General features: G+C 35.4%; 1 protein-coding gene across 1 annotated transcript; it reads right to left on the reverse strand.

Moving 5' to 3' along the window:
* Nucleotides 1–10,598: 10,598 nt before the first annotated feature.
* On the reverse strand, nucleotides 10,599–90,585 carry abs (ATP-dependent RNA helicase abstrakt). Its single transcript, XM_089087758.1, has 12 exons — nucleotides 90,391–90,585; nucleotides 87,716–87,835; nucleotides 83,405–83,546; nucleotides 81,786–81,921; nucleotides 56,580–56,789; nucleotides 50,102–50,235; nucleotides 41,458–41,695; nucleotides 31,964–32,045; nucleotides 29,067–29,367; nucleotides 25,051–25,200; nucleotides 17,455–17,637; nucleotides 10,599–10,802 (listed from the first exon to the last, which is right to left on the reverse strand). The coding sequence occupies exons 1-12, from the start codon at nucleotides 90,583–90,585 to the stop codon at nucleotides 10,666–10,668; spliced, it is 2,028 nt and encodes a 675-aa protein (XP_088943884.1). The 3' UTR covers nucleotides 10,599–10,665.
* Nucleotides 90,586–144,179: the final 53,594 nt, after the last annotated feature.

Raw genomic sequence — 144,179 nt, forward strand, 5'->3', positions numbered from 1 at the left:
TCTAATGACAAACCGTACATTACTAGCCAATTGAAAAACATAATTAGAATTTAAATGACTCTACTCAAGAATGGTAAAACACCCGAAGCTAACTACCTGCGTAAGCACATAAAAAAATTCTTAAATCTGCTTCTTCATATTACAAATGTAAAGTCAAAGATTTATTTTCTACTAAGCCAAAATAATGGTATAATAAAAATAAAAAAAAATAAAAATGCGGAAAAACACAGATTTTCATTTTCAAGCGGAGCCGTCAGTTACAGCCAATGATCTGAACAAATTTATTTCCTCGATAATTCAGAGCCTCCCTTCCGTCTCTTTGCACAGGACAAAGTCGGCATTACTATGCAGTTGTTTGTAGTATCGCTGTCTTTGTTCAGCATTTTGATTTGGGGAGTAATACAAGCAGCAAAACACAATCAAATTAAAAGGGCGTGATGAAGCTTTGAGCCTTACACTAACCAAAATGATTTCATCATAACCTAAAAGGTTGGGAGCATAAATTAACTTGGGCAAAAGATAATTACCTACAAATAATACTATTCCATCTCCCTTTTTGACCTAGGGGGTGGTCATGAGGACGAAGTTGTATGAATTAGGAGTGGTTATTAATTTTCAGTAAGACAAGGTTCTCTGCTTGGACCTACGATAATTACATCAATTTTGTGTACTTGAGGAAGGGCCTCTAGTTCGATCAATTTGTCAAAATTCAAGCTTTTGGCGGTCGTAACGAGGAACTTTGGGAATGTAAAACAGTTACTAAAGCAAGTAGTTTTTTGTGTGTTAATTGTGGGAGCCGGAAGGGAATGGGAGGAACGTGGATCTGAGGGAGGAGAGCCATCTTTTTCGGGATAAGATTGGGGTTCGTTTGGGAAGAAGGATAAAAGAGAACAGCAGATAATTTACGAGGATATTATTAACATCGCAGGTAACTACAGGAGATAATCTGCTAAACGGCTGTTACCTGGTGATTCCCAGGGTGATTCCCGTCCGTCGAATAGTCGTTGGTTTGTTGGAGAGAGGGAAGAGTTTAAAAGAAGAGGGGGAGCTGGTAATCAGGAAGGGGTTTTTAATTGTTGAACTGTGTTCGCCGAACTTTAATGGGGATCTTTGCTTGGATGCGATGCACTAGAAAAGGACGGCTAAAGAGAGAGGAGTTACTCTTAAAAACTTTATGTTTTACAGACGGCACTTATCTTCCTAGGAGCAGATAAAAAGAAGGGGGAACCTTAACTTGAGCCTTTTTATCCTTAACATGAGCCTTTGAATTATTCCGTATATCAAGGGGGCTTCTCAATTCTCTAAAATACTTCTTATTCAAATTCAACGACCCTTGTGTTTCAGGAGTCGTTCTTAAAGAATTGGGACAAGAAGTCAAACTTTAGGGTAAAGAGTAAGGGGCAGCCCTCCTCACATACGGACCAATTTCTGTTCGTTTTAATTTTTAATGTTGCTCCTTATTTTCAATGGATTTTTTATTGATTTGGGACCTCAGTAATAGGTGGGGGGTGACCTCCCCCCTTGCTTGGGCAAAAAGTTCTACCATTAGATTTTCTGTGACTTGATTGCGTTATCAACGCTTGGATCAACGCATCTTTGAAAAGGATCGGACGACACTTGGTCTGTCTGCCTTAAGTCTTTAGGGAATTGTCTAGAGTGTTTGGTGTCACCCGAACTTACAAGGTATTTTGAAGCTAGTCATCTCGTAAATCGTTGAAGCTTCAAAAAGTGTGCTCGTCAAAACCTGTTTCTTACAAAACCTGTTTCTTACTGTACTAATATTAACATACTTAAAATTGCACTCAAGTATTCAACATTTGCCTAATAGGTAGAATTTATAAAAATGTAACAAATTGTAACGACTAACTCTACAATTACCACTAAAGAATTGTTTACAAATGTTAGAGGAAATATCACTTTCGGTAAGGTTAGGGTTTGTATGGTGATTTTTTTCTCGAGGCTGCGAGCAGCTTTTACAGCTGTATGACACTTTTGGTCAAGTTTGTAATTTCTATGCTTGAAAAACATGCAATTTTCTTTGGAACTGGTACCATGATTATTTTTTTGTAGAAACTAGCTTGAAGCACCATCGTGTCTAAAAGTACAGTCTTCTCCTATTTTGCATGAACCAGCCAAAATCATATTTGCACTTTTACGTATGTGAGTCAAAAGGTCTTTCTTATTCGTCAGATTATTCCCTTTCAATTTTTTTAAAACAATTTTGGATGTCTGTAATAGGGTTAAAAAGGTCACTGCACTGATTAATGGAATTATAATTGTCCAGAAATGAGACAAGGTCAGAGGGATTAGCTAGCTCATGAATAATTGATGAATCTTTAGCATTTTTAACCTGACAGATCCGATCACTAACATTATTTTCTGGATTTTTTTTACCTCTACTTGATTGGTATAATTATTTTTTGGATCCGTCTTCATCCTGCTGAGTAGAAAGAAAGCAGGTTTAAGAAAGTCCAGATGGGGAGAAATATCATTACGTTGTATTGTAGACAGGGAGCGAGAAGTAATTCTCGAACTACGTTTAATAAAATGTCTGTCTCAAAATTATGATTGGATGTGTTTGGGGGAATGATGGGCATCGGGGGGGGGGGGGGGTATAGTTGCCCACCAAACACTTTCGACTATTAAAAATGGTACTAGCCCTTTTAATTTACAAACCAATGAGCCTTTTTTGAAGTTTATACGACAATCCCTTCTATAAAAACCTTACATGCTCCCAGGGCATAACTTAAAACCTTTGCCCTGAGGATTGTGTGGGATTGTCCTCCTCAAGAATATATTTTCTATCTGGAAATAAACTACGCCGAACAAAATGGCTATCTCAAAATTTTTATTGGATGTGTTTGGGGGAATGATGGACGTGGGAGGGGGGGGGCTAGTTGCCCTACAATCACTTTCGACTATTAAAAAGGGCACTAGCCCTTTGAATTTCCAATCGAATGAGCCTTTTTTGAAGTTTCTACAACGCCTTCTATAAAAGCCTTATATGCCCCCAGGGCATAACTTAAAACCCTTGCCCTGAGGGTTGACTGTCCTCCACAAAAACATATTTTCGATCTGGAAATCAACTACGCTGAACAAAATGGCTATCTCAAAATTTTTATTGGATGTGTTTGGGTAAATGGTGGGCGTGGGTGGGGTACTTGTTGCCCTCCAATCACTTTCAACTATTAAAAGGGGCACTAGCCCTATGATTTTCCAATCGAATGATCCTGTTTTGAAGTTGCTACGACAACACCTTCAATAAAAACCTTAGATGCCCTCAGGGCATAACTTAAAACCCTTGCCCCGAGGGTTGTGGGGGAGTGTCCTCCTCAAAAATATATTTTCTATCTGCAAATCAACTACTTTGAACAAAATGGCTATCTCAAAATTTTGATTGGGTGTGCTTGGGGGAATGATGGGCTTGGAGGGGCTAGTTGCCCTCCAATCATTTTCTACCAGTAAAAAGGGCACTAGAACTCTCAATTTCCATTCGAATGAGCCCCCTTTGAATTTTTGACGACGACCCCTTCCATATGAAGTGCCTATGGGAAAAAAATAATGATAAATAAATAATAAAACATTGGAGCCGTATGGCCTTTACTATAGGCAACGCTACAGCGTTGCCTCTGAAAGAAAGCATTATTTTAATTTCACTGATTTTCCTTTTTGAACTGGCATTGTATTTGTGTATACAGTACTCTTATTTTGGCGACACCATCTGCTAGACGGAAAAGCGTTCAAAGCCGGAAATCCCGTTGTAGTTTAATGGGTATCTCTTGGTTCTAGCATCCAGCCTGTGAAGGCCTTGAGATTTATCTTTCTTGCTGTTAACCTCTCGGGGTAAAAAAAAAATACAAGAATGTTTATAATTAGACAAGGACTAGTCTGTCCTGAATGCAGGCTAAGAGTGTTTTCCAACTCAGTTAAATGTAGAGGGTGCAATTTTTCATTTTGTGCAGGAACTGAAAAGTGTTTAAAAATTGATGCAGCTAATTGGACTGATAAATAGTTGTGTCCTGATTACTCCTCAAAGAATACTTCAATCTCACAGATAAATCGTTCAAATTCACCTTCCCCTTGTGCCCCCGTTCTCCCATTTCAAGAGCTAGGATACTTACTATCCTCAAAGAGTTTAATGTTGAATCACCGCTACCCCTCCTGTCACAGAAGAAGATCCCATCTTCCCAATACCTTCGTCATAAAGAGACATTTCCCCCCTCTGGAAGCCTCCAGTCAGACTGAGGGCAACAATACTCTTTTTGTCGACCCTTCTTCTATTCTTTGTACCACTACTAGTAACTTGCACCCCGTTTCACCTCAGGTGTCAGTCCAGACCGAACATTTCTCCAGTCTTTCAAGTAATGAATCAATGCATCAGAATCCGCTTGTTAGAAATTCTGGGCGTCAAACCGAAATTTGCTCAATGAAACCCAAGTGTTTCAAACCAGAGTTTGCATTGTTGGAACTAAAAAACAAGCTAGGAGAGGTTTTAAAACAAATTTCGAGAATTACTTCTCGCTCCCTGTCTACAATACAACGTAATGATATTTCTCCCCATCTGGACATTCTTAAACCTGCTTTCTTTCTACTCAGCAGGACGAAGACAATAATTATACCAAAAAATAATTATACCAATCAAGTAGAGGTAAAAAAAAATCCAGAAAATAATGTTAGTGATCGGATCTGTCAGGTTAAAAATGCTAAAGATTCATCAATTATTCATGAGACAAAAAACTACTTGCTTTATTAACTGTGTTACATTCCCAAAGTTCCTCGTTACGACCGCCAAAAGCTTGAATTTCGACAAATTGATCGAACTTTAGGCTCTTCCTCAAGTACACAAAATTGATGTAATTATCGTAGGTCCAAGCAGAGAACCTTGTCTTACTGAAAATTAATAACCCCTCCTAATTCATGCAACTTCGTCCTCATGACCACCTCCTAGGCCAAAAAGGGAGATGGAATAGTATTATTTGTAGGTAATTATCTTTTGCCCAAGTTAATCTATATGGACCTGCCTTAGGAAGGAGTGTGGAGTCGGACACTTTTACGTATGTGAGACAAAGGGTCTTTCTTATTCGTCAGATTATTCCCTTTCACTCTTTTCAAAACAATTTTGGATGTCTGTAATAGGGTTAAAAAGGTCACTGCACTGATTAATGGAATTATAATTGTCCAGAAATGAGACAAGGTCAGAGGGATTAGCTAGCTCATGAATAATTGATGAATCTTTAGCATTTTTAACCTGACAGATCCTATCACTAACATTATTTTGTGGTTTTTTTTTACCTCTACTTGATTGGTATAATTATTTTTTGGATCCGTCTTCGTAAACGACTCTAATTCCAGACAATATTCAGTATACTGACTGCAACTCCAGAGACATCCAGACTATATACATCCTTGATTTAACTCTTATTTTCTTATTTCGATTTTACTCGTTTTATTTTGCTGTTCTAAAACGTTGTTTAACAGAAAAAACGCCTTATAAGCCTTAGCCAGATAAAATTTCAACCACAACGAAAATTAAAAGCATGCCTACTTGCAGGAACACAAAATGACATTTAACTAATAATTATGGCAAGTCCTCAAACAATGCATTTAGAGAGTAAATAATAGGTTAAAAATAGGAATTCAATCCAATATTACCTATCAAAAGTTAACAGTCTTAGAAAATTTGCCTAGTTTTTGAAAAAAAACGGGAAATACCCCACCTAACATCAAGTGATCCCAATAAAAAAAATTACACCATCAGACTCAGGATATCAGAGAACCCTGTTGTAAAGGCTCCAAGCTCCTATGTACAATAATGTGATTTTTTTTTTCCAGAAGAAAGACCACGGAAGGATGTTTTCAAGGAATATTTAGCTGGACTTGGAAACTAAATCAAAACGAACTATGATCATGAATATTGTCAAAATGGTGACAATGGTGACAAGAACGGCTTACATTATTAAGTTAGAACTTTCAGGGTAAGTTGTCGCAGATTTTGAACTAGCTAGAAGACACTATGTATATCCTTTAAAGTCTTTTGATAATTCAAATATCTTTTGATGTTTGAAAAGTACAAGAGAAAACATTGCAAGGGAAAAAAGGAAGATGGTTACATATTTTCTATTTAATGAATAGTTTTGAATTTTTGCTGAAGGGGTTAGAGGGTTAAAAAAATTATTACAATACGCATCAATAGCTTGTTTAAATGCATTTCTGTTACTTTTTGACAAGCCGGAAAAAAATTTCAAAGAGGGGTGGGGAAGTTCAAACTTGGCATAAAATTTACTTTCTTCGGAGAAACAAAAATGCAGCATTGTGGCAAATGAATTGAGATAACGATTATTAAAAAGGGAACTAACCCTTTCAATTTCCAATCAAATGAGCCCTTTATAAAGCTTCTACCACAAAACTTTCTGTAAAAACCTTATATACCCCCACTGCTTAACTTACAGTCCTTGCCCTGAGAGTGTTGGGAGGGGGGTGGGGGTGGGGTTGTTATCCTCAAAGACCTAATTTCCAGTACTTCAAACTGAGTTGAACAAAACGGTTATCTCAAAGTTTTGATTGGATATGTTTGTGGAAATGATAAGTGTAAGAGGTGGGTTAGTTGTCCTCCAATCACCTTCTGCTATAGAAAACAGCACTAGCCCTTTCAATTTCCAATCGAATGAGCCCTTTTTGAAGTTTCTATGACAGCCCTTTCTATATAAACCTTATATTCCCCCAGGGCATAACTTACAACCCTTATCCTGAGGGCCGTTGGGGGGGGGAAGGGGTTGTCATCCTCGAAGACTTAGCTTTCAACTACGTTGAACAAAATGGCTATATCAAAATTTTGATTGGATGTGTTTGGAGAAAGGGTGGGCGTGAGAGGGGGTTTAGTTGCCCTCCAATCACTTTCAACTTTTAAAAAGGGCACTATGCCTTTCAATTTCTAATTGAATGAGCCCTGTTTGAAGTTTCTGCGACAATACTATCTATAAAAACCTTATATGCCCCCAGGGCATAAATTACAACCCTTGCCCTGAGGGGTGGGGGGGGGGGGGTTGTCGTCTTCAAAGACGTAATTTTCAGAACTTTCAACTACGTTGAGCAAAATGGCTATCCCAAAATTTTGATTGGTTGTGTTTGGGGAAATGGTGGGCGTAAAAAGGGCACTAGCCCTTTCAATTTCTGATCGAATGAGCCCTTTTTGAAGTTTCTATGACAACGCACTCTAAGAAAACCTTATATGACCACAGGGCATAAATTAAAATCCTTGCTCTGAGGGGGGTTGTCATCCTCAAAGAGATAATTTCAAGAGCTTTCAACTACGTTGACAAAAATGGCTATCTGAAAATTTTGATTGGATGTGTTGGGGTAAAGGGTGGGCGGGAGAGAGGGGTTAGTTGCCCTCCAATCACTTTCTACTATTGAAAAGAGCACTAGCCCTTTCAATTTCCAATCGAATGAGCCCTTTTTGAAGTTTCTACGACAACCCTTTCTATAAAAACCTTATATTCCCCCAGGGCATAATTTATAACATTTACCCTAAGGGCTATGGGGGGTTGTCATCCTTGAAGACCGAATTTCCAGAACTTTCAACTACGTTGAAAAAAATGGCTATCTGAAAATTTTGATTGGATGTGTTTGGGGAAAGGGTGGGCGGGAGAGGGGGTTAGTTGCCCTCCAATCACTTTCTACAATTGAAATGAGCAGTAGCCCTTTCAATTTCCGATCAAATGAGCCCTTTTTGAAGTTTCTACGACAACCCTTTCTATAAAAACCTTATATTCCCCCAAGGAATAATTTATAACATTTACCCTAAGGGCTATGGGGGGTTGTCATCCTTGAAGACCGAATTTCCAGAACTTTCAACTACGTTAAAAAAAATGCCTATCTCAAAATTTTGATTGGATGTGTTTCGGGAAATGGTGGGCGTAAAAGGTGGGTTAGTTGCCGTTCAATCACTTTCGACTTTTAAAAAGGGCACAAGCCCTTTCAATTTCCAATTGAATGATCCCTTTTTGAAGTTTTTACGACAACACTATCTATAAAAATCTTATATACCCCCAGGGCATAAATTACAACCTTTGCCCTGAGGGGTGTGGGGGGTTTGTCATCTTCAAAGACATGATTTATAGAACTTTCAACTACTTCGAACAAAATGGTTATCCTAAAATTTTGATTGGATGTGGTTGGGGAAATGGTGGGCGTGAGGGGGGTTAGTTGTCCTCCAATCACTTTCGACTATTAAAGAGGGCACTAGCCCTTTTATTTTCAATTGAATGAGCCCTTTTTGAAGTTTCTACGACAGCGCTATCTATAAAAACCTTATATGGCCCCAGGGCATAACTTACAACCTTTGCCCTGAGGGGTGTCATCCTCAAAGACATAATTTCCTGAACTTTCAACTACACTTCCAAAACTGCATATGGGGGCCTTTTTTTTTATGAAAAGTTGAATTCCCAATTTATCTTATTTTACATATATTTGGTGGTGCAATTAATACAATTGGATTTCATTTAACGGTCCTCAGTAGTTTTATTGTTTCGTGAAGTTTTTCACTTAAAACTGAAAAGGTTTCAACGCTAAACCAATTAAATTTCTTAGTCACAATTTTTTTTCGCATTCTGCGTATTGAACTTCCCCTTTTCTCTACCCAATCTTAGTACCAATGCCGAACGGATGGAATTTGTCCCTAAAACTTATTTTGAAAAAAATATTATGTACATTCTGGATGAGACAATAATTCTTTTCGTCTCATTTCAGAAAAATTACATAATTTGTTTTCAGTTTTAAAAAAGAAGTTCAAATTCCAATTGAATGCCTTCGTAGTCATGAAATGAAATTAAACTTAATACTAATTTATTCCGGTTTACAGAACTTTGCCTCTATAATCCAAAGCGATTAGAAACGGCTAGAAAAAAGTTAAACGTTACTTACAGTCTTTTACAGTCGTAACCATTTATGAGGCACAGGGGTGTAATAAGACTTCAGAATTGACATCCCTTGTCTAAGAAGACATCGAAAAAAAGTTAGAAGCCAGAGACGTCCTTTTGCTTTTCTTTAGAATTATGTGATACGTCCTTTCGTTTTCGACATGATGAAGCATACTGAAGCTCTATATAGAAAAACTGATTAAAAAACATCTTATTTTTTTCTAGAAACATTATTCATTGAAGATCAACCAGGAAACATTAAACCCGATTTCCCATGTTTATTAAGCTACAAGCCAAATACCCAATGTCACTCAGGAAAGAACCTGAAAAAAAAAAAAAAAAAAAAATCAGGATCAGATTAAAAATTACTATCTCTCTTTACGTACTTGCTCACAGGGTAGGGGAATTACAGAAAATTGTTTAAAAAAATCTCCGAGCTCCCACTAGGAACGGACTGTTCCAAGTGGTAATTTTCACTTTATAAATTTTGTAGTGATCATACCAAGGAAACAATACACGCATGGGCGTAGGGAGGGGGAGGCAGGGGGGGGGGGCAGCTACCCCCCCCCCCCCCTAGACCTTCTCTTTACTTGCAGAAGCAGAATCAATATTTCGATCTACGTGATATTTTTGTCCTCACAAATGCCTTCATTCAGGCTAATAACTCCATAGGCCACATTGCCTTTACATTTATATATAAAGGCAATTATAGAAATACATAAATAATGGGTAGGGGGCAGCTGCCTCCTCCCCTAGGCAAGAAGCTACATACACCCATGCCGACATAACTTCATCTCCCCCGCCATCACACCATCGACTGCCCCCCCCCCCCCTAGACAATATGATGCCTACGCCCATGAATACACGCGCACTCGTGCTTGCGTTTCAAGTATCATAAAAATATACTACTACTACTAACAAATCACTGCATCCCCAAGGTGCCTGAAGCCAACACAGCTATGCACGCTCCCCCTCCGTCCAGTCTATTCAAAGCCTCCCTCTTTAAACCCTCCCAGGAAGTTCCAATTTCCCTTAATTCTTTCCTTACGACCTCCTATCGCTCCGTTCTGGGACAATCTGCTTTTCTTTTGCCCCTAGATGGTTGGCTGACAAGGACGATCTCTGGCAATCTGTCATCCTTCATCCGCAGAACGTGTCCTAGCCATATAAACTTTTCTATCATTATAGCCCTCAAAATTGAAAAGAACCATATTTTTAGTACACCTTACGGTAAGTTAGATGGTAAACAGATCCGTCCAAGCTAGGTTACTAGCCTAATTTCCTACCTTAACCGCAGCGACCTTTTTTTTCGTACATAGCACTACTCACTTTAAAGTTTTTATATGCTATACCATGCAAAGATAGCACTTTCGCTATAGCTCTTCTATCGGCTCAATCAAACGCTTGCTCATAATCTATAAATTTCAGGGCTAAAGGGGTATGATGACTATGGCACTTCTCAATTATCATTATAAAAGTGAAAGTTTGGTCGATGCATCCTCCCCTCCCCCTTCCCAAAAACCATACTTTTTATACTAAGCAACTATACCAACATTTCCAACAAAAACCAAGCTTATGCCTTTTTAATTACCCCATTCACTCTTCTTCTTTTTTATAGAGAAGTTTAACTAAAATTTTTCCTAAGTTCACTAGGTACTTTTCCTTTTTCAAAAATCCTAATTTCCAAAATTCATAAAAATTTAATTAAAAACAAGAAACCACTTAAAAGAATCACACTCTGCAAAAATTAATAATCTGCTCCAACATCACTTATGAAGTCACGTCGACCAACCGCCGCTGCTTGTTTTGTTGTAACGTTTTCTAATTTAGGACAATCAGTAATTCGATGACCGAGACCACCACAGTAACTACATCCCCGTTCACCTAAAAAAGGGAAAGAGTGACTCATAGAGTGACTAAAAAAAAGAGTGACTAATATCCTAGAGTTCTATATTAAAAGGTATACTTCAACATCATTCGTTATTTCTGGAGAGACAAATTTTTTTTTAACTCAGCTAACTAATGCTGAGCAACAAAGCTAAAAAGACGAGGAACTGTAACAATGAGTATTAAACAAACCATCTTTTTTATAATTTTACTTGTTCTGGAGTGAGAACCTATAATCAAGTAAAAAAATTAAACAACGAAAACCTCAATATACAACTATGTTTCTCTGATGTTTGTCATCTTACAGTCATTTGTATTCTATTTTTTTTTTCTTTTGTTTCTGTTTATTTATTAAGTGTATTGTTTTATTCTATTAAAGACTTTTTTAGTGGAATATTGAATTATTAGTTATTTCTGGAGAGACTATTTTTTTTTAAACTCAGCTAACTAATGATGAGCAACAAAGCTAAACAGACAAGGCAATGTAACCAGGAGGAGCAAACAAACCAGCTTTTTTAAAATTTGATTGGTTCTTGAGTGAGAAACATTAAGCCAGTAAAAAAATTAAACAAAGACATATTAATAATTCAACTATGTTTCTCTGTGGTTTGTCATATTACAGTCATGTTTATTCTCTTGTTTGTTGCTTTTGTTTCTGTTTATTTATTATGTTTAGTGCTTTACTCTCTTAACGAATTTTTTAGGTGCGTTTTACTTTATTATTTATTTTTGGATAGACTATTTTTTTTTAACTCAGATAAATTATAATCAGCAATAAATAAAAACATACAAGGCACTGAGCAAACAAGACATCATTTTTATAATTTGACTTGTTCTGGAGTGAGAAACATTAATCCATTCAAAAAATTAAACCAAGACATACTAATAATTCAACTCTGTTTATCTGTTGTTTAAGTCATCTTAAAGTTAGGTTTATTATATTTGTTGTTGATTTTGTTTCTGTTGATTTATTAAGTTTATTGCTTTATTCTCTTAACGTATTTTTTAGTGGCGTATTAAATTATTAGTTATTTTTGGAGAGACAATTTTTTTTTAACTGATATAAATAATACTGATCAATAAAGCAAAAAAGACAAGGCAATTTAACCAGGAGGAGCAAACAAACAATCCTTGTTATAATTTGATTGGTTCTTGAGTGAGAAACATTAAGCCATTAAAAAAATTAAACCAAGACATATTAATAATTCAACTCTGTTTCTCTGTGGTTTAAGACATATTACAATCAGGTTTATTCTCTTGTTTGTTGCTTTTGTTTCTGTTTATTTATTAAGTTTATTGCTTTATTCTCTTGACGAATTTTTTCTGGGCGTATTACATTATTCGTTATTTCTGGAGAGACAATTTTTTTTAACTGAGCTAACTAATGCTGAGCAACAAAGCTAAACAGACAAGGCAATGTAACCAGGAGGAGCAAACAAACCAGCCTTTTTATAATTTGATTGGTTCTTGAGTGAGAAACATTAAGCCAGTAAAAAAATTAAACCAAGACATATTAATAATTCAACTCTGTTTCTCTGTGGTTTAAGACATATTACAGTCATGTTTATTCTCTTGTTTGTTGCTTTTGTTTCTGTTTATTTATTAAGTTTATTGCTTTATTCTCTTGACGTATTTTTTCGTGGCGTTTTACATTATTCGTTATTTCTGGAGAGACTATTTTTTTTTAACTCAGCTAACTAATGCTGAGCAACAAAGCAAAACAGACAAGGCAATGTAACCAGGAGGAGCAAACAAACCTTCCTTTTTAAAATTTGATTGGTTATTGAGTGATAAATTTTAATCCAGTAAAAAAAATTAAACCAAGACATATTAATAATTCAACTATGTTTATATGTGGTTTAAGACATCTTAAATTCATGTTTATTCTCTTGTTTGTTGTTTTTGTTTCTGTTTATTTATTAAGTTTATTGCTTTCTTCTCTTGACGAATTTTTTCGTGGCGTTTTACATTATTCGTTATTTTTGGAGAGACTATTTTTTTTTAACTGAGCTAACTAATGCTGAGCAATAAAGCTAAACAGACAAGGCAATGTAACCAGGAGGAGCAAACAAACCAGCCTTTTTATAATTTGATTGGTTCTTGAGTGAGAAACTTTAATCCAGTAAAAAAAATTAAACCAAGACATCTTAATAATTCAACTATGTTTCTATGTGGTTTAAGACATATTACAGTCAGGTTTATTCTCTTGTTTGTTGCTTTTGTTTCTGTTTATTTATTATGTTTATTGCTTTAGTCTCTTAACGTATTTTTTCGTGGCGTATTACATTATTCGTTATTTTTGGAGAGACAATTTTTTGTTAAACTGAGCTAACTAATGCTGAGCAACAAAGCAAAACATACAAGGCAATGTAACCAGGAGGAGCAAACAAACCAGCCTTTTTATAATTTGATTGGTTCTTGAGTGAGAAACAATAATACAGTAAAAAAATTAAACCAAGACATATTCATTATTCAACTATGTTTTTCTGTGGTTTGTCATATTAAAATCATGTTTTTTCTCTTGTTTGTTGCTTTTGTTTCTGTTGATTTTTTAATTTTTTTGGTTTATTATATGTAAGAATTTTTTATTTTAATTTTAAATTATTAGTTATTTATTTAGATACTATTTTTTTTTAAAATCATCTAAATAATTCTGTGCAATAAATCAAAAAATACGAGGCCATGTAAAACGGAGGAGTAAAAAAACCATATTTTTTAAACTTTTAGTGGTTCTTGAGTGAGAAATAAGAATCCATTAAAAAAAATTAAACCAAGACATATGAATAATTCAACTATGTTTTTCTGTGGTTTGTAATATTCAAGACATGTGTAGTATATTGTTTGTTGTTTTTGTTTCTGTTGATTTATTCTGTGTATTGGTTTATTCTCTGTACGAATTTTTTCGTGTCATTTTGAATTATTAGTTATTTATGTAGAGACTATTTTTTTTTAACTCAGCTAACTAATGCTGAGCAACAAAGCAAAAAATACAATGCACTGTAACCAGTAGGAGAAAAGAAACCAGACTTTTTATAATTTGACTGGTTATTGAGTGAGAAATATTAATCCATTAAAAAAAATTAAACCAAGACATATTAATAATTCAACTCTGTTTCTCTGTGGTTTAAGTCATATTACAGTCAGGTTTATTCTCTTGTTTGTTGCTTTTGTTTCTGTTTATTTATTCTGTTTATTGCTTTATTCTCTTGAAGATTTTTTTCGTGTCATATTACTTTCTTAGTTATTTCTTTAGAGATTATTTTTTTTTAACTGATATAACTAATGCTGAGCAATAAAGCAAAAAATACAATTCCCATAAAACCGGAGGAGCACAGACACAAGCCAGGGGCACAAGGTAGTTTTTCTTTTTTGATTAATTAGAATACATTAAAAAAATTAATACAAGACCTCTTCATCCGACAAATATGGGTTTATTGGGTTTAAGTCTTCGTCAAATCTTTGTTAGTGTATGTAGTGGTTCGGTTTTTTCTGTTTATTTATTAAGTGTTGTTCTGTTGTCTATGGTAGAATGTTTTATGTTCGTTTTACATTATTATTGATTTCTGTAGATATTCTTTTTTTTTTATCTCAGATAACTAATTATGAGCAATAAAGATAAAAAGACGAGGCAATTTAACCAGGAGGAGCAAACAAACAAGCCTTTTTATAATTTGATTGGTTCTTGAGTGAGAAACATTAAGCCATTAAAAAAATGAAACCAAGACATATTAATAATTCAACTCTGTTTCTCTGTGGTTTAAGTCATATTACAGTCATGTTTATTCTCTTGTTTGTTGGTTTTGTTTCTGTTATTTATTCTGTTTATTGTTTTATTCTCTTAACGAATTTTTTCGTGGCGTTTTACATTATTAGTTATTTCTGTATATAATATTTTTTTTTAACTCATATAAAACATGATGATCAATAAAGAAAAAAAGACAAGGCAATGTGCAAACAAGCCCGCCTTTTTAAGATTTGATTGGTTCTTGAGTGAGAAACATTAAGCCAGTAAAAAAATGAAACCGAGACATATTAATAATTCAACTCTGTTTCTCTGTGGTATAAGTCATATTACGGTCAGGTTGCAAATCCCCAGTGGTAAAACACCCTGTTCAGACTCAAAGGTAAATACATAACTTGAAATGAAATTAATACAGATATATACGGATATAACGATGTGAATATACAAATAACGGGTACAATTTTTAAAACAGTGAAAAATTGATAAATGCCCGAAAATTTCGACCTTACATCCAGAGACAAAACGAGCTAAAAAGAGCATGCTAAAATAAGCACAAAATTAACATAAAACATGAAAAAATGTTTAAAAACTACAATGGGTCTACGGCCAGGAGGAATAAAAAGAAGAATAGTAAGAAAGGAAAAATACAGAATTTAAGAATAATTAATAGAGGTAAGTTAATTGTTAATAGAGAGAAAAGAATAGAAAGAAGATGAAAAGAAGGATAGAAGGAAAAAGAAGAATAGTTACAGGAGAATTTGGTCTGTATCCAGCAAGACGTCTTTAGAGTGGAGAAACAAAGTATCCAAAATATAGCTATATAAAAAAAGGAAATCTAAAACAAACTAAATTATTTTTATCACATAAGCCAAAAATTTGCCAAATTTTTCTTAGCCAGCGCAGTCATTTCTCTTAGAACCCCGTAGCCCATTTTGTGAAATTGCGTTTAAAAGATGTTGGTAAATCCGACATCAGTTAGGATATGATTATAATGATTCAAAATTCTCTAGGTTCCAAGACTTTTAAATTATACACTAGTCCAGAATTTTATAAGACTGTGTTTCAAATCACCATAATCACTGATAATCGGTGTTATGAAAGAATGAGATGATAGAATTTTTGTTTCTAATACTTGAACCGATTTCATTATTGTTCAACATTCGAATACGATTGTTCAATCTTTGCAAATATAATTGTATTATTTTAAACTTGTTGTATCTGCGAAGTCAGATACAATAAGGTTATAGAGACAACCCAACCCAACTACTTCTTGCAACATATCTGAGCCATTGAAACCAAATTATTCAATTAAGTAAAAAATTGCAATTAAAAGAAAATCTCAAAAATCCCTAATATATCCATCGTAATTTGAATCATTATAAAAAACGGGCTATATTTTACTATTCACGTGGTATAAGAGCTTGGAGGAGGGGCATTATAAGGGAATTGTCCCATTAGAGTCAAAAACACAAATAAACACCATTTAATGCCATCATGTTGAAATCTTGAGGATTTCAATTTTGAAATTTTGAAATTGAAATTTTGAAATTGAAATTTTGCTGAAACATTTTTGAAACTAAAAAAAAACAAAAAACTATGTGCTCTCGGAATAAATGGTTAGCTTTCTTTAATGAACGAAAAACATAACTAAATACGTGTCCGAACTTGTGTGTGGAAGAATGCACCCCTCCTCTAAAAACAAAACAACAAATTATCAAAGATTTTTATGGTTAGTACTTTGATTTTCTACGGTTTCCATATGATTCGTCTAACTTATGAACGCAGGCCTACCCCAAAATCAATTCATAGTTACGGGCCTGCAAGCGACATTTATCCAAAGGTATTTTTTTCATTTAGGGCCAAAACCCTTATAATTGAAAACATAGAGTCTGTATTTTCCTATCCCCAAACATTAGGACTTATGTAATCTTTAATGTTACAACAACAAAAATACAACAAGAGGGGAGCTATCACCCTACAATACTTAGTTCAATTACATACTTAGTCCCCAAAAGTTCCTGGAAATAAACAGAAAATTGAGATTAATTCCTACACCTCCCCAACCTCCGTTTATATTTATCTGAAGGATATTAGAAAGTTAGAAATTAGAGCATAAAGATACAGTTTATTGACGCTTCAGCCACACTCTCCCCATCACACATGGCCACAGGCCATGGACCGAGGCAAAAATGCCCACGAACCGGAGATAGACAAATATCCATCGACCACAATAGCTGTTGCGCAATTGTAGATTATTTGACATAATTTTGTACAGCGTCAAATGAGTTAACGTAGTTAAATATTTCGTGCCGCAAAATGGAACACAACGCAACGTTCCTGTGACAAAATCCCTTTTGCTACTGGAAAAAGGGCACTAGAACTTCTCCTGACTCCCGATCGGTCTTTCCTCGATGTTCAAGGACATTTCATTTAAAAGTCACCACTGGAAAAATAATATGAATAACAGTACACTGAATCTGCTAATGAAAAAAAAAAAAAATAACTGAATCATTAAGGGCAGCACTGATGTGTCCCCCTTTGTTTTCTTTTTTCTAGCAAGGCACTGAAACAACGTGAAAGGCTATGTAAAAGATCAATTGAAAGAAAATTACCATATATACTCATTTTTTTAAGCAACAAAACACAATATTTAAAATAATCCTAGGAAGGGCCACCAACACCAATGCTGAGGATAAATATGAGGTGATTGGTAGTTTCTTGTGTTATGCAACCATGTCATCTTTGGAGATTTTTTTTTTCTTTTATTGGTTAGATAAAGCTAGTAATCGCCAAGCATAGAGACACAGTAACTATTAAGTAATTATTCGGTAAAAACGATCAAAGGGATATCAAAGGGATACAAATAGCTATCAAAGGGATACAAATAGCAGAAATATTCTATATTACCCTCAGCAAGAACGTAAGCCTCAGTTTCAGCCTGTAATGTGGCCAAGAATGGAGGTATTTCCTGCTTAGATTCTATTAACAAATGCTTCAAATCTAAGAGTACAGACTGTTCAGTTGATTTATTAACAAATGTAGTTGCAAGTCCAGTTTTTGTAGATCTTCCTGTTCTGCCAATACGATGGACTGAAAGACAGGAGTTTTATTGAGTTACAAATGTAGAACAATGTATTAAACTAGACTAGAAACACACGTACAGAACTCTGACATATTCAGTTGATTTATTAACAAATGTAGTTGCAAGTCCAGTTTTTGTAGATCTTCCTGTTCTGCCAATACGATGGACTGAAAGACAGGAGTTTTATTGAGTTACAAATGTAGAACAATGTATTAAACTAGACTAGAAACACACGTACAGGACTCTGACATATTCAGTTGATTTATTAACAAATGTAGTTGCAAGTCCAGTTTTTGTAGATCTTCCTGTTCTGCCAATACGATGGACTGAAAGACAGGAGTTTTATTGAGTTACAAATGTAGAACAATGTATTAAACTAGACTAGAAACACACGTACAGGACTCTGACATATTCAGTTGATTTATTAACAAATGTAGTTGCAAGTCCAGTTTTTGTAGATCTTCCTGTTCTGCCAATACGATGGACTGAAAGACAGGAGTTTTATTGAGTTACAAATGTAGAACAATGTATTCAACAATGTAAAAGAACAATGTATTAAACTAGAAACACACGTACAGGACTCTGACATATTTCACAGGCACGGCCAGGTTAAGACCTTTTGGGGCCTCTCAGATTAAGTATCTTATGCTGAAAAAAAAAAACAAAGTAAAATTATAAGCCCATTTCTACAACTACTACTGTTACTAGCAATTCACCGCCAGACCAAATTACCTCTGGCCAACATAGCTTCAAACACTCCTCCTTCACTCGAATCTTTTCAGAACTGCTCCTAATTTTTAGTCGTATTTGAGAATGGCACAAAAAAAACATTTTTGTACGCCTTTTTCAGTTGACCCAAAAAGTACGTTTCGTACGTCAAAGGTGCTACGTTTTGCACAGCTTGTAACTACCCCCAAAAAGAAAAAAGAAATTTCTGCCGTATATTTTCGAATACAAAATTGTGCTATCATTCGATCGGTTTACTTTTTTGACGTATCATATGATCACTGCTAGAGATGCTGTAGAACTGTAAATAATTCTATGTCATTACTCCGAGGAAGTGTAAACTCCAAAGGCAAAAAAAGTTATAGAGAACAGATTTGGTCAAAATTTCACAGCTAACTCAGAGTCGGGCTAAATTTTAGAATATAATTATTTTGTAAATAATAGAATGGAATAAACACACACTTATAAACAAAAGTGCGTAAAAGTGCGTGAGTGCGTGTATAAAAGTGCGAGTATAAAACTTATAAAAAAAGTGCGTGCTTTCGAACATGTAATTTCTTTTTATTTCTCAGATATTTATTAATTAGGAGCATGGCTCCAAATTAAAGGATGGATAAAAAAACCTCTTTTACAAACGAAAAAAAGAGACGAAAAGGACCTATCTCGCACCACACCCGTGGCGGCACGTGGTGAAACACCACTTGACGAGTCCGTTGATTTTGAATTAAAATCAAGTAGTTGCGGACATGATAATTATTTCTAGAGAGAAAGATAGCCTCGTCTTTTTAAAAAGGGTTCAATAGCGACTTTTTTGTCTCTAATTGTTTCCATAAGTGAAAAAAGAAGGCAAAAATGAAAGAGAGGAACTTCCAGCAATATTTAGAATAATAAAAGATACAGGAAAACAGATTGAACCGATCAACAGGAGTTTCAAAAAGTGGTTAGGTTAGGAGTCCCAATTGGATAGGAGTCCCAATAGGAGTCCCAATAGGAGTCCAATTAGGAGTCCCAATAGGAGTCCCAATTGGACAAAACAAAAAGTGACACACACTTCTTGAAATCCCGCAGCCACGGTGGGGAAAGAATCGTTATGCCACAGTGCTCAAAGCCCATGGTTCAAAACCATGGCCTTGACCTTGAAAAACCACTGCTTATACAAACAATGAGAACCACCTACCCATAATAAGTACCACTGAAGTAATTTTGGGGTTTTTTAGTGTTTGTGTTTGGTAGTGATTGTTTTTTTTTTTTTTGGTGTTTGTTTTGTATTTTAGTGTTTGGTATAATTTTTAATGTTTGGTATCGAGGGAATTCTCACTTTAGATAATTGTTTTACTATTCCTAATTTTAAAGATATTTGACCAAATTGATCAAAGGAAAGAGATCTCTTATGTGAAGGCGTAATAAAGGTTTTTTTTTTTTTAATGGCTTGGTAGACAATTTCCCATTCTTTTAAGTTTAATTCTTATAGTTGATGCATATTTTTTTTAAATTATAAAGTTTAGATATTGAGAACTATCGGGGGAAATTTAAGAGCCATGATGAAAGATGTATGTTTTCTCTAAAAGAGCTTTTGAAAGACAGACAAGGAAATATAATTTCTGAAGAGGAAAATAACTCTGAATTTTTAAAACTTGATTAGTTAGCCAGTAAAGAGAACGAAAAGTTTTGGAGCCGAAACAATTTCATAAGTTAGATCTCTTGTTTCTCTTTTGTGAAATACAGACGACTTTTGTTTTTCTCCATATACAACATTAAGCATGTGATATAAAACTGTTTTTATAATATATCTCTAAAACGTGTACCCAGACAAGGCGTTTATGCACGGTAGGCGGCAAAATTTTCAGTCCGATTTTTTTGAATTAAACGACCCGAGTCCATTGATTCTGGAACTAAATTATCAACTTAGTGAAAATCAATAAAAGTGTTGAGCAATAGTCTGTCATCCATGGCTATCCAGGGTATCATGTACTCTTTAACTATATGGATGTCCATGCATGCACGCAAATACTACAGAGAAAAATCAGTTCCAAAGAAGCAATGGATGCACAGGAAAAAAAATCTTACTACTATATTTAATTTTTTTTTGTTTATAATTTCTTAAACCTTCTATACAATACTTCAAATGCAAAAGAAACGTGTACCTATACAAGGTGTTTATGCAGGACAGGCGGCAAAATTTTGAGTACCAGTCGTCATTAATAACATTTAGTACACAGTTATGGACTCAATGGTGTCTTTGTGGCTGGGCCCTAAATAAAATGTCCAGGTGCTCAGATAATTTTATATTTATCATATAATTCAAGGATTTTTTGAGTTTTGACCATGGGCACCCACAGGGGGGGGCCCTAGCCCCCCCCCACCTCCTGGAAATTAGACCAGAGTAGGAAGAAAATATAAGTGTAACAACTAATCAAAGAAAAAGAATTTCTTATTTTTGTTTTGTCTTTAAGAACTGCTATGAAACTTGTTTAGAATCAACTCAGAATTTAATTCAATTCTTAGATTAACTCAACATAGGTCATTATTTATTTATCTAAATAAGACCGAAACCGGAACACGATTTAGGGTGTATTAAATAAAAAAAACAAGTTTTTTTAACTGAAAGTAAGGAACGACGTTAAAACTTAAAACGAACAGAAATTATTCCGTATATGAAGGGGGCTGTCCCCTCCTCAACGCCTCGCTATTTACGCTTAAGTTTTTTTTATTATTTAAAAAAATAGAGTTGTGAGAAAGTCAAACTTTAGCGTAAAGAGCGAGGCATTTTTTTTATTTAATTTTTGAACGTTTTTGAATTAATGCAGGTTTTGATTTTGGCTCACCGTACATGAATAATTAAAACAAAATTTGCATATTATATTTGGTTAAATGGCTTTCTCGAAACTTGTTTAATTTTATTTACGAACGTTTTTATTAGTAATAAATATACGTAACTTAGAATTAGAATCACGTCAACCTAGCGTGCCGAACATGTTCCCCCCTCAACAGGGTCTTCTAGGCTCAAGGCTCTAGGCAGGCATGCCTTTCCAAAAACTAACCTGACAAGTATGTGTCCAATAAGAGAGTCATTCATACTCCTGCCATCTACCCGTGCCCCAGCCATTTAAACATTTGCCTCTCAATTACTTGGACTATCTGTCTTGGCTTTTCTCTGTCTACAATTACCCAGCCCAGTCTTGATGCAACCGATTGCCCAAAATACTAGATAAATTCAATAAATAAATTCGTTTCTGTTTCTATTTCTACCACTATTTCTATTTCTAGTTTCTGTTTCTATTCTCTACCACCATTTCTATTTCTAGTTTATGTTTCTATTCTCTACAACAATTTCTATTTATAGTTTCTGTTTCTATTCTCTACCACCATTTCTATTTCTAGTTTCTGTTTCTATTCTCTACCACCATTTCTATTTCTAGTTTCTGTTTCTATTCTCTACCACTATTTCTATTTCTAGTTTCTGTTTCTATTCTCTACCACCATTTCTATTTCTAGTTTCTGTTTCTATTCTCTACCACCATTTCTATTTCTAGTTTCTGTTTCTATTCTCTACCACGATTTCTATTTCTAGTTTCTGTTTCTATTCTCTACCACTATTTCTATTTATAGTTTCTGTTTCTATTCTCTACCACAATTTCTATTTCTAGTTTCTGTTTCTATTCTCTACCACTATTTCTATTTCTATTTTCTGTTTCTATTCTCTACCACTATTTCTATTTCTAGTTTATTTTTATATTCTCAACCTCTATTTCTTTTTCTAGTTTCTGTTTCTATTCTCTAACAATATTTCTATTTATAGTTTCTGTTTATAGTCTCGCAAAACTTTACTATGTATTGTTTCTGATTATATTTATAACGAAATTTCTATTTCTAGTTTATTTTTCTATAATATACAATCATTTATATTTATATTTTATGTTTATATTCTCTACAACCATTTCTATGTCTAGTGTATTTTTCTATTATCTACCACAATTTCTATTTCTAGTTTCTGTTTCTATTCTCTACCACTATTTATATTTCTAGTTTCTGTTTCTATTCTCTACCACCATTTCTATTTCTAGTTTCTGTTTCTATTCTCTACCACCATTTCTATTTCTAGTTTCTGTTTCTATTTCTACCACTATTTCTATTTATAGTTTCTGTTTATATTATCTACCACAATTTCTATTTCTAGTTTATTTTTATATTATCTACCACTATTTCTATTTATAGTTTCTGTTTCTATTCTCTACCACTATTTCTATTTCTAGTTTCTGTTTCTATTATCTACCACAATTTCTATTTCTAGTTTCTGTTTCTATTATCTACAACTATTTCTATTTATAGTTTATGTTTCTATTATCTACCACCATTTCTATTTCTAGTTTCTGTTTCTATTCTCTACCACCATTTCTATTTCTAGTTTCTGTTTCTCTTTCTACCGCTATTTATATTTATAGTTTCTGTTTCTATTATATACCAACATTTCTATTTCTAGTTTCTGTTTCTATTCTCTACCACCATTTCTATTTCTAGTTTCTGTTTCTATTCTCTACCACTATTTCTATTTATAGTTTCTGTTTCTATTTATACCACACTGTCTATTTATAGTTTATTTTTATATTCTAGAACACCAATTCTATTTATATTTTATGTTTCTATTCTATACAACCATTTCTATTTCTAGTTTCTGTTTCTATTCTCTACCACCATTTCTATTTCTAGTTTATGTTTCTATTCTCTACCACCATTTCTATTTCTAGTTTCTGTTTCTATTATCTAACACTATATCTATTTATAGTTTCTGTTTCTATTATCTACAACTATTTCTATTTCTAGTTTCTGTTTCTATTATCAACCACTATTTCTATTTCTAGTTTCTGTTTCTATTCTCTAACACTATTTCTATTTCTAGTTTCTGTTTCTATTCTCTACCACCATTTCTATTTCTAGTTTCTGTTTCTATTCTCTACCACTATTTCTATTTCTAGTTTCTGTTTCTATTCTCTACCACCATTTCTATATCTAGTTTATGTTTATATTATCTACCACTATTTCTATTTCTAGTTTATGTTTCTATTATCTACCACAATTTATATTTATAGTTTCTGTTTCTATTTATACCACTATTTATATTTCTAGTTTATGTTTATCTTCTCTACAACCATTTATATTTCTAGTTTCTGTTTCTATTCTCAACCACTATTTCTATTTCTAGTTTCTGTTTCTATTCTCTACCACCATTTCTATTTCTAGTTTCTGTTTCTATTCTCTACCACCATTTCTATTTCTAGTTTCTGTTTCTATTCTCTACCACTATTTCTATTTCTAGTTTCTGTTTCTATTCTCTACCACAATTTCTATTTCTAGTTTCTGTTTCTATTCTCTACCACAATTTCTATTTCTAGTTTCTGTTTCTATTCTCTACCACTATTTCTATTTTTAGTTTCTGTTTCTATTCTCTACCACGATTTCTATTTCTAGTTTCTGTTTCTATTCTCTACCACTATTTCTATTTCTAGTTTCTGTTTCTATTCTCTACCACCTTTTCTATTTCTATTTTCTGTTTCTATTCTCTACCACTATTTCTATTTCTAGTTTCTGTTTCTATTCTCTACCACTATTTCTATTTATAGTTTCTGTTTCTATTTCTACCACTATTTCTATTTCTAGTTTCTGTTTCTATTCTCTACCACCATTTCTATTTCTAGTTTCTGTTTCTATTCTCAACCACTATTTCTATATATAGTTTCTGTTTCTATTCTCTACCACTATTTCTATTTCTATTTTGTGTTTCTATTATCTACCACAATTTCTATTTCTAGTTTCTGTTTCTATTCTCTACCACTATTTCTATTTCTAGTTTATGTTTCTATTCTCTACCACTCTGTCTATTTCTAGTTTCTGTTTCTATTCTCTACCACAATTTCTATTTCTAGTTTCTGTTTATATTCTCTACCACAAATTCTATTTCTAGTTTCTGTTTCTATTCTCTACCGCTCTTTCTATTCCTATTTTCTGTTTCTATTCTCTACCACTTTTTCTATTTCTAGTTTATGTTTCTATTATCTACCACAATTTCTATTTCTAGTTTCTGTTTCTAGTGTCTACAACCATTTATATTTATATTTTCTGTTTATATTATCTAAAACCATTTCTATTTCTAGTTTCTGTTTCTATTCTCTACCACAATTTCTATTTATAGTGTCTGTTTCTATTCTCTACCACCATTTCTATTTCTAGTTTCTGTTTCTATTCTCTACCACTATTTCTATTTCTAGTTTCTGTTTCTATTCTCTACCACTATTTCTATTTCTAGTTTCTGTTTCTATTCTCTATCCGTCTTATTTCTATTTCTAGTTTCTGTTTCTATTCTCTATCCGTCTTATTTCTCTACCACTGCATAAAATTAGACACTACGAGAAGAAAACGTTTCAAAACAAGAAGAAAAGGAAGCAAACCTGGTAATATTTTCAAATAAAAAATAAAAAGGAGGAGGGGAAACAGATCAGCAAGGAGGGGGGGGGCTTCTTCTGTCAGATATTGGCTTTACAGCCAACTATGAGGTTTTTTTCTAGGAGACAGTGAGTTTTCTAAGAGGAAGGTCACTATTCCCCCTTGCCCCCTTGTGTCATCTATGTCGTCCTTGATACTCTCCCGCCTGTTTGTTAATCTCCATCCTCCTCAAAGAAGAAGTAGGAACAGTATCTTACCATAGTTTTCAATATCGTCCGGCATATCGTAATTGATTACATGCTGTATATCCGGAAAGTCTAAGCCTTTAGAGGCAACATCGGTAGCAACAAGAACGTCCTTGGATTTTTTGCGGAACAGCTCAATTGCTCTTGAGCGCTCTTCTTGATCTACAAAGTAAATAAGATAGAGTTTAGTTTCATGTATTTGAATGCAGAATGGAAAAGGAACTGCAGACTAAGGAACTGCAGTAGTATGGAACTGCAGACAATGAAAAAGTGATAAAACTTAAAACCTCAAGCTGGCGTCTAAGAAAAAGAAGAAAAAAAAAGAAAACAAGATCCGACTTTTCATAGTTACAATACCGGCAAAAAAGGGTTATCGACATTCAAACAAGCTCTGCCCACTCTCCTCAAATTCTGGATTCAACCAAGAGAGAATTAGGGGCTAAATATATAGCTATATTTGTTTATTTATTGAAAACCTGCCATAACAAAAAAAGAAAGACAGAGCATTGTCAAAAGACAAAAACAAAGAAAAAAAAATGCAGATTCAGATTAAATCTGAATCAGTAATCAGTACTGGTCAGTACTTACTTTTCGTTTGGCCCTAGATGGGTGCCAAAAAAGACGATCTTTGGCAATCTCTCATCCGCAGAGCGTGCCCTAATAGCAAAGGGACGTTCCAATCAACTTTATAACTTCAAATTTTTTCGAGTTAATCTGATACGCTTGTGGTCCTAGAGATGTTGGCATTTTTCGTTTTTCATTTAACAAAGCTAACGCTACGTGGGGCTAAATTCTCCTAGCAGCTAAGTGTATATGCTAAAAATCTTATTCATTCTATTTTGCTCTTGCTCTTTATATAACAACTTGGTTTCATTAAATTAGCATAGTGAATTCCATAGGTATAAAATTAATTCTTCTATAAACATATAGTACAAAATATAAAATACAGTGCCATGGATTATTTACAAATATGGAATCAAAACACAATACCATTTAAGACGATAAAGTGTTTTATAGAAGCGCAAAACTAACAATGTGCCAAAGAGATGGAAGCAGGGTTGCCACCCCTAGTGAGCTATCACTATTTCTAGTAATTTTTTATATTGTCTAGACAAAAGAAATCACTAAAATCAGCACATAAATCTCTAGATTATTGAAGAAAATCACTAAATGAACAAAAATAATCACTGAAATCTAAAGATTTTTTCTCACTCGGTGGAAGGACAGACATAATTTATAGATTTCTTATAGAAAAATAGAAAGAACCAATACTTTACGGATATAACAAGTCATTTACTCTAATAAAGCGGTTCCCAACCTCTTTCAATACTTGTACCCTTTTTCAAGTCAGTTATGTAGTTTTAACCCAACATCTCCCCATCCCTTTTTATATTTTGTATTATGGATATAGAATTAACTGGCTTTTTATTTTTAGTATACACAAAGAGAGCATATTTGTGCTCACATCTCATAGAGATATACAAAAAAAAAAAAAAAAAGACAACACAGAAATAATACGAAATTGCTATTTAGTATGTTATTTGACATTTGTTTTAGCTACAGATATTACGTTTGCCTGAAAACCACCTGGCTAAGCCGGCTCACACTGAGATGCTGAATTCTTCTAAAAAAAGGCAACATGGCCAAAATAGGTTAAAGCCCTACTGGAGACCCCTTAAGAGTGGGTTGCAAGTGTGGGCAAAATATATTCAGTATTATTGTTCGTTTTGCTCATTTTTGTGCTTGTTCTTTTGAATATGGCCACTGGCTTTTAAATACACTTATATCTAAATATATATATATATATATATATATATATATATATATATATATATATATATATATATATATATATATATATATATATATATATATATATATATATATATATATATATATATATATATATATATATATATATATATATATACGTAATTACACTTATTAGAATTAAACCGACGCAAAATACTCAATATCATTAGTTTTGTTTTCATGTAAAATTAGAAGCTTCTTTTCAGTACATTTTTCGCAGAGTTTGAAGTTTGGCAAGCGCTCAGTCAAACGGGTAACTTAAAACTATCGGTAAACATTTCATCTGGAACAGGTTCAATGAATCTTCCTCTACATTTAAACGTTTCAGAATCGTACTTGATTAGTATGACTTCTGTCATTATTGTAGGTCCAAATATTGTAATCTTGGTTTACAGACTTGTGTACCTTTCCTTCCATGCTTTTTTGAATAGTAAAGAACACCCTGAACCTTGTCTTCACTACCTCTACCATCTTTACTATTATTACTGCATAGTTAAGTGAAGCTATCCTTTTGATAGCTATCTTCTGAAGCTATCTTCTCGTTACACAATATCCCCTTTTCACTTTCATTCGTTCCTAGTCAAACCCGGTTAGTGTTCAAGACATTAGCTTTCATGCCTATTTGCGTGTCCTGACTCTCAAAACCTCCAAAAATTCTTTCATTTTGAAAATTATGTTCATAATCAAAGTCTAGGCGAGTTTTAACTTTTCGCTCTTAGGAGAGAGACCATCTAAATAATCAATACAAACAAGGATAGGACACAACCCTTCTTACCTCTTGATTCCACACAAAGCCAGCTACTAACCTCACGCCTTACCTTAACCGCAGTAATATAGTTCTGGCAAGTAGCACTAATCCCTTTTTGATGAATCTGGTGAGATTAAGGTTAAACAAGCTCCGAAGTAATATCTGACTTTCAAATGCCAGGTGAGGCGGAAAAATATCTAGTACAACTGGAAGAACAAGAAGAATAAGAATCAATCTGGTATACCATTCATGGAAAGGACTTTCACAAAAGCTCTTCTCTATGCCTCTTCGTAATCCACAGAACTGAGGACCAAAGCGATCTGGTGATTTAAACACTTCTCAATTGTTTTTCTAAGGGTAAAAATTTGGTCAACAAACCCTCTCCCCCTCGTAGAGTCACACTCTTCTTCTCTTAAAACTTTATCTACGGCATCTCTGTCTAACAGGTATCACCGTGCTAAGTAATTTGCTTCCTAAAAAAATAAATCTAATGCCTCTACCTACATTTACCACACTCACGCTCACGCTTGTCACATTTCTTATAAAGAGATTTACTTGAAGTTTTCAAAAAATTGGAAGGCGCTTCTCCTTTTCTAAAGTCGTAATTTCCAGCCAATTTGAAAACAATCTTATGAAATTACAAAAATGCAGGTAAATCATTTTTTTTGGACCCATCTGATCAATGACAGTTTTAGCCAATAGTTAGTGGATCAATTGTTCATTCTGTCTTTTTAATGTATCCTCTAGCTAGTCTTGATGAAAATTTTATTTTTAAACATTTTTATAAGAATATTTTAAGAATTTTTTAAGAATTTTTAAAGAATTTTATATGAAGAAATTTTTATTTTTAAGAATTTTTATTTTTAAACAATTTTATTTTGATGTTATTGATCTATTTTGCTTTCTTACTTGATTCGACCCATCTGGCCTTCTGATAGTTCATCTAAAATAAAATCAAGGAAATCTTTTTGGAGTTGCAAAAACACTTACAAAACACATCAAAATTTGTTTATATACGTTTTTGTTAATTTTTTATTGGTCGCACAACAATCTCGAGGAGGATATCATACCCAATACCTTCCTCCCTGGATATAGTAATCGAAAAGTAATTATCAGCGGTGGTAATAATCCTAGACTTGGTGGGGGGTGCCAGGATTTCAACCTCCCTCCTGGAATGGGAAAGAACTCTTTCAAATATCAATTCTTTCGGTATTTTATGGTTAAAAAGCCTTAAATGATGTTATTTTGGTTTAAACCCCTCGCTGGTGTAAATTTTAGACCTGAGTGGGAAAGAGGGAAAAAACCCAAAACATCCTATTAGCCCCAAACATACCCTCTCCGCCATGTATTACCACAGCTTCTATTCCTTTAGAGAGCGAATACTCATAGATAGTATTCGCCGTTTTTAAGACCTAGGTAAAAAAAAGGGTTAAAAAACCTAAGAACATCCAATTGTCCCCAAACATACCTTTACCACCATGTATTGCTACAGCTTCTATTCCTTTAAGGAGCAAATACTCATGAATGGTGTCGACATCTGCTTTCTTTTCCGCAAAAATCAAGACAGGGGGTGCTGTTTTTTGGAGCACATCAAGTAAATGAATAATTTTTGCTTCTGATTTCACGTACTCAACATGCTGCACAACGTTCATTGAAGCAGCACCGGCTCGACCAACGTTAATTGTTATTGGTTTGACAAGAGCTGAACGCGCAAAATTTTGAATTTTCTTCGGCATGGTAGCAGAGAATAAAAGCGTTTGTCGCTGTCCCTACAAAATAAAATGAGCCCTTTTAGTTTTTACCAAATGAATGACAAAAATTTCTTTAAATAATATTTTTTCCTAAATTATTTTTCTCCACAAAGGAAATTTGTCTAGGTTGAGGTGTCTTTACAAAAAAAAAAGTTAAACTGTCTATAAAAAATTGTATTTCCAATTTTAAAACAGAAAGATAATAATTTAAGCACTGGGACATTATTACAGATAATAATGTCGTATCTGCACTAATTGATGGGCCGCATATACACACAAATAAATAAAACATATGAATATATTCAGTGCAATTTGCAAAAGAATATTCAGTTCAATTCGCTGACCAAGCGAACAATTAAAGGAACAAAAAATCGAAAACAGATTAAGAAAAAAAAATTATCTCACAAAAAAATTTGAAAGTCGAATAGACATTTTGTGCATCAAAAATGTGCTAGCACATGTAATATTACCAAATTTTTAATGTGTAGGCAGATTTCCCCGTCAACTAAACAAAGAGCAAAGGATACACGTAATAGCCCGCAAAGTCGGGAAGAACTGAGGGAAATGTAAAGATAAAAAATAGAGAAGAAATATAAAACTGCCACGGCAGAAAGAGAACAAAATAAAACAATTTTAAAAAGCAAATACCCATAATAAGCAGCTTAACTATTTAGGCAGGAAACGTAAAATTGGTTTGAAAATAGTCTTAGAACCGAGAGCATGGTTATAAGCTACGAAAATTTAGAAAAAAAAAAAAAAAAAATCACCGGTACAAAACAACGACTGGAAGAAAATCAAAAACAGCGTTATAAGACAATGGAAGGCCCGGCCTTCCGTCAAGCCAAGTGAAAAATTCCAGCTCACAAAAACTTCCGTCAAGCCAAACTTCTGGCCCCGCCAAGCGAAAGGAGGCAACAGAAAGCTACGAATCGTGCTTTTTACTAGACAAATGGAGGACAAGCTTAAGTGAGTAAGGGCGAGTAAGACCTGAACGATTCAAAGTATAAATATGAAATTTTGCGAAATAATCATAGAATTTATAAAATAAAAAAGATTCTCATAGAAAATGATGTCAAGCCCCCAGAAGAGTCGAATAAACTGGCTTCTTTTTAACCAAAATTACACACGCCTGTCTCAGTCATGCTTGCTGAGTGCGTAGTAGTAGGGGGGAGGGGGGGGTCAGATTATAGCTTATAATAGGGCCCTGATCATTATTAAGCATCTTGACCCCTCCCCCACCCAACACACACCCCTTTAATTTTTCTCTGTGATAGGATAAAGTGTCATTGTTTTCTCCTTTGATTACAAACTGTGTCATCGCTTTTCTTTTGTCGACATAAAGTTTTATTGTTTTTGTCTATCATTACCGGAAGCACCGATTTAATTTTTTTTTCTCAGACAAAAGTTTATTGTTTTGACGTTTCCTTGCAAAAATTGCCATCACTTTTATGAGTAATCCTTCTTGCTGTTGAGTGAAAGTTACAGCCCCCAAGCTTCTCCCCAGGCCTCAATCTACAAAGAAGGTTTCGTGTCACCAAAGACAACATTTGGTTGTGTTTTCAGAGAAAAAAAACACTATAATTTCACTGACAGATAAAAGTAATGTCAGTTTATCACATGACAGGAACTACCGATGACACGATGAAATAACGGAGAAAGTAAAAGTGGCTCTTGTCTGATGAGTGAGACAAACGGCAAGACTATTTGTAATGACGCCAAAGAAAAATTCGTTTTTCTTCAACAAAATAACAATTTTGACAGAAAAATACTGACACTTTTTGCCATGACATTTCCAGTCATAAAGAGGTCTTTTGGAAAATGTTATATAGCCCATAGTTGAGGATTTTCATTGGGGATAGCAATGACAACAATCTAAATGCTAAATTTAGAACGATAGTTCTAAAAAAGGATGCTTTATCAAATGATTCCCTCCGAGTCGGAAAGAAGGAATCGTTTCATGGTAGGCATTAAAAAGTAATATAAAAATAAAATTGAGCATATTAAAAAACTAATTCGAGTGTATTAGAAACCATCTTAAGTACTAGCAATTTGATTGCGGTCAAAATCTGTGCAACTTACAAAAGCGGCTTTATATTCTAGGAATGATTTTTTTTCATACTTCCTGTGCCCAACCACATTTGGGGTAGCTTGGGGCAGTACTTCTGCCCCTGATTCCCACCGCCTAACATTGACATAGATAAATAAATATTAACTTTTGAGCAAGATTCACATCTCAGACAGTCAACTGCACACATCTTAAACTCTCGTTTCACTCTACTGTTCTAAACACTGGATGGCATTTATTGAAAGTTATTAATTTTAGACATTTAATATTATTTTTAATGTTATTCAATTTTAAAAATTTAATATTATTTAATATATCAATATTATTTTTAGATCCCTCCTCCTTCAACAGCAGTGATGAAACTATGCCGTGTTTTGGCTTTTAAATGCCTCTTGTCGCATAATATCGACACAAATTTTGTTTTAATAGCTTTATGTTAGTGTTATGTCCTTGTCAGGAAAAATATTTAAATTCTTCGAGAATATTCAAAAATATTTAAATTATAAAAATATAAATATAAAAAAATATTAAAATATTTAAATTCTTTACCTTAAAATATGAGAATATGGTTCGAATATCTTCCTCAAACCCCATGTCAATCATCCTATCTGCTTCGTCCATGCAGAGATATCTAAAAATATATATAAATTACTCACAATACCATAAAGAAAACGTTTAAATTATATAAAATATTTCCGATTTTAATTATTTTCTAATTTTTGTCCAACAAAAAAGATCAGCTCGATTTACACTTTTGTCTAATCAAAAATAACATGACTTCTGGATTACCAGTTATGATGAGATATTTTAAAATCTAATACTACCTATAGCGAAGTTAACTACATGGAACACATTAATCAATTCGTCGGAAGAAGGTTTAAGCCTATTCGGATCTAAACTCGGATTAGTAGATCCTGAATTTTGGTACCCGAAGAAATTCAAGGGTATCTATTGTCTGAGATGCCAAAAGGCAACTTCAATACTCCGAAAAATCAATAAAGCAGTATTTTTGACATAATATTACAGGTAAGGAACACAGGATGTCACCAGAGTTATTACTTGTTAAAAGGGGCCCTAAAAAAGATATTAAGAATAATATTGATTACAAGACAAAATGGAAATAATTCTGAAGAAAAAAACAAACCTGCCAGTGAAGAAATGAAGTATAAACATGCAGATATCTCGGTTGGGACCTCCGCTTGACCGTCCTCAGGGCACCAAAGTAAATAAAGAGTAATACATATACGAATAAACATCCTAAGGACAAAATAAAAACAAAAATAACGTCAAAACAAAGCAAAAAATTTCCCAAGCAACGGTGAGAGGTTAACTGAATACGAACATCCAGATTGAATGGCTATTCAAACCTGGGAAGTTATTTTTTCAAACCTTTTTTGGAGGCTGATTGCTTAGCAGGTATGGTATTATCAGAAATTTGTTGTGAAATAGCAGTTCGTGAATAAAATATATGAGGAATCGAGATTTATGATTTCATTATAAATGAGGCTTAGGTAAGTTTCCCTAAGGTAAAGGTAAAGAATATGGCATTGGACTTTACAGTCCTTACCGGCGGTGCTTATCTCCGTTTATTCACCCTTCAGTCAGGAAGTGCAATGAGGGGTTGGGGGCCAACCATCCTGTGCTTTCGCACACCCTTCCTGTTCACCTTCCCCAGATTTCTCCAGGTACCCATTTAGAGCTGGGTCGGGCTCTAGCTGAGCTTACAGAGTCATGCCACTGACCCCCGTCCCAAAATCAAATAATTGGATGCACTAGGATTCGAACTCTCACCCTCTCGGACTAAGTTTCCCTGGTATCTCTATTTTATCCTATTTCTATTTTGTGATTAGGACTTTATTCGTGAATTTGTCCAATTTATTTACTTTTGTGCGCTGGGGACAGCGAGCACAGGACTCGACTGAAATAACTGCTTATTTATCCTTTTATCCCGTCTTTTATTCACTGGCAGGAAATATCGTCGTTTTTCTTCTTCACAATTTTTCATTTTGTCATGAATAGCCACTGTGGTCTTAGAATTTATTTATTGATGGCAAGAGAGAATGCCCATATATATAGAGTACCTGTGGAATCAATGCTCGCTAAAACCCTTGCGTTAGAAGTAGAAGAAAGCTGCGGACAAATCTTCTTTGATGTACTGCCTAACCTCCATCTAAAAACAAAATGTTAAGGGATCAGTATTAAAACCACATTTTTACTGCGTAAAAGAAGTATATCTGGTTTCTCGACCTTACATACTGAGAGGTGCTGCTTGCACTTTATTACATTTATTGATTCTCCATGGATGCCGATATAGCTACCGTAATTATTATTACGGCAGCTCAGCTTCATATGCCTACACCGTAACTTCAGTTACGAAATTAGACTACACCGATTTTAAGTCCCCAGGTACACTGGCCCAGGTACCAAAGGCCTTCATCTCTCATCAAATCTTGTAGTGAATCCATTTCAGTTATAAATTTTTTAGTAATAATTTCCGATACTTTTTTGGTTTATTACAGCTTTGAGGGTTCTATCATTGTGTTCTATCCCCCTTTATATGGATCATTTTGATGGACTTTTTTTCTTAAGCAGCATAGGAAAGGCAGTGGGAGAACACGGAATCAAATGGAGCAGAAAAACACTCCTGGACTTAGATTATGCTGATAATTAAGCATCCTAGATGAAAGTGTGAGCAAAATGAATGAACTTTTAAAGGTTTTGCGAGTGCAGGGTGCTAGAATAGGTTTGAAAATTAATGTTAAGAAGACCAAGTCGCTAAGGCTAGGAATAAGTGAAGATGAAAAAGGTGAGATTGGGTAACGAAAAGATTGATCAGGTGGACAGCTTCACTTACCTTTGTAGTATTATTAATAAAGACGGTGGGAGCAGTGAAGATGTTAAAAATAGAATGAATAGCCAATGCCCAGGTTGTTTTTTTTACAGTTGAAAAAAGTTTGGAAGAATAGGAAGATAAGTTTGCGAACCATGATTAGAATATTAGAAGCTACAAGGATGAAAGTGGCTAAGCATGGTTCTGAGGCATGGGCGCTCCGAAAAGTGAATGAATATTTACTTGATGTTTTCCAGAAAAATTGCCTAAAGATTGTTCTAGGTGCCCGGCTGACTGACCATATTTCAAACAGTAGGCTGTGCGAAAAATGCGGTCCAATCCCGCTTTCTAGGGCTATAATGAGAGAAATATTGAGATGGCTTGAGTACGTCCTGCGTATGAAGGATGACAGATTGCCGAAGATTGTCCTTTTTGGTCAACCACCAAGGGCTAAACGGAAGGCAGGTAGTCTGCGGTTGGTGTGGGAGGATTTAAACAGGGAGGCTTTGAATAAATTGGGATGGAGAAAAAACACGCGTATCTGTGTTGGCCTCAGGCCGCTTGTTGCTACGGTGAGTTGCTAGTAGTAGTAGTAATAGTAGTAATCACCACAAATAGGAGTAGGCTAATGCCCCCCCCCACACCTTCTGAAGACCAAACGTTACTTAAGCTCTACTTGAAACAATTTTTATTTTGCGCTGGGTGTTTTTATTTGGCATGACATTTGAAAAAAGGAAATCACCATTATAACCAAGATTACTGAAAAGAGCTTTTATTCATTCCTGAAAGTCCCATCAATTTTAGATTTATTAATGTTATACAAAAAACGCTTAAACAGTATTTAGTTTTCATATACCCTTAAATGAATTTGTATTATTAATTTAGTTTAGGTATACGAAGTATTAGATATTTCAAAATAACCTGACAAAGTAATTAAACTACTACTTATGTCCAGGAGAGTTTTTCCTCCCCATTGGATTCCGTTGTCACCCATTGCCTTCCCTGTCCTTTTTAATAAAAAGTCCATAAAAATGATCCACATTAAGGGGGATAGAACACAACCCTGCTTATATCTTGATTTAATGCAAAACAAGCTGCTAACCTCATTTCCTACCTTAACCGCGGCAGTGTTATTCTCGTACATAGCACTAATTACTTTAACATATTTTGTCTTGTATACCATACAAGGAAAAGACCTTTGCTAAAGCTCTTCTATCAACAGAATTATACGCTTACTCATAATTTATAAAACTGAGGACCAGAGGTGTTTGAAAACTCAGGCACTTCTCCATTATTAACCTAAGAGTGAAAATTTGGTCGACACCTCCTCTACCTCTTCTAAAACCAAACTGTTCTTCTCTTAAAACTTTGTCTACTGCATCTCTCAGTCTAAAAAGTATCATATTACTAAGCAATTTTCTACCTACAGAGACTAGACTAATGCCTTCTCTGGTGGCACCCATGGACCTTATGCTCTTGTTGAATTACTAACAACTGGATTATTAGGTGAGGGTTAATGGGGCTTGATCCAATTTTTTCTGATGCCAAACTCAAAATTCTGAATTCTGAAATCAAACATAAATGCCGGCTGATGCTGATTCATTTTATTGGCCATTAGTTTTGTCAATAGCCCAAATCTTTTATTGCCAGAAAAGACGAAATTACGCCTCAAAGCTAACTAATAATGTACCATGAGTAAAATGCGATGTATTTAAAAAACCAAAATAAAGTTCCTTCTTTCTAAAGATAATTCCGACTTCCTATGCTGATTAAGACTGCAGTTTTTTTTCTTTGCTGATTAAGGACTTTTCATTTTTGAAACTAGGTTTGACTTAATTATAGGAAGTCGGAATTATCTTTAGACAGAAGGAACTTTATTTTGGTATTTTAAATACATCGCATTTTACTCATGGTACATATTACCCTTCCCATCAATTAATGACGCCCCATCATTAGTAATTGCTTGCCTTTGGGCTTTTAAAATGTTCGCCATTTATTAACCATTTCCTCTACATAATTTTTTTATATTTATTTTATGGCTTAATCAGGAGTGCTAAAAATTTTCTCTATTACTTTTCTTTTTTTTTTTTTTTTACATCCCTATATAAAATTAATCTACCGGACTAAGATTATTCATGGTTCTAGGCTAACTACTATACTCAATATTTTTTTCCCTAAACCTAACACTGATTACTTGTACATTTCCAACAAGGTTGGGGCTATTCTACCTTCACATAAGATTTTTTTTTCTTTGAATTCACTTTTTACAAGGACTTTTTTTTTTTTGGTGTCTATATGGCACACTACTTTCTATCTACGCTACAATAAATTAATAACATGAAAATAGTACACCTAAATCTACTTGAACATCTAGCGGTACATACAAGAATGATTTATAACAAACAATATTGGACTTACCATATTCACTGGTAACATTAAAACACTTTCACCATTGGGATTTTTGAGTTATCAAAGTTATTAAGAAGTAACATATGTAAATTCACATCTATTTCATTACCTTCGCGTCCTTAGTGTACTCAATCCTCCTGTTGTAAATTATTGTCCTTCACTCTTTTCGTCTTGGCAAAATTCTTTAAAGCACTTACGTTATGATTTCTTCATGGGACAGTTCAAGCACGATCGTGTTCCCACGATTAGCATTCTCTAATTGTCAACTAGGAAATGATGCTTCCAACTACAGGTATAGGCATATGCTATCAGGGTTCATTCTCACCTACTTTTTTTTATAGTTCATAGGGTGTCTTACCATTAAGGGGTAGAACCCTGGGAGTACGTTTATTTTCTTCTCAGTAAATCATTTATAGGATATTTTGAGGCACATGGAAAATGTATTCTCGCGTAAGATTGTTCATTTGTGCCTTTTATAAAATTGTTAGCTCATGGCTTGCGTCGATTAACCTTTGCGGTGATTCCTTGTTTAATCACGGGAGAATTGAAGTTTGGATTTGGAACGGGTTGACATCAAACAATAGTGAATCTTTTAACATATTGTCTTTAACTTCAACTTCAAATATCTTCAAATATCATTTAACTTCAAATATCGTTAAATATCATTTAACTTCAAATATCATCACTATATAGTCAAATGACTCTGGGGTCCATAATGATTATCACGGTCGATATTTCTGTATTTATATCTTGTACTGATCGATGGGGTTCTCAGAATTAAACTTCAAATTGTCTTTAACTTCAACTTCAAATATCTTCAAATATCATTTAGCTTCAAATATCGTTAAATATCATTTAACTTCAAATATCATCACTATACAGTCAAATGATTCTGGGGTCTATAATCAAACAGTTCGTGGCAACGAACTGTAAGTAAGGAGCGACCCGGCTCAATGGTAACCGAAACTCTAAAAAACGGAATTTTGGTACCAATAGATACATCAAAAGAATCAGATTTTAATTCTTTTCATCAAGTTTAATTATACGCATCGAAAGTTAAGTGCCTCAGAAAATTTGGCTGATTTCCAAAAAAGGGGGGAAAGGCCCTCTAAAAGTTACAGAACATTAATAAAATTCACATCATCATATTTAGAGTATCAGATAACCCTACTACAGAGGTTTCAAGCTTCTATCTAAAAAAATGCGGTATTTTGCATTTTTTGACTGAAGAAAGATCACGAGTGCGTGTTTATTTGTTTTTTTTTGTTTTTTTTTCCCCAGGGGTGATCGTATCTACCCAATAGTCCAAGAATATCGTAAGGAGGCTCATTGGAACGGAAATTGAAAGTTCTAGTGTCCTTTTAAATTGACAAAAAAAATGGAGGGCAACTAGGCCCCCTCCCACGCTCATGTTTTTCTCAAAGTCACCCAATTAAAATTTTGAGATAGCCATTGTGTTTAGCATAGTCGAAAATCTAATAAACATGTCTTTTAAGATGACTTAATCCCCCACAGTTCCCAGGGGAAGGGCTGCAAGTTATGAACTTTGCCCATTGCTTACATATTGTATTGGTTATTGGGAAGTATACAGACATTTTCAGGAAGAATTTTTTTCTGGTGGGGGGGGGAGGGGGCTGGAGGAGGGGGTTACTCGGGAGAATCTTTCCGTGGAGGATTTTTCTTTGGGGTAAGGGACATTTCTATGAAGGGGGCGCCTGATTTCCAAGCATTATTTAAAAAACGATCATAAATTAAATTAAAAAAAAACAAGTACTTTCAACTGAAAGTAAGAAGCAACATTAGAACTTAAAATGAACAGAAATTATTACGTATATGAGGGGGTTCTCCCCCAAGTCTATTCTTGGTCTATTCCGCAACAGTCTATCTTAGTCTATTCCAAGTCAAGTCTATTATCTATTCTAATTAAACGGTCTTTGTGATTCAGGGGTTTGTGAATTAATTTTTTTTTTAACTTTTAACTTAAAGAGCGTGTTATTTAATATGGGGAGAATCCCATAATATACTTAATAACATATACTTAATAAAAAAAAAACAATAAAAAAAAAATAAGCAATACAGCTCAATAGTAATCAAAAATTTTAAAACGGAACTTTGATGTCAATAAATGTATCAAAAGAATGGGCTTATAATGCTGATTCTAAATATATGAATTTTATTAAGTTTAGTATTACTAATCAAAGGCTACGAGCCTCAGAAAAATCACCTGATTTTTTAAAGAGGGGGGAAACATCCCCTAAAAGTGAAAAATTTTTAATGAAAATCACACCGTCAGATTCAGCGTATCAGAAAACCCTATAACATAGGTTTCAAGCTCATATCTGCAAAAATCTGCAACTTTGTATTTTTTGCCAGAAGAAAAATATACGAATATAGAAGTTCGTTACGTAAGTTAATTTGTAAATTACGTCAGAACCAAATTTAGAGACAGCCATTTAGCAAAAGAAAATTAAAATTTTTATGCAAATTTTGTTTACTTATTCAATGACGGCGAGCTAAAATAAAAGCTGCATTAACTAAAAAACGATCAGAAATTAAATAAAAAAAACAAGTTTTTTAAACTGAAAGTAAGGAGCGACATTAAAACTTAAAACGAACAGAAATTATTCCGTATATGGAAGTGGCTGTCCCCTCCTCAACGCATGGCTCTACGCTAAAGTTTGACTCTGTCTCACAACTTTATTTTTTAAAACAATAAAAAACTTTAGCGTAAAGAGCGAGGCGTTGAGGAGGGGACAGCCCCTTTCATATACGGAATAATTTCTGTTCGTTTTAAGTTTTAATGTCGCTCCTTACTTTCAGTTTAAAAAACTTGTCTTTTTTATTTAATGATTATCAAGGGCGATATTTCTGTATTTGTATCTTGTACTGATCAATGGGGTTCTCAGAATTTATGTGATTATATAGTTCATTAAAACACTGGATACTGAGATCCAAATATAATGTTACCTGATAGTAGTATGGTTCATGGTCGAGGAAACAATGATCAAAGGTAACTGTTGTTTTCGTGGACGAAGCTGGGATGGAAATTGCTTGGAGTGTATGGTGAGTACTCTTCGTTGGTCGAGGTATGATGAAAATAGAAGCTACTAGGTTGTATCTGCACTGGGCAACTCATTGTAATGCTCGATATCCAATATAGTTTATAAATGGCGAACATTTTAAAAGACCAAAGGCAAGCAGTTACTAATGATGGGGCGTAATTAATTGATGTGAATGGTAATATGTACAATGAGCAAAATGCGAGATATTTAAAATACCAAAGTTCCTTCTGTTTTAAGGCAAGTCCGTCTTCCTATAATTAAGTTAAATCTACTTTCAAAAATTAAAAGTCCTTATTCAGCCAAGAAAAAAAAACTGCCGTCTTTGGATTTTACTAAGAGAGTGAGCAGTAAAATAGATACTGCGCAGAATATTTCTAAAGAAGCTTAAACAATAGGAGCCGATTGAACGCCTAAATCATCAAAAATAGTTAAGAAACATTCTTGGACGAAATGCTCGCACCCCTGGAACCCTCGGACCAATTATGAGCCAGTTCTTACAGCGAAGGACTGAAGATCTACGTTTGATAGTGGTAAAAATGCTTTTTGAAAATATTCGTAAAGGAGAACCAGGACCATTCAGATAGAAGTCTTAATTTCTTTCATGTTGTATCTCGGTCACCGTTATTGTCATTTGGAGTGACCCACTGCTGTTCACCTAAATATGTAAGTTTCAATAAATCTATCGCTTTTTATCTGTGTTTATTTCATTTTATATGTCTGGATGTAGCCTAATAATAGGTAATTAGTTCGCAAAATCTCAAAGTTAAATTTCCCGAGGAATCGGATCTCCAGATAGCTCAAGAAAAAGAGGTCACCTTCGAAAGGCTTTATATTTTATTTTAACTCAATAATTGAGGGTGGCGCACGCCTTGTTGGCAAAATCTTTAGCGCTATAAGCGGCGCTTTCGGAGAAATTACAAGATGTAAGTTCACGACCTTTGGGCATAATATCGCCTTTGACGCGGTCAGTATTTAGTACCATACTTAATATAGCCAGCCAATTTTTTCATCGCTACAATAAAAATAAACCGAGAATGGTAACGTCATGTATCTCTATGATTGACAATTTAATGACTAAGGAGCCAATTATGATAATTATTGATTATGACAATTATCATGACAATGATTATTGATTATGACAATGATTATGACAAATTATTGATTAAGGAACCTTTTATGGTACTTCTTTCATTTTATTACTGAAACCTTCATGCCAAAAATAATACATAGAGCACACCTCGCTTCTTACTTGGGCAACGCTGTTGCACTCCCTGTTGTATCAGCCGAAATAACAGTTACCATTCCTGAATATGCTTCAAATGGCGATTCTTTCTCCACTGAGTTTTTTCAAAACACGTATGAAAATTTTCGGCTCCTACGGGCTGATTTTCGTTCTTACTAGGTTGCAGCTGTTGTTACAACCATAATACAGTACGTTTCTAAGATCCTCAAAAAAGAGTATACGCAACGCTAACTCCTTTGCCATGTCCGTCACTCAACAGGGTCTACTACTAGTTATGTAGGATACGCACTAGTATTCTGTGACGTGATCTACTCAACGTAAAATTTAAAAACGGTATGTGATTGGTCAGCAAAAAATAGCTCAGCAGCAACAACCGAGTTAACATTCTTACAGACCTTATGTAGCTCAAAGTGAACGGACGAATAACCGATATGCATCTAACGTTATATATTATCTTATATTATTGATATTTTTGAAGATGCAGAAGAAAATGACCAACCTGCAGATATCTAGCTTAACTATTTTCTTATCGAGCATGTCCATTAGTCTACCAGGAGTTGCAACAAGGATATGTACACCACGTCGTATTGATTCGGCCGTTTCACTCATTGACGTTCCTCCAATGGCCAAGCAACAACGAATAACTGGGAATTGTTGTCCTTTAAGTTGTGACAGAAAATACTCAATAATTTCATGCGTCTGTTTTGCTAGCTCCCTTGATGGACATATAATTAAACCTTCAAAAAGGACATGTCATAAAACTTAGTTCCCGGAATAGAGAAGAAAAAATCGAAAATTTCATGATGACAAAATTTTAAAAGTCGACAAAAAGGTGGTTTAATAGAAGCTTGTGGCGCTAGTTATTCTTATTATCATATATAATTATTAACATCAAAAGAAGAAAAAAAGTAAAACAAGGAGTGTAGAAGAAAAATAAATAAATGAAAAGCATTTCTACAAAGCATTATAAAATCAAACTAGTCTACGAATTACAACAGCTCAAAATCATTTCAATTCTTCTTTCAACGGATCAGAAGGGGTTGTAATGGAGTACTTCTTGGATATTCTACCAGTGTAGCAATATTAGCTAACTATAGCAGGAGTAGTACTTTAGTGTTTATCAGTACATTCTGTTACACTCATCACATTTTTTATTTCAAATAAGCAAGCATAATGAATATTATACTGTTTTTCGACGATCATTTGAACAGGCTGGTGTTAAGTTGAGGAAACAAACAAATTGATCTCCTAGCTTGAAAAACAAAGAAAGAAATAAAACAGTTCAGCGGCTGGCAAAGTTAAAATAAAGTTGTGCAGCCTGCGGCAAGAATTCAGTGGCTTGGAAAAGACTAAAATACGACCACTAACCTTTCTTTAATATTTCCTAACTTTATTATTATTATTTAAAGTAAAAAAAGGTTTATAGCTCAAAATTTTCTTGTCCTGATTTTACATTCAAGTAACGTTAGTACACCATTATTCTATTATTCATTACTACGGACGTGTCCAAAAGATGATGTAAGCAAAAATCCAATAGAAAATACAGCGAGATATTCAAAGTTGTTTTCTTCTTCTTCTTCTATTTAAACAGCAGGCGGGCTTTTCAGTGATACTATTTAGCCCTTTTCCTTTTGCTTCACTCATTGGGCTACAGAGCTACTGGCTTGATTGCCTCATGGTTATTATATATTTTCAGATATCTTTCAGTAGATCTTTTGAGTTTAGGAGTTCAATTATGAGTTGATAAAGGTCGATATCTATGCTCTGTGTGCAGGCATCTTTGGCTAGGCTCCTGACTGATAGTGAAATTTTGCGGTGTTTGAAGCATTTTAACAGTTTGCAGAGCAAGGTATGTTGTGCAGACGTCAGCATATTACATTCAAATAGGCAATGGTCAATTGTTTCATTATTCATATTACAATGCCTGCAAAGAGGGGACAGGGGAATTGAACCACTAGAATTAGAAAACTTATACGAGAATGCAAGAAAATTTAGTCCATTTGTTCCAGAACGTATTCTATGATAAATTTTAGAAAGATACTTATTGGAAAAGGGGGGAAGGATAGGATTAATCTTATTAAAATTGATATCTGATAGCCTCCATCGGTAAGTATCTCTAATCGGGATTGGTCTCCCACTTGGCTGGTCAATATTTATAGCATTTTTTGCTATTTCATCAACCTGATGATTACCACTTATACCAGAGTGGCTAGGAATATACTGAAAATAAGTTTTTATGCCACTTGAAGCAAGATTATCGATAATACTGAGACGATGATAAGTGTCAATGTCCAACTTATACTGAGGAGCTGAGGCTAGCAACTCAAGGCTGGATAAAGAGTCGGAATATACAATAATATTATTTGAATTTGCAATCAAAGGCTGGTTTTCCTTAATGTGTTCTAATGCCATGATTATGGCATTTAACTCTGCAAACATTATAGATAGATTATTAGATAATCTCTCGCCCATTGCAATTTTCAGGTGAGGAAGGAAAGCACCACTTGCTACCTTCTCATTCATTTTGGACCCATCAACAAATATTTGGAAGTGATTTTTATGGGTAATTGTATTAAGTTCAGCAAATTTTTTCTGGACAAAAGCGATGGGGGTTAAATCTTTAGTCCACTTTGAGAAATCAGTATTTATTATGGGACTTGACCAATTCCATGGAGAGGACTGGGGGAAAGTGGTTGCAACAGACTCTTCTGGTACGTAGAACTTCTTCTGAATGTTGGCATACTCATCTGCAATCCCTCTATACATGGCTGGATTTCTTTGCCAATTATTTAGGGTGTGTGAGCTATTTGATTCAATTTTTGTAAGATGTTTTGTCAAGAGAAAGCTACGTCTCTCTCTTACTGTTGTTAATCCACTCTCCATAAGCAGAAACTTGGTGCTTGTGGGTTTCCTAAGACCAAATATGAGGCGTATTATATCATTTTGTGTTGTTTCAATTTTTTGCATCTGGGTCTTTGCACATGCACCATAGACGATGAGCCCATAGTCAAGATGGGATCTTACATGTGATTTGTATAACTGGAGTGAGATTTTCTCCTTACAACCCCAGGGTGTTGAAAGAAGTATTTTTAGTATTTGTTTTTCTATAGTATTTTTTTTTATTGTGTTTGAGATTTGGAGGTGGAAATTAAGTTTTTCGTCGAGAATGAGACCTAGGTAATTGATATGATTATCTTCTGGAATAATTGTTTTATTTAGAGTTAGTTTTGCATTAACATGGTTTCGCTTCCGGTGAAATTGGATTATTTTTGACTTGGTAGGTGCAATGGGTAAATCTGAATGTTGAGAGAATTTTTCAAATTGGAAAAGTGACTTTTGCAGATTTGACTGTGCTATCTCAAATGTGTTGTCAGATGACCATAGCACCAGATCGTCAGCCTATTGTAGATTCGTGTGGGGTAGGTTCATGTCCCAGAGATATAGGGCAAACAGGAGGCAACTGACTTGTTGTCTTTTGGGGTGAAGAGGCTGAACCAACACAAACAATGAAACTTCGCACTTCTATGAAGGATTTTATAAATGATACTAGCTTGGGGGGTAGTCCAAGGTTTGCAAGTTTGTTTAAAAGGATTTGGTGGTTCATATCGTCGTATGCCCCTTCAAAATCTAGGAAAGCTGCAACTAGGACATTATTTTTTGAGAATGATTCATTTATTGCTTTTGTTAGCAAAATGAAAGCATCTGTTGAGGAATGGTATTTCCTGAATCCAGTTGGAGTATGAGGGATCATATTGTTTATTTCAACAAACCAGAGAAGTCTGTGATAGATCATTTTCTCCATTATTTTCCCCCTCACAGGGTTAATCATTATGGGCCTATAGGACTCAGGGTTCTCTTTGGGTTTATTTTTCTTTAGGATTGGTAGGAGGGACGAACATTTCCATATATTGGGGAACTTAGAAGATGCCCAAGCATGATTATAACAATTTAGCAGTTCTTGTTTGTATGAAGGGGTTTGATTCTTTATCCATGTAGGGTGTATATTGTCATAGCTGCCACTAGTTTTGGTCCAAATATGATGTATTGCATTATTCATTTCCTGGATTGAAAATGGACTACTTATATACTTAGATCCTGGGCGTGGTTGGTAACTTGGGTTCATAGGAACTGAGGACATTTTGCTTCAATTATTTGATGTTAGCTTATTAACAAAAAGAGTTGCAAATAGCTTAGATTTTTCATTATCATTGTCATAATGGGTACTATTATGTATAAGCTCATACTGGAGTGGGTTGGGGGAAATCTTTTTCCCACAGATGTGGCTTATGACTTTATGTATAATTGGCTCATGTGTTTCTCGGGAGAGATTATTTATAAACTTATTCCAGTAATTATATTTAGCATCTATTATAGTCCTTTTTAGATTAGATTCTGCTTGTAATTTTTTTAAATATGCAGTAGGTGATGGTTTTCTTATGAATTCTGTCCTAGCTGCCTTTTTATTTTCCATTTATTTTGGTACTCATTTGTCCACCATGCTTTAGGAATGTGTTTAGGGTAGGTTTTCTTAGGTGTTGTTCTGGGGATAGTATGATTAGCTGTAAATATGTCAATACTTCAGCATGTGTGCCAACTGTTGTGTTTGAAATGTATGAATTTTGGGTGAAACTTGTGATTTCACCATTTAGCTTATTTTGGAACATAGACCAATTTGCTTTAGTGTTGATATATTTGGAGGTATGTGGTAGAGTTTCAGCAGGTTCATTTAGGGAGCACACTATAGCAAAGTGGTCAGTACATAGACTATCAATTTTATTTATATAAATTTTATTCAAAATATTTAATGACAAAATTTGTAGGTCAATTGTGGAGAATCTGCCACTTTTGGGGTTGAAATAAGTATTCAGGTTTGGAGGGGTAGCAACAGCTAATTCATTATTATTTGAAGGCATATACTCAATCAATTTACCAGCTTTATTTGCTGGTTTATTCCCCCCAAAAAGGCTGTGGGCATTGAAATCTCCACAAATGATGATATTTTTTAACATATTAGAATTATTTATATAATTAAAGAAATCCATGGCATCTGTAGTTTGGCCATTAGGGTTATAAAAACTTATTATGTAGGTTTTTATATTATTCAGCCAAACACTGATACCAATTACATCAACATCATTAGCAAAATCTGGAAAATTGATGCCACAGAATTTTATATTATTTTTAAATAATAGAGCTACACCACCTCCTTTTCTCTCTGATGATCTATCCTTTCTCAGGATAGTATATCCCAGAGACTTAATTTGTTGATTTTGGGTTAAATGAGTTTCCTGGAGGGAAGCAATATTAATGGAATTATTATTCATAAAAGATATTAGTTCTTTTAGTTTATTTTCTGTGAGTGATCTTATGTTCCACTGGAGTATTGATATGTGTTGTGTTGTTGATTTATTTTTCATATAACTGTGTATCAATGTTCAGCTTTGTTAAAAGTAAAGCAAGATCTTTTTTTGCTTGAATGAGCATATCATCGGGGATGTAGACTTTTGCCAATTCTGCAATGATTTTTGTTTTCTGTAGTTGATGTATGTTCATGGCCTGAACTGCATTACTGTTTAGAATGAATAATCATATATTTGGGGATTGCATGTTTGGTTGTGCATCCTGTTTGTTAGTTAAGGAAATAATTCCTGGTAGTGTTTCTGGTTTGTTTCTTCATGGGAGGCGGGGCCAGGCTGACCTCATCTCACCAGACAAGGAGGCTTGTTGACTTGGTGAGTCCTTCTGATAGGGATGTGAGCCAGGGGGCTTAGAGGATGGTGTTTTAGCCGGCGGACTGGCGGCCTGGGGCGCATTTGACGGCGGAAATTTGGTTGGTTTCGTTGCTGGCTGTATTTGGTATTTTTGGGCAGTATTAGCTTGCATTGCTTCAAAGGGGCATGGGATGGTTTTCTCTGTTACTATTTGGAGTGTTAGAGATTTTTTTTTATATGCAGGGCATAGTGATTTATTTGTAGATTCATGTGTGCCTTTGCAATTGATACATGTAGACTGAGTGTTGTTGCAAGTTGTAAACTCTTTAGGATGGAATGCTTTATAATTACTACACTCTAGGAGAATTTCATTGCATTTGTTTGTTGTGTGTCCCAGTTTGAGACACTTCTGACACTGGATAGGCTTAGGTTTGTATTCCTTGTGTGGTTTGATTTGCACAAATAGGAATAACTTTTCTGGGATACTAATTTTTTTCCTCCAGTGTGAATAAGAAGGATCTACTAGTTTTTAGGCCATTAGAGTTAGGTTTGCCAAGTTGGGTAACATCTTCAACGTGGATTGAGTTGCCAGCCCTATCTGAGATCCCTTCTTTTAACTCCTGAATGGATATCTCTGGGGGAATATTATAAACTACTGTTTTTGTTGGTGATTGTTTTGGGTTCCATTTAGATGCATTAATTAGGGTATTCAGGAGGGATTTTAGGGTGATTATTCTGTCTGCTGATTTCTGATCTTGGACAGCTATTAACAGAGATCCATCACGCTTAATATTAAGAGAGAACATTGATTTTATCAATTTGAAAATTGCAACTCTTATTGCAGTAATCTTTTTTATTTCAAAGGGGGTAGTAGGAGTAATGTAGGAGTAAAGTAGGAGTAAATTCCTAAGTTTTTGGAGGGAGGATCTTGGGCAGGGAGAGGGGAAATGCTTTTGATTGGGGAGATTTTTTTCCTTTTTTTAGAGCTTCTAGAAAGGACCTCTTGAAACCCATTATCATCATTTATAGTGACTTTAGCCCTTACACTTATCAGTTTCTTCTTCTCGGAATTGGAGGTATCCTTTGAACTTTGAGATAGACTGCTTGACCAGCTAAAATTAGTATCACTTTTACTGGTATTTGAGGTTGGATCTGGGGGGACTTTTTTTTGGAGAACTTCCAATCATAGCCTATTGGAAAAAACTTAAAAAAAAAAACTAAAACAAGAAGGGATATAGAATGATATCAAACCGTCTGCACTATACTATTGGGAGGAGAAACACCACAGTATAGCCCTGAGGATGAGTTGAGAAGGATTGGTTCGGTACAACTGCTGATTAAATGCGATAATATTTCACAAGAAAATTTATTTTAAATTTCTTATAAAGTTGCTGCTGTTGCTATATGTTTTCCGAAAGCTATTGTGCAGAATACGCTGCTTCTTCTGCAAAAACAATTTCAACCATATTGATTTACATATTTGAAATTGGCGTGAAAAATCCAATACAAAATGCAGCAAGATATCCACAGTTGTTTTCCGAAAGCTACTGTGCAGAATACGCTGCTTCTTCTGCAAACCATTGCAAACATATTGGTTTACATATTTGGAATAGACGTGAAAACGCATATTAAGTGATGTGTTCATGTTTAACTTAGCGTAGTAATGAATTGCAAATTTACCCACTTGACTGTGTCCCAGCTCTTTCTTAATGCCAAATTAGTATTGTTTGGCAATGTGTGCCAACTGTTACTGAGAAAAAATTAAATTATTGAACTGCTGTCTATATTCTAGGAATAGATACAGACAGAAGAGGGGGGCGGGCTGTAAAACAGATAGACTGTAAGTTACTCCGATAATAACATTAACGCAAGTTTTCCGTATTTAAAGAAGTAAAATCTTTTTTTAAGTGTTTAGTTTGGAAGACAGCACTAACAATACTGTTAATGAGTGAGGGATAGAAAATTGTTAATCCCTTTGCCAAATTGTCGTATTTGATTCTCTTTTTCAAAGATTCTTTGTTTCTTTTTAAGTCTTTAGAATTTTTTATTAAAACCGTCAATTACGATTTTGGGAACGATGCAATTGAGGATTTCCAAATACTTTCTTGTCATATTTTAACAGACAAACAAACTAAAAGTCACAAGTTCATCAAATAATTTTTCTTTTCACTAATTTCTAAATTCTAATTCTAAATAATAATAATTTCTTTTCTAAATTCCTACCTTTTCTTAATAATTTCACAAACCACCAAATCTAGTAGGCTACCTTTCTTAAGTAAGAAAAGTAATATTAAAATAAAAAACATTTTTTGACAAAAACTACATCTTTATATACAAGATAATTTAACATCCATGTCGCTTCGAGGATTTGCTTTCTAGGGTATGATGTCATTTTTGCGTGATCCCGTTACCTTATTTACCGAAGCATCGTCATATACCTTGCAGATGATACATATATATTTATATATATGTATAGTGCTTTTGAGAAATATATATATAGTGCTTTTTTTTGGACGTAAAATTCAACTTTGGCGATCATGCTGTGGTAGTAATTTTTAAAATAAAGTTCTATTCGTTCATATTCTATTAAAATGTTGTCATAAACTGTTTTTCAGAGTTATCACAGGCAGCGCAATAGCGCTACTTAAGTAAAGAGCGAAATGGGCGCAATGTATTATTTATTTATTTATCTTTTTTGGTTTCTTTAGACCAGGACACTTCGTATAGAAGGAGTAATCGTAGGAACTACCGAAAAGGGCTCATTCGATGAGAAATTGAGAGAGCTGGTGCCGTTTTTAATAGTCAAAAGTGATTGGAGTGACCAGCCCCACCCCTCCCATCATTTGCTCAAACACATCCAATCAAAATTTTGAGATAGCCGTTTTGTTGTGCATAGTTGAAAGGTCCAGAAATGATGTCTTTGAGGATGACAACCCCCCCCCAAGGGCCCTCAGGGGAAGTGTTGTAAGTTAAACACCCATCCCTACAAGCAGAAGCCGATGTAAAATTACAAAGCTAAGTTAAAAAGCAGAGAAAGCTTTTTTCTCTTGCAGCTTTATTTTACATTCTTATATTTTTCCACTGACTTTGATGGAAAAACTGAAAATCTGATCTAAGAAGAAAAATAGCGTTTTCGTGATTAAATGGTTTTTATTGTACTTACTTGTGTTACCACTTTTTTTTCATTCTGTTCCCGTTTCTACTTTATCCTTTTATTTTATTTTAGATGAGCACTCAAACTACAATGGCAATAATAAAAAATAATATCTCTTGTTTCTTTTTAATTTTCTAAAAATAAGAAAATCCACACTAAAAAACGGAAGTTATTCGAAAAGGAAGTTAAAAAAGAGAAAAAAAAACAACGAAGCAGAAATTGAAAAATTAAAGTAAATCGAGAAAGAAATTAAAGAAAAAAGAAAAAGAAAAACGTACCATATGGTCCTTCTCCATAAATGAAGTTCATCATTTTCTCTTGTTCCAAACAAAACATGATTAAAGGCAAAACGAACACCAAAGTTTTCCCAGAACCGGTGAATGCTATCCCAATAATGTCTCGACCAGAGAGCCTGTGTAAAAATTAAAATTATGTTAAAAAAAAAAACAAAACTGAAAAATAAGAACAGAAAACGACACAATCATTCTAAAAAACAGTTGAAGATGTTCAATTCTGAAGATGTTCACTCTTGAAAAATATTTTTTTGTTAAGGCAATTACGTGACTTGAGCGATTTTAGTTGTTTTATTAAGCGATGATGTTGAGTGAAAAAACAAATTAACTATCATCAGTCAACTAGACAATTCTTCCCATACAAGAGCAACGGCTAGGGAAGGGACATTCACTAGTGAAAATAACAATAAATAAAATTTACCATGAATATTGATAATCGCCAGAGCCAAATCCAGGGAGGGGGGGGGGTGTTATCCGGTTTGGATCCCCAAAATTTTTGTCCGACCAGTACAAAAGTAACAAACACACGTAAACAAATTTTCGCACACAAAAACCTTGATAGTCACTAATCTAAATGGTTGTTTTTGTAAACCCCCCCCCCCCAACAAAACCAAATTTTTATCAGGTTTTGCACCCAAACCGAATCCTGGATACAACCCTGCCTATCGCAGTACCTTTTTTCTACGAACACATCAAATAACACTACAGAATGATTTGTCAATACTAAAATGTCAAATTAGTGAAATTACTATTGACAAAAACAGCTGTTAAAAAACTAAGTTATTTATACACATATTCAAAATTTTGAAGAACTGGGAATTAGTTTCAGAGAACAGAAAACATTTCCAGCCGAAAACTTTTCCTGAGAGATTCTTCAGACAATTCTAGGGACCACCACCCTATATATTGGTAGAATATTCCAATATTCCTTCTTTTCTTCATTACTTTATTTTTCGTATTTTCTCTTTCTAGGGGCACAATGAGAGAAAGGTTGAGACGGCTAGGACATAGTCTTCGGATGACTGATGACAGATTGCCAAAGATCGCCCTTGTCGGGCGACCGTCTAGGGCCAAACAAAAGAAGGTCGCCGCCGGATGGGTCACCTCTGGATGGGTCGGCACGTTTCTTCATTCTAGGGTGGAAAATCAGCACTTTTAATTGAATTAAGTAATTCCAGCGGAAATTCAAGTCCCCCTTCCTATTTATCCTTTAAAGACTCACACACATAAATTAACACGTTCCTTCATAGCTATTTGAGAAGGTGAGCCCACTCGTGATCCAAAAGCTCTAGTTTTCTCACGTAATTCTGAATTACCTCCTTCACGGCACTGAGAGGCTCAAAAATTTCATATTTCGCAACAATATGGCGGTTTCTAAGAAAAGGCGGCACTTGAAGAAGATATTGGACATACCTGAAAAATACCGACCTTATGTCTTTCTTGTTTCGTGCACTCAGGAGCTTCCAAAAAGGAGACAGGTACAAGACATGAGGCAAAGCAACTGCATTATAAAGACGGGTCAAATATTTACGGCTTGAATTGCGACGGCTAGTGACAACACCCGCATAGGCAATGCGCACTTTTTAGAAAGGTGTTCAATAAGCAAAGACTGGATCTCTCGAAGAGTACGACCAATCGGCAGGCCAAGGTACGTAATGTGACTAGACGGTATTACGGTAATTCCACCAAGCCTGACTGTAGGTTAGGAATTGACTGGTTAGGAATTGACTGGATGACTGGTTAGGAATTGACAATTTGTAAATTCTTTAAAATGTATAAATATTTTGTAAAAAAAACCCTGGTTGTAGTAATTTTTGCCCGTTTCAAATTTGACTTCAATATTCATTTTAATTTCTACGTGTTTTACGATTTGATTTTTCCGCTCTATCGGTATTAAGAGATTAAATATAATAATATTTGAAAAAATCACACTGCAACTAAAATAAAGTAAATAATTTGTGAAATATTACTAGACCCGTCAACATTGACGTTGGATTATCTTTTACTAGCTTAACTTTTTTCAAGACGTGAGAAATTATCTTCTAATGAAGAAAGCAACCGAGACAGATTTAAAAGATCATCTGCAAAACCCAGAAGTGACAAGTCAATATGCTTGCAAATATAACTCGGAAAGATAATCTGTTGTGCATCATTAACACTGTTATTATACAAAATAGGAGACGTTATAGCCCCTTGCTTAATTCCCTTATGTACGGATATCTCCCCACTAAGCTCACCATCTTGCAAACGAACACGAAGCTTGAGGTTCCTATACATATCACGCAGTGACCTTACAATAGAAGAACGCACGCCTGGCTTACACAGCTCAACCAAAATCTGGGCATGAATCCCAGAGTGAAAAGCTCTCCTGACATCATACTGACCTAAGATCAAAGTTTCTCACGAGAGATGAGCATCAAGTAATATGTTAGCAAGAAGATGAAGTACATGGGTGCACCCGAGGCTTTTTCGAAAACCAAACTGGTGTGGAGGCATCTCACACTTATCATAAATCTCATCAAATAAAACAATCTCGAATAGTTTGCAAAATACTGAAGATATCGTTACTTGCCGATACGAAGAACGCTGTTCGGCTGGCTCCCCCTTCTTTAATATCAGAATAAACATATCCACACTAAAGCAACTCGGGACTATCCCTTGTGTCGAAATCATCTGAAACAGAAGGGCAATGTGATGGTAAAGAACATAACCTTTTAAAGAAAGATGTAGAGCACAAATACTATCGCAGCCTTTTGAGTATAACTTTGTCAGTTTTTTAACGGCCTGGCAAATTAAGACCGGTGACACTGAGAAATCGTCGAAGGTGTCGGTAAGCATAGAAAACAGCTCATTCTCGTAATTAGACTGCAGAACTGGATCAGGCACTTTGAACCCGGACTCAAAGTAAGCACTCCACTGATTAGCAGAAATATTAGACGTAGGCTTGGCTTCTTCAGGCTTAGACCGAAGCGACCAAATAAGGTTCGGATTCTTACTGAGCTTTAGCACAAAATTTTCTTTGAGGGTTGCACGGTGGGCATCCAACGCTTTATTGAACTTTCGTTTAGTATGGATTAGAATCTCGTTCACTATTCCACTTCGTGGCTTCCGGCTATCATGCCAAACTTTCAGCCATAGCTTCCCCGACGCACAGGCCGCCGCTAGCTCCGGATTTCTAGACCACCCTTTCACCTGCGATCTATTACGGATACGCTTCACAGAAACTGCTACACTCTCCACGATACTCAGAGCATGCAATATTTCTGCACAGTACATGTTTATCTGCAGAGGTATTTCACTTTTACTGCAATACGAGTTTGCATTTCTCTGCAGCAGATGGAAGGGAACTTTTATTTTACTCACGATATCGCCAGAAGCAGCCGCAAAGACATCTTTCGACACTTGTTTCCAGTCACTGTATACTCTCCATTGGGATTTGCACGGACCAGACCACTTTGGAGAGTCCAGTGTTATTGACAATGACAAAGGCAAATGGCCGCTGCAACTTTTAATTCGTCACTAACCGTCACTCACATGGTCAATATTTGAGACGGTGTTGGCAACACAGATAAATGTATAAGCTTTGTCCTTATCAACGACATTTAACTGATCAGGAAGGGAACCTATAACGATTTGAGTCCTTTCAGATTCGGTATTAAGTAGGTCACAGTTCAAGTCCCCTATTAATAGAACTTTTGGATTCCCAGGAATTTGAGCCTTCACGAAACAGCTTAGCTGAGTACATGCAGCCGTAAACTTGCTGTCCGAGAGACTAGATCTATAATTAGTAGGAAGATAGACGTTTATTATCACAATATCGCCAACTTTAACAGCGAGGAAGTGCTTACTTGATGCTAAAAGTTCAGCCTGAAGAGACTTTCTCACCAAAGTGGCTAAACCACCAGATGGCCGACCTCTGGATTTCACACGTTCAGCTGGTCGAATAAAACACTGGAGTGAACTTGAGAACTTGAGCAGGTTAGTATTGTCCTCGAAAAGCAGGTGCTCTTGTATACAAATTACTTCATTTGTTAGACTCATAGTATCAAGCAGCACTGTTTTATCAAGTACTTTCCCATTTATATTCCAAGACAGAGTACTACATATTTTGGGAGCGTGATCCATCTTTCAAGTTTTTTCTGTTATCAGGACAGGCATAGTAATAACATTTGTGCCTAGTCAAATTGCAATTCAGGCACCGAGTAGGATTTTGACAAGGGTTCTCAGGGGAGCTTGTGTGGCCAGTTTCTCCACAGCAGCTACAAGTTTCAGCTTCCTTACAGTCCGCCGCTATGTGCCCCACATGATGAAATCGATAACACCTTCGAGGCAAAATGCAGAATTCTTCTAGACGGAGTAGTTCGAAACCAATTTTAATCAGGTTCGTTAAGGCAGCAGACAATGCACTTCTAGAGGGGTAATACATTTTAAACGCTTGCGAATTGCCGCACTGATTACTTTTTCACAGTCTTTTGACAGACATATCAGAAGGTCCTCTGTCACGTTACTGGGGAGACGTTTTACTATACCGATGAACTGGGAATTAACAAGTCGATTGTCAATTTCATGGTTACTTTTGAGAGCAGCCGAGACTTTTCTGCTGCCTGCCTCGAAGAGACTGACAGTTGCCATTCCTTAATTTTCTGCCTGAGCATTACATCCGCTAATTTTGTATCACCCGGTGCCAATCTTGTTATAAGGTCCATACGCTTTCCTTGATCGTTTTACACTGGATTTTTATTCTTAACGACAACCGAAAACAGCGGTTTTCCCACATTTGGCGTTTTAGGTACTGACGAGGAGGCTGTAGGCTGATTCTTGGAATCAGCAATAACTTTCAAACCATTGTTCAGAGTATTTAACTTGCGGAAAAACTGTTGCAGCTCACTGTCCAGTTTTCTCGTCATTTCGTTCACTTTAGTAGTAATACAGACTGCAATTTCGTCACCACACGTGGGAACAGACTCCGGTTCGAGAATAACGAAAGTCAGAAGCTCTTTACCGTCCTTAGTACAGCGGCATATGGCTTTCGCAATATCTGTCTAGTTATCACAGTCTTTTTTGCATTCGCGTAATCGTTCGTCATATCCGAGTTCACCATCATAGTAAGTCCCCAGCAGTTTTTTGGCTTCCATAATACTGGCATGATCGAAAAACTCTATTCCATTGTTAAAGAACATATCCGTCTTAATTCCCTTTGTGATGCATCGAGAGACAAAGTTTAAAACTGGATTCAAGACCAGCACAGTTTTCATTTCGTTAATCTGGATTAAGTCCAATATATATTCAACAATTTCTTTGATAATTAATAATATCGAATTCTAGACAGATATTTAAGGGTTGAACTATATATTCAATATTTTTCTGGTGGTTAGCTTGCGAGAAAAGTAAGTGAAGCGTTGAAGGCTGTCTACCTTGTCCCCGCAATTTAAGGGGCAAGCCCAGCGGGTACCACGGCTCTTGCTAACAACTCTCCACCTCCTCTCTGCTTACTTTTCTTTCCCCACCTCAATTGTAGCGTAAATGCCTCTAAATACAAGACGTCCTATTTATTTAAAATCGCACTGCTTGATGGCTAATCTCCAATATTATCACTGAAAAAATTCGAATTCAGACCACTTTTACAAAATACAAATAAATGTCCAGAAACTAGGTTAGTATATTAAGCAAAAGTTTTTATTATAGGTCAGGAACTATAATCCTTTGACAAATATTGCGAAATCTAACTAGCTTCACTGGGATTATAATTCACTGAAAAAGCTTACTGGTTTGATAATGTTAATAAAATATCCAATTTATGACAGATACCTTCACTTTGAACTCTGAATTAATACTGATATATATATATATATATATATATATATATATATATATATATATATATATATATATATATATATATGTATATACATATGTATATATATATACATATATATATATATATATATATATATATATATATATATATATATATATATATATATATATATATATATATATATATATATATATATATATATATATATATATATATATATATATATATATATATATATATATATATATATATATACATATATATATACATTATGTATATATATATATATATATATATATATATATATATATATATATATATATATATATATATATATATATATATATATATATATATATATATATATATATATATATATATATATATATATATATATATATATATATATATATATATATATATATATATATATATATATATATATATATATATATATATATATATATATATATATATATATATATATATATAGATTATTCAAGGTATCACCTAGTCAATTTTTTCTGTGTTACCTATTTCTTATTGGTTGAAAAATCTAAAAAAGCATAATACTACAAAAGGTTTTGACAGCCATTTATGACTAGTAACAAAAAGAAACGTTAGATGATTTGCAGAAAAACTTACACAGCTGGTATTCCTTGAGCTTGAATTGGAGACGGCTTTACGATGTTCCTTTTTTCTAAGGCCTTAATCACAGCTTTTGGGAATTTCATTTGAGAAAACGTTGCCAAAGGAGGAGGAGGATCTTCCCCTTCAACTAATACTGACATATTCTTCCTGAATTTGTCCCACTTCTCCAGACCCAGTTTCAAAATAGCTCGAGGTGGTTTCCAGCTACAAATGATAATCAATTACCCTGATTCATAAGTATATTAAAATGCAAGGAGAACACAATTTTCTTTAGCTAAACAGTGCAGAAACTTTTTTTTATACCCCTATGTTTCAACTCTCCTCGAGTGGTGAATAACGATATTTTCAAACAACTCAGACACATTTTCAGAGTGAAGCTTCCAACTGCCAATATAAAAAGTTCGATTCGTAGAAAAATATGAGCACAAAAGCTAAGAACTGCTAAGAAAAGCTAAGAGTTCCAACTGCCAATGATAAAAAGTTCGATTGGTACAAAAATATGAGCACAAAAGCTAAGAAAACATTAGCTTCAGCTAACATGAAACAATAAAAAAAAGCATAGATTGGCAATTTGAAGATTTTCCAATGGTTGTTGTCAGGTGCATAAACAAAAAATATAATCATCTACAAAAAGTTCCTCTTAAAAACTAAATTTCTGTCAACGACACAATATTTTTTAGTGTTTGATGAAAATAATAAGCCTGGAATACCAGAGAATTGCATGTAATGCATTTGATTTTAAAAAATAATTGAAGTTCAGGACAAAAGTTTTAGTTGAGATTCAAGACACCTTCCGTAAACTACGCAGGTGCCATAAACATTTTGACAGCCCCTCGCTATCAAAACGCTGGCAAATCGAACAAATCCAGGTAGACTGCCACAAATATTAAAAAGCCACTAACAACCCTAAACTTGCTAAAGTTAATAAAAGACAAAATACAGAAAATAGTAGTTAGCCTGCCAAACAGATATTTAATTTTTAGTATTCAAAATACTATGTATGTTCATGTATCTGACAAACTCACAATATAGTGTATTTATACAGAGATTTTAAACTCAAAAGTTCCGTTCTTTTTTTCTGCAGATGTCACTACAGCTTACCAGAAGCAATTGAGAAGCTCTTTAAACATTTCTTAGCTCTCTAAGATCTAAAAAAGATAAATTACAGAAAATGTCTATTAGAAAATAATTAAATCCTGGTTTTTAAACTGCTATCTCGTGCTCTTATATATGATACATGTACTATAGCATACATGTACTATAGCATCATGTACAATAGCCTATTTATGCAGGCATGTTAATCTTGGTCTGTTCAAGCATAATTTTCCCCCTAAAAACACCAAAAAACTCTATTAGTTGGATTATCTCACAAGACAGACGTAGGTGTTGAAATCCTTTGAGATATAAAAGATCTAAAGCCGAACTGGCTAGTCATGATAAAAATAAAGCAAGAGAGAAATCTCAAGATGAAAAAAACAAAAAAAAACGGGACTACAGCCAGTAGAAGGAAAATACAAAACTAAAGCGACGCGGATCTTTTACCTGTATAAAACAAGGCGTCTTCAACGTTAAGAAACAAAAATAAAAAATAAATATCCAACAACGAAATAAAATCTTAAAAAGAAGAAAAAAAAACAACAAATATATATCTCAAGCAGCGCGATAGCGCTGCCTAAGTAAAGAACGATGTTGGCACAATGTATTATTTTTTATTTTTTTATTTTTTGGTTGGTATTAGATCAGGTCGCTTCGCATCGGATTTGTCGTAAAAACTTGAAAAATGGCTCATTCGATTGGAAGGGCTTGTGCCCTTTTTAATAGTCGAAAGTGATTGAAAGGCAGCAAACACCCCTTCCACGCCCATCATTCCACCAAACACATCCAATCAAAATTTTGAGATAACCATTTTGTTCAACGTAGTTTAAAGTTCTGGAAATTAGGTCTTTGAGGATGACACCCCCCCCCCCACAACCCTCAGGGCAAGGGTTGTAATTTATGTTCCGGAGGCATTTAAGGTTTTTATAGAAAGCATTGTCATAAAAGCTTCAAAAAGGGCTCATTCAATTGGAAATTGAAATGGCTAGTGTCCTTTTTAATAGTTGAAAGTGTTAACTAACCCCACTCTCACGTCCACCATTTCCCCAAACACATGCAATCATATTTTTGATATATCCTTTTTGTTCAACGTAGCTAAAGGTTTTGGAAATTAGGTCTTTGAGGATGATAACCCCCTCAGAGCCCTCTGGCCAAGGGTTGTAAGTTATATGCCCCTGGGGTTATACAAGGTTTTTAAAGAAAGCGTTGTCGTAGAAACTTCGAAAAGGGCTCATTCGATTGGAAATTGGAATGGCTTGTGCCCTTTTTAATAGTCGAAGTTGATTGGAGGGCAGCTTACCCCCCTCTCATGCCCACCATTTTCCCAAACACATCTAATCATAATTTTCAGGGTTCGGACAGGTCGGTTCGTTTCAAATTATAGGTTCTGTCCTATTTTTATAGGATTTCCCGGGCCCAAATATAGGCCAAATATAGGATTCAGAAGTCCTCGGGAGCAGATCTGTGGTAGATGGCGTGGGATGCCTGGTCACATAAATTCGTCATTTCCCGAGTTTTTGCATTTATTTATTTTAATTTTTTTATTTCAAATACAAACTGTACAAATAGTTAAAAAACAGTAAAAAAATCAGATACACATACTTTGCCAACGATTGACTGATTCAGGTAAAATATTTGGAATCACTCTTGCTGCTTCTTGGGCATCAATTTCGATATGAGGTCAGTTTTTCTCTTTGCAAGAAACTGCTCCATTCTTGCAAAGTCCACCATCTGCTCTCTTTCACTTGTCCTGGACTTCACAGCTCCTTCGAGCAAAGAAACAGCTAGGGCAATGTCTATGGAACTCTTTGACTCGGCAGCCTTCTTCATTCTGTCGGTCGCTTCCTGAAGTACAGTATTTCTACGCTGCCATGCGACAACGTCAGCACCGCTTTGATAAGCTTGGTAAGTTCCAGGTACTTGCTGTCCCTGCGCTCATTCACCAGTCCAAAATAATGGCTCCAAAAATGATCGATACGAGTGATGTCCTCACGGGGTCCAGTTTCCAGTCGCAAAAGCAGCCACTCAGCCTGGGCGACGTCTGAGCTTACTCCAATCGCAATCTCGTATGCCACAACCGCTATGTCTGCAATGCTTCTTGAATCCTTCATGTTGATTCTACTCAAACAGCGTAAAGTCTCTAGAAAACAATCCTTTTCCAGAGGACATTTTTTCAAAATATGGTGAATACCCGCGACAAAATGTTTTTGCACATTGACATAGAAAATGGCCTTGTCTTTCAGTGTTGCTTTCTCACCAAAAGCTCTTCCACATTTTCTGAAACTATGGGGTTTTCTGCAATTGTTTCAGAAAGGTTCAACATTTCTGGTGAGAAATTTTCAGTCTCGGTCACGAAATCTGGAGTAAAGACCCGTCCGCAAAGCGTCATAGCTAGTCTTTTGATCTCTGAGTGCAGAAATGAATGAGGGGCTCTTCTTTCTGGAACAGTTGGGTGAAACCCATGAACAGTTCTGGTGAGGCTAGAACAAACTCGAGTTCGGCCTTCATTGTCACACTTTTGATATAAGCCACAATCTTCAGAAATTTGGGAGTGGACAGAAGATTCTTCAGTCTTTTCTCTCTTGGCACGAAGTTCAGGAAGTACTTTAAGATTGCCGCCCACTGCTGCATGATTCTAGCGAGGACACGTCCGATCGTCAGCCAGCGGCTTGGGACATGCTTCATGAAAGCATTCTCTGGTACTCCCGCTTTATTTTGGCACTTGCGATAGTCTTCACAACGTGCAGGCCAGCCGTCAAAAAATGAATGCACAAGAATAACAAAGTCGGAACTTTCTTCTTCGAACACCTGGAGACCTTTCAAGAAAGGGTTATGAATTATATGGATGTTGCAAGTACCAATGTTCAACATTCCCTTTCCCGTCACTTTCTTTTTTCGGTATTGAACTTGTTCCAAACGCTTTTGTTGACGTTTGGTCCGTCACTTCCAAGCGAGATCAGTTTTTTCAAGTGGCAGCTGACTCTGCCCAATGGCTGACATAATCTTCCTATACAGGTCATCACTTGTCGCGTGGCCCATAAAACTTGTGCATAAATCTCTGCTATCGATTTCGTTTCCCTATGAGGACCAAAATCTAACACGCATCTGTAACTCTTTCATACCAGCGTTTTTGGTTGTTTCGTCATTTTCTAGTACAAAATATGACTGAATGTCCTTCACAAACATTTGCTCACAGTAAGGATGCAGCGCATCGGTGATCAGATACGTGAGTTTCTTCGCAAATAGGGAAATTCCATCGGGGATCTTACCGGGGAACATCGCATGGAAGGTTGCGACAATATGGTCTGAAGAGTTAGCAGACATGGAACTCTGTACCGTCTGAAGTGCCCACGTTAACTCAGCTTTATAAGCGGCATCACACTCACAAAACATGTTTCTACTAACTAATGGTTTATCCTTGGTTGTTTCATCCATTCGAGATTGTCCGGTCAGGTGAAGCTGTAGTGGATGTAGTTGAGCAGTAACTGCGGCTTTGTGTTCTGCAGATCGCACATGTTGGTTTAGCTGAGCAACCCCAGCTGTGCAACCAAGATATTTCAAGGAGAGTTTTCAAAAGAACGAGTACTGGTCGTTCCCAGTCTTACACCATTCGCCAATCTTTCTACCGCTGCAATCCGTCTTAGCAAGCCATGAACTATTGAACTTGGTAGGCCCCATACTTTGATTACCAAGCATCACCTGCAAAATAGCATTGGTGCTCTTCAGCCGAAAATATAGGAATAATAGGATTTTAGCCAAAATATAGGCATTTTATAGACATGCATTAAAATATAGGAATTTATTGGAATTTATAGGCGAGTCCGAACCCTGAATTTTGAAACTTCTATTCTGTTCAACGTAGTTTAAAGTTCCGAAAATTATGTTTTTGAGAATGGCAAACCCCCCACACGATACAGGGCAAAGATTGAAAACTATACCCTTAGAGCAAGTAAGGTTTTTTATAGATAATTTTGTCGTAGAAACTTCAAAAAGGCTCATTCGATTGGAGATTAAAAGGGCTAGTGCTCTTTTTAATAGTAGAAAGTGATTGGAGGGCAACTAACCCCCCTCTCACGCCCACCATTTCCCCGAACACATCCAATCAAAATTGTGACATAACCGCTTTGTTCAACGTAGTTTAAAGTTCTGGACATTAGGTCTTTGAGGATGACACCCCCCCCCCACAACCCTCCGGGCAAGGATTGTAAGTTATGCCCTGGGGCATATAAGGTTTTATAAAAAGTGGTGTCGTAAAAACTTTAAAAAGGGCTCATTCGATTGGATATTAAAATAGCTAGTGCCCTTTTTAAAATCCAAAAGTTATTGGAGGGCAAGTAACCCCCTCTCATACCCACCATCTTCCCGAACATATTCAATAAAAATTTTGAGATAACCATTTTGTTCAACGTAGGTCAAAGCGCCAGAAATTATGTCTTTGAGGATGACAAACCCCCCACAGCTCCAAGGACAAAGGTTTTAATTTATGGCCTGGGGGCATATAAGGTTTCTATAGAAAGCGTTGTCCTAGAAAATTCAAAAAGGGCTCAATAAATTTGGAATTTAGAGGGCCAGTGCCCTTATTAATTGTGAAAAGCAATTGGAGGGCGAATGTCTCCCCACGCCCATCATTTCCCCAAACACTTCCGATCAATATCTTAATATACCCATTTTGCTGAACGTAGTTAAGGGACCGAAGATTATGTTTTTGAGCGTAACAACCCCCCCACAGCCCTCAGAGCTAAGATTGTAAGTTATGTAAGTTATGTATAATTTTGTTACAGAAAGCGTTGTCGTAAAAACTTCCAAAAGGGGTCATTGGATTGGGAATTGAGAGGACTATTGTCCTTTTTAATCACAGTAGACAGAATATACAGTAAGCTTATCGCAGATCATTTCTGGTCATCGTGAACAAAAAGCTCCTCCCACTTCTTTCTGCCTTAGCTTGTTTAGCCTGTTTTATAATGGGTTTTTGTCCGGGTTATTGTACCAGTAAGCTTATCGCAGATCATTTCTGGTCATCGTGAACAAAAAGCTCCTCCCACTTCTTTCTGCCTTAGCTTGTTTAGCCTGTTTATAATGGGTTTTATAATGTCCGGGTTTTTATAATGGGAGAGATAGAGAATGATCATACTGTCTAATTATATAAACTGCGTTTTTAATAGTCAAAAGTAATCGGATAGAGAATCACCCCGCCCCATGCCCATCATTTCCCCAAACATGTTTGATCAACATTTCTATATGGCTATTTTGCTTAACGTATTGGAAATGTATGGAAATTATGTCATTGAGGGTAAAAATCCTCCCCCCATAACCCTCAGGAGAATGGTCCTAAGTTATGCCCTTGGGATATATAAGGTTTTTATAAAAAGTTTTGTCGTAGAAGCTTCAAAAAGGGCTCATTCAATTGGACATTGAGATGACTAGTGGTTTTTTTTCTAGTCGAAAGTGACCAGAGGGCAAATGCTCCCCCCCCAATGCCCATGATTTTCCCAAAAAGTTAAAATAAAAATTTTGAGACAGGCATTTTGTTCAGCGTATAAGAAAGGTCTGGAAATTATGTTTTTGAGGATTAAAAATCCCCCCAGCCCTCAGGGCAAGGGTTGTAAGTGATGCCCTGGGGACATATAAGGTTTTCATAGAAAGCGTTGTCATATAAACTTCGGAGGGGGCATTGGATTGGTAATCAGACGCTCTAGTGCTATTTTTAAGAGTCAAAGTGATCTGAGGGTAGGTACCCCCCCCCCGCCCACACACGTCGTATGGTCCCGAAATGCATCTAATAGAAATTGAGAGATAGCCATATCGTCTAAATATCATATAACAAGGCTTTTGGGGTTGAAAAAAAAAACAGGAGATTAGGGGCAGGGTTTGCAAGCTATGTCCAAGGGGTATTTAAGGTTTTTATGGAAGGGATGGTTTTTTAACTTTAGAAAAGGCTCAATCTTTCTCCCTGAAAAATACTATGCCAATATAAAACAAACAGAAATTAATTAAAAAAAACTTTTCCCATAAAATAAGTTTTTCAAAAAAAAGTAAAGAACTCCATTAAACCAAAAATGAACAAAAATAGAATCAAATAATCTACCAAGCATACACCTACACACAAATCAGCATCAATAAATAAATGAAACCCAAAACATACAGAAATTGAAACAAATAAGAGTCAAACTCAAAACGAGCAGAAATTAATATGGGTAGGGTTCTAAACCCCATGCTTTCTAAAAGCATGAATATAAGTTGTACTTTAATGAAAAATTCTTTTAAATGTTTTCACTTTTATAACTTTAAGGAATCAAAATTAATTAAGATTTTAAGGAATAAATATTAGCATACGTATATTAAACTGATGATACACATATTTTTCAGTAAATTCATTTGAATTTTTTTCAGTAAAGTACAAATTATATTCTGGCTTTTGGAAAGCATAGGGTTTCTCTCACAAAACTGCCATTAACTTCTCGCATTAATTTCTGCTCAGATTAACTTCTGCACATATTAATTTCTGCTCGACATCGCGGAAGACATTTATTAACCTTGCTTGCGTACGATCTTTGCTTACGATCTTACCCTAGTGATTCTAAACTACAATCTTACCCTAGTAATTCTGACAAAGTTTACCTGCATATTTCTGCGGGGTTATTAAGCTCAGTGCTCCTAAGGGTCCCTTTTTCTTTATTTTAAAAAATAAAAAGTTTTTGGTCTTTCTGGCCCTCCTTAAGGCTGTTCGTACCTGAAAGCAGCGATTTCCTAAGAATTTTCTTTTGATTGCTTCAGAATTATGAAATTTCAGGATATTATCACATTTTGTCGGTGTTGCCACAGAAAATAAATTAGCAAACTTAATTAGGTAAATATGACGAAGATTTTCGTTCGTAAAAATGTAAAACATTAACAATTTACTGGTTCCTAAAGACAACTACACCTTCATAGGAAATCTACAGCTTATTAATGTATTTCATTGGTTCTACTTTTGAATATTCCTCTCCCCTTTGGCATTTCTCTCTTACTAAAAAAAAAAAAAAAAAAAAAAAAAAAAAAAAAAAAAAACTCAGAGTTCAGAGCATATGCAAAAATGACCTCTGAGAATCATAGGCAGCGCGCTAGCACTGCCTATGTAAAGAACGATGTGGGCACAATTTTTTTTTTGTTTTTTTTCTCCAAACTCGGGCACTTAGTATCGAACGGCATGTCGTAGAAACTTCGAAAAGGGCTAATTCGATTGGAAATTGGAGTGGCTAGTGCCATTTTTAATAGTAGAAAGTTATTGAAGGGCAACTAGCCCCCCCACGCCCAAAATTATTGAAAGTTTTGTCGTAGAAACTTCAAAAGGGCCATTTTTAATAGTTGAAAGTGATTGGAGAGCCACTACCGCCCTTCTCACGCCCACCATTTCCCCAAACACATCCAATCAAAATTTTGAGATAACCATTTTGTTTAACGTAGTTGAAAGTTCAGGAAATTCGGTCTTAGAGGATGACAACCACCCTAACAGACCTTAGGGTAAGGGTTGTAATTTATGCCCTGGGGGCAAATAAGGTGTTTATAGATAACTTGGTCGTTTCCAAAAGGGTTCATTCGATTGGTAATAGAAATGCATAGTGCCCTTTTTAATAGTCGAAAGTGAATGGAAGGCTTGACATTTCATAGTAAAGACCGAAGTGTATAGCATGCATTATTTTTTGTTGTTGTTGTTGTTTAGACCAGGACACTTCGTATCGAAGGAGTTGCCGTGGGAACTTCGAAAAGGGCTTATCCGATTGAAAATAGAAAGGGCTGATGCCCTTTTTAATAGTCAAAAGTGATTGGAGGGCAACTAATCCCCCTTCCACTCCCACCCTCCCATGCCCACCCTCCTTTTGCCAATTATGTATAAAAACTAAATGTTGCCTTAAAATTAAATCAAAATGCACTGTAATAATGCTAATTCCCAATAAGGCATCTCAGCATTATCCCAAGAACGACTGAGGGTATTATGTTCAAACTTTCGGGGCTACTTCTGCTCTTAAAATTTAACCAAATCAAAATAGCGTAAGTGTATCCAAGCTATCAAAGAAAGTAAACAGATTTTTTTGCGGATGGTATCAAGTTTTCCATTTCAAGTCAACTAGAGGAGGTATGAAACTAAATTAAACAGTGCTATTTGTGTCCAAATTTTTAAAAGGGTGTATGTTGTTAAAAATTGCTGAAAATTTTTTCTCCAGCATACAAATAGCAGGCCAAACTACAAAGTCTTAAAAAACGAAAAGATTTAAAGTATTGTTTTCTTTTTCCCTGAAAAGACTATGTGAATACAAAAGGAACAGAAATTAATTTTAAAAAAACTTTTTCCACAAAATAAGAACTCCATTTCACAAAAAATGAGCAAAAATAAAATCAAATAATCTACCAAGCGTGAAACTACCACAAATCAGCATCGATAAATAAATGAATCTCGATACTGACCATTAAAACCAACTTTACCAAAACGTGTCAAGAAAAGGTAGTAACAATAAAATACAGCAACAGTAACAACACAAGAGTTTCATGTTAGTAAGAAATAAATAAAGGTTTGTGATCTGTTCCGCGGTTTGTTACCATAAACTGTTCCATCCAAATTTTGACTGATTCACACAGAGATTTTAGTTTTACTGGTTGTCGGTGGTTGATGCTGCACTACAAGAAGCACTCCACAAGAATTTCTTGATTTCTATTAGACCAACATTAGTTCATCAAAAATTTCCTCATATCAGTTTCTGTTACTTTAGAACAAAAGCATTTTTTAAAATATAACGGGGGGGGGGCATGGGCGTAGGCGGCATCTTGTCTAGAGGGGGGCAGTTGATTCTGTGATGGAGAGGGGGGGTTTATAAATGCTTCCCGAGGTCCTTTGAATTTAGAGATTTAGAAACTCGTCATTGTATATTTCGCTAAATCTCGGCCTTTAGCATTTTCCATGTTCTACTTTTCCCGCAATAGTATCATAGGCAGCGCAATAGCGCTGCCAAAGCAAAGAACGTAGTTGGCACAGTGCATTATCTTTGTTATTCTTTTAGACCAGGGCACTTCGTATCAAAAGAGTTATCGTACAAACTTCGAAAAGGGCTCATTCGATTAGAAACTGGAATGGCTTGTGCCCTTTTTAATAGCCGACAGTGATTGGAAGGCAACTGACACCCCTTCCACGCCCACTATTTCCCCAAACACATCCAATCAAAACTTTGAGATAGCCATTCTGTTCAGCGTAGTTTATTTCCAGACAGAAATTATGTTTTTGAGGAGGACACTCCCCCACAACCCTCAGGGCAAGGGTTGTAAGTTAAGCCCTGAAGGCATATAGGTTTTTATAGAAAGCGTTATCGTAGAAACTTCAAAAAGGGCTCATTCGATTGGAAATTGAAAGAGCTAGTACCCTTTTTAATAGTCGAAAGTTATTGGAGGGAAGTTAATCCCCCTCTCACGCCCACCTTTTCCACAAAGAAATCAAACCAAAATTCTTATATAGATATTTTATTCAACATAGTTGAAAGTTCTTCAAACTAGGTCTTTGAGGATGACAACCCCCAACAGCCCTAGGGGCAAGGGTGGTAAGTTATACCCTGGCAGCATATAAGGTTTTTATAGAAAGCGTTGTCGTAGAAACGTCAAAAAGGACTCATTCGATTGGAAATTGAAATGGCTAATGCCCTTTTTAATAATCAAAATTGATTGGAAGGCAACTAACACCCCTTCCACGCCCACCATTAATCCAAGCACATCCAATCAAAATTTTGAGATAGCCATTTTGTTCAAAGTAGTTGAAAGGTCCGGAAATTATATCTTTGAGGATGACACCCCCCTCCCTTCAGCCCTCATGGTAAGGGTTGTAAGTTATACCCTGGGGAGATGTAGGGTTTTTCTTGAAAGTTGTGTCGTAGAAACTTGAAAAAAGGCTCATTCGATTGGAAATTCAAAGGGTAGTGTCCTTTTTAAAATTCAAAATTGATTTGAGGGCAACTAACCCCTCCCCCCCTCTCATGCCCACCTTTTCCCCAAGCAAAACCAATAAAAATATTTAGATAGCCATTTTATTCAATGTTGTTAAAAGTTTTTGAAATTAGGTCTTTGAGGATCATAACCGCCCTCAGAGCTCTCGGGGCAAGGGTTGTAAGTTATGCCCAGGGGCATATAAGGTTTTTTATAGATTGTGATGTTGTAGAAACTTCAAAAAGGGATCATTCGATTGGAAACTAGAACGGCTTATGCCCTTTTTAATAATCGGAAGTGATTGGAGGATAACTACCAACCCTCTCAGACCCACCATTTCCCGAAACACATCCAATAAAAACTTTGAGATAACCATTTTGTTCGACGTAGTTGAAAAGCCCGGAAATTATGTTTTTGAGGATGACACTCCCCCCAAAGCCCTCAGGGCAAGGGTTGTAATTTATACCCTAGGGGCATATAAGATTTTTGTTATAGAAAGAGTTGTCGTAGAAACTTCAACAAGGAATCATTTGATTGGAAATTGAAACGACTAGTGCCCCTTTTAATAGTAGAAAGTGATTGGAGGGCAAGTAACCCCCTCTCACGCCCACCATTTCCCCAAACACATCCAATCAAAATATTGAGATAGCATTTTCTTCAACGTAGCTGAAAGCTCTGGAAATTAGGTCTTTGAGGATGACACCCTCCTCCAGCCCTCAGGGCAGGGGTTGTAAGCTATGCCCTGGGGGCATATAAAGTTTTTATTAAAAGTATTGTCGTAGAAACTTCAAAAGGACTCATTCGATTGGAAATTAAAAGGGCCAGTGCCTTTTTTAATAGTTGAAAGTGATTGGAGAGAAACTAACGCCCCTCTCAAGCCCATCATTTCCCCGAAAACATCCAAACAAAATTTTGAGATTGGCATATTGTTCAACGCAGTTGAAAGTTCTGGAAACTAGGTCTTTAAGGATGACAACCCTCACACAGCCCTCAGGCCAAGGGTTATAATTCATGCCCTGGGGGCATAGTAGGTGTTTATAGAAAGCGTTATCGTAGAAACCAAAAAAAGGCTCATTCGATTGGAAATTGAAAGGGCTAGTGCTCTTTTCAATAGTCAAAAGTGATTGGAAGGCTTGACATTTTTATAGTAAAGATCAATGTGGGTAGAATGTATTATTATTATCATCTTTTGTTTGTTTGTTTGTTTGTTTATACCAAGGCACTTCGTATCGAAAGAGTCGTTGTAGGAACTTCGAAAAGGCTTCATTCGATTTAAAATAGAAAGGGCTAATGCCCCTTTTAATAGTCAAATGTAATTGGAGGTCAACTAGTCCCCTTCTAACGCCCACCCTCCCATTTACCCATTATGCTTAAAAATTTTACCAAATCAAAATAGCGTAAATTTTGCCAAATCTTTAAAAATTTTACCAAATCAAAATAGCGTAAGTATATCCAAGCCATCAAAGAAAGTTAACAGATTTTTTTGTGAATGGTATCAAGTTTTCTATTTCAGGTCAACTAGAGGAGGTATGAAACCAAATTAAACACTACTATTTGTAACCAGACTTTTAAAAGGGTGTATGTTGTTAAAAATTGCTGAAAATTTTTCTCCGGCATACAAATAACAGGCCAAGCTATGAAGTCTTAAAAAAACAAAAAGATTTAAAGTATTATTTTATTCTTTCCTTAAAAGACTATGTCAATATAAAACGAACAGATATGAATTAAAAAAAAACTTTTTCCACAAAATAAGTTTTTCATTAAGCCAAAAATGAGCAAAAATAAAATCAAATAATCTACCAAGCGTGAAACTACCACAAATCAGTCTCGATAAGTAAATGAAACCCAAAACGAACAGAAATTACAATAAATAACCGAGTCAAACTCAAAACGAGCAGAAATTAACATGAGTAGGGCTCAAAACCCCTACGCCTTCCCAAGGCCAGATCAAAATTTGCACTTTACTGAAAAAAATACAAATGGATGTGCATTGTCAGTTTAATATACATATAGTGATATTTAGCAATCAAAATGTTAATATTATTTGATTTATTAAAGTTATAAAAGTAAAAACATTTATATTTTTAAGTTGGGCAAAATTAAAAATTAAAATTGGTATAGGGGAGACCGGTTCACGACAGGCACGGCCCACGTTTAGCCAAAGCATATAATCTCAATATAAAAATCTATGGGGACTTTAGGTGGATTATAAAAGCTCTGACAGATAGCAGTGTATGTTTTTAAAATGTTCGGCCTGGATTAATACTTTTACCAATAATATCAAATTGAATCACGCATTATGGTGAATAAATCTGGAATTTGGTTCAATTTTTGTCTGAAGGTCTACGCTTAATTACAAATACTAAAAAAGCCGTATGCTCACGTCGTATTCTCTTATTATTAGCCTGTCTTTTGGCAGTATTCGAGACGTGCCATCTTCATCGGTTTGCTGTTAGTATTTTTTCATCCCGTGGGATGGCGAACTCCCACTTCGGCCACAACAACCGGTGTAGGTTCAGCATACCGCACCAAGGTGTCTGAAAGTAGGCTCTGCTTGTAAAAGCAGTGTAAACACCGCATCTTAACGTTGAAGGCAAGCTCAAAACCCAAAGCTTGATTAATTCTGGTGTTGCTTAATCCTGTCAGACGTGAACTAAAATTCTATTTTTTCCTGTTAAATTTCATTCAAGATAAAATGCTTAAAAGTAAAACAGAGGAGAAAGGAAGGAAAGGCGGCTCGGATCCAGAAGAAAAGAAAACAGCAGCTTTTTTGTGTCTTAGTCGACAAAAAGTCAGTCGGATTCTCTGGAAGTGCCAAAGATGTCCCTAGAAGAATGCCGCAAGACTACGAAAAAGGTTGAGAAGTTGATATCCCTCTACAAAGCTTGGACCTGAGTTCCTTTATACCCTGTTACTACATATACTGTTACTACAAAAAACTAAGAACTTACTTGAAAGTGATAGACGATCTTGAACGACAGAAACGATCTTGTTTCAGAGTTCGTTGTGTGAACACCGTATTTTTGGATATTAACCTTTTAATAAAGTAAGGTTTCAACTTTCAACCTGTGTGATTTCTCTAGAGATATTTATAATCTGATTATTTTATCTGCTATTGACATTTTTGCAACTTAATATAAATTCACTTGGGATTTAGTGATTCATTAACTACAGAGACTAGGAATAAGAGATTTAATTAACTTAGAGGATTGAACTCTTTGAACTCAACTGAATTCTTTGTGCAGAGCAAAAGCATCTATTATGGATAGAGAACATCGCGGCATCTGCTCAAAAAGAATAACCAGCGCAACAATGTGGCGTGCAATGAATTAAAATGGTCTCATTTTAGCTGTGGAAAAACTAAGTACTTAATGACTTGTAGAAGACCTTTATGCGTGTAAATTGTGCGCAAAAAGATTCTCTAAAAACTGTATCCTAACGAAATTGAAGTAAAAAATTAACAGTCATAAACAGCCAAATAACAACGAGAAAAACCATGATCAATTTAAAACGAATACTATTTAGCCTACTACTAGCCTAATAGGCCTACTATTTTCGCGAGTGAAAACGAGTTGACAAAATCACCGGATGCTCTTGGCGCAGCACCGAGACTTATGGCTGCTGTAGAAAATATAACGGTCGAAAGAAAAGACCGCTCTGGTTCTAACCTGAGTTGTCTCGTATGTGAAGGAACGCCAAAAGACAGCCCGTCTATTGATTGTCATCAATGCTTACACCGCATGCATGCAGCCTGTGCTGCAATTGATGCGGACATAGTTCTTGCCCTGAAGAAGCCCTCGGGACGATTCTTTCTTTTTACCTGTGAAAAGTGCTTAAACCAGGGTAATAAAACCAGCTCAAAATGTCCCAGTACTGAAGTATCTGTTCAATGCAGTAGCTTTGTTACCAGTCAAGCCACTCAGAATGAACTAGAGCATCCTCGGTCCCTTCTTACAGACGAAGAAACTCATACAACGGATCATATCCCCGAGCAACGTGTTTGCAGATTTCACATAAGTGGAGGCTGCAGAAAGGCGGAGAATGGCAAGTTTCTTCATGTTTGCATGGATTTTTTAAAGTTTCCTCATGGCTTTTGTTTCAAGAATTGTTGTACTAATATGCATCTCACTTTCCGCAGAAGGAGAAAGCTACGTGCCAAGACTAAAAAACGGGGGGCGAAAAAATGCACCTCTGTTTTTTTTTTGTTTTTTTTTAATAATAAGGGTTTATTCATCAACCAAAAATAACAAAATCCAGAAGCTAAGCTTGTAAAGGAGATCACTACCCCAACTAGGCCTAAAAAAAACAAAAAAAAACTATCACATAAAAATCACTAATAAGCGACTATACCACCCCTACTCATTACTATCTCATCAATTCTCAATATTCAACATATTTAACCTTGTCCTTCTCAATCCATCAACCAAACACACACACACAAAAAAAAAAAAACATTATCAAACTAAAGGCAAAAGAGACCGGAGAACTGACTCACTCATCCCCATATACACTATAACAATGTTCTTTTACCAAACTTCTAAATTCAGAAACATCCGTCACCTTCTTTATCTCTTCTGGCAGACTATTCCGAGCACGAGGGCTAACATGGCGGATACAAAACATTGACCTAGTTGTCACAGGCTTAGGTAGTCTGAATTCATTCGAACGTCTTAAACTATAAGAATGAAAACTAGAAACAGGCAGAAAAAAAATCTTGAAAGCAAATTAGTAGCATTTTATTCTGATGTTTAAACATATAAAGAGCATTATAAAACTTAGTCAATCCAAAGAGTGGAACAATAAGTAATTCAGCATACCTTGCTCTAACCGAGGAACGCTTATCATCTCCAGTAAGTACTATTACAGCTTTATTCTGTAATACTCTAATCTGCGATAAATGACCCACAAACGTTGAAGACCAAGCCAATATACAATAAATCAAACACGGATGAATAAGGGAGAAATAAAGCATTCTGAGAACCGGTCTAGGGAAAGTACACTTTAGTTTCCTTATAATTCCCAAATTTCGGGCAACTCTAGCTGCAAATTGATTAATATGGTCTTTGAAACTCAAGCACTCATCAACTATCACTCCAAGAAACTTCACTGCTCTGACACGTTCATTAGCATTCCCATCAAGTTCTAGTTTCTCTATCCAGGGATAGTAATTTACGCTTCTCTCGTAAATCACAAATTAAATTTTCTTATGGTTTAATTTAAGTTTATTAACCCTCATCCATTTCTCTATTTGTTCCAGTCCTTTTTTCAGAACTAGTAGAAGTTCTCTTTCTCTCCTCGCAGCAACTATAAAATGTGTATCGTCAGCAAAACTAGGTATTATAATTCTGTGACTGCGATCCCCTTTATCCGAAATATTTATATCTTCAATGCAACGGTAAATATCATTTACATAAATCAAAAATAAAAGAGGTCCCAAAACTGACCCTTGAGGAACGCCAGCCTTGACTCTCTGCGGCCTAGAAGTCTCACTTTCGATTTGAACAATCTGCATACGTTCACTCAGGAATGATCTAACAAGTTCCAAAAATTTTCCACGGATACCACAATTATCTAACTTTTTTACTAAAATGTCATAATCCACACAATCAAATGCTTTCATTATGTCAAGGAAAACAGATGCCACTTTAAAACCACGATCTAAATGATCATTAACAAATGTCTCCAAAACGATCATTGCTTGCTCAGTTGACATTCCTTTCCTAAATCCAAACTGACTAGATCGAAAAAAAGACCTAGATTCTAGGAATTTAACCATTCTTACATTTATTAGTCTCTCTATTATTCAAGAAATAACAGGAAGAAGCGAAATAGGCCTATAATTATCTAAATCCCCACTATCACCTCCTTTAAAAAGCGGTTTCACTTTCGTAATCTTCAGACAATCGGGGAAAATACCTGACTTAAAACACTCATTTATTAGCATTACCAACTGACTAGAAACTATAGGATAAATAACACGGAAAGCTTTCACAGTAATGAGATCCGATCCTGCTGCACTGTTTTTCATATTTTTAACCACTTCACACAACTCACTTAATTCAACCGGCTTTAAATAAGCAGACACTTCGCTCTTATCAGGCAGGAATTGTGTAAAATCGCCATTCCCAGTCAGGACTAGGATACTGGATCCTGGATATGGCCCACATTAGAGAAATGCTCACAAACTGAATTGCAACTCACACTGTCCGGAAGCTCCGAGGGAGACCAACTAGGGTTCGTTACAGACTTTATAAATTTCCAAGTCTTGCCTGGATTTCCCTCAGCTTCTTTAAACTTAAAAGCAAAATAATCCGCTTTAGCTCTCCGAAGGAGACAATTTAGCATGTTATTATATGCTTTATAATCATCCCTAGTAAGTGTCCCTTTATTTTGGATCAATTCCTTATATAAATGGTTTCGCCTTTTCATACTTAAGAGTAGACTCTTAGTAATCCATGGTTTCTTTGCTGATTCATATCTGTCAACTCTTTTAGGTTCAATACATTTCTGAAGCAAACCTGTTAATGTCTCGTACCATTTTCCAAATTTCCTATTTATATCATATTCCTATTGTAGAAAAATGAATACAGCCTTATCAACTTCTAATTTAAAAAGTGCAACAACCTCAGAATTAATAATAGGCCGAATGACATTACAACGAGATCCCTTATTCAACTGTAGGACGTGCGGTACTGTTATCATTACTCCCATATGATCTGAAACACTATTAACCACAACAGCAGGTGACTTATATTCAGTATTTACAAATATGTTATCCAATATTGACGCAGAATTTTCAGTAATTCTTGTACAGATATTTATAGTAGGCTTCAGCCCGTAGCTAAGCATCATATCCAGAAACTCCTTAACTCTCTGACTAGAATGTAGACTTTTCAAATCAATATTAAAGTCACCACAAACAAAACACGGCTGTCTTGTTCCACTCAACAGGTCCAGTTGCTCTTCTAACAGACTCAGAAATTCAACGAGGCTACTAGACGGAGGTCGATAAATAATAGCAAGAACACATTTAAAATTATGCTTAGATACTTTCACAACCATCGACTCAAACACCATTTCTTTATGTTTAGTAAGGGAAGGCATCGGCAATACATTAAGATCACTCTTGATATATGCCGCTAAACCTCCATATTGGTGCAGTTCCCTGTTTTTAAAAACCAGTTGGTAAATAGGAACATCTAATAGGATGACGTATGAGACTTCAACCATGTCTCAGTCAGGGCCAAAACCTGTAAACCTTGAGTCTGCAGAACTTCCTCCAGGTACTGAAAAGAAGCACTCATACCTTGGCAATTTAAGTGAAAAACCAAAAAAATCACTCGGGTCATAATCATGTTGATGCAGGGCTGACAAAGACAGTCATATCCAGTCCCTCTTATGACTTTGAATCTCATGCAGCCTGTCTTAAATCAGTCAAAGCACATCCCTCCTCCACCATACCAGCTCCCCCTCAGAACAAACACATTCAGAAGAACTTCACGTGACGTTCCAGCTCCCTCCCATTTAGATTTCCGAATCAGTTCATCTCTTCAGTCCTGTTATTTGCATCAAATGAACCTCAGAATATAAAACAAGTATCCAATAGCAAATCGAAAAACCCTGGTATTATAGATCGCTCCCCTCCTACTCATTTCCCAGAATTCTTCTTGCGAATTCTGGGTCATTGGCAAATATCCCAGTCAATTGGCAGACTCCCAGGTCATTGGCAAATAAAATGAATGAACTACAAATTAGTCTTGACAAAAACCAAATTGATACTGTTTGCCTTACATAAACATGGTCTGCCACTAAAGATTTTTGCTCGATTCCAAATTATGACTCCCATTTTAAGCCCAGATTGGACAAAGATGGGATCTCCATAGTTCAGCTTTGGACCAGACCTAAAACCTCCCGAAGTATCTGGCAGATTTTGCATTATTTATTACCCCTCGTAGTGGATTTAAGAAGGAGCTACGCATTTATAGTGACAGAATTCGCTGCAGCTATCGCTATGCTGCAAATATATGTGGTGATTTTAATGAGCTAGACCAAAAGTGGATTAGCTCTTCTCTTCGCCTTGATCAAGTGGTCAAGTCACCTATACGCGGTGATAAAACCCTAGACTTAATTTTTACCAACATTGAAGATTACTACTATGCCCTAAAATAGCCCCTCCATTAGGGGCAAGTGACCACTTATGCATCTTTTGGACCCCTTTATTTATTTATTGAAAAATCCGCCAAATAATACAACAAGACAGAGCACTTAAAAAAAAAGAAAAAAAAGAAGACACAAACTATAACAAACTGAACCAACAAAGAAAACAAATCACTGATTCACTGAATGAACAGATGGGACCATTTGTGTAGATTTCGGTGCATTTTTCTATTATGCTTTGCTCTTCGTCCAGCAACGGCGACGTCAGGGTCTGCGACTTTAAAATTTTCAATCAAATGCGAATTCCTATACCACGGAGGTAGACGAAGCAAATACTTCGCAAAACGAAAATACATTGCTCTGATTATATTCTGGTCAGTTTTAGTGATAAGTTTCCAGAAGGGAAATAACACTTCCTCACATATAAAAGGTGAGGAAGAGCGATGGCGTTATACAAGCTTCGATAGCTTCGTTTGCACGATACAACTGAAGCGTAAGACGTTGAAATTCGTCGTTTAAGTTGTTCGAGGAGAAGTTTTCGAGTGTGACGGATAGACGAACCTATGGGTAAACCTAGATAAATGAGGTGATCCACTGGCTGGACATAGCTAGAACCAAGGGCAATGGTAGGAACACAAAAATCAGTTTTCCAATTGAATAGGACGATTTCCGATTTTGAAGAGTTGAACTGAAGTCCAACTTTAAGATATTCGGCTTCAAGGATTTCGAAGATATCAATTACCCGCTGAAGGGTTCGGCTAAGATTCAGGATGTCGTCCGCGTAACATACCAAAGACAAGTTAGCAGATGACAGAATCAGCGAAGATGGACATTGATCTTGTGCATCAAGGACACAGTTATTGAAAAGGTCGGGAGAGGTGACTGCTCCTTGACGCTCTCTTTTCTTGACTGGAACTAGTCGGGTGTGCGGAATGGGGGTCAAACCCTTGTCAGGAGGTAGCTTCCGTCGGATCTGTAATCTAGAATACATATTCCTGAGAGAACAAATGACAGCTAGATTCAACCCACGTTTACCGACCTTCAAAAGCATCGCAGCATGGATTAGAGAGTCGAATGCACTTCTAATGTTGTGTCCTGCCAAAGAAAGGCTCTCTCCAGAAGATTCGGCATCTATCAAGACATTAGCAACGACTGTTAAGGCATCAGCACATCCAGTTCCTCGCTTGAAGCCGAACTGATGCGGAGGAGTGTAGCATACTTTTTCGAGTTCCTGTATAAACACTAACTCAAAGAGCTTGCACATCCTTTCCCCAAAACAATTGATCAGTTATTCATATAGACACATTACTGACGAGAAGGTCGCCCATTTCAAAGTAAAACTTAGCTCCAAATCTTGGGCCCATATCCTATGTCTTACCAATGGTAATAAAATGGCTTCTAAGTTTTCAGCAGAACTTTTCCAGTTATATTATGACACCTTTCCAGTGAAAAAAGTTACTCGCAAATCTAACTGCAAACCGTGGATAAATAAAAGAACTTGGGCCTAATAAATGAACGTGATAAACTCTTTAAGGAAAGATTTTTCCAAGATTCTCGAAAACTTCGAAACATCGTAGTTAGCGAAATCCGTAAAGCAAGAAAGGAGCATGGTGCGCACGTGCTCAATAAGTTATTCTATACTGATCCTAAGAAATTCCACAAAAGTGCCCAAGATCTCTTCAAAGTTCTTCTTACTGGGCATTAATGGTGACTCAATGGTTGCAGATGTCATAAATGACCATTTTGCTTCAATTTGTAAAATTCACCCGCCACTCTAACATATGCCGGCCAACAGTGCAGAGAGTGACATTCCTGTGATTGAAATACATCAAACCCAACTTAAAAACTCGAAACTCTTGACACAAATATGTCAGTATACCAAGGTGATATTCCTACCGAATTGATTGTGGAAAGTACTCAGTATTTAAGTGTACCTCTAACTGCTATTTTTAACCAATGTTTTGTTGATGGTATTTTTCCAGTGTTTTAAACGAGCTATTATATCACCCATACTTAAAACTAATACCCCAAAAGTTCCCTCTGACTTAAGACCAATATCGAAAACAACCATTTTTTTAAAAATCTTTGAAAGTTTTATTTACAATTTCCTTTTAGACGATATTCGTGATAAAATCAACCCAAATCAGTTTGGCTTTAGGCCGAATCATAGTACAACGCATTGTTTAATTTATATACTTGACACTGTTTTCAGACATCTTCAGTTGAATAGTTCCGACGTTGAGGCTGTTTTTGCTGATATTAGCAAAACCTTCGACAATTTGGATCATCAGACAGTTATAGATAATGCAAAGGCTTTAGGTGCAAGAGATTTTCTTTTACGTATGGTAGCTAGTTTTTGTCTGGCTGTGAAAAATGGGTAGTCCTCCCTAACGGGAATTCATCAGGTTTTTTCTCGATTTCCTGTGGAGCACCGCAAGGGACTAAATAAGGTCCTTTAGCATTTTTCATTGTTTTTAAAAATGTTTTACCAAGTTTTGGCAACTCTTTTAAATTTGCGGATGATTTGACATTACTGAACCGTTGTCAAACATCTAATGCTTTGGATGTTACACATGACTGACTCATTAACAATTTAAAGAATGATCTTGACAATGTTAAACTCAACTTAAGCATACCCAAAAGCAGTTTCATGCTATTTTCCTTTTTTTTTAAATATACCCCCTATCAGTAATTACCTTTGCATACCAAATTTAAATACGGTTAAGCTGCTTGGTGTGCAGTTGGGCAATGACCTTAAATGTAACTCCCATATTTCCCATTTATTTAAGTCTAGTAGTTTTCTCCTTAAATCTTTCTCCTTTCTCAAACGGTTCTCCGTATCAATTCAGAACCTTAAAATAATTTATTTTTCTTATATAAGACCCTGTCTGGAATATGCTTGTCCTGTCTGGCCCCCTGGGTTGACCAAAGACCAATGTTCTAAAATTGAAAGTATTCAAAAAAAGAGCAATAAAAAAATATATTGGGGACGTCCTATACTACATACGATCAAGGTTTGGCTAGACTTGAACTTACTACATTGGAATCACAAACGTCACATCCTTACCACGAACTTTGGTCACAAGTGCCTCAGTTCTGACTATCATCGACGTTTTCTCTCTCCCTTTAAAGAAACTCTCCCATTCCTTCCAAATACAAGACTCAATGCTCGTAGAGCTCCAAATACCCAACATAACCTTTGTCCCCAAATGTTGACCATGAGGTACAAAACTCTTTTGTCCCCTATTTTGTTTCACATTTTAATAATTGATTTAACTTTTTTTTATGTTTATCCTTTAGCATCTGTTTTATGATTGTAATTGTTCTGACGTGCTTATGCTAACTTTTGTACCATTTTAGCGAATAAATCATATTCTATTCTATTCTATGATATGCATTTCAACTGTACTCCCTACAAGCATGTAAATTTGCATACACTTATGCCATTAGTGTATAAATGGAAGCAGAAGGTACAAGCTTATGAGAGGCAACTGCTATCAATCTTCACAGTGTAGGAGCTTTCTTTAACAGCCTAGCGCGAGATCTAGATAAACATATGTTCAGACCACAAGACATTTGGAATGTTGACGAATCAGATCTAAAAACATCCACAAGCCTGGTATGATCATTGCACAGCGAGACCAGAAGTAAGTAGGGAACGTCAGCAGAAAGAGGTCAGTTGACCACGATTTGTGTTGGTGTTAATGGATTTGGAACACAGTCCCTCCCCTGCTTATTTCCCCAGGAAAACAGTGTCCGGAAATTTTACTCAAGGGTACTTTACCAGGAACCATCATGATCAGCTCAGAAAATACTTCTAGCTGTATAACTACCTCCAGTTTTGCATTACTTGTAGCTTTATGTCAATCAAGTCAAACCCTCCAAACAGTCACCTGTACTTCTGAAAATAGGCGACCAGATCAGCTCATACACCACTGAATTGCTTGATCTAGCTATAATAATTCAAGCTATAGCTTGAATAATGGTATTGTGCTTTTAATTATCCCTGCCCATACTAGTCAAAACTACAGCCTCTAGAAAGGATAGTCATGGGGCAATTTATGGCCTACTACAACCAGGAAGCCGCAAGTTTTATGACTGTCCATATATGTAAAAACTATATCAGTGTATAACATTGCTGAGCTGCTGGGGAAAGCATATTCAAAGACTTTCACTCCTGAGAATATAATCAGTGGATTCCGAGCCAATGGGGTCTACCCCAACAAAAGATACGTCTTCAAGGATTATGAGTTGCTCTCGTCGTATGTCTCGGACAGAATTCTTACCACATCCAGTGAAACACTTACCAGGGAAATTTCTATGCTCACCGCAAGGCATGTGCGACATTTATACTCCTTCTTTAACATACATCCCGAAACGGACACAGCATATGTTCTGTCTCTAAATGAGAAGCAAAGATCAACAGATGATTTGTTAAAGAGATCGTCCATGCAAACTTAATTCCAGAAGGCTCAACACGGAAAATCAACAGGAAAAATATATGAAAAATCAGAAGTACTCACTGACACCCCCGTAAAAGAACGTGTTACTGCTGGGATAAAAGCTGTATTTAGCAAGAAAACCATAGTCCTGGAAAGGAAGAAAGTCAGAGAAGTGACAACGCTAAAAAGCAAAATGCATATTTCTCGTAAAAAGAGTTGCAGATAAAGTGACGATTCTGACGTAGATGAGCGTGTATACAATAAATCTTCAGACTCCAGTAGGGACGTTGAAGACGAGTTCCCTGCCAGCCACTTCCAATTTGACACTGAGAAAGTCAAGGCTAGTGATTACATTCTGGGTGAGCTGAAGAACAAGAAAGGGAATCCTGTTCACTATATTATCATTATCAAAAAAGTAGAAGCTGAAGAACTTAAGATCCACCTTCTGAAGGAGACTGGGGCAAGACTTGCGCTAGTTGACGTGATGGATAGTGTCTTAAAGACAGAAGTTGAAATGAAACTGCAACCACTAACAGGCGGAACACCAAGATTAGCGGAAGGGCTTACTTTTGGTGTTGATCAGTAAATTTATAATATGAAATTAATGCTCTTTAGTTTTTTAAATATTACTGAAATTCATTTTTTAGTTTTTTATACTGATCATTTTCTTTCTTAGTTTTATTAAGAAAGACAGATTTAGCCGAGGAACAAGCTTTAATGTTCCCCTGGCCACTTTTCTGTTTCTTTGGTCAGGTGGACAAATGTATGCTAGAAATTGCCCAACAAGCACCGGGGTGGCACAGGATTTCCACTCTTGACCACTTGGATAGAGAGGAAACCAGTTAAAGAAGTGGTGGAGCATTTCTAATTGTCTTTTCAAGGATGGTATTGAATGAGTTACATTTGCTTTGGCATAGTAAAAACCTGCAAATCGTGGGCCAGTCTCCTATCTATATAACGGACCAAAAATAAATATTGAATATCGAAACGTAAATATTGATATCAGAAACCATATTTGGAAATTTCTCTTTATTTCCAGCTTTTTCAACCACCTACCAGTTAACATCCAACAGAAAAATTCCAACATACGAAAAGTTCTCACAAATATCTAGTGTAAATTTGAAGTTTCAGGGGGGGTATTACCCTCCCCTGCCCCCCTTTCCTCCGCCCATGGGGGGAGGGGCGGTTCTTTCAGCTTTTTATACGAAAATGCCAAAAAGGCGATTTCCAATGGAAATACCCCCCCCCTAAAAAATATTTTTCGAAATCTAGGGGAGGGTACAAAAATTCAACGGGCATATGAAACTATCCCCCCCCCCTAAATTGATTCCACTGCATTATGTATTAATAAAAGAAAAAAAAACAAATTGTATTTAATAGCCTGTTCTATTCGGAACCCATATTCACCATAAGTGTTGAACGGCTTGGTGCTGCGGTGAGTTGTTAGAAGTAGTAGTAGTTGAAAGTGTATGCTAGAAGCATTATCATGGTCTTATTAGGAAGATCTGCTTTCTATTAATTCTTAAAACTATCAGTTATCTTTCGAATAAAACATGAGCAATACCTTGTCTTAATTGGTTCAGAATACTGAACTCCTTTGGCCAGCTCCACTACACTCATGAGTGCTTTTTTTGCCGTCACACTTTCCAGAATCTTTTCCTCTTCTTTAAGCTGCTTTTCGTAAGCACTTTCTTTTTTGGCTAAAATAAAAAAAAAACTTTGGGTAGAAAAGACATGGCGTTGTAAATTAAAAGCAAAATATAAAACTTAAGCAATATTATTTTACATAAGCGTTAAACCTCCAGGACAGGAGGTACTAAATGAGTACCTGGGGAAACCTGGGGAAGGTAAGCAGGAAGGGTGTGCAATAGCATAGGATGGCAGGCCCCCAGCCCCCCATTGCACTTCCTGGGTGAAGGGCCCTTCCCAACAGCAATAAAAGTGTGTTGGTGGTGATATAAGTATGTTACAAAGTAACATTCTTACAACGTTACATACGTCACAACGGCAAAAGAATTAAAAAAGATAGAAGTATGTTAGTAGTACGTCAATGGAGAGCAGGAAAGCCATATGTGTTTAGATGAGCCATATGTGTCCCCTCCCTTTTCTTTCCCGGTTAGCATCCCTGTATTTTCTTAAATCCTCTATTAAGCACCTTTCTTTTTTTATCCTTCGCACTTAACCTTACTAAATTGACATAAGATAAATATGTTTTCTTGTTTAATTATTTTTACTACACAGGCAGTTAAAAACAGCCTCCATATGAAGAAAAGTTAATGAAAATTAACATCGTCCATAAGAAGAGTAAATAAAAAGAAAACGTGAGGTAACAGAATTAACGAAAAAAAGAAAAAGAGGGAGCACAATGGAGTGAAAAAGAAATTCTTAAGATAATATTTTTGTACAGAAAAATTATAATTCATTTCCAAATCCAGTGTATTAAAATCTTTTTTCGACATATTTCCTTTTCACATAATATCCCAACTGTCACTGGGACTTGTTAGTTTCTTGAGAAACCAACATTTTCTCACATATTAGAATTAGTTTCTATAACATATTATATATAATAATATATGAGAGTAACATATTAGTTAACATACTATAATATTAGTTAATTAGCCAATTATATTAGTAATTAATTAATAAGTAATTTATTTAAAGTAAGTAATTAATATTAGCTAACATAAGAATAACATACTATAATAATATATTAGTTAGTTTCTTGAGAACCTAAAGGGTTATCATTTATCATTGTAAGCCAGTAACAGAAATAACTCCAGAAGCTGAATGTTCATATAATTATTCTAAAGCACCTCTTATGGAAAGACGGGGAACTTCAGATGCCATCTAATCTAGGACGTCTATTATTTTTTCTCAGTTCCTTGCCATCAAGGACACTGGTAAAAGGCTTTTCCAGCACAAGTATACTACAATATCATAACGATAGCGGAGGTGCGAGCCTAGTCTTCAAAGATAAGCTGTGGGGATCATGTCGTCCCCAGAGGCATAGTTACTGGAACTTTCGACTATGCTAAACCAAATGGCTTGACACAAGGACATTTTTCTAAAGGTTGATTTTTTGCTTTTAAAGTCTTATAAATCGGAAATTAATAACCCTAAGGGGGCCCTTGGCGAAAAAAACTTCGTTTTGTTCTCTGGTACTTAGGCCTTTTGTTTTCTAACCTTGTGCAATTTTTTTCAGCTCTGTATGTTGATCCAGAAGACTGACATTTGTTTTTCTTGCCAATGCTTGAGCATCATCCTCTGATTGCTGTCCATCTGTTTCACTTGATGATACTGCTGCTTTTGTTTCTTCAGAGCGTACCTATAAAAATCACAATGTCATAAGTTAACATATATTTTTTTATTTTACTAGTGAAGAAAGAAGAAATGGTATTAGCTAAAACATAATTTAATCTGCTAAGGCAATTTGGCAACGTCACGATTGCTTTTGGTTGGCTTTGCATATGTATGTGGCTTGTGGCAATGTGGATTGTTGCAATAGCCTTTGGTTGGCTTGGTTGCTTTGGCTTCGCTGCAAAAGCAACAATTTGGCTGTTAACAAAATGCCATAGCTACAAACCCCTAAAAACTTTAGAATTATAAATTCTCAAGAGCTTTGTTATAAATTGTGTCAAATTTTTGTGCTATCACTTTCAACTCTTAAAGAGCACTAGACCTGCCAGGCTGCCAGTTTCCAATGAAATAAGCCCTCTCCTAGGTTACTTTTATATTCTAATTTCTTTTAGAATGATTTTATAATTAAAGTAATAATATTACATTAATAAATTATTAGTAGTAATTTTAAAGTAAAAAAATTATTATTTTATAATTCAAATTATTTTAGAATTATTATTTCTTTTAAAAATATCTTTTAGATTTATTTCATATATTTCTTTTAGAAATTTTCTTAATAAAATGGTGACACGTTCCTTAAAAATGGTTTAAATACAATCTTAGCTTTACTGTCTATTATTTACAATCAACTTAAAATCAAGTTTATTGTGTATTTCTTGTCATCCATTCAATGTTGTTAGCTTTAAGACTAAAATTTCAAGTCCCAAACCATAAACCTCGCACCTATTTCAAAAATTACAGCACATATAACATAAAGCTACGTTCCCTTGCCTCAAAACATAACTCATAGCCTCATCCAATATTTTTACGGCCACTTTATCATCTTATTTTTATTGAAGGAATATTATGTTTCCCTGTCATAAAATCAAATAGCCCCATCAGTCTTATAGGGTAGTGTTGAAAGGATTCCAAAATCCACTTGGTCTTTCAGTAAAACTTTAAAGGAATTCTTTTAATTTTTAGGGAATTCAGAGCAAAAGGGCGAGCGTATATGACCCACGAAGGGAGCAGGAGTCAAATTCTATGCGTCGTAATTTTCCAAATATACATAACATAACCTGCTAATATCCCCCTCCCATTCATATCAATCAAAAGAAAGATGCATAAAATATTTCAAAAGGGTGCAGCCTAAGAAAATAAGAATTTCATATAACATTAAATTGGGGATTGGGGGGAATTTCACCAAAAGAGCGTGGCATCTGTATGAGCTGTTTATGTTGCAAAATAAAACCTTTTGTAATCAAGCTGAAACTTGAAATCATATGTTAAAGTTATCTAACATACATTAAATGGATTTGTTTGGGATTCAAAAATATAATATATCCCAAATGGGATATCTTATATCCCAAAAACAAAATTCTTATATAGAAGGTTTTTAAAAGTGCTCAGGTACACGGTTCGTCTCTAGAGTAAACTCTTGGAAAACTTTGGGGATCTTGGTGTAGTGAACAACTTGTAGAACAACGTGGTAAATGATGGTTATGGAGCCAAAAACTCCAGGTTTTGTCGTAAATAGTGTCAAATTTTAGTGCCATCACTTTCGACTCTTAAAAAGAACACTAGAACTCCCAATTTCCAATGGAATAAGCCGTCTCCGAAGTAACTTGTTGCTGTGTTCATTCCTGCATTAATTACTCTGTTTCGTCTTTTGTTCATTTCTCTGTTCCTTCTTGTGTTAGTCACAGTGTTAACTCCTGTATCCAATCGTTTCTGTGTTTTTTTGCTCCTGTTTTGGCCTGGTGCTTGTGCCGGCCTTTGTTGATGTATTCATACGCTCATTAAGTCAGTGTATCTTTTCTGTGTTTTCTGTGTTTCTGTTCTTCCTGTGTTGCTTCGTTCTAAAGCTCGTACGTTTTTTCCTGTACTTATTCCTATTTTTTTTAGCTTCAATAGATTATAACCGAGAGGAGATATTATATCAACTGTTGGCTGTTTTGCTAAGAGAAAAATAGTTGAATTTTTACTCTATTTGACATGGCTTCCTAAACTGCAAAACTCCCAAAAGATCCAGCCAACCAAGAACCTGCTAACCCTACAGTTTGTTTTAGTATTATATGGAAACGATTGTAAAAATTAGCGGATTCTAGAGCTTCTAGAGATAGCAGCTCTTGAAAAAACAAACGTCTCCATCTTTTCAAAATAGGTACAAAACTATGCTAAGCTAATTTTCCTGTGTTGGAAAATTAGCGCAATTCGCCACGATTCTTCCTACATCAATCTGCAGAAAGCACAAAAATGTGCTTCCAACAGATTGAATTTGAAAACTCAAGAACTGTTTGTAAACATACATACATTTTAGAGTGGAGTGGAAAACTGAAAATGAATTTTTGGGAATTGATGTAACTTTAAAAAAGCATGCAAATTGGAAATTAATATGCAAAATATAGTAACAATCATGTACCGAACACGTGGAGAAGGTTATTAAGGCTGGCAATGCATCACTTCAGACCCTAGTCCTGATGCGCAGGTTTGGCTGCGACGCTCAAAGCCTAAAAAATGCCTATATTACGTATGTGAGACCTCTACTCGAATATGCCGTCGCTGTCTGGGGACCTTTTGTCCAGAGCACCCACTACCTTTGCGATGACCTTGAATCTTTGCAGAAACGAGCTGTTAACATAATCGTTGGTAACAGAAGTGACGACAACAACAAACTCTTGCAAGAACTGAACCTTGAATCTCTCAGCGACAGACGATTATCACTGATCATGTCCCTCGGCAAGTCACTGCTATCTTCGCCCCATCACAGACTGATCCTCCCACCTGATGCTCCTGTTAACCACAGAACCAGATCCCAGTCAAAGCTGCAACCCCCTGTCTTCAGGACCAACCGCTACAAAAACACGTTTGTCCCCTCTTTCGTAGAAGCATACAACAAGACTTAGTGTTATTTGAATTCACGTATTAGTGTTATTATAGTGTTATTTGTATTTTTTTTTTTTTTTTTCATATTGTTGTAAAGACGACATAAATTAGCCATGGCTACGCTGTTCGATCTTAATAAACCTATGTCTATGTCTATGTCTAATTTAAGTGAAAGTATAGTGAGGTTCTAGTCAAGCCAAAATTCCACAGTTGTTAAATAAAATATGGTTTTTAATAAGAAAGGGTTAACTGCAATGTTTAATTTTGGACCATTTTTATAAACAGAGGAGTCTTAAACTACATGCATAAAGATTGCCAAAAATTTGTAAAATTTAAATATTTCAGGATACTATTCTGGATATTTGTCAAGTCGAGACAACAGAGGTAAAGAAAAAAAAAGTAAAGATCCAATTTCTACTTTTGCTTCCACAACTTTGCTTACATAATAGCTTCACATACCTGTGTAATAGCTTCACATAGCCTTACATAATAGCTTCATATACCTGTGCAATAGCTTCACATAGCCTTACATAATAGCTTCACATACCTATGTAATAGCTTCACATAGTCTTCCATAATAGATTCACATACCTGTGTAATAGCTTCACATAGCCTTACATAATAGCTTCACATACCTGTGTAATAGCTTCAAATAGCCTTACATAATAGCTTCACATACCTGTGTAATAGCTTCACATAGCCTTACATAATAGCTTCACATACCTGTGTAACAGCTTCACATAGCCTTTCATAATAGCTTCACATACCTGTGTAATAGCTTCACATACCTGTGTAATAGCTTCACATAGCCTTACATAATAGCTTCACATACCTGTGTAATAGCTTCACATAGCCTTACATAATAGCTTCACATACCTGTGTAATAGCTTCACATAGCCTTACATAATAGCTTCACATACCTGTGTAATAGCTTCACATAGCCTTGCATAATAGCTTCACATACCTGTGTAATAGCTTCACATAGCCTTACATAATAGCTTCACATACCTGTGTAATAGCTTCATATAGCCTTACATAATAGCTTCATATACCTGTGTAATAGCTTCACATAGCCTTACATAATAGCTTCACATACCTGTGTAATAGCTTCAACTTTGCTTTCATAATAGCTTCACATACCTGTGTAAAAGCTTCACATAGCCTTACATAATAGCTTCACATACCTGTGTAATAGCTTCATATAGCCTTACATAATAGCTTCAAATACCTGTGTAATAGCTTCACATAGCCTTGCATAATAGCTTCACATGCCTGTGTAATTCTTCCAAGTTTTAATAACTGTTGTTTCTTTCTCTCCTTTACTGGAATATATGGAACATAATTATTCTCAGAGTCGGAACCACTCGTACTATTTGATGTTTCTCTTTGTCTCTAAAAAACAACAAAAGAAATCAATCAGTGAAATCTTTTCTAAGATTTCACTTTTCTAAGATAAATTATTTTCCAATAAAGTTGCTTGAATAAATTCGCAAATTCGACTGCTAAATTTGCTTCTATGAAAACTTTGAGAGAAAAAACAATAACAAAACAAAAATAAAAAAAAGAAATAAAAAACAAAAGAAATAGAAAATCAACAAACGAAACCAATCAGTGAAATTTTTTCTAAGGAAATTGCTCAAGAAACTTAAATGTATGAATCCATGAAAAACAAACACCCTTTTAATAGTTCCAGAATTTATTAATTTTCATTCACATGAGTAGAAATAATCTTTTTCTGCTGGTTCCTTATAATCAAGCTTGGGGAAAAAAAACAGTCATGCAGGCATAACCATCCTTCACTAGAAAAACTGGAAATTCTTAATTTTATTAAACAGTTCATTGTAATAAAGTGTAAGTAAGTATACATAAAAAAAAATTGGGTTTTTATGCAGATTCCAAATATATAAAATTCATCAAGTTTAATCTTACTCATCAAAAACTACAAGCCTGAGAAATTTGCCTGATTTTCGAAAAAAGGAGGAAACACCCCAAAAAAGTCAAGGAATCTTAATGAAAATTGCACCATCAGAATCAGCATAACAGAGAACCCTACTGCAGAGGTCTCAAGTTCCCATCTGCAAAAATATGGACTTTTGTATTTTTTGCTGGAGATCATGATCATGGAAAAGTCATGGATGTTTATTTATTTATTTCTTCTCAGGGGTGATTGTACTGAACAAACGGGCCAAGAAGGTCAGAAGAGGTTTCTTCAAACGAATTCTGCATCCGTTTCAACAGCTGAAACGGATTCTACAACGCAGCTGAATTCTACATGTGGAGATGTTCTGGGGGAATTTTCCAAGGAAAATTTCCAGAAGGGTCAGAATTGTCTGGAGTATTTTTCCATGAGTGGGGGGGGGGTTCTTCAGGAGAAATTCTTCATGGAGAACGTTATGAAACTTTCCATTAGGTGGGGGGAGAATTTCCTGTAAAAAATTCCATGGAGGGAGGGGAAGATTTTTGGCATGACTTGAAAAAGATCAGAAATTAAATAAAAACGAATCTTCTTCAAATGAAAGTAGGCTAAGAAGAATTTACAAACCCTAATTGTCAACAGGAAATTTTTCAAAGAGAATTTTCAGCGAGGATAGAATTGTCTGGGGGGGGGATTTTACAAGGGAGAAACTTTCCATGGAGGAGATTTTCATGAGAGGGGGGGCTCTTCATGAAGGGGGAGGTAGTTTTCCCATCATTGCTTGGAAAACAATCAGAAATTAAATATAAAAACAAAAACAAGTTTTTTTCAACTGAAAGTAAGGGGCAACATTAGAACTCAAAACAAACAGAAATTGTTCAGTTTATGAGGAGGCTAGCTCCTCCTCAATACCTGTCTATTTCCTCTAAAGTTTGACTTTTGTCCCAGTTCTTTAAGAACAACTCCTGAAACACAAGGGCCACTTAATTAGAATGATAAGCTTTTTTTAAAGTGCTAAAAACTTTAGCATGAAGAGCAAGGTACTGAGGCGAGGGCAGCTTCTTTCATTTACAGAATAATTTCTGTTTAGTTTAAGTTTTAATGTTGCTCCTTACTTTTAGTTGAATAAAAACTTGTGTTTTTTTCTGCTTAATGGTTTTAGGATCACATTGTATAAATTTAATCAAAATAAAAAAACATTAAAAAACATCAAAAATTTGTTTATATACATTTATGTATCATTTTACAAGTTGGACCAAAATTTAGGGGTGGGGGGGGGGGGTCAAGCACAGTAAGCCCCCAACCTGGGATCCAGCCTTGGTTAAACTAACCGATTCCCACCTACAGAAAAATTTGCTAGACCTCCTCCACAATCGCTTATGCAAAATATCCTATGAAGAATATCTGCACTACATGAAATTCCCCACACTTATGCATAGAAACAAAAACAAGTAGATATGACTCTAGCCCACAAAATATGGCTCGAGGATATTTGAAGAAACTTCGAAAGCAAAGTTGTACCACTAAAGAAAGAAGCCACTTCTTCAGGGAGAGAGTTACCAACCAATGGAGCCAGCTTCCATAAGACATAGTACTTGCTGACAGGGCGTCTCGAGACTCATTTCATTGGGGGGGGGGACGGCAATCTTCATAATTTTACAGAATCGCTACCTGATTTATGCCGATTTTTCTGTAGAAATCGCGAATTTTGCTAAATTTCGGGCAATTTTGCAAAATTTCCGCCTTCGGCAGAAGTTTTACCGAACGCCAAAAACTTCGGAGGGGCAGCGCGCCCCTCCCCCCTGGGACGCCCCTGCTTGCTGAGTCAACTCATACACTTAACTCCAAAACTGACAAAGAGTGGCTATATCAAGAAATTGTGTTCAACTGGGAGGTACCTGAATCCACAGCCAGGAAGTAATAAGCAACCAGACAAGGAAATTAGTCCTATAGAAGTAATCATAGAGGAAAGAAATGAAAACCTTAAACTGCTCCGAGCTGGAAAGGTAAAGTAAAGAATACACCATTGGACTTTACAGTCCCTACTGGCAGTGGTGATATCTGTTTCATGGCTCTTCAGCCATGAAGTGCAATGGGAAGAGAATGCGGGCCATCCATTGTGTGCTTTTGCACACCATTCCTGTTCACCTTCCCCAGATTTCTCCAAGTCCACATTTAGAGCAGGGTCAAGACTGACTGAGCTTACAGTCATGCCAGTGACCGCCATTCCAAACCAAATAACCAGAACTTGAAACCCTGTCCTTTAAGTCGTATATGCTAACAACTGAGCTAGGATATTGTTAAGCTGGGATTCAAGTAATTTAAGCAAATAGCTTTATCAAGCCTAAAACTAACTTAGTTAAATGAAGCTTAGAAACAACTGTCTATATGAACTGTTGAACAGGGGCGTCCCGAGGCTCTTTTTATTGGAGGGGCGATCTTTGTAAATTTTACCGAATTGCTACCTGATTTATGCCGAATTTTCTGCAGAAATCAAGAATTTTGCTAAATTTCTGCCGATTTTGCCAAATTTTTGCCCAAATTTTTTTAGCGAATGCCAAAAAAGTTGGGGGGGGGACCCTCCCCGCCCCCCCCTCGGGACGCCCCTGCTGTTGAATTTGTATTGACTATTGTATATTTTTTCAAACAAAGCCCAAATTACATGGTATTACTCTCTCTTTCTCTGAAACCGTTAAGTTTACAATATAGTTTTTAGTAGATTTAAATCAGATGACTATAATAGAAATTTTTGCTCTATAGCTTTTTGCCACTCTTTTAGACATCATTGTTGTTCAGCACCACACAAATGGCAGAAAATGTCACTTTTCAATGGCACAACCTTTATTACTACTTAAACAAGGCACTAGAACTTTCAATTTCTGTTGGAAAGAGCTTTGATTCAACATTCTAGGACCATTGGCTTGATACTATCACCCCTGAAAAAAAAACAAACAAATAAACATAAATCCATTATCATCCTTCTAAGAAAAAATTTGCATGATTTCACATTTTTGTAGAAATGGCCTTAAAACCTCTAATAAAGTGTTATCTATTATGCAGAATTTGATGGTGTAATTTTTTCCAACACTTGTCCTTTTTTGGGAGTGTTTTCTCCTTTTTCCAAAAATCAGGCGAATTTTCTCAGACTTGCAACTTTTGTGAGCTTTAAATCATTATTACTGTTGCAGTTATGTACCACTGCTATAATATTGACCACATGTAGCCTTAGACAACAATTTTTATCTCCAAATGTATTACAAAGCCAAAAAAAAAACTTACGTTCCTCCAGATTTTTACAAGAATCAAAATAAAAGTGTAGGGAAGTCATACCATATTTCATAACGATTCTCTAGCTCACACATATTTTTTTTTTTTTATTTCGGATTGTTGGTGGGTTTTAATCAGAGAGTATTCAGTAGCGAGGTGGGTGGTATGCTAAAGAGTGCTACTGGAGAACATTCGGTAGTATCAAAGTATAATCACCTACGGAACAAGTACTGACAAAACCTATCCTCTCCACACAAAAAAAGTGACCCTTTGTATACCTATGCGAACCTGGCAACTAAATAGCGTAGTTACACAATTCAATACAACTTTCCCGGTCACTCGTCGCCTGAATCACGCTCTAGCATAATTTATTGGCTGGGAGCAAAGTATTTTGGCTCGGAGCGATTAAGTAGTACAGCATTTTGCGTCTAGAGGCGCTGAGGTAAATCGGGTGATGTAATGAAAAGATGAATTTGGTACTTATTATAATCCTTTATCCCTGCAAGTTTCCTCTCATTTGACTCTATCATCTAGATATTTCTATTCCAGAGATTTCAAACTATCATTGATGCAGTCTTTTTACATAAGCCAACTGAATAAAGAATTACATAGACAATATAAAAAGAGCGATTTCAATTTTTTAGGAGTCTCGAGACATCAGGGGAAAGGAGGGACTGTAGACCCAAGCAAGGCTTTATCCAGGGGGAGGGGTTAGGGGTTTTGACCCCCCCCCCCCCCAAAAAAAATGTTTGTCCGACTCGTAAAAAAGTAACAAAATGAATATACACATTTTTGATGCGTTTAAAAAAAAATTACACCCCCCCCCCGAAAAAGTCCTTTTTACCCCCCCCCTCCAAAAAAACCTGGATACGACCCTGGACCCAAGTCCTTGCTCCTTTATCCATGCCTGAATGAAAGCACGAACTGTCGTCATCCCGAAATTTCCCCGCTTTTCTTTATCCCTTTTTAGAATCAACCTATTGCCCCTTAGTAATTCTTTTCAAGTTTCAACTGGTTCTGTTTTTTTCCTGTAAACCTAATATGTCGTTACCTTTTTTTTATAGACAATATGCCTGTCACATGGTGTTATAACATAGAGTCAAACAGACAATACTGCAACAGGGGCTTTCCAATTGGCAGTTATATTGACCCTAAGGGAAGAAAATCAGAAGGATGTTACTTGTCAGTAAGTACATAATAGTGTTATTTATGTTGCTTTATTGCTGATTCCTATTTTTAACGATTGTTATTACCCATGTACTACAATTATGTTTTTTAACAATCCTATTACATTTATAATTATTTATTATAATCTATTACAATTATAATAGATTATATTGTGATTATAGTTATTTTTAAAATTACTATTGGTAACGATTTTTGTTATGCGTGTACTATATTTTTTTTAAGTGTATTGTTAATAATGATTATCGAGTAGAAGAGCAGTTAAATTTTTACCATGATATGCAGGAAAATGGAACAAGTCTTTTGAACACATTAAATAGAAGTATTCCTCTAAGTCAGGGGAGAATTACCCTCCCAATTCGCCACTGAATTGACGCCACTGAACTTGTTAGATTACGGTGCTTGGCATGCGATGAAAGTGATTTCATTTTTCTGTTGTCGTTTTTTAGTAGTGAACAATAGAATATTAATGCAATTCAAAGTAAAATATAATTTGAACTATTATTTCTTGCCGCTTATACTTTCTACTTTTAATTTATTTAATCTTTTTCTGCTCTCTTCTTTCAGTCTATTTATTTTTTTTTTAAAAACTTTGTTGAAAAAAATCTTTATGCAAGTGCTTGACTTCATTTCTTTTCTTGTGCAAATTCATAAACCATGTAACATACAAAGAGATTAGTTTCAGTCCCTTAACTATTCAGTTGCTGGGTTTGTTCAGCCAGTAAAAAAGTTTTTTTTTTTGTTTAAATGGTCAATCAGAGTCTTGATTTTCTTCACTTAATTACAAGAAAATGTTAGTCTGTTTGACTAGGTATGATCTTCAGTTGCAGATTATTCAGTTACGAGATTCTTTAGATTCTTCAGATCTTCAGTTACGATTCGTTGATGTTCAGTTTCTAGTCCAGAGCAAGATCTGAGAAAGGTGCAATGATCAGATTCCAACAGTGAATCAGATTATTCTGTAAAGTTTGTTACAAATTCAGAGCGATAAACAAAAAGAATGTTCGTATTTTCCAGGTTGTTATTATTTTCAAGGTTGCTATTTTCCAGGTTGTTATTCCAGGTCTCATTTAGTTGTTATTGAAAACAAAATACATCTGGAAGCAGCAGATGGGCCTTCAATTTTTGGCGTCCCCGGATTTAATTCAATTAAAAATAATTCTCGGGTTGATCTTCCAACGGCTTTTTAGTTAATGTTAAAAATTTGACTTCAGTAGCCTAAGAGTAGGAACGAATCTAGATCAGTCAGCCCCCGGGGCAAGAATGTCATTTCGCACCACCCATTCAATAAACCTATTATAGATATCAGATTATGATTATTTTACTTCTTTAGCGAATATATTTATTCTTTATATATTTATTTTATTATTTTGCTATTATTAATTTACTTTGTACGTAATCCTAATATGTACAATATGGTTCAAGAAAAACTAAAAAATTTCAAGTAACAACATTTTATTAGTGACACAGTAAACATACAATTTAGATTATATACAGTCAATCTTATCCTGTAGATTAAATCTTAGTAAATATTGTAATATCGTTCCTCTCAAACACATCACAAGTTCTAAAGTACAAAAATATTTTCTCTAACTCCCTTCCTTATTTACTATGGAATTTCTCACGTGTTAAACTCCTTGGTGTCACATTTGTTTTTTGTACTAGTATTATCTGTTCGTTCAGGGTGCGATGCTTGATGCAGGCTTCCAAGTGAATCCTTCATGAGACCCAAATTTTTGGAACTAATAAGTTGTTCTACATTATCACTAGTTTTGGCTCTAAAATGTTTCCAAGTAAGACCAGAAGTATGCTAAACACGAGCTGACTTCTCCTTATCTTTTGTCTTCGCTATCTCAGCTAAAACCGCTGCCATCAAACGTCCCCTTGTCGTAATATCTGCAGATACTAGCTGTTCCATATCTTTAACTACATACAAACATTGATCATCATGCTCCAGGATAGGCTTTAATGTTTGAGCTAAATTTTCAAATAGCTGAGGAACGTCCACAATTATATCAGATGCTCCTTCCAACATTACGCTAAAACCCTCAATAAGTACATCGCGGGATATCAGTTGCTTTGACAAAAGCTCTCTGAGCAGTTTCCCGAATTCAGTTCTAGCTGATGGCTTACGCTCAATTACGATATTGAGGCCATTCTCAATAAAACGCACGATTGTCATTTTATGCATCTCCTCTTTGACACATTCAACAGCATCCTGGAGATCCCTATTGCTTAAGAACTCATCGATAATGCCGTGAGTTTTCTTCTGAATTCCACTTTCGGTAAGATCGGGCATGCCTTTTAGTTCTTCTGACGCTGGTGCAGCAACAGATGTTTCAGGGACTGGAAGGGTCTCAAAGACAACAGTAGGCACAGGTAGATTAACAATGGGGTCGACAGGAGATTCTCCCAACCGTTTGGAGCCTATTTTTTCTGTATGAAGAAGTGACGATACACTGTCACCACTGTAAAGTGGATTCTGTTGAATGTCATTACATGGTTCGGCCTGTGAATTTTTTCCAATGTCTAATTGCTTTGGAGTAACAGTGCCAAGATTAAAATCTTGCTCCATTTGAATATGTTCCTTATCGGCTGGAGCAGCAATGGTCTTATTTTCATTATTTGGTTTGAGCTCACTTTTCTTGTTAGGAGGAGAGCTCTTATCTTCTCTTGAAGTTTTCAATTTTCTGACCGCCCAATAAATTGATTCCAGAAACAATATTCCAGTACATGCTACTGAGGCACCAATGGCGAAACTTCTTATTAGCCTGTTCATCCTTTTTTTAAACTACTTACTTTTCAAAAATAGACTGATAGATCTTCCTAGACAACGCTTGCTTTTATGCTATGAATGACGTCACTGAAACAGATTAGAATGTGATCTTTTATGTGACGTCATTTACGGATGTAACATGAATGCATCTTTTTACATTAGTGGATGACGTCATTAAGATACTGATGTATATAAACATGACGTCAGTCATATGTATTTTCCCCAAAAATTAAGGCTCCACGAATAACATCAAAATCGTGACCTATATAGATCGATTTTTAGCCCAGAAAATCTTAGGATGTCAATTTCCCCATAAAATATTTGTATATATATATATATATATATATATATATATATATATATATATATATATATATATATATATATATATATATATATATATATATATATAATAGGAAAAAATTTTTGCAGTGCCCTTTCGACATATTAAGGAGCAACCCAGCTCAATAGTAACCGAAACTCTGAAAAACAGAATTTTGATACCAATGGATATATCAAAAGAATCGGCTTATTATGTTGATTTCAAATATATATAGCCTAAGTTTCATTATATTTAGTCTCACCTATTAAGGGGCGAAAGCAGTCCAAGTCACTTGGCTATATCTTCAATGTTAAAGAAATTTTGTTTGTTTAAAGAAACTGATATATTACAGAACTTAAATTGCAGTTCACCTGGTTCGTGAGGATAATGGCTATCACTTGATTAGATCCACTTTTTTTTTCTTATGCTCTTTCTATTTTTTAAACGATTTTTTATACAAAAATTCTCTTTGCTTTGTACGAAAAAACGATATTAACAACTTTAATAAAATTCATATAAGCTTGTACATGTTTTTAAGCCGAACAATTTGTTGAGACAGTTTATGTTGATTTTACTCAATTAAAGCCCATTTTTATCCTTGGTTGTTTTTTTTGCTCCAATCGATTTGGAGTTACAGAGCCCTCAAGTTGAACAAGAGTTGTTTAATTTTCGGGTCAGCGCTTAAATAAACAGGCGTTGTGTCTTGAGCATAATATCACTAAACCTCGTATCAATAAACATCCTGTATGCCATTTGCCGTAGTGTAAAACCCATTGAAATATATCAAGGAATTAAGCAGGTTCTATCCAAAAGATTAACTAAAAAAACTTTTTCCACAAAATAAGTTTTTCAAACAAAAGTGATGAACTCCATTAAAAAAAAAATTAACAAAAATAAAATCAAATAATCTACCAAACCTGAAACTACCACAAATCAGCATCGATAAATAAATGAAATCCAAAACGAACAGAAATTACAGTAAATAACCAAGTCAAACTCAAAACAAGAAGAAATTAACACAAGTTGGGCGGAAAAACCCTATGCCTTCCCAAGGCCAGAACAAAATTTGCACTTTACTGAAAGAATATAAATGTTTTTACTTTTATAACTTTAATAAATCAAATAATATTACAATTTTGATTACTAAATATCAGTATATGTATATTAAACTGACAATGCACATTCATTTATATTTTTTTACTTAAATTGGCAATTATTCTGTATATGAAAATGACCATATCAGGTCATTAACGAGACTTTCGTCTAGTGCTGGAAATGACCATATCACGGTTCAAGAAAATGTGATAAAGAGAGTAGCAACAACGAAGTATTTGGGGTTTTTAAGTGATGAAAACCTTTCGTGGAAAAACCATTCACGCGCAATAGCTGAAAAATTAAGCAGAGGCCTTGGGGTGATGCGAAGAATTAAAAATCTAGTCCCAAAAAAGATCCTGAAAATGATTTATTTTTCTATATTTTACCCATATATTAGCTACGGATGCTCTATATGGGCAAGTAATTTTGTAACATGTTTCAAAAGAGTACAAAAACTTCAGAATAGAGCTGTAAAATTATTATCTGAATTTGAAGATTCTGATGAGGTTCCTGCTCATGAGCATTTTAAAAAGAATAAGTTAATGAAAGTATCCCAAATTCAAGATTACCAAGTCGCGATTTTCTTGTATAAATATTTGAATCAGCTGCTCACCCCTGCTTTTGAAAATCTTTTTACTTTTAATAGAGACCGTCATGACCATAATACAAGAAAAGCTGATAACTTAACTCGTCATTTCAGGAGGACCACTCGGGCCTCTTTTGTGATTCGCCATTATGGTCCCCATGTTTGGAATATATTGCCCGACTTTGTGAAAAATGCGCCTAGTCTTCCGGCTTTCAAGTCAAGGGCAAAGAAGTTTCTTTTATCTCGTGAGTGAATTTGGTGTCAAGCCCACTCCAGGTTGTCATTCTATCTAAGGTATTTCCCCGATTTACTTTGCTGTTTTTTTTTTGTTTTTTTTCTATCTACTTCTTGTCTTTTCCTCTTTCTCTCTTTTTTTCCTTTATTCCTTCATCAGATGAGTTTCTTGTGTGTTGAGTAGCAAGGTATGAATGTTGTTTTAATTAGCTGAGAGTGATAACCTCGCTTGCCCTTTCAAGCTTACTGCCTTTCTTGGCAGGCGAAAGGCGAATAGTGTTTGTTTTCTTTTTTAATAAATGTATATCTCATCTCTTATGAAAGGGGCTGTCTCCACCTCAACGCCTCGCTCTTTACGCTAAAGTTATTTATTGTTTAAAAAATACAGTTGTGAGAAAGAGTCAAACTCTATCGTAAAAAGCAAGGCGTTGACGGGGGGACAGCCCCTTTCAAATACGAAATAAGTTCTGTTAACTTAAGTAACGAACTTCTATATTCATACATTTTTTATACGAATATTAGGGGGTTCGCCCCCTAGTCAATACCTCGCTCTTTACGCTAAAGTTCAAATTTCATTTCAATTTTTTAAGAATGACCCCTTAATCACAACGGCCGTTAATTATAATAAATAGCTATTATTAAATGACAAAAAAAAAATTTAGCGTAAAGATAGAGTTTTTGACTAGGGGCGAGCCCAATCATATACGTAATGATTTCTGTTCGTTTTAAGTTTTGATGTTGCTCCTTACTTTCAGTTGAAAAACTTGTTTTTTTAAATTTCATTTCTGATCGTTTTTTTTTAAATAATGCTGGTAAATCCGGCACCCCTTTATTAGCGATGTCCTTCCCCCATGAAAACTTCCTCCATGGAAAGATCCTTCCACGTGAACCCCTACCCCCCCCCCCAACTACCAGAAAAAAATCCCCCCTGAAAACTTCTGTATACTTTCCAATAACCAATTTATATGTAAACTTTAGGTAAAGTTCATAACTTTCAGCCCTCCCCCCGGGGACTTGGGGGGATTAAGTCATCCTAAAAGACATATTCATTATATTTTCGACCATGCTGAACAAAATGGCTATCTTAAAATTTTTATCGGTAGACTTCGGCCCTCCATTTTTTTTGGTCACTTAAAAAGGGCACTAGAGCTTTAACTTTCCGTTCGAATGAGCTCTCCCACGATATTGTAGGACCACTGGGTCGATACAATCATCCCTGGGAAAAAACAACAAAAAAACAAATAAACACATATCCGTGATCTTTCTACTGGCAAAAAATACAAAATTCCACAATTTTGCAGATAGGAGCTTGAAACCTCTACAGCAGGGTTCTCTGATACGCTGAATCTGATAATGTGATTTTCATAATGTGATGTTCTATAACTTTTAGGGGGTGTTTCCCCCTATCGAAAACCAGGCAAATTTTCTCAGGCAAGTAACTTTTGATGGGAAAGACTAAACTTGATGAAACTTATATATTTGAAATCAGCATTAAAATCTGATTCTTTTGATGTATTTATTGGTATCGAGATTCCGTTTTTTAGAGTTTCGATAACTATTGAGCCGGGTCGCTCCGTGCTTACATGAACTGTTTGATATATCTAAACATGATAAAAATATAACACTTTAGAAACAAATTTGGTCTATATGTTTGCATATTAGGGGGGGGGGGGGGAGTTAAAGTATAGCGGGTCTGCATGCTTAATGTTTTAGGTACAATTATTCTGAATATCAGAGGCAACGCTATGGCGTTGCCTATAGTAAAGGCCATTCGGCTCCAATGTTGTTTTTTTTTCCCCCAGAGGCACTTCATATGGCAGGGGTCGTCGCATAAACCTCAAAGGGGGTTCATTCGATTGGAAATCGAGAGTTCTAGTGCCCTTTCAAGAGTCAAAAGTGATTGGAGGGCATCTAACACCCCTTCCACGTCCACCATTTCCCAAAACACATCCAATCAAAATTTTCAGATAGCCATTTTCCCAAGGTCAGAACAAAATTTGCACTTTACTGAAAAAATATAAATGTTCTTACTTTTATAACTTTAATAAATCAAATAATATTAATATTTTGATTACTAAATATCATTATATGTATATTAAACTGACAATGCACATTCATTTGTCTTTTTTCAGTTGAATTGGCAATTATTCCGTATATGAAAGGGGCTGTCCCCTCCTCAACGCCTCGCTCTTTACGCTAAAGTTATTTATTGTTTAAAAAATACAGTTGTGAGAAAGAGTCAAACTCTATCGTAAAGAGCAAGGCGTTGAGGAGGGGACAGCCCCTTTCATATACGAAATAAGTTTTGTTAACTTAAGTAACGAACTTCTATATTCATATATTTTTTATACGTATATTAGAGGGTTCGCCCCCGAGTCAATACCTCGCCCTTTACGCTAAATTTCAAATTTTGTTCCAATTCTTTAAGAATGACCCCTTAATCACAAAGGCCGTTAATTAGAATAAATAGCTCTTATGAAATGACTAAAAAAAACTTTAGCGTAAAGAGCGAGGTATTGACTAGGGGGCGAGCCCAATCATATACGTAATGATTTCTGTTCGTTTTAAGTTTTGATGTTGCTCCTTACTTTAAGTTGAAGAATACTTACTTTCAGTTGAATATCGAAATTCTGTATTTTAGAGTTTCGATAACTATTGAGCCGGGTCGCTCCGTGCTTACAGTTCGTTACCACGAACTGTTTGATATATCTAAACATGATAAAAATATAACACTTTAGAAACAAATTCGGTCTATATGTTTGCAAATTAGGGGGGGGGGAAGTTGAACTATAGCGGGTCTGCATGCTTAATGTTTTAGGTACAATTATTATGCATATCAGAGGCAACGCTATAGCGGTGCCTATAGTAAAGGCCATTCGGCTCCAATGTTGTTGATTTTTTCCCAGAGGCACTTCATATGGCAGGGGTCGTCGCATAAACCTCAAAGGGGGTTGATTCGATTGGAAATCGAGAATTCTAGTGCCCTTTTTAAGAGTCAAAAGTGATTGGAGGGCATCTAACACCCCTTCCACGTCCACCATTTCCCAAAACACATTCAATCAAAATTTTCAGATAGCCATTTTGCTCTACGTAGTTGATTTTCACATAGAAACTATGTTTTTGAGGAGGAAACTTCCTCCACAGCCCTCAAGGGTTGTAAGTTATGCCCTGGGGGCATATAAGGTTTTTATAGAAAGCTTTGTCGTAGAAACTTCAAAAAGGCCTCATTCAAATGAAATTCAAAGGGCTAGTGCCCTTTTTAATAGTCAAAAGTGATTGGAGAACAACTAACCCGCCTCTCACGTCCACCTTTTCCCCAAACACATCCAATAAAAATTTTGAGATAGCTATTTTGTAAAAAATAGTTCAAAGATCATATAACAAAAACTCTGGTGTCGACAAAGCCCCCCAAGTTCCGGGGGCAGGCGTCGCAAGTTATGCTCTGGGGGCATACATGGTTCTTATGGATGGATGCTCGTAAAAACTTCAAAGAGGGCTCATTTGATTGGAAATTGAAAGTTCTAGTTCACTTTTTAAGAATCAGAAGAGAATATAGGTCACCCAGCCCCCGCCCCGTCCACGCCCTTTTTTCCTCAAACCGATGCAATAAGAACTTTGAGATAACCATTTTTAAAAACTAGTTCAAAGACCATATAACAAAAACTCAGGGGTCGATACAGCCCCCCAGGGCCCGAGGGCAGGCATTGTAAGTTACGCCCTGGGGGAATATATGGTTGTTATGGAAGAGATGCTCTTAAAAACTTCAGAGAGGGCTTATTTGATTAGAAATTGAAAGTTCTAGTTCAGTTTTGGAAAGTTAAAATAGATTGAAGGGCAACTAGCCCCCCCCCCCACACACCCCTATTTCCCAAAATGCATCTAATAAAAAGGCGTTGTAAATTATGCCCTGGGGGAATATCTGGTTGTTATGGAAGGGATGCTCGGAAAACTTCAGAGAGGGCTCATTTGATTGAAAATTAATTTAAAAAACTTTTTTCACAAACTAAGTTTTTCAAAGAAAAGTAAAGAACTCATTAAACAAAAAATCAGCAAAAATAAAATCAAATAATCTACCAAGCATGAAACTACTACAAATCAGCATCGATAAATAAATGAAACCCTAAACGAACAGAAATCATAGGCAGCGCAATAGCGCTGCCTAAGTAAAGAACGATATTGGCACAATGTATTTTTTTCCATACCCGGGCACTTCGTATCGAAGGAATTATCGTAGAAACTTCGAAAAGGGCTCATTCGATCGGAAATTGGAGTGGCTAGTGCCCTTTTTAATAGTCGAAAGTGATTGGAGGGCAACTAGCCCCCCACGCCCACCATTCCCCAAAACACATCTAATCAAAATTTTGAGATAGCCATTTTGTTCAGCGTAGTTGATTTCGGTTTTAAGTTATGCCCTGAGGGCATATAAGAACGATGTTGGCACAATATATTATTTATTATTTTTTTTCCTTTAGAGCAGGGCACTTCGTATCGAAGAAGTTGTCGTAGAAACTTCGAAAAGGGCTCATTCAATTGGAAATTGGAGTGGCTTGTGCCCTTTTTAATAGCCGAAAGTTATTGGATGGCAACTAACACCCCTAACAAACCCACAATTTCCCGAAACACATCCAATCAAAATTTTGAGATAGCCATTTTCTTCAGCGTAGTTGATTTCCAGATATAAATTATGTTTTAGAGGTGGACACTCCCCCACAACTTTCAGGGCAAGGGTTTTAAGTTATGCCCTGGGGGCATATAAGGTTTTTTTAGAAAGCGCTGTTGTAGAAACTTCAAAAAAGGCTCATTCGATTAGAAATTCAAAGCGCTATTGCCCTTTTTGATAGTCAACAGTGATTGGAGGACAACTAGCCACCCCCACGCCCATCATTCCCCCAAACACATCCAATCAAAATTTTGAGATAGCCATTTTGTTCAGCGTAGTTGATTTCCTGATAGCATATAAGAACGATGTTGGAACAATGTATTATTATTTTTTTTTTCTTTAGAGCAGGGCACTTCGTATCGAAGAAGTTGTCGTAGAAACTTCGAAAAGGGCTCATTCAGTTGGAAATTGGAGTGGCTTGTGCCCTTTTTAATAGTCGAAAGTGATTGGAAAGCAACTAACACCCCTTCCATTCCCACCATTTCCCAAAACACATCCAATCAAAATTTTGAGATAGCCATTTTGTTCAGCGTAGTTGATTTCCAGATAGAAAATATGTTTTTGAGGAGAACACTCCCCCCCCCAACCCTCAGGGCAAGGGTTTTAAGTTATGCCCTGGGGGCATATAAGGTTTTTATAGAAAGCGTTGTCATAGAAACTTCAAAAAAGGCTCATTTAATTGGAAATTCAAAGGGCTAGTGCCCTTTTTAATAGTCGAAAGTGATTGGAAGGCAACTAACCCCCCCACAACCCCCCCTCCCCACGCCCATAATTTCCCCTAAACACATCCAATCAAAATTTTGAGATATCCATTTTGTTCAGCTTAGTTGGTATCCAGATAAAATATATGTTTTCGAGGAGGACACTCTCTCACAACCCTCCGGGAAATGGTTTTAAGTTATGCCCTGGGGGCATATAAGGTTTTTATAGAAGGCGTTGTCGTAGATACTTCAAAAAAAGCTCATTCGATTGGAAATTCAAAGGGCTAGTGCCCTTTTTAGTAGTCGAAAAAGATTGGAGGGCAACTAGCCCCCCCCCACGCCCATCATTCCCTCAAACACATCCAATAAAAATTTTGAGATAGCTATTTTGTTCAGCGTAGTTAATTTCAAGACAGAAAATATGTTTTCGAGGAGGACACTCCCCCACAACCCCCAGGGCAAGGGTTATAAGTTATGCCCTGGTGTCATATAAGGTTTTTATTGAAATCTTTGTCGTAGAAACTTGAAAAAAGGCTCATTCGATTTGAAATTCAAAGGGCTACTACCCTTTTTAAAAGTCGAAAGTGATTAGTGATATTTTTTGTTGTTGTTGTTGTTTAGACCAGGGCACTTCGTATCGCAGGAGTTGTTGTGGGAACTTCGAAAAGGGCTCATTCGATTGAAAATAGAAAGGGCTGATGCCCTTTTTAATAGTCGAAAGTGGTTGGAGGGCAACTAATCCCCTTTCCACCCCCTCCCATTTGCCCATTGTTTTTAAAAACTGAATTTTCTCATAAGATAAACCAAAATGATCCGTGTTAGTACTACATTCAAATAAGAAGCATAAACTTTGCTACAAAATCAACCAAGGGTAAGTCATTGACAGTTGTGGGTTTGTTTCTACTCTAGAAATCTTACCAAATCAAAGTAACTTGAATGTATCTAAGTTATAAAAGAAAGCGAGCACATTTTTTTGCGAATGGTATCAAGTTTTCTATTTCAGGTCAACTAGAGGAGGTATGAAACTAAATTAAACAATACTATTTGTGTCCAGATTTTTAAAAGGGCGTATGTTGTTAAAAATTGCTGAAAATTTTTCTCCAGCATACAACTATTAGGCCCAACTATAAAGTCTTAAAAAACAAAAAGTATCAAAGTATTATTTTGTTTTTCCCTGAAAAGACTAAGTCAATATAAATCGAACAGAAATTAATTAAAAAAAACTGTTTCCACAAAATAAGTTTTTCAAAGAAAAGCAAAGAACTTCATTTAGCCAAAAATGAACAAAAATAAAATAAAATAATCTACCATGCGTGAAACTACCACAAATCAGCATCGATAAATAAATGAAACCCAAAATAAACAGAAATTACAATAAATAACCGAGTCAAACTCAAACGAGCCCTTTTTAATAGTCAAAACCCCTATATATTTTTTTATTTTTACAGTAAAGTGCAAATTATGTTCTGGCCTTGGGAATGTATAGGGGTTTTGAGCGCAACTTCTGTTAATTTCTGCTCGTTTCGAGTTTTGACTTAGTTATTTATTGTAATTTCTGTTCGTTTTGGGTTTCATTTATTTATCGATGCTGATTTATGGTAGTTTCACGCTTTTGCTCATTTTTTGTGTAATGGTGTTCTTTACTTTTCTTTGAAAAACTTATTTTATGGAAGAAGTTTTTTTAATTAATTTTCAAATCATTGCCCGCCTGAAACAAGGCCACTGCTTTCAAGGTTATTTTTAGAAATAGAATTAATTATGAATACATTTTACAGTAAATTCATTTGAATTTTTTTCAGTTCTTTACTGAAAACGTTTGACGCTAAGAACTCAAAATATTTTTCTATGGCAAAAAAAAATTATTCTTTTTCTTTTTAATTCTTATATAGCGATACTTTTAAAAAATTCTTTTAAATATTTTCACTTTTCTAACTTGAAGAAATCAAAAATGCATTAAGATTTTAAGGAATAAATATCAGCATATGTATATTAAACTGACAATGCAGATTTTTTCCAGTAAATTCATTTGAATTTATTTCAATAAAGTACAAATTATATTCTGGCTTATAGAAAGCATAGGGTTTAGAACCATATTCAGATTAAGTCTTGGTTACGTCATGTGTTGGTTAAGCCTGGGCATGAATTTAAAAAAAAACGAAATTAAATTTAAAAAAAAAATCAACTATGACTGGGGGAGGGGGTAATTTTCCTCAGGGAAAATTACCAAGAGAAAACACCTTTTTTTTCAAGAGAAAACACCTAAACCTATAGATAATAGCCTAAGCAATTAAAGTATTTCAAACAGTTCGTGGTAACGAACTGTAAGTAAGGAGCGACCCGGCTCAATGGTAACCGAAACTCTAAAAAACGGTTTTTGGCTGATTTTCAAAAAAATGGGGAAAGACCCCCTAAAAGTTATAAAACCTTAATAAAAATCACACTATCAAATTCAGCGTATCAGAGAACCCTACTGTAGAGGTTTCACGCACCTATCTAGAAAAATGTGGAATTTTGCATTTTTTGCCAGACGAAAGATTAGGGTTGGGTTTTTTTTTTTTTTTTTTTTTTTTATTTGTTGTTTTTTTTTCCCAGGGGTGATCGTATCGACCCAGTGGTCCTAGAATATCGTGGAGGGGGGGCTCATTGGAACGGAAATTAAAATTTCTAGTTCCCATTTTAAGTGACCAAAAAAAATGGCGGGCAACTAGGCCCCCTCCCACGCTCATTTTTTTCCCAAAGTCACCCGATCAAAGTTTTGAGATAGCCATTTTGTTCAGCATGGTCGAAAATATGATAAAAATGTCTTTTAGAATGACTTGATCCCCCAAAGTCCCCAGGAGGAGGGCTGAAAGTTATGAACTTTACTCAATGTTAACATATAGTATTGGTTATTGGGAAGTATACAGACTTTTTCAGAGGAGATTTTTTCTGGTAGGTGGGGGACGGAGAGGGTTGGGGGCTATATGGAAGGATCTTTCCATGAAGGAAGTTTTCATGGGGGAAGGGACATTGCTATGAAGGGGGCGCCGGATTTCCCAGCATTATTAAAGAAAAAGATCAGGAATTAAATAAAAAAAACAAGTTTTTCAACTGATCAACTGATTGTGATTAAGAGGTCATTTTTAAAGAACTGGAAAAAAAATTCGAACTATAGTTTAAAGAGCAGGGTATTGACTAGGGGGCGAACCCCTAATATACGTGTTAAAATTTTATGAATATAGAAGTTCGTTACGTAAGTTAATTCTAAGTTACGTATATTTATTACTAATAAAAACGTTCGTAAATAAAATTAAACAAGTTTCGAGAAAGCCATTTAACCAAATATAATATGCAAAATCTGTTTTAATTATTCATGTACGGTGAGCCAAAATCAAAACCTGCATTAATTCAAAAACGTTCAAAAATTAAATAAAAAAAAAAACAAGTTTTTTAAACTGAAAGTAAGGAGCGACATTAGAACTTAAAACGAACAGAAATTATTCCGTATATGAAGGGGCTGTCCCCTCCTCAACGCCTCGCTCTTTACGCTAAAGTTTGACTTTCTCACAACTCTATTTTTCTAAACAATAAAAAAACTTTAGCGTAAAGAATGAGGCGTTGAGGAGGGGACAGCTTCCTTCATATACGGAATAATTTCTGTTCGTTTTAAGTTCTAATGTCGCTCCTTACTTTCAGTTTAAAAAACTTGTTTTTTTTTTTATTTAATCTGAAGAATAGATTGTCTTTGAACTCATCGAATTATTAATGTCTAAGCTTTTATAGACGAAAAACGCACCGAATCTAATAAACTAGCTTTGCTTATTTTTTGAACCGAAGTACTTTAGACGAAAATGTAGCATTTCCCTTGAAAATTTTGAATGAAAATTCTGTGAATTCGGAATAAAAACACAATTGAAAAATTATAATGAAAACAAAATAATACCGTTTTTGACATATTTTCTTGACCAATTATAAATACATACATTGGTGGGCGTGTAATTATAATTTAAGCTCGAAAGTTAACTAACTTACAATAATAATTCTTCTCATGTTAAAAATTACCTTATTATCAGTCATGTTAAAATTACTGGGAATTACAAAGTTGAATCGGAGCTGTCAAGCAGGGATGTAGCTCCAACACTTTATTGGGGGGAGGGGGAAAGAGGGATCTCCATCCGAAAAGTCAAGAGCATGGGCTATAGAATCATTTTTTCTCCAAATCATTGCCCGCCTGAAACAACGCCACTGCTTTCAAGGTTATTTTTAGAAATAGAATTAATTATGAAAAAAAATTTTTGGCCATAGAATAAGATTTTGAGCTCATAGTGTCAAACATTTTCAGTAAAGAACTGAAAAAAATTCAAATGAATTTACTGAAAAAAATATGCATTGTCAGTTTAATGTATATATGCTGATATTTATTCCATAAAATCTTAATTAATTTTTGATTTCTTAAGGTTATAAAAGTGAAAACATTAAAAAAAAAAAATTTCTTTTTAATAAAGTACAAATTATATTCCGGCTTTTAGAAAGCGTAGGGTTTAGAACCCTAATCAGATTAATTTCTGGTAGATTATTTGATTCTATTTTGTTATTTAAACTGACCATACACATTTTTTAAAGTAAATTCATTTGAATTTTTTCAGTAAAATACAAATTATATTCTAGCTTTTAGAACGCATGGGATTTAGAACCCTACTCATATTAATTTCTGCTTGTTTAGAGTTTGACTTATTTTAATTTCTGTTTGTTTTGGGTTTCATTTATTTATTGATACTGATTTTTGGTAGTTGTATGCTTGGTACATAATCTGATTCTTTTTTTGTTCATTTTGGTTTAATGGAGTTCTTTACTTTTTTTGAAAAACTTATTTTGTATTTTTTTTAAATTAATTACAATAAATAACCGAGTCAAACTCAAAACGAGCAGAAATTAACATAAGTTGGGCTCAAAACCCCTATGCCTTCCCAAACCCAGAACATAATTTGCACTTCACTGAAAAAAAAATGTTTTTGCTTTTATAACTTTAATAAATCAGATAATATTAACATTTTGATTACTAAATATCAGTATATGTATATTAAACTGACAATGCACATTCATTTGTATTTTTTTCAGTAAAGTGCAAAATTTTGTTCTGGCCTTGGGAAGGCATAGGGGTTTTGAGCCCAACTTAGATTGATTTCTGCTCATTTTGAGTTTGACTCGGTTATTTATTGTAATTTCTGTTCGTTTTGGGTTTCATTTATTTATCGATGCTGATTTGTGGTAGTTTCACGCTTGGAAGAGTATTTTATTTTATTTTTGCTCGTTTTTTGTTTAATGGAGTTCTTTATTTTTCATTGAAAAGCTTATTTTGTGGAAAAAGTTCTTTTAATTAATTTCTGTTCGTTTTATATTGACATAGTTTTTTCAGAGAAATAGAAAATAATAGTTTAAATCTTTTCGTTTTTTTAAGACTTTATAGTTAGGCCTGCAATTTGTATGCTGGAGAATAATTTTAAGCAATTTTTAACAACATCCACCCTTTTAGGAATCTAGACATAAATAGTAGTGTTTAATTTAGTTTCATACCACCTCTAGTTGACCTGAAATAGAAAACTTGATAGCCTACCATTCGCAAAAAAATCTGTTTACTTTCTTTGATAGCTTGGATACACTTACGCTATTTTAATTGGGTTAAATTTTAAGAGCAGAAGTAGCACAGAAAGTTTGAACATAATACACTCAGTCGTTCATGGTATACTGCTGAGATGTCTTGTTGGGAATTAGCTTATCACAGTGCATTTTGATTTAATCTTTAAGCAACATTTAGTTTTTAAACATAATGGGCAAATGGGAGGGTCAGCGTGGGAGGGTGGGTGTGGAAGGGGAATTTCCTTTTTAGATGGGGCTTTCCTTTTATCTTTTGGCCCAGACTGATCTTCAAAATAGATGAAAATGTTTGTTAATTTTTAAGAAACTCCTACCACGGTTTTAGCATAATCTAGACAGGATAATTTTAATGACAAGGACACCTAAGAAGCGTAAATTTATTTCCAGTATATAGTAATAACAAAAGTATATAGTAATTGTATAAATGCATTCGTTTTCAGCATTTGAGACTTTTTTAGTGTATGCAGTACTTAAACACTAATTCCGAAACGCATTATCTTTGAAGCCATGTATGCAGTTTTATTTACCCGTCAACTCGTTTAGAAATGGCTCTCGGATTGCCATAATAATAATAATAATAATAATGTATTATTAAAGCTTTTTACAGCCATATACAAAACAAAAAGAAAAGAAAAAGGATAAATAAAATGAAGACATACTAAAATCACTATCCTCTTAATCAACATTCATACCTTTCAATGCAAAATTTACCACACTTACTACTGTTTGTGGTGAATCTGAACTTAAAATCCTCCGAAGTAGCCAATCATTACCCTATTTCAAAATTTCTCTCCTTATGTGAGAAAGCCGCCGGCATCGCAGGATAAAATGACCCAGCCCAAACCGACACTTACCACATTTTAGACAAGTACGCTGCGTTTCAAGACCGTCCCTATTTTTACAAACTTATTTTCATTGTATTAGTATACAATTGGCTCGAAGCTGAATCCACGTTTTCATATACTTACTAGGTAATCCCAGCTTCAAATATGTCTCCTGTCCATAAATCCGCTTTATATCTCTATACAAAGTAAGACTAGACGACTTATCTAAAGCTGTCCACCAAAGTTGAATTTCCTGGTCGTGCAATCTTGCTTGGAATTCCTTTATGAAGTTTTCTTGGTCCAGTGGTCCCTGTCCTCCATTCCACGCGTTTGAAAAGCCTGTTTCCTGTAGTATTTTTCTGAAAAAATACTGTATTACCATGTAGTATTACCATATTATGTGGTTTTCTTCTGTCCAGAATATAGGGTAATAAAGCATCCATATATGATTTTGATCTATCCCCTATGCTACCATTGCTGAAACATAAAATACAAAACTCATATAAAGAAGTCTTCAAACCGCAAACAAATATTTTTTTTCATTTGCCTGCCTCTATGCTAGGCCTACCATATTTCTGTAGCTAACTTCGGTACTTGTGCACTATCTGGTGCACACCGCTATAACTGTATCATGGAAACCAGACACGAAACCCGCCAAACGGGTATTTGCAAGATAGAAATGGAGTGCAAAGCGTGGCTTTCATTGCGTTTACAGTATTTGAACCTTTGTTTTTTGGGAGTTTAGGGGTGGAAGGTACCTAGGTTAGGTTACGTATTTAATATATGCTATGCTTTAACCCCCCCCCCCCTGATGTGCAAATATATAGCCCAAATTTGTTTCTAAACTATTATATATTCATCTTTTTTTTTTTACTAGCATTAACTAAACTTGACTTCTTTTGTGGGTACCATATTATGCACAAGTACCCTAAATTCTTAGACCTTGTAATAACCAATATTTAGATTTTCCCACTATGACAATAAACACAGTTTTAATCTAAGACAAAGGAGGGGAGGGGGCATGGTCAAGATACAAAAATCACTCTTCTTGTGTGATCGCACACAAGAAGTGTGCCCTTATCATCAGCAATTCTGTTTAAACTTTAGAGCAAATGTAATGCAGATTGGGATTCAGTTAAAGAGAGAATACTTTCAGACTCTAAACAATAATCTATAAAACATCTAGGGCAAGGTGGATGGTACACAGTTCAGCAGACAAAATAGAGGATCCTAATGGAAAGAGAAATATCATAGGCAGTGCATTAGCGCTGCCTAAGTAAAGAAAGATGTGGGCACAATGTGTTTTTTTTTGTTTTTTTTTTCTCCATACCCGGGCACTTCGTATCGAAGGAGTTGTCGTAGAAACTTCGAAAAGGGCTCATTCAATTGGAACTTGGAGTGGCTAGTGCCATTTTTAATAGTCTAAATTGATTTGAGGACAACTCGCCCCCCCCCCACGCCCATCATTCCCCCAAACACATCCAATCAAAATTTTGAGATAGCCATTTTGTTCAGCGTAGTTGATTTCGGATAATAGAAAATATCTTTTTGAGGAGAACACTTCCCCACAACCCTCGGGGCAAGGGTTCTAAGTTATGCCCTGAGGGCATACAAGAACGATGTTGGCACATACGTTTCATTTATTATTTTTTCCTTTGGAGCAGAGCACTTCATATGGAATGGGTCGTCCTAGAAACTTCAAAAGGGGCTCATTCGATTGGAAATTGAGAGTTCTAATGCCCTTTTTTTATAGTCGATAGTGATTGGAGGGCAACCAGCCCCCCCCCACGCCCATCATTCCCCCAAACACATCCCATCAAAATTTTGAGACAACCATTTTGTTCAGCGTAGTTGATTTCCGGATAGAAGATATGTTTTTGAGGAAGACACTCCCCTACAACCCTCAGGGCAAGGGTTTTAAGTTATGCCCTGGGGGCATATAATGTTTTATAGAAGGTGTTGTCGCAGAAACTTCAAAACAGGCTCATCGAATGAAAATTCAAAGGGCTAGTGCCCTTTTTAATAGTAAAAAATGATTGGAGGGCAACTAGCCCCCCCCCACCGCCCATCATTCCCCCAAACACATCCAATCAAAATTTTGAGACAGCCATTTTGTTCAGCGTAGTTGATTTCTAGAAAGAAAATATGTTTTTGAGGAGGACACTCCCCCGCAACCCTCAGGGCAAGGGTTTTAAGCTATGCCCTGGGGGCATATAAGGCTTTTATAGAAGGCGTTGTCATAGAAACTTTACAACAGAATATTTAGATTCGAAATTCGAAGGACTAGTGCCCTTTAATAGTCGAAAGTGATTGGAGGGCACCTAGCCCTCCCCCCCCCACACCCATCATTCCCCCAACCACATCCAATCAAAATTTTGAAATAGCCATTTTGTTCAGCGTAGGCTAGTTGATTTCCAGATAGAAAATACATTTTTGACGAGGACACTCCCCGTAACCCTCAGGGCAAAGGTTTTAAGTTACGTCCTGGGGGTATATAAGGTTTTTATAGAAGACGTTGTCGTAGGAACGTCAAAACAGGCTCATTTAATTGGAAATTCAAAGGTCTAGGGCGCTTTTTAGTAGTCGAAAGTGATGGAGAGCAGCTTGCCCCCCACGCCCATCATTCCCCCAAACAATCCAGTCAAAATTTTGAGATAGCCATTTATTTCAGCGTAGTTGATTGCCAGATAGAAAATATGTTTTTGTGGAGGACACTCCCCCACAACCCTCAGGGCAAGGGTTTTAAGTTATCCCTGGGGGCATATAAGGTTTTTATAGAAGGCGTTGTCGTAGAAATTTCAAAAGGGGCTCATTTAATTGGAAATTCAAAGGGCTAGTGCCCTTTTTAATAGTCGAAAGTTTTTGGTAGGCAAATAGCCCCCCCCCCCCACGCCCACCATTCCCCCAAACACATCCAATCAAAATTTTGAGATAGCCATTTTGTTCAGCGTAGTTGATTTCCATATAGAAAATATGTTTTTGAGGAGGACACTCCTCCACAACCCTCAGGGTAAGGGTTTTAAGTTGTGTCATAATTTCTTGAACGAAATTTCTTTTTGTTTATCCAGCAGGTGAATTCAAGAAAGAATTTGCTACTTACTTACAATTTTTTCATAATTTCTTTAATGAAATTTCTGTATTGTGTATCCAAGAGGTGACTTCAAGAAAGTATCTGTTACAAACTAAAGTTAACTTCTCAAATAATAAACCCCGGGATTCAACCATTCATGAACATCGAAAAAACAAGGCCTGAAAACTCAAACAACTAATTAACTATTTTAATTTATGATTTCAGGCACATCAAACCATGAAATACTAAAGTTAACTTCTCAAATAATAAACTCCAGGAGTCAAACACAAACGAAAATCTAAAAAACCTAGGTCTGAAAACCCTAAACAGGTAATTAACTATTCTAATTCGTGATTTCAGGCACGTAAAACCACAAAATACTAAAGTTAACTTCTCAAATAATAAACCACAGGAGTCAAACATCCACGAAATTCTAAAAAACTAGGTCTGAAAACTCAAATAGCTAATGAACTATTCTAATTTATGATTTCAGGCACGTCAAACCATGAAATACTAAAGTTAACTTCTCAAATAATAAACCCCAGGAGTCAAACAAAAACAAAAATCTAAAAAACCAAGGTTTGAAAACCCAAAACATGTAATTAACAATTATAATTCTTGATATCAGGCAGTTCAAACCACACAATACTAAAATTTACTTCTCTACTAATAAACTCCAGGAGTCAAAAATCCATTAAAAACTAAGAAACACAGGTCTGAATAACCTAAACAGCTAATTAAATATTCCAATTTATGATTTCAGGCACGTAAAACCACAAAATACTAAAGTTAACTTCTCAAATAATAAACCCCAGGAGTAAAACACACACGAAAACCTAAAAAACCTAGGTCTGAAAATCCCCAAAGAGCCAATTAAATATTCTCATTCATGATTTCAGGCAAGTAAAATACAAAATACTAAAGTTAACTTCTCAAACAATAAATCACAGGAACCTAACGCTCACGAAAATATAAAAAACTGGGACTGAAAACCCCAACAGTTAATTAACTATTCTATATCAAGACTTTAGGCACGGCAAACAACCAAATTCTAAATTTAATTTCTAAAATAATAAATCCCAGAATTCAAACACACACGGAAACCTAAAAAACCTAGGTCTGAAAATCCCCAAACAGCCAATTAAATATTCTAATTCATGATTTCAGGTAAGTCAAACTATGAAATACTAAAGTTAACTTCTCAAATAATAAATCCCAGGCACCTAACCCAACGAAAATCTAAAAAACTAGGTCTGAAAACCCAAACAACTAATTAACTATTTTAATTCATGATTTCAGGCACGTCAAATCACGAAATACTAAAGTTAACTTCTCAAATAATAAACCGCGGGGACCAAACACGCACGAAAATCTAAAAAACGTAAAATCTAAAAAACGTGGAAATATGATTTCCAGACCCAAAATTGCTATATTAAAATTTTGATAGAGTGTTTGGGAAATAACAGGTGAGAAAGTAGACATTTGTCCTCTGACTACTCTTGACTAATAAAAAAGGCACTAGTCTTCTCAGTATTCAACTGAATAAACCCTTTTTTAAGATTCTACAACAAAACTTTCTATAAGAAAGTTATATGCACCAAGGGCATAACTTACAGCCCTTATCATAAGGGCTATGGGGGAAGGGTTGTCATCCTCAAAGGCATAATTTCCAAACCTTACAACTACGTTGAACAAACGTGTCGTATCAAACTGTTGATGAGCACTGTTTGGGGAAATGACTCGAGTTGGGAGGGGGTGATTATTCCTTCGATGAATGTCGATTATTAAAAAAGGAAATAGCAGTAGTAAGTACATATGGAATTCTGGACCTTTATGTTCCCTGGCAGCTTTCCATGGTTGATTACCAGAGAGAATATTTCTACTGTCGTCAATTGCATATGGAATTATACCAAACCTACCAGACAAGTTTCCGGGCCAACCAGACAAGTTTCTGGGTCAACTATAAGTTTCCGGACCTTTACATTCCATGGCACCTTTCCAGAGCAATGTACTTATGGATTCTGGATCTTATTTGCATACGGCCATAGGACCATGCTATTTGCGTACGCTATTTGGGGTTATTGACTTGCAGATCTGGTTTGGTGGGTATAATCTGGTTTGGTGGGTATAGTCTGGTTTAGTTTTTCAAAGAGAGTGAGTATTTGACATTTTTGCAAAAAGGGATTCGCAAATTGGAAACTCTGAACAATATTACTTAAAGTCTTGAATAATAGGAGTGTGAATGATGTCTTACCCTCCTGATGTGGTCTGAATAATATAAAAGTAACGTTTGATAAGTATTGTCAATTTTAAATAGGATCCAACGTTCCCTTCGTTCCCCCATTTCTGAGGCCAGGGAGGGGGGTCAATTTTGGAGGGAAAATCAAAAATACTCAGAATCAAAAATAAACGGAATCTGCCTCAAAGGGAAGGCTCAAAGACCCTTCGTTCCTCCATGTATAAGGGGCAGGCGCGGGGGGGGGAAAAGTTTGGAGAGAACACCAAAAAATACTAAGACTCGACAATACAAGATATCGACCTCACGAGGAATTCTCTGAGGCTCATTGGTCCCCCATTTCTTAGGGCAAGGGAGGGGGGAGGTCAATTTTGGAGGGAACATCAAAAATACTCAGAATCGAAAAATAAACGGGATCTGCCTAAAGGGGAAAACTCAAAGGCCCTTCCTTCCCACATTTCTGAGGGCCAGGGAAGGGGGGAGGGGGTCAATTTTGGAGGGAAAACCAAAAATACTAAGAATCGAAAATAAATGGAATCTGAATCAAGGGCAAGGCTCAGAGGCCCCTCCTTCCTCCATTTCTGAGGGCAGGGGAGGGGTCAATTTTGGAGGGAAAACCAAAAATACTCAGAATCTAAAATAAATGGGATCCGCCTCAAGGGGAAGGCCCAGAGGCCCTTCATTCCCCCATTTCTGAGGGCAGGGAGGGGGGGCAATTTTGGAGTGAAAACTAAAAATTCTCAGAATCGAAAATAAATGGTATCGGCCTCAAGGGCAAGGCTCATAGGCCCGTCGTACCCCCATTACTGAGGACAGGGGAGGAGGGGATCAATTTTGGAAAGAAAACCAAAAATTCTCAGAATCGAAAATAAATAAGATCTGCCTCACGGGCAAGGCTCAGAGGCCTTTCGTTTCCCCATTTCTGAGGGCATGGGAGGAGGGGGTCAATTTTGGAGGGAAAATCAAAAATACTCAGAATCGAAAATAAACGGGATCAGTCTCAAGGGGAAGGCTCAGAGTCCTTTCGTTCCTCCATTTCTAAGGGCCAGGAGAGGGAGGGGGTCAATTTTGGAGGGAAAACCAAAAATACTCAGAATCGAAAATAAACGGGATCTGCCTCAAGGGGAAGGCTCAGAGAAGGCCTGGGCTGAGTGTTTGCAAGTTGAAGAATTTGTCTTTGTTGGTTTTAATGTCTAAAGTCCCTGTCGTTCTCGGTTTATATGTCTGATTCTTTTTGTTTGCATGTCCGGGCTGGTGTTTGCAAGTTCAAGTTGGGTTTTCAGGCCTAGGTTTCGTAGATTTTCGTGCGTGTTTGGGTCTCAGGGTTTATTATTTGAGAAGTTAACTTTAGTATTTCGTGATTTGACGTGCCTGAAATCATGAATTAGATAAGTTAATTAGCTGTTTGGGTTTTCAGACCTAGTTTTTTAGATTTTCGTGGGCGTTAGGTTCCTGGGATTTATTATTTGAGAAGTTAACTTTAGTATTTCGTATTTGACGTGCCTGAAATCATGAATTAGAATATGTAATTGGCTGTTTGAAGGTTTTCAGACCTATGTTTTTTAGATTTTCGTGTATGTTTTACTCGTGGGGTTTATTAAGCGATAAGTAACTTTTAGCATTGTTTAGTTTTACCCGCTAAATCTCAAAAATTAGAATACTTGATTACCTGTTTAAGGTTTTCAGACATAGGTATTTTAGATTTTCTTGTAGATCTGGTTCCTGTGGTGTATGTTGTGAGAAGCCAACTTTAGTGTTTCGTATTTGATATGCATTAAATCATGAATTAGAATAGTTAATTAGCTGTTTGGGTTTTGAGACTTAGTTTTTTTAGATTTTCGTGGGTGTTAGGTTCCTGGGATTTATTATTTGAGAAGTTAACTTTAGTATTTCATAGTTTGACTTACCTGAAATCATGAATTAGAATATTTAATTGGCTGTTTGGGGATTTTCAGACCTAGGTTTTTTAGATTTTCGTGTGTGTTTGACTCCTGGGGTTTATTATTTGAGAAATTAACTTTAGTATTTTGTTGTTTTACGTGCCTGAAATCATGAATTAGAATAGTTAATTAGCTGTTTGGGTTTTCAGACCTAGTTTTTTAGATTTTTGTGGGTGTTAGGTTCCTGGGATTTATTATTTGAGAAGTTAACTTTAGTATTTCGTATTTGACGTGAATGAAATCATGAATTAGAATATTTAATTGGCTGTTTGGGGATTTTCAGACCTAGGTTTTTTAGGTTTTCGAATGTGTTTGACTCCTGGGGTTTATTATTTGAGAAGTTAACTTTAGTATTTTGTGGTTTTACGTGCCTGAAATCATAAATTAGAATATTTAATTAGCTGTTTAGGGTTTTCAGACCTAGGTTTCTTAGATTTTCGTGGATGTTTGACTCCTGGGGTTTATTATTTGAGAAGTTATCTTTAGTATTGTGTGGTTTTACGTGCCTGAAATCATGAATTAGAATAGTTAATTAGCTGTTTAGGGTTTTCAAACCTAGGTTTTTTAGATTTTCGTGTGTGTTTGACTCCTGTGGTTTATTATTTGAGAAGTTAACTTTAGTATTTCATGGTTTGACGTGCCTGAAATCATAAATTAGAATAGTTCATTAGCTATTTGAGTTTTCAGACCTAGTTTTTTAGAATTTCGTGGATGTTTGACTCCTGGGGTTTATTATTTGAGAAGTTAACTTTAGTATTTTGTGGTTTTACGTGCCTGAAATCATGAATTAGAATAGTTAATTACCTGTTTAGGGTTTTCAGACCTAGGTTTTTTAGATTTTCGTGTGTGTTTGACTCCTGGGGTTTATTATTTGAGAAGTTAACTTTAGTGTTTCATGGTTTGACGTGCCTGAAATCATAAATTAGAATAGTTAATTAGCTGTTTGAGTTTTCAGACCTAGTTTTTTAGATTTTCGTGGATGTTTGACTCCTGGGGTTCATTATTTGAGAAGTTAACTTTAGTATGTAACAGATTCTTTCTTGAAGTCACCTCTTGGATACACAATACAGAAATTTCATTAAAGAAATTATGAAAAAATTTTAAGTAAGTAGCAAATTCTTTCTTGAATTCACCTGCTGGATAAACAAAAAGAAATTTCGTTCAAGAAATTATGACAAAATTCTAAGTAAGTAACAAACTCTTTATTGTTTTCACGACTTAGATACACGATGTAGAAATTTAATTCAAAAAATTATGAAAAAATTCTCAGTAAGTAACAATTTCTTTCTTGAAGTCAACTCTTGGATACACAATACGGAAATTTGATTCAAGAAATTATGAAAATATTTGTAAGTAAGTAGCAAATTCTTTCTTGAATTCACCTGCTGGATAAACAAAAAAACATTTCGTTCAAGAAATTGTGAAAAAATCCCAAGTAAGTAACAAACTCTTTATTGTTTTCACTTCTTGGATATGAAATGCGGATATTTCATTCAATAAATTAGGAAAAAATTGTAAGCAAGTAACAAACTCTTTCCTGAAGTCACATCTTGGATACAAAATGCAGAAACTTCATTTAAGAAACTATGAAAAAATTGTAAATAAGTAAGTAACAAATTCTTTCTTGAAGTCACCTCTTGGATACACAATGCAGAAATTTCATTAAAGAAATAATGAAAAAATTGTAAGTAAGTAGCAAATTCTTTCTTGAATTCACCTGCTGGATAAACAAAATGACATTTCGGTCACGAAATTATAACAAAATTCTAAGTAAGTAACAAACTCTTTATTGTTTTCACGACTTAGATACATGATGTAAAAATGTAATTAAAGAAATTATGAAAAAATTCTCATTAAATAACAAGTTCTTTCTTTTAATCAACTCTCGTATACGTAACACAGAAATTTGATTCAAGAAACTATGAAAATATTTGTAAGTAAGTAGCAAATTCTTTCTTGAATTCACACTTTGGATTAACAAAGAGACATTTCGTTCAAGAAATTATGAAAAAATCACAAGTAAGTAACAAACTCATTATTGTTTTCACATCTTGGATATACAATTCGGATATTTCATTCAATAAACTACGAAAAAATTTTAAGCGTGTGACAAATTCTTTCCTGAAGTCACATCTTGGATACACAATGCAAAAACTTTATTTGAGAAAATTTGAAAAAAATGTTTAAAAATAAGTAACAAGGTATTTCTTTAAGTAATCTCTTGTATGCGCATTGCAGAAATTTCATTAAAGAAATTATGAAAAAGTTGTGAGTAAGTTTCAAATTCTTTCTTGAACTCACCTGCTGGATAAACAAAAAGACATTTCATTCAAAAAATTATGACAAAATTCTAAGTAAGTAACAAACTCTTTCTTGAAGTTACCTCTTTGATACACAATGCAAAAATTTCATTTAAGATATTATGAAAAAATTGTAAGCAAGTAACGAAATATTTCATGAAGTCACCTCTTGAATACAACATGCAGAAACTTCATTTAAGAAACTATGAAAAAAATTGTAAGTAAGTAAGTAACAAATTCTTTCTTGAAGTCACTTCTTCGATACACAATACAGAAATTTCATTATAGAAACTATGAAAAAAATTGTATGTAAGTAGCAAATTCTTTCTTGAATTCACCTGCTGGATAAACAAAAAGACTGTTCGTTCAAGAAATTTTGACAAAATTCTAAGTAAGTAACAAACTCTTTATTGTTTTAACGACTTAGATACAAGATGTAGAAATTTAATTCAATAAATTATGAAAAAATTCTCAGTAAGTAACAATTTCTTTCTTGAAGTCAACTCTTGGATACACAATACGGAAATTTAATTCAAGAAATTATGAAAATATTTGTAAGTAAGTAGCAAATTCTTTCTTGAATTCACCTGCTGGATAAACAAAAAAACATTTCGTTCAAGAAATTATGAAAAAATCGCAAGTAAGTAACAAACTCGTTATTGTTTTCACCTCTTGGATATACAATGCGGATATTTCATTCAAGAAATTATGAAAAAATTGTAAGCAAGTGACAAACTCTTTCCTGAAGTCACCTCTTTGATATACAATGCAAAAACTTCATTTGAGAAACTATTAAAAATTTTTAAAACAGTAAGTATCAAATTATTTCTTGAAGTAACCCATTGTATACAGAATGAAGAAATTTGTTTAAAGAAATTATTAAAAAATTGTGAGTAAGTAACAAATTCTTTCTTGAATTCACATGCTGGATAAACAAAAAGACATTTCGGTCACGAAATTATAACAAAATTCTAAGTAAGTAACAAACTCTTTATTGTTTTCACGACTTAGATACACGATGTAGAAATTTAATTCAAGAAATTATGAAAAAATTCTCAGTAAGTAACAATTTCTTTCTTGAAGTCAACTCTTGGATACACAATACGAAAATTTCACTCAAGAAATTATGAAAATATTTGTAAGTAAGTAGCAAATTCTTTCTTGAATTCACCTGCTGGATAAACAAAAAGACATTTCGTTCAAGAAATTATGAAAAAATCGCAAGTAAGTAACAAACTCTATTGTTTTCACCTCTTGGATATACAATGCGGATATTTCATTCAATAAATTATGAAAAAATTGTAAGCAAGTAACAAACTCTTTCCTGAAGTCACATCTTGGATATACGATGCAGAAACTTCATTTAAGAAACTATGAAAAAATTGTAAATAAGTATGTAAAAAATTCTTTATTGAAGTCACCTCTTGGATACACAATGCAGAAATTTCATTAAAGAAATTATGAAAAAATTGTAAGTAAGTAGCAAATTCTTTCTTGAATTCACCTGCTGAATAAACAAAAAGACATTTCGTTCAAGAAATTATGAAAAAATTCTAAGTAAGTAACAAACTCTTTCTTGAAGTTACCTCTTGGATACACAATGCAGAAATATCATATAAAATATTATGAAAAAATTGTAAGCAAGTAACAAAATATTTCCTGAAGTCACCTCTTGGATACAACATGCAGAAACTTCATTTAAGAAACTATGAAAAAAATTGTAAGTAAGTAAGTAACAAATTCTTTCTTGAAGTCACTTCTTGGATACACAATACAGAAATTTCATTATAGAAACTATGAAAAAAATTGTAAGTAAGTAACAAACTCTTTATTGATTTCACCCCTTGGATATACAGTACAGATACTTCATTCGATAAATTATGAAAAAATCGCAAGTAAGTAACAAACTCTTTATTGTTTTCACCTCTTGGATATACAATGCGGATATTTCATTCAATAAATTATGAAAAAATTGTAAGTAAGTAACAAACTCTTTATTGATTTCACCTCTTGGATATACAGTACTGATACTTCATTTAAGAAACTATGAAAAAATTGTAAATAAGTAAGTAACAAATTCTTTCTTGAAGTCACCTCTTGGATCCACAATGCGGATATTTCATTCAATAAATTATGAAAAATTGTAAGAAAGTGAGAAAATCTGTCTTGAAGTCACATCTTAGATATACAATGCGAAAACTTCATTTGAGAAACTATGAAAAATTGTTAAATAAGTAAGTAACAAATTCTTTCTTGAAGTCACATCTTGGATACACAATGGAGAAATTTCATTAAAGAATTTATGAAAAAATTGTATGTAAGTAGCAAATTCTTTCTTGAATTCACCTGATGGATAAACAAAAAGACATTTCGTTTAAGAAATAATGACACAATTCTAAGTAAGTAACAACCTCTTCCCTGAAGGTACCTCTCGTATACACAATGTATATATATTATTGAAGATATTCGGAAAAAATTTGTAAGGAACTAAAAAAATCTTTCCTGAAGTCACCTCTTGGATACATAATATAAAAATTTCATAAAGGGACCTATGGATCAATTATAAGTAAGTAAGTAACAAATTCTTTCTTGAAATCTCTTCTTGGATACACAATATAGAAAGTTCATAAAAGAAATTATGAAAAAATTGTAAGGAAGTAGCAAATTCTTTCTTGAATTCACCTGCTGTATAAACAAAAATACATTTCGTTCAATAAATTATGACAAAATTATAAGTAATTAACAAACTCTTTATTTTTTTAACGACTTATATACACGATGTAGAAATTTAATTCAAGAAATTATGAAAAAATTCTAAGTAAGTAAAAATATCTTTCTTGAAGTCACCTCTTGGATACAAAATACGGAAATTTCATTCAAGAAATTATGAAAATATTTGTAAGTAAGTAACAAACTCTTTATTGATTTCATCTCTTGGATATACAGTACAGATACTTCATTCAATAAATTATGAAAAAATCGCAAGTAAGTAACATACTCTTTATTGTTTTCAACTCTTGGATATACAATAAGGAAATTTCATTCAATAAATTATGAAAATTTGTAAGCAAGTAACAAACTCTTTGAAGTCACATCTTGGATACACAGTATAGAAATTTCATTAAAGAAATTATGAAAAAAATGTAAGTAAGTAGCAAATACTTTCTTGAATTCACCTGCTAGATAAACAAAAAGACATTTCGTTCAAGAAATTATTACAAAATTTTAAGCAACTAACAAACTCTTAATTGATTTCACGACTTAGATACCCGATGTAGAATTTATTCAAGAAATTATAAAAAAAGGGAAAGTAAGTAACAAACTCTTTATTGATTTCACCTCTTGGATACAAAAAAAGACATTTCATTCAAGAAATTATGATAAAATTCTAAGTAAGTAAAACAAACTCATTCTTGAAATCGCCGTTTGCATGCACAATACAGAAATTTCCTTCTATGAGACCTCTAAACGTGATTAAACACGTTTTGAAACTAAATGCTATTTGCTTGTCTTTCCCTGGTGCCTTTCCAAGCGAGTGGGGATTCCCCACTGGTCCCTACATATTGCAAAAAAGTGAGCAGTTCGAAAACTCCACGTTTTCAACCAGACTGGTTTGTTAGACAACACCAATTTTTTTAGGTGATCAATCAGAGACAATGGAGATTGCTCAATATAAAATAACTTAATTGGTGATTGGTTTCACACCACAATGGCGCAAACTGAGAGAGACATGCAAAGTCGACATACATTTATTTTATTTTTTTAGGGTCAATTTAGCCGAGGTTACGTGCGCGCACATAACCTCGTCTAAATTAACCTTACAAAATTAGCAAATAGCAAATAGCATTAGCAAATAGCATGTAGTTTCAAAACGTGTTTAATCACGTGTAGAGGTCCCATAGAATGAAATTTCTGTATTGTGCATGCAAACGGCGAATTCAAGAATGAGTTTTTTTACTTACCTAGAATTTTGTCATAATTTCTTGAATGAAATGTCTTTTTTTGTATCCAAGAGGTGAAATCAATAAAGAGTTTGTTACTTACTTTCCTTTTTTATATAATTTCTTGACAATTCTACATCGTGTATCTAAGTCGTGAAAACAATAGAGAGTTTGTTACTTACCTAGAATTTTGTCATAATTTCTTGAACGAAATGTCTCTTTGTTTATCCAGCAGGTGAATTCAAGAAAGAATTTGCTACTTACTTACGATTTTTTCATAATTTTTATAATGAAATTTCCGCATTGTGTATCCAAGAGGTGACTTCAAGAAAGAATTTGTTACTTACTTTTTTACAAATTTTTCATAGTTTCTCAAATGAAGTTTCTGCATTGTGTATCCTAGAGTTGACTTCAGGAAAATTTGTCACATACTTACAATTTTTTCAGAATTTATTGAATGAAATAACCGCATTGTATATCAAAGATGTGAATACAATAAAGAGTCTGTTACTTACTAGGGATTTTTTCATAATTTCTTGAAGAAAATGTCTTTTTTTTTATCCAGAAACTGAATTCAAGAAAAAATTTGCTACTTACTTACAAATATTTTCATAGTTTCTTGAATGAAATTTCCGTATTGCGTATCCAAGAGTTGACTTCAAGAAAGAAATTGTTACTTACTGAGAATTTTTTCATAATTTCTTGAATTAAATTTCTACATCGTGTATCTAAGTCGTGAAAACAATAAAGAGTTTATTACTTACTTAGAATTTTGTCATAACTTATTGAACGAAATGTCTTTTTGTTTATCCAGCAGGTGAGTTCAAGAAAGAATTTGCTACTTACTGACAATTTTTTTCCTAATTTCTTTAATGAAATTTCTGCATTGTGTATCCAAGAGGTGACTTAAAGAAATAGTTTGTTACTTACTTATTTAAAATTTTTTCATAGTTTCTTAAATGAAGTGTCTGCATTGTCTATCCAAGATGTGACTTCAGGAAAGAGTTTGTTACTGGCTTACAATTTTTTCATAATTTATTGAATGAAATATCCGCATTGTATATCCAAGAGGTGAAAACAATAGAGTTTGTTACTTACTAGCGATTTTTTCATAATTTCTTGAAGGAAATGTCTTTGTTTATCCAGAAGGTGAATTCAAGAAAGAATTTGCTACTTACTTACAAATATTTTCATAATTTCTTGAATGAAATTTCCGTATTGTGTATCCAAGAGTTTACTTCAAGAAAGAGATTGTTAATTACATAGAATTTTTTCATAATTTCTTGAATTAAATTTCTACATCGTATATCTATGTCGTAAAAACATATAAACAGTTTGTTACTTACTTAAAATTTTGTCATAATTTTTTGAACGAAATGTCTTTTTGTTTAACCAACAGGTGAATTCAAGAAATAATTTGATACTTACTTAAAATTTTTTTATCATTTCCTTGATGGAAATTCTGTATTGTGTATGCAAGAGGTGACTTCAATGAATAACCTGTTACATACTAAAGTTAACTTTTCAAATAATAAACCCAAGGAGTCAACCATCCACGAAAATCTAAAAACTAGGTCTGAAAACTCAAACAGCTAATTAACTATTCTAATTCATGATTTCAGGCACATAAAACCATGAAACACCAAAGTTAATTTCTCAAATAATAAACCCCAGGAGTCAAACACACACGAAAATCTCAAAAACCTAGGTTTGAAAACCCTAAATAGGTAATTAACTATTCTAATTCGTGATTTCACGCACGTAAAACCACAAAATACTAAAGTTAACTTCTCAAATAATAAACCCCAGGAGTCAAACATCCACGAAAATCTAAAAAACTAGGTCTGAAAACTCAAACAGCTAATTAACTATTCTAATTTATGATTTCAGGCACATCAAACCATGCTATACCAAGGTTAACTTTTAAAATAATAAACCACAGGAGTCAAACGCACACGAAAAGCTCAAAAACCTAGATCTAAAAACCCTAAACAGGCAATTAACTATTCTAATTCATGATTTTAGGCAAGTAAAACCACGAAATACGAAAGTTAACTGCTCGAATAAAAAATCCTAGCAGTCAAACATCAATGAGTATCTACGAATACCACGTCTTAAAACCCTAAACATTAAATGAACTATTCTAATTTATGATTTCAGGCAAATCAAACCACAAAATACTAAAGTTAACTTCTCAAATAATAAGCCCCAGGAGTCAAACACATACGAAAACCTAAAAAACCTAGGTCTGAAAATCCCCAAACAGCCAATTAAATATTCTAATTCATGATTTCAGGCAAGTCAAATACAAAATACTAAAGTTAACTTCTCAAATAATAAATCCCAGGAACCTAACGCTCACGAAAATCTAAAAAACTAGGTCTGAAAACCCAAACAGCTAATTAACTATTCTAATTCATGATTTCAGGCAAGTAAAACAACAAAATACTAAATTTAACTTCTCAAATAATAAACCCCAGGAGTCAAACACACACGAAAATCTAAAAAACCTAGGTCTGAAAATCCCCAAACAGCAAATTAAATATTCTAATTCATGATTTCAGGCAAGTCAAACTATGAAATACTAAAGTTAACTTCTCAAATAATAAATCCCAGGAACCTAACACCCACGAAAATCTAAAAAAACTAGGTCTGAAAACCCAAACAAACTAATTAACTATTTTAATTCATGATTTAATGCATATCACATACGAAACACTAAAGTTAGCATCTCAAAACATCATCACTGGGAACCAGACATACACAAAAATTTAAAATACGTATGTCTGAAAACCTTAAACAGGTCATCAAGTATTCTAATTTATTAGTTTAGGCACGTAAAACCAAACAATACTAAAAGTTACTTCTCAAATAATAAACTCCAGGAGTCAAACATCAACAAAAATATAAAAAACATATGTATGAAAACCCTAAACAGCTAATTAAATATTCTAATTCATGATTTCAGGCACGTAAAACCACAAAATACTAAAGTTAACTTCTCAAATAATAAACCCCAGGAGTCAAACACACACCAAAATCTAAAAAACCTAGGTCTGAAAATCCCCAAACAGCCAATTAAATATTCTAATTCATGATTTCAGGGACGTCAAATACGAAATACTAAAGTTAACTTCTCAAATAATAAATCCCAGGAACCTAACACCCACGAAAATCTAAAAAACTAGATCTGAAAACCCAAACAGCTAATTAACTATTCTAATTCATGATTTCAGGCACGTCAAATCACGAAGTACTAAAGTTAACTTCTCAAATAATAAACCCCGGGAACCAAACACGCACAAAAATCTAAAAAACCTAGGTCTGAAAACCCAACTTGAACTTGCAAACACCAACCCGGACATGCAAACAAAAAGAATCAGAAATATAAACCGAGAACGACAGGGACTTTAGACATTCAAACCAACAAAGACAAATTCTTCGACTTGCAAACATCAGCCCAGGCCTTCTCTGAGCCTTCCCCTTGAGGCAGATACAGTTTATTTTCGATTCTGAGTATTTTTGGTTTTCCCTCCAAAATTGACCCCTTCCCACTCCTGCCCCCCAGAAATGGAGGAACGAAGGGCCTCTGAGCCTTCCCCTTGAGGCAGATCCCGTTTATTTTCGATTCTGAGTATTTTTGGTTTTCCCTATAAAATTGACCCCCTCCTCCCCTGCCCTCAGAAATGGGGGAACGAAGGGCCTCTGAGCCTTCCCCTTGAGGCAGATCCCTTTTATTTTCGATTCTGGGTATTTTTAATTTTCCCTCCAAAATTGACCCCGCCCCTGCCCTCAGACATGGTGGAACGCGGGGCCTCTGAGCCTTGCCCTTGAGGCAGATTCCATTTATTTTCGATTCTTAGTATTTTTGGTTTTCCCTCCAAAATTGACCTCCTCCCCCCTCCCCTGGCCCTCAGAAATGTGCGGACGAAGGGCATCCGAGCCTTCCCCTTTAGACAGATCTCGTTTATTTTCGATTCTGAGTATTTTTGGTTTCCCATCCAAAATTGACCTCCCCCCTCCCCGGCCCTCAGAAATGGGGAGACGAAGGGCCTCTGAGCCTTGCCCTTGAGGCAGATCTCATTTATTTTCGATTCTGAGTATTTTTGGTTTTCCCTCCAAAATTGACCCCCCACCTCTCCTGCCCCTCAGAAATGGAGGAACGAAGGGTCTTTGAGCCTTCCCCTTGAGGCAGATCCCATTTGTTTTCGATTCTGAGTATTTTTGATTTTCCCTCCAAATATGACCCCTCCCCTCCCTGCCCTCAGAAATGGGGGGACGAAGGAAACGTTAGATCCTATTTTAAATTGACAATACTTATCAAACATCACTTGTGTATTATACAGACCACATCGGAAAGGTAAAGCATCATTCACAGTCCTATTATTCAAAACATTAATTAATATTGTTCATAGTTTCCAATTTGCGAATCCCTTTTTTGCAAAATTGTCAAATACTCACTCTCTTTGAAAAACTAAACCAGACTATATCCACCAAACCAGACTATACCCACCAAACCAGATTATACCCACCAAACCAGATCTGCAAGTCAATAACCCCAAATAGCGTACGCAAATAGCATGGTCCTATGGCCGTACGCAAAAAAGATCCAGAATCCATAGGTACATGCTCTGGAAAGGTGCCATGGAATGTAAAGGTCCGGAAACTTATACTTGACCCAGAAACTTGTCTGGTTGGCCCGGAAACTTGTCTGGTAGGTTTTGTATAATTCCATATGCAATTGACGACAGTAGCAATATTCTGTCTGGTAATCAACCATGGAAAGCTGCCAGGGAACATAAAGGTCCAGAATTCCATATGTACTTACTACTAATAGCCCTCTCAATGTCAAATCAATTGAGCCCTTTTTAAAGTTTTACAACAAAGATTCGTATATGGCGTTATATGCCATCTGATCAGAACTTACTACCTTAGCCCTGAGGGCTGTGGTGTTTTCTCATACTCAAAAGCATAATTTTCAAACCCTTTAACCACGATCCACAAAATTGCTATATCAAAATGTTGATCTGAGGTGTTTGGGGAAATGATGGGTAAGGGGAGGGCATTCGCCCTCCGATCGCTTTTGACTATTAATAAGGACACTAGCCCTCTCAATTCCCAATTGAATGAGTCCTTTTTGTAGTTTCTACAACAATCAAAGATCAAATTTCCAGAACTTTCGACTACGTTGAACAAAATGTGTATCTCAAAATTTTGATTCGATGTGTTTGGGGAAATGGTAGGCTTAAGAGGGGTGTTAGTTGCACTACAATCACTTTCAACTATTAAATAGAACACTAGCCCTTTCAGTTACCAATCGATTAAGCCCTTTTTAAATTTTCTACGGTAACGCTTTCTCCAAAACCTTATATGTCTCCAGGGAACAACTTACATCCCGTACATAGAGGGCTATGGGGGGAGTGCCATCCTTAGAAATATAATTTTTAGATTTGACAACTGCAGTGAAGGAAAGAACTGTCTCAAAATTTTTATTGTATGGTTTTGGGGATACGGTGGCAACCGAAGGGATGTTCGTCTGCTTTCGATCAGTTTCGGCTATTCAAAAGGGCCCTAGCCCTTCGAAGTTACGAAGTTTTTGAAGTTTCTGTTACAAACCTCTATTAAAACCCTATATGCCCCCAAGGCATAATTAATAACCCATCCCTTAAGGGTTGTGGGGGGGGGATGATCATCCTCAACGACATAATAATCAGAACTTTTAACTACATTGAACAAAATGAACGTTTAAGAGCTGTAATTAAATGGGCCTATGGATAGAGAGGGCGTCGAAAGGGGGATTAGCTGATCTCACATCAGTTGTAGCCTCAAAGCAGATCCTCGACACTTTAAATTTCAGGTAGTATAGAATCTTTCTAATTACTTTCGACAACAACTTAAATAAAAACCTTTTATGCCCCAGGGTACAACTTACAACCCTTGCTCTGAGGGCTCTGAGGGGGTTGTCATCCCAAAAGACCTAATTTCCAGAACTTTTAACGACATTGAATAAAATGAATATCTCAAAATTTTGATTGGATATATTTGGGGAAATGTCGGGCGCGAGAGGGAGGTTAGTTGCCCTCCAATTACTTTCGACTATTAAAAAGGGCACTAGCCTTTTCGATATTTTATCGAATGAGCCCTTTTTGAAGTTTTACGACAACACTCTCTATAAAAACTCATATGCCCCTCAAAATTTTGATTGTATGTGTTTGGGAAAATGGTGGGCGTGATAGGGGCGTTAGTCACTCTCCAATCACTTTCAACTATTAGAAAAGGGACTAGCCCTTTCAATTTACAATTAAATGAGCCCTCTTGAAGTTTCTACGCCAACGCTTTCATTAAAACCCTTATATGCCCCCAGGTTATAACTTATAACCCTTGCCCTGAAGTCTGTTTGGGTAGTGTCCTGCTCAAAGGTATAATTTTCTGAACTTTGAACTGCGTGGAACAAAATCGCTATCTCAAAATTTTTATCGGATGTGTTTGGGGAAATGGTGGGCGTGGAAGGGGTGTTAGTGTGCCTTTGGAAGGGGTGTTAGTTGCCTTCCAATCACTTTCGACTGTTGAAAAGGACACTAGTCATTTCAATTTCCACTCAAATGAGCACTTTTTGAAGTTTCTATGACAACACTTTCCCTATAAATCTTATATGCCCCCAGGGCATAACTTACAACCCTTGCCCTGAGGGTTGTGGGGGGTTGTCATCCTCAAAGACCTAATTTCCAGAACTTAAAACTACGTTGAATAAAATGGCTATCTCAACATATTGATTCGATGTGTTTGGGGAAAAGGTGGGCGTGAGAGGGGGGTTAGTTGCCCTCCAATCACTTTTGACTATTAAAAAGGCCACTAGCCCTTTTAATTTTCAATCGAATTAGCCTTTTTTGAAGTTTCTACGACAACGCCTTCTATAAAAACCTTGTATGTTCCAGGGCATAACTTACAACCCTTGCCCTGAGGGCTGTGGGGGAGTGTCCTCGTCAAAACATAATTTCTATCTGGAAATCAACTACGCTGAACAAAATAGCTATCTCAAAATTTTGATTGGATTTGTTTTGAGAAAAGGTGGGCACGAAAGGGGTTTTAGTTACCTTCCAATCACTTTAGACTATTAAAAAAGGAACAAGCCACTCCAATTTCCAATTGAACGAGCTCATTTAGATGTTTTTATGACAACCTTTTCGATAGGTAGTGCCCTGCTTTAAAGGAAAAAATAATAAATAATACATTGTGCCAACATCGTTCTTATACACCCCCCAGGACATAACTTAAAACCCTTGCCCTGAGGGTTGTAAGGGATTGTCCTCCTCAAAAACATATTTTCTATCTAGAAATCAACTACGCTGAACAAAACGGCTATCTCAAAATTTTGATTGGATATGTTTGGGGGGTTGATGGGCATGGGGGGGGCTAGTTGCCCTCCAATCACTTTCGAATATTAAAAAGGGCACAACCCACTTCAATTTCCAATCGAATGAGCCCTTTTCGAATTTTCTACGACAACTCCTTCGATACGAAGGAGTGGAAAAAAAAATAATAACAAATAATACATTGTACCAACATCGTTCTTTACATAGGCAGCGCGATTGCGCAGCCATTGATACTTTGGTACTTTGATATTAGTTTTGATACTCCGATAAAAATTTGATGTTGAAAAAAAATCTTATTTTGAAATAAGGAGTTTTTTTTAACTTAAAACTTTTTGCAATCAAAAAACAAACCAAAATTAATTAAAAAAAAAAATTCTAAAAGTTTTTGTTTCCCCAATTCTTTCCGAAATAATTAACAGGCTTAACAAAATGGCTATATAAAAATTTTGGTTGGAAGTGTTTGGGGAAATGATAGGCGCGGAGGGAGACATTTGCCCTCTGATCACTTTCGACTAATAAAAAAGGCACTAGTCCTCTCAATTTCCAATCGAATGAGCCCTTTTTGAAGTTTCTACAACAAAACTTTCTATGACAAAAATTTGTATTTTAAAGTTAAATGCCCCAAAGGCATAACTTACAACCCTTTTCCTGAGGGGTATGGAAGGAGGGTTGTCATCCTCAAAGACATAATTTCAATACCTTTCAACTTGAACAAAATGGCCTTATCAAAATGTTGATCGGAAATGTTTGGGGAAATGATGGGCGGAGGAGGGATTCTCCTTTTGATTACTTTCGACTATTAAAAAGGGCAATAGCCCTCTCAGTTTCCAATCGAAAGAGTCCTTTTTAAGTTTTTACGACGACACGACTTTCTATATGGCATTATATGCCCCCAGGGCATAACTTACAACCTTAGCCCTGAGGGCTGTGGGGGGTTATCATACTCAAAATCATAATTTCCGGATCCTTCAACTACGTTCAACTAAATTACTATATAAAAATGTTGATCAGAAGTGTTTGGGGAAATGATGGGTATGGGGGGCCTTCCGATCGCTTTTGACTATTAAAAAGGGTACTAGCCCTCTCAATTTCCAATTTAATGAGCCTCTTTTGAAGTGTCTATGACAACGCTATCTATAGTAACCTTATATGCCCCCAGGGCATAACTTACAACCTTTGCCCTGGGGGATCTAAGGAGTTTGTCATCCTCAAATACATAATTTCCAGAAGTTTCAACTACGTTGAACAAAATGTCTATCTCAAGACTTTGATTAAATGTTTTAGGGAGAAATGTGGGCGTCAGAGGGGGGTTAGTAGCCCTCCAATCACTGTCGGCAATTCAAAAGAGGTCTAGTCCTTTCAACTTCCAGTCAAATGAATCCTTTTTGAAGTTTCTACTACAAAACTTTCTATAAGAGCCAGTACCCCGGGGCATAACTTACAACCCTTGCCCTGAGGTGTGTGGGGGGGGGTTGTCATCCTCAAACACCTAATTTCCAGAACTTTCAACTACGTAGAACAAAATGAATATTTTAAAATTTTGACTGGATATGTTTGGGGAAATGGTGGGCGTGAGAGGGGGGTTAGTTGTTCTTCAATCGCTTTCGGCTATTAAAAAGGGCTCTAGCCCTTGCTATTTCCAATCGATTTAGCCCTTTTTAAAGTTTCTACGACAACTCCTTCTATAAAAATTCAGATGCCCCCAGGATATAACTTAAAACCCTTGGCCTGAGGGCTGTGGGGGAATGGGGGGTTGTCTTCCTCAAAGACCTAATTTCCAGAACTTCAACTACGTTGAAAAAAAAATGGCTATCTCAAAATTTTGTGTGAGTTTGGGAAAATGGTAGGCGTGAGAGGGGGGTTAGTTGCCCTCCAATTACTTTCGACCATTAAAAACGGCACTAGCTTTTTCAATTTCCAATCGGATGAGTCCTTTTTGAAGTTTCTAAGCGCGTTCTATAAAAACTCGTTCTATGCCCCCAGGGCATAACTTACAGCCCTGGCCCGGAGGGCTGTGGGGGGGGGGTTGTTATCCTTAAAGACCTAATTTTCAAAATGTTCAACTACGTTGAACAAAATGGCTATCTCAAAACTTTTATTGGATGTGTTTGGGGAAAAGGTGGGCGTGAGAGGGGGGTTAGTTGTCCTCTAATCACTTTCGACAGTTAAAAAGAGCACTAGTCCTTTGAATTTCCAGTCGAATGAGCCTTTTTTGACGTTTCTACGACAAAGCTTTCAACAAAATTTATAACCCTTGCCCTGAAGACTGTGGGGGAGTTTCCTGCTTTCAATTTCCAATCGAATAAGCCCTTTTTGAAGTTTCTACGACAACGCTTTCTATGAAAACCTTATTTGCCACCAGGGCATAACTTACAACCTTAGCCCTGAGGGCTGTGGGGGGTTATCATACTCAAAAACAAAATTCCCGGATCCTTCAACTACGTTCAACTAAATTGCTATATAAAAATGTTGATCAGAAGTGTTTGGGGAAATGATGGGTATGGGGGGGGCATTAACCTTCCGATCGCTTTTGACTATTAAAAAGGGTACTAGCCCTCTCAATTTCCAATTTAATGAGCCCCTTTTGAAGTGTCTATGACAACGCTATCTATAGTAACCTTATATGCCCCCGGGGCATAACTTACAACCTTTGCCCTGGGGGATCTAAGGAGTTTGTCATCTTCAAATACATAATTTCCAGAACTTTCAGCTACGTTGAACAAAATGGCTATCTCAAAACTTTGATTGAATGTGTTTGGGGAAATGGTGGGCGTCAGAGGGCGGTTAGTTGCTGTCCAATTACTTTTTACTAATAACAGGGGCTTAAGCCCTAACAATGCCAAAACGCGTTAACTCTTTTTGAAGCTCCTACAACAAAACTTTCTATAAAAACCTCATATACTCCTTGGTCCTAGTTTACTAACCTTGCCCTGTGGCCTGTGGGTGGGGGGTTCATCCCCAAAGACCTAATTTCCAGAACTTTCAACTACATTGAACAAAATGAATATCTCAAAATTTTGACTGAATGTGTTTGGGGAAATGGTGGGCGTGAGCGGTGGGTGAGTTGATCTTCAATCACTTTCGACTATTAAAAAGGGCTCCAGCCCTTTCTATTTCCAATCGAATAAGCCCTTTTTAAAGTTTCTACGACAACTCCTTCTATAAAAACTTCATATGCTCCCAGGATATAATTTACAACCCTTGCCATGAGGGCTGTGGGGGAGGGGGGGGGTGTCTTCCTCAAAGACCTAATTTCCAGAACTTCAACTACGTTGAAAAAAAAATTGGCTATCTCAAAAATTTGTGTGAGTTTGGGAAAATGGTGAGCGTGAGAGGGGGGTTAGTCGCCCTCCAATTACTTTCGGTCATTAAAAACGGCACTAGCAATTTCAATTTCCAATCGAATAAGCCCTTTTTGAAGTTTCTACGACAACGCTTTCTTTGAAAACCTTATATGCCCCCAGGGAATAACTTACAACCCTTGCCCGGAGGGCTGTGGGGGGGGGCTGTTGTTATCCTTAAAGACCTAATTTTCAAAACTTTCAACTACGTTGACCAAAATGGCTATCTGAAAATTTTTATTGGATGTGTTTGGGGAAAAGGTGGGCGTGAGAGGGGGGTTAGTTGTCCTCCAATCACTTTCGACAGTTAAAAAGAGCACTAGTCCTTTGAATTTCCAGTCGAATGAGCCTTTTTTGACGTTTCTACGACAAAGCTTTCAACAAAACTTATAACCCTTGCCCTGAAGACTGTGGGGGAGTTTCCTGCTTTCAATTTCCAATCGAATAAGCCCTTTATGAAGTTTCTACGACAATGCTTTCTATGAAAACCTTATTTGCCCCCAGGGCATAACTGATAACCCTTTCCCTGAGGGCTGTGGTTGGGTTGTCATCCTCAAAGACCTAGTTTACAGAACTTTCAACAGCGTTTAACAAAATGGCTATCTCAAAATTTTGATTGGATGTGTTTGGATAAATGGTGGGCGTGAGAGGGGGGATAGTTGCCTAGTTGCCCTCCAATCACTTTTGACTATTAAAAAGGGCACTAGCCATTTCAATTTCCAATCGAATGAGCCTTTTTTGAAGTTTCAACGATAACGCTATCTATAAGAACATTATATGCTCATAGGGAATAACTTACAACCTTTTCCCTGAGGGCTGTGGTTGGGTTGTCATCCTCAAAGACCTAGTTTACAGAACTTTCAACTACATTGAACAAAATGGCTACCTCAAAATTTAGATTGGATGCGTTTGGGGAAAAGGTGGGCGTGAGAGGGGGGTTAGTTGCCCTCCTACCAGTTTTAACCATTAAAAAGGGCGCTAGCCCTTTGAATTTCCGATCAAATGAGACTTTTTTGAAGCTTCTACGACAAAGCTTTCTATGAAAACCTTATATGCCCCCAGGGCATAACTTACAACCCTTGCCCTGTGGGTTATAGGGGGAGTGTCCTCCTCAAAAACATAATACCTATCTGGAAGTAAACTACCCTGAACAAAATGGCTATCTCAAAATTTTTATTGGATGTGTTTGGGGGAATGGTGGGCGTGGAAGGGTTGTTAGCTGATTCCAATTACTTTCGACTATTAAAAAGGGTACTAGCCATTCCAATTTCCAATCGAATGAGTCCTTTTCGAAGTTTCTATGACAACTACTTCGATACGAAGTGCCCTGGTATGGAAGAAAAAACAAATAATAATGCATTGTGCCAACATCGTTCTTTACTTAGGCAGCACGATTGCGCTGCCTATGATAAGAAGCTTTTTGAAAAGTACTATCAGCTCAAAGCTTAGAAAATTAAATAAGAAATTAAAATTAAATTAAATTTGGTTTTAGACTTTTACAGTTAGTGAAGGAGGCAGGGCTGGTTCAACCACGCGCGGGGCCGGAATGGAATTGTTTTGCAGGGCCCTTTCAACATATAAAGTATTTTTGTAGAATTCAAATTGAGGATATATACATATATACATACATATATATATATATATATATATATATATATATATATATATATATATATATATATATATATATATATATATATATATATATATATATATATATATATATATATATATATATATATATATATATATATATAGATAGATAGATGGATTAGATAGATAGATTTATTTTCCATATACCAGTAAAATAATTACATAACAATCTACAAATCCCCACAAAGGCTCCATGGCCTGTAGGAGGGGGATTATGAAAAGATCAAATAAACATTAAACATTTAAACGCTTAAGATTTAAACAATATAAACATAACATTAATATTTAAACATATAAACATAAGCTTTTTAACTTTTAACATGTAAAGCATTTGCTTAATTAAAAAAAAAAAAAAAAAAAAAAAAAAAAAAAAAAAAATAAAGAGTTCAATAAATAATCTTTATCAAACTACAGTTAATAACAAAATATATAAAAAAAAAAGGAGATTTCACTAAATAAGCTTTATCAAACTACAGTGAATCACAACATCTATATATATATAAAAAAAAATTAAAAAAAAAATTAAATGAAAAAAACTATTGGCAGCAGGCAAAAGTAAAGAACATTAATCACATGAAAACAAATATTTTTTTACTAGTCTTTTGAAGGTGCCAAACGAGTGGCATTCTCGAGCCGAATCGGGAAGGGGGTTCCATGTCAAATGACATGCAACAAAAGTATTAAAATCGGGTCTTATTGTCGGTGTATGGGGAATTTGGATATTTAGAGAACTAGGGAGCTAATAATCTAACCAATAAGATACAAAAGAACACATAAATCTTAAGGACCTAGGAATATCACTATGGAGCCGAAGAAAAGTGAAGACGCACAGGAAAGAATATAAAGTTTTTCAATATCAAGTAACGGTTTAGTTGCCGAACGATTTACGTCCTGGATAAGATTTATAGCTTTATCGTAAGTATTCGAAAGTGGTTTGAGAAAAGAAGGGAAAGTAGACATCCATATGACTGAACAATAGGAAACATAAGAATGAATTAAGCTATGAAATAGGATTCTTAGAATTGGCCCTGGAAAGATGTGTTTTAGTTTTCTTAGAATACCGAGGTTTCTGCATACCTTCATTTTAATCAAATCAATATGGTGTTTAAAAGATAAATTTTCATCTAGGAGGATACCTAGGAAACGGACATGGCCATATTTTGGTCTACTTATAAAGCCTTTGGATATTTGAATTTCAGATAATTGATGACAAACCTGGAATATACAAGAAAAAACTAAAAAAATAGTTTTAGAAACATTTAAGGCAAGAGAGTTACCATCAAACAAAATTGAAACTCCCTCGAAGAGGTCCACTTACTTTGTACAAATCTCTTCCTCAGTTCTCCTAGAAGTGACAAGAGTGGTATCATTGACAAAAGTAACAAGAGAATCCGAGGTATGAAAACTATAATTATTGGTACGGGAGACTGTTGGATGACATAGACGACAGCAATAAAGAGAATTTTTATTTCTAACTGCAAAAATTAGGTCATTTATATAAATTAAAACCAGTGCCGGCCCTAAAACTGACCCTTGAGGGACCCCCTGGTCAACACTTGATGGTGAGCGAAAAAGTGGATCAACAGAAATTATTCTACCAGACAAGAAAGACTTGAACCAATCAAACACACTACCTCTTACGCCAAAATGAGAAAGTTTAAATAGAAGAACACTGTGGGTTAAAGAATCAAAGGCTTTACGAACATCCAGAAACAAAGCAGCAGGAATCAAATGGGAATCTATGGCAGAATGAAGATAATTCAGTAAAACTGCACAAGCATGCTCAGTCGAATGATGTGCTCGAAACCAAATTGAAATTCGTGAAAAAAATCTTTAGAAGTATGAAAATTATTAAGTCAAGAAAGCATCGCCTTCTCAAATATTTTGCTAAACACAGACAACAAAGAAATTGGCCGATAGTTGGCTGGATCATTTCGTGTCCCCCCTTATATAATATTATGACTCTAGCACGCTTGAGACTACTAGGTAAAATACAATGCTGAAAGGAGAGGTTAATAAGTTTTGTTAAGGGATAAATAATGGAAGGAAGTATGAACTTAATTACTTTAGTAGGAATATTATCAGGGCCAGAAGACGAACAATTTTTCAATCCCATAACAATTTTAGCTATTTCTTTCTCCGTCGCTGGTTCCGAAAACATTGACTTCATACAAGGTGGCCAAAGATAAGACCTGAAGTTGGATCCTGAAGGAGAAGAACCAACAGCCGAAGTGGTCCTTTTACCAATATTCGCAAAATATAAAGTAAATGCATCTTGAACATTCAGTTCACCTTCGATGATTTTGCCATCGAGATCCAAAAAAGAAGGGGTTGATGGAGACTGAAAAGAGGGCCTAAGCACAGAATTTATAACCTGCCAAGTTTTTCGTATATCTTTACCACAATCTGTAAAACAATTAAAATAATACTGGGTCTTGGCCTTTCGACACACAGAATTACAAATATTCCTATAAATTTTAAATCGCTGAAAGCAAATAGCTTTCATTGAAGGACTAGCAGACTTAAAGGCCCTCCAGAGATTCTTTTTTCTCTTACAACTCTTAAGGAGACCAGGGGTCATCCAAGGATTTAGAGAAAAAGCATTCTTAGACTTTCGATTAGAAGGTGAAACAGAACAAATATCAAGAACAGCATCTTTAATAGACTCATAAAAAGCATCAAATAAATTACAAAAATCAGAATCACTCTCAAAACCACCCCAAGAAATTTCTGCCAATCTTGACCTAAGAAGCATCAATTCCACTTCACCAAACCTAAAAGGCCTCATACCAGACTCACTAGTCCTCTCAATAGTCAGTTTATCAAAACAGTATCTAGCGTAAACAGGGAAATGATCGGAAATGTCGCTCACTAAAACATAATTTTGGATCAAGGTGGCCGTACAGAAAATATTGTCAATCAGAGATGATGTACTCTCTGTTATGCGAGATGGGATACATACAGAAGGTGAAGTATCTGCAGCAAGCATGGACGACAGAAAATACAAAGATACAGAAGACTTTATATCCATCAAGTTTATATTAAAATCTCTCATAATAATTAATTCAGTCGACAGTTTTAGGATGGTATCCAGTAGATCATTAAGGGTGTGTAGAAACAGTGGAATAGAGCCACTAGGAGATTGATAAATAATACCAACAATTAAATCCTTACCTCTACATTTAATATCTACGAAAAGTGACTCAAAGACACCTTCGATATTTCTGGATAAATCCATTCTAAGAGAATATGGGAGATTATTAGAAATATACAAAGCAAGACCACCCTTGGCCATCTTTTGTCGATTCAGTCGTTACATTTTATTACCTTGCAAATCCAAAAGCATATCATTTTTAGAATCTAAAAAAGTCTCGCATAAACCAACAACGTCAGGTAGCCCATCAGAAACAATCTGTTTTAGATGGTCAATTGAAGAACAAAGACCCTGGATATTCAACTGGAGCACTGAAAAATATCCATCCCGCTTGACAGCCTCCCTCGGACTAGAAACATATTTACTTATTACTGTGTGGTTCACTGTGATCAAATCACTGTTGACATGTCCGATAGAATTATTGATAATGCTTAAAACATCTAACGGGTTATTTTCAAGCTCAAAAAGTCGTCCTACAACTGGGGGCGTTTCTAATTTGCCTTTAAAAAAAAGACAATCGATTTTAGATATGGCATTAAATCATAAAATATACATGCACAAAAAAAAAAAAAAAAAAAAAAAAAAAATCTAAGCACAATCTGCGAATGCTCGAATCTTTCGTATCATTGATTGACCAGGTGGTTTGGGCCAAATTTGTCCGTGGTCAGTTCACACATGAAATTTACCGAAGCAATCTCTTGCCGCATTTAAAATTTCCCGACGGTTTTTTGTCAGCGATTCTGATAAAAATATTCCACTTTTTGCTAGTTTAGTCTTTTCTTTGAAAACAACTCGAGCTAATTCCACATTTTTGAAGCGTATTAGCACTGGAGACACTTTATATTGATCGTTAGAGTCATTCAAACTAAATCGATAAACATTTACAATATTATTAACTTCAAAACCAGGGACCAGCATCTTGTCTTTAAGGATAATTATTTGAAAAAAACTACGTTTTCTAAAGAGTTAAAGAGGCTGAGTTACAAGGTCGAACCTTAAAACGTACAGGGATTAGGAGGCATAGATTGGGGGCTGCCGCCCCCCAAACCCCGCTTTCGCAGCCTTTAAATAAAAAAAAGTTTTTTAAACTGAAAGTAAGGAGCGACATTAAATCTTAAAACGAACAGAAATTATTCCGTATATGAAAGAGGCTGTGCCCTCCTCAACGCCTCGCTCTTTACGCTAAAGTTTGACTTTCTCACAACTCTTTTTTTTAAACAATAAAAACTTTAGCGTAAAGAGCGAGGCGTTGAGGAGGGCACAGCCTCTTTCATATACGGAATAATTTCTGTTCGTTTTAAGATTTAATGTCGCTCCTTACTTTCAGTTTAAAAAACTTTTTTTATTTAAAGGCTGCGAAAGCGGGGGTTTGAGGGGCGGCAGCCCCAACTGTGCCTCTAATCCCTGTACGTTTTAAGGTTCGACCTTGTAACTCAGCCTCTTTAACTCTTTAGAAAACGTAGTTTTTTTCAAATAATTATCCTTAAAGACAAGATGCTGGTCCCTGGTTTTGAAGTTAATAATATTGTAAATGTTTATCGATTTAGTTTGAATGACTCTAACGATCAATCTAAAGTGTCTCCAGTGCTAATACGCTTCAAAAATGTGGAATTAGCTCGAGTTGTTTTCAAAGAATCGCTTAACATTGTGGTGGGTCGCCTCTTTATAGAGGCACAAGTGTGCCTCCTTGACCGATACTTCTTTCTTTAGATAATTTCCAGACCTCTGCTTTACTCCAGTCATGACCCCGCAATCAAACCTCTGTCCTTGTTTAAAGTTATCCAATTTCGAGTCTAATGCCAAAATCTTACTTTCCAGGTTTTTAGCAATTAAAAGTAGTCAATTGAGTGATTTTTACCTGTCTTGGACGATTGGGTTGTAATCAATGGAAATAGCATCATGAATTTGTTTTACTATAGTATCAATTGCTTCATTTGCTGTATCAGGGTCTGATAGTTTAGCCTTAACTTGACGGGAAATATCAGCTGTAAGATTCGCTTGTTTGCGATTTAATTCATCCTGGGTAAAAGCTATTTTTGCACGATTAGGCTAGGGGCCAGTGAATCTTCTGCAATAACCCTCGCTGGGTTTAATGCTAGATAAATAGGTGATGACGATTTATAAATGTCTGGAAACGAATCTAATTCAGTAAATGCTTTACTAACATCGTTTTCCGTTCTTTTGCGAGCACTAGGGTTATCCGAAAATAATTTCAAATTAGACTCTGAAACTTGGTGCTCAGAATGATCACCGTAGCAAAAAACTGTATACGGTATCTCCATAATCCTTTAGCACCACTCTTTGACTGCAAAACAATTGCTGGCCAAGGGGGGTAACTTTTGAAACTAGCGAGAACAATGTCAAAAGGCTTGAATTTCGACATGAGCGTAGCACTGAAAATAAATAATTACTTATCTTTGAGTGGGCCAATTAATCCAGTAATTTGCAAATAATTTCAAGTAATTGCGAGTAGTCCAAGTATTTCAATGCACGATTCAGATGATAATAGTGCTGAATACTAATCTAAAGCCACAATCCATAAATAATCCTTAAGCCGTAATCACATGCAAGTCACTTGTGTAATCAGATTTTAGTTTAATAATTTCTTACGCAAAATCAATTGGCTCCGTGCCTAGGTTTATCCACAAGTAAAAAATTAATCCATGAAATGTACTTTTTATTTTAAGATGTGGACTGGTCAGAAACTGAATGAGTACTCAATATACTCATATATATATATATATATATATATATATATATATATATATATATATATATATATATATATATATATATATATATATATATATATATATATATATATATATATATATATATATATATATATATATATATATATATATATATATATATATATATATATATATATATATATATATATATATATAAATTAGGCTACGCTTGGCGATCTGTAATTGCCGATCAGTTATAATGAGGGGGTGAGTCATTGTTTAGGTGGGGGTAGGGTAGATTCCTAAAAAAGTAAATTTTAATGGACGAACTGCTTACTGTTCACGAGGCTTCAAATAAATATTGAAAAAGGTAGGGGGAGCAGGAATTAATTCTACCAACAATCTCATTTCTACCAGCACAGAGGTGGAAAAGGCAAGGCAGGTCGTGTAAGGCCCTTGTGACTTTTTTTTTATTATTATTGGTAACAGTACGTCTTACCCATTTTATCTTTGAAGATGTGTCACTGATCACCGCCGTTTGCTATCCAAATACAACAAAAATAACTTTGCACATTTTGTAGTTCTAAGATATTGCATATTCTATTATTTGATTATATTAAAATCAAATCAAAATGTCAAAGCACCCAATTAATTTATTTCTGTATCACCAGATATATGGCTATGGATTGACCACCCTCTCTCTATGCGCAGTACATTTCACGTACTGAAATTATTTGACTTTTCGTTCAGAGACTTCCATTCTATGATAGTAACTGAAGCATGATTAATCTCCATTACAGTTTTCAAATGACAGCTTAGTTTGGAAGATGAATCCCTTTATCAGAGGCAACACTATAGCGTTGCTCCATTTTTTATTATTATTTTTTTCCCAAAGAGGCATTTCATATGGAAGGGGTTATTGTATTTACTTAAGGGGGCTCGATCGAGTGGAAATCGATAGTTCTAGTGCCCTTTATAAGGTTCAAATGTGACTGGGAAACACTTACGACCCCTTCCACGTAATCCCACGCCCACTATTTCCCGAAACATATCCAATCAAAATTTTGAGATAGCCATTTCGTTCTACGTAGTTGATTTCCAGATAGAAATTAGGTTTTTTGGAGGACACTCCCTAACAGCCCTCAGAGCAAGAGTTGTGAGTTATGCCCTGGGGGCATATAAGGTTTTTATAGAAAGCTTTGTCGTAGAAACTACAAAAAGGGCTCACTCGATTGGAAATTTAAATGGCTAGTGCCCTTTTTAATAGTCAAAAGTGGTTGGAAATTCTGTCAAAAGTTCAACAGTAGTCAATAGTTCTGGAAATTATATCTTTGAGCAGGACACTACCCCCACAGTCTTCAGGGCAAGGGTTATAAGTTATGCCCTGGGGGCATATATGGTTCTTATGGAAAGAATGCTCGTATAAACTTCAGAGAGGGCTCATTTGATTGGAAGTTGAAAGTTATAGTTCACTTTTTAAGCGCCAAAATATATTGGAGGGTAACCAGCGCCCCCCTCCCTGCCCTTTTTTCCCAAATGCATCTGATAAAAATTTTGAGATAGCTATTTTGTTAAAAATAGTTCAAAGATCATATAACAAAAACTCCGGTGTCGACACAACCCCCAGGGCTCAGGGGCATTATGCCCTGGGGGCATATAGGGTTCTTATGGAATGGATGGTTGTATAAACTTCAAAAAGGGCTCATTCGATTGAAAATTGAAAGATATAGTTCACTTTTTAAGTTTCAAAAGAGATTGAAAGGGTACATAGCCCCCCCCCCTCCACGCCCTTATTGCTTAATATCCGACTGAAAATAACTATGAGATAAATATTTTTTAAAAATAGTTCAAAAATTATACGAAGGACATGTTAGGGTTAACAAAGCCCCTCAGGGCCCGAGGGTAGGCGTTATAAGTTATGCTCTGGGGGAATATATGGTTCTTATGGAAGGGATGTTTGTAAATACTTCAGAGAGGGCTAATTTGATTGGAAATTTGAAAGTTCTAGTTCAGTTTTTAAGAGTCAAAAGAGATTGGAGGGCAACTAGCCCCCCCCCCACGCCCCTTTTTTCGAATGCATCCGATAAAAATTTTGAGATACCCGTTATGTTAAAAATTGTTCAAAAGTCAGATGACAAAAACTCAGGTGGCGTCACAACCCCCCAAGGCCCGGGGGCCGGCGTTGTATGTTATACCCTGGGGCATATATGGTTCTTATGAAAGGGGTGCTCGTATAAACTTCAGAAAGGGCTCATTTGATTGGAAATTGAAAGTTCGAGTTCACTTTTTAATAGCCAAAAGAGATCCGAGGACAACTAGCCTCCCCCCCCACGCGTTCTTTTTCCAATCTCTTCTGATGAAAATTTTGAGATAGACATTTTGTTTAAAAAAAAATAGTTCAAAGGTCAGATAAGAAAAACCTTGGTGTCAATACAGCCCCCCAAGGCCCGGGGGAAGACGTTCAAAGTTATTCCCTAAAGGCATGTATGGTTCTTATGAAAGGGATGCTCGTATAAACTTCACAGAGGGCTCATTTGATTGGAAATGGAAAGATCTAGTTCACTTTTTAAGAGTCAAAAGATTGAAGGGCAATTAGCCCCCTAATGCCCCTTTTCCCCAAACTCACCTGCAATAAATCATTAGATAGCCAGTCTTTTAAAAAATGTTCAAAAATTAGATGACAAAAACTCAAGTTCTGACACAGTCCTCCAGGGCCCAGGGTTAAGGTATTTTAAGTGCTGCCCTAGGATCGCTTATGGTTCTTATGAAAGGGATGCTTGTATAAACTTCAGAGGGCTCATTTGATTCGAAATTGAAAGTTATAGTTCACTTTTTA

Source organism: Artemia sp. Qi Xiang Cuo, chromosome 4 (genome assembly GCF_049724085.1).
Source record: "Artemia sp. Qi Xiang Cuo chromosome 4, ASM4972408v1, whole genome shotgun sequence".
Classification (NCBI taxonomy): domain Eukaryota; kingdom Metazoa; phylum Arthropoda; class Branchiopoda; order Anostraca; family Artemiidae; genus Artemia; species Artemia sp. Qi Xiang Cuo.

Excerpts from the sequence above, each read along its gene's own strand:
- abs (XM_089087758.1), bottom strand. The coding sequence starts at position 90,585 with ATGGCGGTCACTGGCATGACTGTAAGCTCAGTCAGTCTTGACCCTGCT. Across the intron at positions 87,836-90,390 it reads CTGCCAGTAGGGACTGTAAA|AGACAAAGAGAAACATCAAA; the intron begins GTCCAATGGTGT and ends GTTGTTTTTTAG. Across the intron at positions 17,638-25,050 it reads GGACGATATTGAAAACTATG|TCCATCGTATTGGCAGAACA; the intron begins GTAAGATACTGT and ends CCTGTCTTTCAG.